The sequence below is a fragment of the Hyaena hyaena genome, unplaced genomic scaffold (genome assembly GCF_003009895.1).
Source record: "Hyaena hyaena isolate Hyena2069 unplaced genomic scaffold, ASM300989v1 scaffold_178, whole genome shotgun sequence".
In the NCBI taxonomy this organism is placed as follows: domain Eukaryota; kingdom Metazoa; phylum Chordata; class Mammalia; order Carnivora; family Hyaenidae; genus Hyaena; species Hyaena hyaena.
In genome coordinates, this window is record NW_024080807.1 from 644397 (window position 1) to 778103 (window position 133707).

Consider the following 133707-nt stretch of genomic DNA (forward strand, 5'->3'; position numbering starts at 1 on the left):
GGGGATAAAAAAAAAAAAAAAAAAAAAAAAGAAATAGATGCCCAGAAACACATCAACACTCTATTATTTCAAAAGAACATTAAGAAAATAAGAGTAGACATAAATTATATAAAGGAAACAACTAATGACATAAAATAGCAATATATAAATCAGAGTTAGTAAAACTTAGAATTATGTCGATAAAACTCAGGAAGGAATTAGAAATAAATGTATCAAACAAGAAGGAACATAAGAGGGGTGTCTGAATGGCTCAGTCGGTTATGCATCTGACTCTTGGTTTCAGCTCAAGTCATGAGCTCATCGTCCATGGGTTCAAGCCCCATGTTGGGCTGTGCTGACAATGCAGAGCCTGCATGAGAGTCTCTAGTATCCCCTCTCTCTCTCTGCCTCTTCCCTGCTCATGCTCTCTCTCTCTCAAAAATAAAAAACACTAAAAAAACAGAGTAGATGATGAGGAGGGAAATTTTTTAAATTAAAAAAATGAAAGTGTTTCAAGAAAAATTGGTAAGTATTTTAGAGAGGCAAAGAAGATCCAACATATGGATAGTAGGAGAAGAAAAAGAAACCAAAAAGTATAAATCATGAAAGCTTTATGGAAATAAAAAGTGACTTGAAAGCACATATTGAAAGAGTATGCCATGGGGGCGCCAGGATGGTTCAGTCGGTTAAGCGTCCAGCTTTGTCTCAGGTCATGATCTCAAGGTTTGTGAGTTGGTCAGGCTCTGTGCTGATAGCCCAGAGTCTAGAGACTGCTTCGATTCTGTGTCTCCCTCTCTCTGCTCCTCCCCTGCTTGTGTGCTCATTCTCCCTCTTTCTCTCTCTCAAAAATAAATAAACATTGAAAAAAATATAAAAAGAAAGAGCATGCCATGTACCTGATAAAACCAACCAACACCAAGACATATTCTAGCAAAATTGCTGAAATATAAAGAAAAGTAAAAACCATGAGAACATCTAGGCAAACATGAACCTTATAAGTAAAAGAAAATTAACTCAGTATCAGACTTTTTGATAAAGCAACATTTTATCCCCCAAATTGGAATAACATTTAGGATACTCAAAGAAAGACAATGCAAATTAAGGAATTTTTATCCTACAGAACTAACATTCAAGAATAAAAGACACAGACAAACTGCCAAAAATATGCAAGAATTTACAGCGTATCATTCCTATGGGCCCTTTCTGAAAAACCTACTAGAGATAAAGCTCAGAAAACAAAAATATCTGAGAGGTTTTAATATAAGAACTGACATATGAACTTTAAATATAGTTTATATTTAGAACTAAGATAAATCAAGTTTACAGAGGAAAGTGTACAGTGTATCGTGGCTATCCAGCATGCTCTGATAGTGTAGAGTGCAACTATTTTTAAAAGGTCGGGAAGAGAATGGACATAGAATATGTCTCTCCCCAAATATTTAACTGCTTTTAGTGGTGGTGGTGGTACTGTTATTCTGAGACTATTGGGTGTATAATGTGAAATAAAGCAAGTGAGTCATTATGAATATTCTATCACTAGTGTTGGCGATTACTGGGATTCTTAGTGAGGAAGTCTCAGAATACAGATGTAATATAAGTGGCTAAGCTAAATTCTGTAGTTCTGAATTTGAACTAGAAATATCAGCATAAACTTACGATCTATTTTACCTTTTAACACACACATACAATTTTTCCTATATCTGCTCACTGAAAGGGCTTTGATACAATGAAAACTCAGGAGGAATAACCATCCATAGGTCAATATTGTGCTCTTGAAATATTATTTTCCACTAAAAGAAAACTAAGGCTTATTCCAGGTCTAGCACAAGAAATGTGTAAGATAAACATTTATTCAGGGACTATGTTTTAATATTAGATGAAAAGGAAGTTAACCAAGACTGTTAAAATCATATCAAAAAGGTTCAGGAGGCAAATTTAAGACTCCTATTAAAGATGGGGCAATCTGAACTCCTATAAGGATAAGAACTGCAGAGTATTAAGCCTATCAATGTCCTTAAATTTGTAGTTCATTCTGATCGTTGAAGAAAAGCACCTAATTGGCCACCTGAGAATGACTGAGGATCTAGTCATTATACACAAAATCTCTGATGATTTCAGTATCAGATTTTTGTTACTCTGCACATTTCAGAGCCTCAGAACCAATCAACCTCATCTGTACAAACCCCAGACATAATTCTGAGATGAATTTTAAAGGAAATAAATTTCTTAATTTATGGTATTCATCTCAAGATGGTTAAAGTAATTTTATATTCTTTTACAATTATCTTCTGTAATTTTCCAAATTCTCAGAAATGAACATGCATTATTTTATAATTAGAAAGATTTTTTAAATAAATCTTTCATCTCCCCAGTAAAAGTTTTCATGATTTTGAATTTATTATGAACTGTTCATAACATATAAATAAATAAATGGGTTAGCTATTCAAGCCACTATTCCTTAATTAGCCATGTGCCTCGAGCATGTGTAAGACACATGTACCCCCTTGGGAATTCATATATATATATATATATATATATATATATATATACATATTTTTTTCAGTGTATTTCACTGAATATTTCACATATATATTCATATATATTCAGTGTATTTTCTTACCTCATTCTCCCATGCCATAAGTGAAGCCATGAAAACTTTTCCTTCGTAAGTTTTTTAATAGCTATTCTTTATCTCATGAATCATACTGCTTATATATAGACTGTTGCTAAGACTAAGAATAAACAATGTAAAGTATATCCTTCAAATACTAAGTCAAATTCCATATCCAAACGTAGGATCCAAAGTAACAGACATGAAGATCTATATCCTATATCAGATGTTTAAAGATAATGAAAAAAGAGTTAGTAAGAAATATTAATTATAATTTACATCTCAAGAACATAAAACATACGAAGACTTGCATTAGTTCAACAAATTCTAACACAGATTTCGTCAACGCAGTTAACATATGTGATTTAGACACATATAGTAACTGGAAAGCTGTATGTCAGTACCTGTTAAAGCTAAATACAGAACTACCTATGACACAGTAAACTTTTCCTCTTTCATATAGATCCAAGAGAAATTTTAAAAATACATCAACAAAATTCTTGAAGCAGTTCTATCCATCCCCAAACCGAAAACAACTTAAATGTATATCAGCAAGAGAATGGAGAGACTGTAGTATATTCATACAGTGGAATAATGTACATCAATAAAAAAAGAGCCACTGACATTATGAAGAATGAAAGAAGTCAGATACAAAAATATATATACTGTAAGATTCCATCTATATGACATTGAAGAATAGGCAAAACTGATTAACAGTGATAGAATTCAGAATAATAGTTACATTGGAGGGGAGCATGAGAAAATTTGTTATACATTTATTAATGTATATTATATTTCAATCAAAAGGTTTAATAAGTAAGTAAATAAATTCAAACACTTCTTTTTAATTTTAAAAGTGTATTGCCCAAACATTAATAAGGATTATCTGGGGGTTCTTTTTTCCACCTGTATAGTAGTCTAGATTTTCAAAATTGTTTACAAAGAATAATTATCAGGGTGCCTGGGTGGCTCAGTCAGTTAAGCATCTGACTCTTGATTTCAACTCAGGTCATAATCTCATGGTTCGTGGATTCGAGCTCCGAGTAGGTTTCTGTGGTGATAAGAAGGAGCCTACTTGGGATTCTCTGTCTCCCTCTCTCTGCCCCTCTCCCATTCTCCCCCTGTCTCTCTTTCTCTCCCTCAAAAATAAATAAACTTAAAAAAATATTTTTTATAAACAGAAAATAGTTAACTTATTTTTGATGTTTCAGATGATGAACTTCTGAAAAATAACAATTAGTGAATATAACAAATTTCATCACACAATGAAGCTAATATAGCATCATATGTATGGAAAACGAGATTGAGAATTAAATGGGGATAGAAACTCAAAGCTAGACATATCTATAAGAAGAAAGTCCTCCAAATGCACAAATATTTTAGGGAAGCATTGTATTTCTCTTTTAATGTCAGATGGACTCACACTCATTTTGATTTAAATCTCAGAGGACAGGTTGACCTCTTCCAACTTTTATTTTTATTAGCTTATCAGCAGGCTCACTCATTAAAACATAATTCCAAAATAAAGCTAATGAATAGAAACCATGAAACTATATGTTTGATGTATAGTTAATGGGACTCAGTAAACATCATTTGATTATAGAGCACAACAAGATTTTAAAGTATCTGGAACCCCACGTGAAAAGTAACATCTCACCATGTAAGTTTCTCTTTGGCAATAAGAGTTGTCAATACATTATGAGTATGTGCATTTCAGCAGATACAGGCGGTAAATGGATATAAAATTTTTATGACAAACAAAAACTGCTCCTATCCATACTGCCCTTACCAAATTAAAGCAAGCAAGCAAGCAAACAAACAAACAAAAAACACTGGTGACACCAGTTCATGAAACACCATGGGGCAGAGCAGGAGAAGCCAAGAGAAGGGAGGAGGAAATAATACTTTCAGAAAGTTTTACTCCTATATGAATAAATAAAATTTTCAAGACAAGTACAGCTGTCTGAATTTTTAAAAATCATTATTCTGCACAGACTCAGTTTCATACAAGAAACCTGACTTTATGAATGTCATTTAGGGCATCTGGGTCCTTTCCCTGAAAAAGTTTGGGTCATAAAATAAATACGATAGTAATTACATTTTTAGTCTAAGTTGTAATAAAGACAAAGGAAATAATAATAAGGCCCATGAATGTAATTGGTTGAGAAGTATCCTGTAGTCATTATCTTGCATTTTTCAAGTAACCTCCAGTCCGTCATCATCATCATCATCATCATGAAAATAATATACAAAGCACCTGAAGTATCCAGATCTAAGTGCTGATGTGATGGGTGCTACATAAAAAAGGATAGAATTTAGGAAACAGACACATTTAACACAAAGCCATATATAATCCAGAATTCAGCAGAGTAATTTAAATTGGAAAATTTGGATCAAAATTTTGAATGTAATTACCCATATGAAAAAAAAGCCCTTGAATTTGTACATCTTCATTTATTGTTAATAATATTGACTATTCTGTTTTCCAATACAATTATACTGGCTTATTCCATTTGAGATTGAAGTCCTTTAAAATGAAAACCCTTGGCATTAAAAACAATAAAAGATAAAATATTATTCTTTTCATCTTTTTCTTCTTTTATATCATTCCAGAGGGATTCTTTTTAAGTTTACTTATTTTTGAGAGAGAAAGAGACAAAGCATGAGCAGTGGAGGGCCAGAGAGCAGAGACAGAGAGAGAGAGACAAAGAATCCAAAGCAGGCTCCAGTGTCTGAGCCTTCAGCACAGAGTCCGACACGGAACTCAAACCCACGCACCGTGAGATCATGACCTGAGCCCAAGTTGGACATTCAACCAACTGAGCCACCCAGGTGCCCCAGGATGGTTTTTTTTTTTAATGAGAATAAACACAATTCCCTTTTTTTTCTCTCCCCAGTCTGAATTTCTCTGTAGCTCATTTTTTTCTGGTCTGTGGTCAGTATTTCTTACATTTTCTCTAGTGAGGTATTAGTAGGTACTGTAAATGACATTAAATCCAAGGGTTTGGGAACATTTTTCTACAACATGGCTGCTTTTTTTTTTTTTGCACTTCATTTATTTGTTGATTTTTAAACTTCACCCATAATTTGGGCTGATGAATCCCAGTGTGAGGATTATTTCATGTCATTCATAATTTTTAACTCAGGATTATTAAGCAAGCTTGTATATTTACATTAAGAAGCTCTCAAAGGTCTGGGACAATTTCCAGGACTGTGTTTGCATAGATGTCTCAATATAGAGGTGTGGTGGGAGAAAGGATGCATTTGAGGCATGAGCCAGACAATGTAGTTCCAGGAACTTTGGGAGGGAGTCATGAGCTTAATAGTGTGACCTTTTGGAGACCAGCCTTCTAGGGAAAACAGGGACTCTGCTGGGACTCTGGGAAAGTCAATTCATATGTTCTGCCTCAGTAATGAGAAAAAAAAAAAATGGGAAAGGCAACAGAAACAGGGTCCTGAGTGATATTATATACACTTTTGGTTTACTCATACAATATTGGTGGCTTTCATTGTTTTGGGTGTGAGTCTTTGTCGATATTGTACAATCTGTTGTGGTAGCCTTTGTGTCTCACTATTCCAAACACGGCATAGTTGTCTCTTGTTACATCCTACACACACCGATCATTCCATGAACTGGAGTACAGAGGGGACCCCACAATGAGAAAACACTAGTCTTTCAAGCCAGAAGCCCAACATCTCCATCTGTGGGATTTTTCTACCAGAGGTAGGCGAGTAGCCAGTGGAGACACAATGAACTTGTAAAGAACAATGAGGCTTGGGGCGCCTGGGTGGCTCAGTCAGTTAAGGGTCAGACTTCTGCTCAGGTCATGATCTCACGGTTTGTGGGTTCAAGCCCCACGTCGGGCTCTGGTCTGACAGCTAGCTCAGAGCCTGGAGCCTGTTTCGGATTCTGTGTCTCCCTCTCTCTCTGACCCTCCCCTGTTCACACTCGCTCTCTCAGAAATAAATAAAACATTTAAAAATTTAAAACAAAAAACAAAAAACAGTGAGGCACTATAACTACTCCTATCGGCTGTGTAGGGAGCCTATTTAGAGGTGGCCTTGAGGAGTGCTGCTGCAAGTCTAATGCTGCCATTAGCTACTAAGGGAAACCAGGAGCTTTTTTGAGGTCTTTGGGATTCAAATCCTTTAAAATTTAACTTTTTTAGATTTTAATGGGATTCCAAGGAAGTAGAAGTCAGGAGCTGCTGGCAATCACTGAGAGCAGTGCTCACCAGCAGAAAGATCTGCTGGGAGGTGTTGCTGCTGGTTACGATCTGTGACAATATGGGCAGCCCTGGGAAGCTGTTACTATGGTAACTCATGCTAACCACTGTTGGAAGTAGCGGCCAGTGGAAACTGTCATTGCCAAGAACAACAGCCATGAGACTTTACTGGGAGCTGTTGACTGGAAGCACCATTGGGTCCCTATTATAGAGCTATGGCTGGGATCATCTACCTGAGTGGTGGGGAGGAGGTTGTTTGTTTTGTTTAAACATGCTTGGCTGAATCATTCTTGATGTTAGGGGAAAAAAAGAAGTACTATAGGTCTTATTGTGCTCCATACTAAAGGCATCATAATTTCCCTCAAAATCAACTTCTCCATGTGATCCTGCATTTCTATTAATAGCACTATTAATCTATTTATTACCCAGGTGGAAACACTCCGTGATCATGGAATCCTCCACTTCCTTTTTACCCATGTTCAAATATTTTAACTTCTATTTATAAATTCATCTGGAGGGAAAGTGGTCCCAGATCCAATCACAAAGGGCTCCATGCTTTTGTGAGTTTTACCTCCAGGAGGTCTATGAATATTGAAGGAAAATCCCCTCTTGCTTCACTCAGAGGAAAGAGAAAATTAACCATTTTTGTGTATGTTCATTTATTTATTTTGAGAAAGACAGTGTGAGGGAGAGGAGCAGAGAGAGAAAGAGAGAAAATCCCCAGCATAGAGTCCAACATGGGGCCCAACCTACGACCTGAGACCATGACCTAACTGAAACCGAGAATCTGATGCTCAACCGACTAAGCCACCCAGGTGACCCTAACCATTTTTAAATACACCAAAGCACTCTGTTCTTCTTAGCAAGGCCAGTCGTCGGGATAAATTATTTTACCAGGGCCTAATCTATTAGGGTTTTGTCAGAACCTAACCTACCTGGAGAAAAGGAAATACCTAACCCCAGCTTCCTCTCGCTATGTAGCCACACCTAAGGAGAGAAACACTGGGAAGTACTAATGAAGTTCCTAGGGCTGCAGGTTCACCAAAGCACTGAGGCCTAATCATAAAACTGTAGAATGCTTCCCCTCCCCCCACACTTTACTACTGCATTATTGAAGGCCTCTTTATTGTAGTTCTTTTCACTCAGTATATCCTGTGTATCTTTCAACAAAAAATTACAAAGCATACTAAAAGGTACAAAACAGTTTGAAGAGACTGAATGAGCATCAGAACCAGAGCCAGAGATGGCAGAAATGTTGAAATAATCAGACTAGGAATTTAAATATATACATAATAAGTATGTTAGGGAGTTTAATGGAAAAAGTAGACAACATGAAAGAAAGGATAGATAATGTAAGCAGAAAGATGAAAATTCTGATAAACGATCAAAACAAAATGCTAAATATAAAAAAAACACTGTAAAAAATTAAGAATGCATTTGATGGGCTCATTATTAAACTGGATACAGCTAAACTTGATATGACACTAGATACTTCCAAAACTGAAAAGCAAAGAGGAAAAAAGGTTGATCAAAAAACAACAACAACAACAAAGCAAAAAACCAGAATATCCAAAGACTCTGGAACAATGACAAAAAGCATTGCATACACAATTATGGGAATAACAGAAGGAGAAGAAAGAGAAAATAACAGAAGCAATATTTGAAGCAATAATGACTGATATTTTCCCCTAAATTAACATCAGACATCAAAACACAGATCCAGGAAACTCAAAGAAGATCAAGCTACAAAAAGCTACACCTAGATATGTCATATTCAACTTGAGAAAACCAAAGATAAAAAAAAAAATTCTTCAAAGAAGCCAGAGCAGGGGAGAAAATGCCTTACCTATAGAGCAGCAGAAACAAGAATTCTACCGACTTCTTCTTATAAACTGTGCAAGAAAGAATGGACTGGAATGAAATAATGAATGAGAGAAAAAAAATCTCTACCTTGTGAACCTATCTACATAAAGAAAGTATCAGAGATGGAATGAGTAAAGGGAAAATAAAAACTTCATTTTTAGATCATCTAAAAAACCAATTTGTTCAAAATAATAATAGCAAAACTGTATTCAGTTATGTATGTGTATATATAAGTGAAATGAACGACAACAATGATACAAAAGATTAGAGGAAGGAATTAGGATTATTTTGTTATTATGAAATACTTGCACTACCTGAAAAGTGATACGGTGTTATTTGAAAGTGGACTTGGATTAGTTGTAAATGCATCATGCAAACTCTAGGCAACGACTAAAAAATTTTAAAAGAGGTGTATAACTGATATGCTAAGAAAGGAGAGAAAATGGAATCATAGAAGATTATCAATTCAACTATATTAATAATCACTTTAAATGTCAATGTTGAAAACATACCAATTAAAAGACAGGGATTGCCAGGGGCGCCTGGGTGGCTTAGTCGGTTAAGCGTCCGACTTTCACTTAGGTCATGATCTCGTGGATCGTGGGTTCGAGCCCCGCATCGGGCTCTGTGCTGACTGCCAGCTCGGAGCCTGGAGCCTGTTTCAGTCTGTGACTCCCTCTCTCTCTGACCCTCCCCTGCTCACGCTGTCTCTCTCTCTCTCCTAGAAATAAATAAAAAATTTTAAAAATATATTTAAAAAAAATAAAAGACAGGGATTGCCAGAATTGCCAGAATGGATCCAAAAAAAAAAAAAAAAAAACAAGACCTAACTACCCAGTGTCTATAATAAACCCACTTAAAAGGGATGAAATACACTTGAAACTAATGTCACATAGCACACCAATTATACTTCGATTATATAAAGTAAAGGAGTGAGGAAAGATATACCATGCTAACAGCAATCAAAAGAAAGCAGGAGTAGCTACATTAATTTCAGACAGAGCTGACTTTAGACAAAGGAATGTTAGGGATACAGAAGGCATTGCATAATGGTAAAGGAGTCCGTACTCCAAAAAGACATAACAACCCTGAATGTGTATACACCTAACAACTCATGAGGATCAAAATATATGATGTGAAAACTGACAGAATTACAAGGAGAAATAAATGAATCTACCGTTACACTTGGAGACTTTGACACCTCCCTGTCAGAAATGAACAGATCCAGCAAGCAGGCAATCGGTAAGGACAGGGTTGAATTGAGTAGCACCATCAAATAACTGGATATAATTGACATTTATAGATTATTTCATCCAACAACGGCAGATTATACATTCTTCTGAGGCTCACATAGAACAGTCACCAAAAGGGGCGCCTGGGTGGCTTAGTCGGTTAAGCATCCGACTTTCGCTTAGGTCATGATCTCGTAGTTCGTGGGTTCGAGCCCCGCGTCGGGCTCTGTGCTGACTGCCAGCTCAGAGCCTGGAGCCTGTTTCAGTCTGTGACTCCCTCTCTCTCTGACCCTCCCCTGCTCATGCTGTCTAGACCTCTCTCTCTCCTAGAAATAAATAAAAATTTAAAAAAACATAAAAAAAAAAGAACAGTCACCAAAATAGACTATATTCTGGGCCATAAAATATACCTTAACAAGTTTAAGATAATAGAGACCATACAATGTCTGCCCTCAGACTACAATGGAAATAAACGAGAAATCAGTAATACAAAGCTAGCTAGGAAAGCCCCAAATACCCGTAGATTAAACAACACACTTCTCCATAACACATGGACCAGAGGAACAATCTCAAAAGAAATTTTGAAATATTTTTGAGTAAATGACTGTCTAAGTAGAGCTTCCTGAAAATTCCAAGTCGTCACCAGTAGCTCTATCACTTTTTCCCTTCTCTAACTTCTCAGATGCTTCAGTTAACAGCGGAAACTGCTGAGGTCTTTCTTTCCTCTCTCTGAAGGCTTCATAAACTGATACTGGGTTGGCCTCTCCTCCAGCATATTCCCAGGTTTCACCATATTGGTGAAAGCTACTTCTGCAAGCTATCCTGTCTTCACAAATCCCTAGACAAAAAAGTAGGTACCAATCCCTTTTCACATGCCTCTGAACTGAAAAAATTCAAACCATCTCCAACTTTCCATTTCCATCATTATTTCCATTCTTATTACAGATCTTATGATTTTTGCCAGCGATATTTGGATGGGGCTGCTAATTAGTTTTCCTGTTCCTCCACAAGTCTCCTTAATTACTGCCACCAGATTAGTATCTCCGGTCCCATAAGTTTGATGCTTCAAAATAGGAAGCAAAACCTATTGTCAAGGTAAACACTACCCTTCAGACAGCATGGCATTCGAGATCTGCAAATTGGTATCATACGGCCGACTCAGAATAATCTCCAATTTCTCCTGTACACTTCTTGTGCCAAAACCAAAGCTGGACTTACTCATATTTCCCAAATAGTTTTGCCTTGACTCACTCTAGTCCCTCTGTCTGCAACATTCTTTCCCTGCTCCTTCCATAACGTGTGTGTGCATACAATTATGCACACATTTTTTATTCAAGCTTTTCATTTAAATTCCAGTTAGTTACCACACAGTGTGATATTAGTTTCAAGTGCAGGATTTAGGGATTCATCACTTACATACAACACCTGGTGCTCATCACCTAATATGCCCTTCTTAATACCCATCACCCATTTAACCCATCCCCCTGCATATATTTATATATAAATCAATCCTACCCCCTTTTAAGCTCTTCCCAAAAGTCACTTCCATGAATCCTTTCACGGGCAACTGCCCTTTTTTCCTTTAAGTGCTCTACCAAACACTGTTTATAAATGTATTGTGTCACTTATACCCATATCCTAGTTCTTTTCTGTCCAGATGGTAGCCATAGACAAATGTGACTATTAAATTTGAGTAATTAAAATTAAATAAAATGTGAAATTCACATTTTTTTGTCACACTAGCAGTGTATCAAATGCTCAGGAACAACACGTGGCCAGTGGCTTCCATGTGGGATGACATGAATGTAGAACACTTTCATTATCACAGACAGCTAGACTTGAAAGCACTGTTCCAGTTGTTTATAAGTTTGTTTTACTTCTCTCCCTATCAGCTCCAGCGTTCTTGAGCTCAGAAACTCATCATTATTGAGAGTATATGAAATACTCTCAATAAACATGTGCTAAATTAGATGGATTATTTAATTTTACCATTAGATGAATACATAATATGTAACATATCTTTAAAAATAAATTACTCTGTAAGGTCTAATGTTTATTAGCAGATAATTTAAAGAAGTTAAATATCTATTTAAAGACTTGATATTTTGCATTTAAATTCCAAAGCCAAAAATGCAAGACAAAAAAACCAGGCGGGGCCCCTGGGTGGCTCAGTCAGTTAAGCGTCAGACTTTGGCTCAGGTCATGATTTCACGGCCTGTGGGTTTGAGCCCTGCATTGGGCTCTGTGCTGACAGCCATCTCAGAGCCTGGAGCCTGTTTCAGATTCTGTGTCTCCTTCTCTCTCTGACCCTCCCCTGCTCATGCTGTCTCTCTCTGTCTCTCTGTCTCTCTCTCTCTCTCTCAGAAATAAATAAAACATTAAGAAAAAAAGACAAAACAACGAGGCATAGAATATATAAATAGCTCATGGAATGGACTGAGTTCTGTGGAGTACACTTAGAAAATGTTTTCATTTGCCACCCACCCCCAACGCCAACTTAAATATGCTTTGATAGATATGATGATCCAATTTCTTTGCAACATTTGGGTAGATCCCAGAGCTTTGGGGTTATTGGAGTTATTATACTGTTTTTATCATTTAAGTACTTTTAAAAGATCAACACTTGGGGCGCCTGCGTGGCTAAGTCGGTTAAATATCCAACTTTGGCTCAGGTCATGATCTCATGGTTCATGGGTTCCTGCCCCTCATCAGGCTCTGTGCTGAATGTTTGCTCAGAGCCTGGAGCCTGCTTCTGATTCTGTGTCTCCTCTCTCTGCCTCTCCTCCCCTCATACTCCGTCTTACTCTGTCTCTCAAAAATACAATAAATGTAAAAAATAAATAAATAATAAAAGTTCAACACTTGAATCTGGCATCTAATTTAAATTTTCTCTGCTTCCATTTCAGAGACATAAGAGGAAAAGGTTGCAGAGGTGGTGGGGAAGGAACAGGACCACTAATCTTTTTCATTCAACCTTCTCCGTCCCATTTTGCCTCCTCTTTAATTGGTAGCCGCAAATTAAGCTGACGCCAAGGCACACTCACTGATTTGTCATCTTTTTAGTCCTTACTACGGGAGTGCTGTGCATTGTATTAGGTACTAGGGGAAATGCCAAGGTAAGATGTGGCTTCTGCTCTCACAGACCTTAAGACACGTACAGAAGATAATTGCCTTCTAATAACCATGGAATAAAGTATAACATTTTGTATATTCTAAGAATTGCATAGGGAAAAAATCCTGTGGGAAGATAAAGGAATGAAAATTTACTTTCAGCTGAGACTTTATGGCAAAGAAAAGAATTTGAGTTAGATTTTATAGGAAAGATAGAATATCCAAAGGCATACATTTTTTAATTTCATCTCAAACAAATCACACACATTACAATCCAGCATTATATCCATTTATATACATCAGGTTTCTTTTAGTTGCAACTGACAAAAAGTCAATCTAATGTGGCTTAAGCAAAAAGGAATTTATTAAGAAAAAGGAATTAAACAAGAAAGTCCTAGGTACACTGGCTTCAAGCAGGGCTTGATAAAGGAACTCAGACATGTGACTAGAATTTAGGCTTTTCTCTCTCTGTGTCTCTCTCTGTCTCTCTCTGTCTCTCTCTCTCTCTCTAGACCTCTTCTTTTCTGTCTTGTGTTAATGTAGGCCCCCCAAAAGCTGTACCAAATAGCTGCCAGCACTCCTAGGGCTTCATCCTCTAGACTCACAAGCAGCACAAAAAGCTAAAGTCTTTGTCCCTGAATTCCAGGCAAAATTCTGAGCTCTCATGGATTAGACAAGCTGCAGTCAACACTCGCCCCCGAAGGGATCACTCCTGCCAGTAAGAGGGAATGTGGAGTTTGGTTTAGCCCAGATGAACCTTGGCGTCTGTGAGTACAGTCAGCTATACCCAAAACAGGTGGGCTGAAAGCTGGGGGATGATGGTCCCACCAGTGCAGGGATCAGCAATCTTTTTCTGTAAAAGGACCAATAATAAATATCTTGCCCTTTGTGGGCCATACAGGTTCTGTCTCTTCCACTCTGCCATTATAGCTTAAAAGGAGACACAGATATTGCAGCAACAAATAGGGATAGTTATGTACCAATAAAGCTTTATTTATAAAAATAAATAGGCCAGATTTTGCCTGCAGGACATAGTTTTCCAACTCCTGCACTAGAGAGAAACTGAGTACAATGATCAGGATGGAAGTCAGGCAACAAAAACAAATATGAACAGATGTCTACCACACGTATAATGTAGTATAGATATGCCTGCTTTTCTGGGTCTTTGAATCATCTCCTCCTTTATCGTGAGAATCTTAACAGATGCCTTTTAGGAGGCTGCTTTGCTTCCAAGTTTACCTGGCTTCAAATTAAAATGGTCTACTGGGTGTCCAGGTGGCTCTTGCAAATCTTAGAACCCAGGAGGAAAAGTGACAGCCATCATGGTAACAAGCCTGTAGGCGGTAGCAGCTCCAGCAACACATAATTTTCCTCTAGATATGACACTTTCATAGGCTAAGACATGTAATAGCTCCCCCTTGGCCTACCCGAAATAATATGCTTCTTTCCTAATCTTTCCCATAGCAGGTAACGGTACTGCCTTTTACCCAATCATCCACGTCAAAAACTGCAGTGTCATTCTTGACATTTTTCTATTCACACTGCAGATCCAGCCAGTCAGCATTGAATCTGACCACGTCTTCCTACCTTCACTGCTACAACTCCAGTCTACGTCATCACTGACCCTCTTGTCGGTTTCTCCAAGGGCCTTCCCATGGGTCTCCTTCCTGCTTGCTCCTCTACTATCCTTTCTCTATTCAGCAGTCAGAGTGATCTTTCTCAAACATAAATCCTCCCATGGCTTTCCATTAGAATACAACCCAAACTCCTTAGCATAGTTCACAAGGCCCTCATGATCTAGACTTTCTCAATCTTTCAGGCAAAACTGTCTTCTTCCATTCCAGCAACACTGTCTTCTGGCGATTCCTTAAATGCTCTGAGCTCAGCCCTGTCTCATGGCTGTTGAGTTTTCTATTCCCTCCACCCAGGCAGATCTTTTCTTACAAATTTCTAAATCTAGCAGAGTGAGGTGTCCTTTATTTTATTCTCCACCATATCTAAGGTACAGAACAGTATTTGACGTAGCCACTAAATATTTTCTGAATGAATGATTAAGCAAATAGGGTAAAACAAAGGAGAGCAGATATATAGACAATGGGATAATGCAAAACTGTTCAGATGAGTGGGATAATTCCAAGGTTCCAAAACAAAGACAGACAACCTCTCTGTTTAAAGTTTCACTGCTTGGTCAGAGGGCTATACTAAGAAAACTTAAAAGTAGCATTCACTCAATAACTAAAAATAATCCAGAAACAGCAACAAAATACTAGTAGTTGCTACTTTACTCCTACCAATGAAAGTTTATGTTCCTCTTCTTCAAGATACTTCATTTATCTAGAGTTCAGAGAAGAACAGCTTGGCACCATAGAGAAATAAGTACTGTGCTAAATTAAGCCATTGGGAAATGAGTTGATTTAATTAATGCTAATTTTCTAAGAAGTGCAGAAAGAATTCCTAACACTAACAAAATTGGCAACAAACAGTATTTCACACTTGTAATTGAAAAGTGTAAAATGCCTACGTCAGCAAATCCCAAAAGATGTCATTAGGGACAGCTAAGTAACTTTATTGGCCACTGAAACAGCTCCATGACTTCACTCCCAGCATCCTGACATGGACCCTTGTGGCTTTGTGATATGGGTGGAGCAGGGATTAACTTTAATGTTATCTTTCTAATTCTGTAAAGGTTCTAGTTGCTGTAAAGTATGCCCAACATAATTATGGAGAGTGGGACATGCTGGTTTTCTTTATTGCTGATTAATGAAAAAATCTTTTTTTTTTTTTTTTTCAAATTAGATCACTAAAAGGACAATGAGAATAGTCCTCTCTCTTGGGGGATCTTTCTTTCTGAACATCCATATTAATCAGCTTTCCTGCAGTGACAAACGAGTCCCAAACCTCAGTGGCTTATAACAATAAAAGTTTATTTCTTGCACAATTCCATGTTAGCAGCTGTACCTCGGCAGCTGTGGCTTTCTCCTATGTGCCTTCTCATGCCAGGAGCCAGACTAAAAGAGCAGGCCCTATTTGGCACACAACAGCATTATTAAGCCGAGAGTAAAGGACAAGAGACAGAGCCAAATCACACAAGTGCCCTTAAAGCTGTTGCTTGGATGCAGCATTTGTACTTCTATTGGCTGAGGCCAAGTCATGTGGCCAACCTGCTATGGTGCAGGAAATGTATTCTACCCATAAGGTGGCTCTGCAACATACATGGCAATGGGTGGAAATGGATAATTACCCTTCCGGGAAGGGAATGAGTCAGCGGACATAATAACGCCACCTACCCCCACGGCCAGTAGCACACTCATCCTGAGTATATCCTTCCCCCTAATGGACTATGCTGAATTTTATAAGGCATGAGGTTCTGAGGCCTCCTATAGTTTTAACTCCTTAATCAAATCCTTGATCTTGAATTCCATTCTTGAATTCTGAATTCTGTTCAATTCTGTTCTCCCATAGGGTGCAAGGATTTAGCCCATCTCTTTTTTGTAGACTCTGCTACCAACCTACTAGGCACTGTTACCAACCTAGTACTAGGTACTAGACCCACTTGTCATCTTACACTAGCCTCTGCATTTCACGTAAGTGGAAGTCTGAGAGGCTAATGAAATGGCCAAATTTCACACTGTTAGAAATTGGTGTGTCCATATGGATGTGGGGGGGAGGGGGGGATGGGCATGGAGGAGGGCACTTTGGGGATGAGCACTGAGTGTTATGTGGAAACTAATTTGACAATAAACTATTTGTAAAAAAAAAAAAAAGAAATTGGTGTGTCCAGGACATAAATTTCACTGACTTTCCTGACACATTGTACTGTTATGATGTGAAACTGCCTCATCCAGGAAAGGGATAAGCTGAGTATAGGCTGGGTGGAGAGTGATTTCCAGGGTCATTTAAAAAACTTGGTAGGCTCTGAATTCTTTTACTATAGAGTCTCCACTATAGTGCATCATCTAAAACGTATCAAAATAAACCCTCATCTCACACTAAATTTAATTTTCAGCTGTAAGGTTTTTTTGAAAGGATGTTTTTACTTTTAAAATTATTTGGCTACAGGTAGCATTTGATTTATGACCGGCTATGATATGTTAGCTATTACTATTTATACTTTGGAAGTATTTCAATGTAATGTATTTCAACTTCCAAAATCAAATTCAAATGCAATGAAATTTATATAAATACTAAAATTGACAAGACAGTTGACTGCTGTTATAGTTATAGATTTTAATTAACCGTTTATTACTCTCAGTTTTCTAGTTTCTTTACCTTATTTGAAGCCCATATGTATTTTGTTTTCAGGACTCAAACATTTTTTCTGGTCTCTGTAAAGCTCCTAGTCTCCTGGATTTGTGCCTATGCCACCCGATGGATTAAATAGCCCTGAAGATGATTTATCCCAGAACTGTTCTGGGTGACGAAAAATGCATCCTCAAAACATGGAGCCCAAGACAGAGCCTTGAGGAGAAACTACAATAAGTCAAATATTGTCCCAAGACCAAAGAGTAGAATCTATGTGTGAGACAGTAGGATAAAAATGATACATTTGAAATTAAACCTGAAGAATATGAGAAATGGGAGGAAGGGGGAAAGGGGAATTTAAGCAGTGAGGCCACTGCAGGTATTGTGCTTCCGTGGCCTCTATGAAGGTGGGGGTTTCTAAGAAGCAGCATATTTTTGCCATTGACCTGTGGCAAAAAAAAATGTACCTTCACATTCTTGCCCCAAATGACTGCTCCCCTGGAGTCTAAAACTCCTACACTGACATCGTTCTTACTCTCCCCAGTTTTCTGAGAGCTGTAGCTCCCCTTCCAGGCTCCTCACAGGAAGGACTCTCTTCCCTGAGATTCCTGCCTTGGACCTTCGGCTGTGCTGCACTTTGAATGAAAGTCTGTTGGCTCTGATGTCGGAAAAGCCTGTGTCTTTTCTGATGTGTTTCTTCCTTCTTGATTGGACTTGTCTAGTGGAAATTCTATTCAATTGTTGAGGCAGATTCCTTCTGTGGGTACAGCTGACTTCTGCTCCCAAGATTCAAAGTGATTTCCATCCACATCCATTTCTCACTCCCTTATATTTAACATTACCATTCGTTACTCATAGAGCCATGTGGCCTCAATGATTAAAGGGTTTCCCTTACTGTGATGGAACAGCTCAGCCCTCTGACTTTCCCTATTTCCCACTGACTTAGTGTGTTCAGTCTGAAGAAGACCACTAGGTTTTCATTTGATTTTGAAACAGAGATGATTGATATACCATCAGTAAAGCTGTTTCCATTGGTTCTCTCTACTGGTAAAGTCAAATATCTGTTTACCTAATTCTTGCAAAGGCACTCCTGGAATATAATTGGTTTTTATTTTTAATTGTTTTTCACCTTTAGTAATGATACCCTGGTTGATGGGGACTCCCAGCCCTAACTTCATCCCTTCTTCATCATGGAGGGTGAGGGCAAGATATTTTCTCAAGCTCTCTCTGACCACAGAGCCATTATGGAGGTGTCTGTCCATGGCAAAGAGCTCTTCTGGAGAAAAATATCATCAGAGACAACATGGGTGCCTGCCCCAGTCCTGGGCAGATTTGGAGGGAGGTTGAGGAGATGGAGCAGAGCCTGAAGGAGGCTGATGAAGGGAGAATCTGGAATTGAGGGTGCTCAGGATGCTTCACCCCATTACGCCAAGCTTCAGGCAAGGAAGCTTCTGATCCAATATTATCACTAAAGGTCACTAGCCGTGCACTACAGTGTGAGTGGTGTCCCTTGAAATTACCCAGTGCACCATCACACACACCTGACAGAAGGAACTCGGCCTAGCAACAGAGAAATGGTGTTGGAAGCAGTACGCGCCAGCAGAGGGCAGAGCCTCGGCCATGCAGGGTTTCAGAATGAGTAAAGCCATCCTGTGAGGTCTGGAAGTGATCTTGCAGCTGGAGACTTGGAAATTACTACTGCGACGTCCAGAATGGTGGTTGTTGAGCACTTGAAATGTGTCTAGTATGACTGAGGAACTAATTGTTACGCTTATTTAATTTTAATTAACTTAATTTAAAATTGCTACTCAGTACAGTGTGTGTGATGAGAACAACTTGGGTTATGAATCTATTTTATAGCTATAAATTTATGTAATCTAAACACATTAAATATTTCTCCCCAAAATTTAGTGTCCAACTGAGATGGGCTATTAAGTGCAAATATGCACAAGATTTCACAGACTAAGTAGGAAAGAAATGTAAAATATAGTAATCATTTAGTATTAATATCATGTTAAAATAATAATATATTGGGTCAAATAAAATATATAATTAATTATTAAAGTGGAAATGAATTAAAAATTAATTTATTGTTAAAATATATTATTTATACATTGACTTAATATATTTAAATATGAATATGTTAAACATAAACATTAAACATTCATAAAATATGTAATTATACACATAAAATTAATCTATTTTAGAATAAATTAATATATAATCACAATTAATTTTTCTTATTTCTTTTTACTTTATAAATGTAACTTCTAGAAAGTTAAAAATTACATATGTGACTCATATTTCTGTTGAACAATGCTCCTCTATTACATATTCATATATGTCCTCTAGATTGTTTAAAATTTTAATGGTAAAATACTATATGAACTATTTAATAACCTCTTCACTTCTTAACATGTCAAGATCATTTTGTCCTATGAATAGCTATCATCTGAAACTTCATCTGGACTAAAATGAATGAGAGATCCTTGTTTACTGGCATGAGCTTATTGCTGAGAAGACTATGTGAGTTGAATCTCCATTCTTTAGACTTTTTCCTAAAATATTGAAGGTGAAGATATAACAGGTGGCCGAGCCGTGGACCATTCAATGAGCTGTGTTTCCAGGAACCAGATGTCTAAAAGGAACGTTTATGAGCTAAACCTTTACATTTGCCCTCGCTGAGGTAAAAATAACAGAATACTGTCTGTCTGTAGTAGCTATGCACTATTCTTTCACACAGGCTTATGAGCAAGCAATAACACTATTTTTAGGAGGTGACTCTGTATACTTGACAAATCATGCAATAATCATAGACTGCCTCTAAGCAACCAATACAAAACAGGTTGATGAGACTTGGGACGTTAAAGTCATATAAGAGAACAGGGAGTAATAAAGTCTCAAAATAGATTTTCTTGTAAGAAATGTTCCCTTTAAATGTCAACTTCTGAAGTTTAATTCAAATATACCAAAGCTGGACTTCTCATTCACAAGGAATAATTATTTTATACATATACCTACATATACTGACATGGAAAGGCTTAATTACTTCACAAATTTCCATGTCCCAAAGCAATAGTTAATGGCACAAATATTCCTTACACAGTAAAAATTGTTCAGAAGCAATAGTCACTATTAATTCTACCTCTCAGAGAGGTAGCAAGGTAGTGTGGGAAAATCATGAGTTTCTAGTGTCTCAAAGGCTGGCATTTAAATTCTGGATGTACATTACTGGTTATATTACCTTAGAATATAATTTAAGATTCTTAAACCTCAGTTTCCCCATCTGTAAAATGAAGCAATAATAAATGCCTTGTACTTCAAGATGAACATCAAATTTAGTATTGCATTCAGTTGATTCTCTTGAGCATTTATTATGTGCTAGGCATATAGTAGCTGATATAAAATAAGCAATCAGTAAATAGTCTTTTTTTTCCCACCTCAGGTTACTTAAACGTTTAATCTAGTTAGAGAATACACATGGAAAAGAGCAGAGATAAGAACAAAATTGAAATCGGGGCACCTGGGTGGCTCAGTCAGTTAAGCATCCAGCTTAAGCGCAGGTCAGGATCTCAGGGTTCATGGGTTTCAGATGCGAATCAGGCTCTCTGCTGTCAATACAGAGCCTGCTTCAGATCCTCTGTCTCCTTCTCTCTCTGCCCCTCCCCCACTCACGTTTTTCTCTCTCTCTCTCTGAAAAATAAATAAAAACATTAAAGAAGAAGAAGAAGAAGAAGAAGAAGAAGAAGAAGAAGAAGAAGAAGAAGAAAATTGAAATAAAGCACAACACTTTGCCAGTATAGAACAATAGGACTATATATAGTCTGGGTTTTTTTTTTCTCATTTTACTTACAATAATTTAGTTTTAAAAGATACTTTATGGAAGCCCACTGAAATATAGTCCTTTGCTCTTTTCTTTAATTATACTGGTGTTTGTTGTCATTTAAACACATTCTAGAAATTGACAATTATCATTCCCATGTATTAAATCTTAATCTGCCGAGTTGCCATATGAGGAACTGAGCCTCTATACTCAAGAATTAAATAACAAAACAAGATGAAAGTATACACATATTTTGGAGGCTTTCTTTTTTTTTTTTTTTGAGGCTTTCTTATACGTATCAAACATATTACAATGCATACACATTCCTGATTAAACACATTATATTGATAATTATAAGAACTGAAATTAGCTAATGGACATATTGTTTTGTGTTACAGACAGTTAATGAACTATTTATTAAATATTATTTACAGCATGGTATTTTCTTTTTCTGACTTGGAGATAAAACTCGCTCTTCTTCTTCTTCTTTTTTTAATGTTCATTTGTTTTTGAGAGAGACAGAGACAGGGTGAGAGGGGGTGGGGCAGAGAGAGAGGGAGACACAGAATCAAAGCAGGCTCCAGGCTCTGAGCTGTCAGCACAAAGCCCAAAGCGGGGCTAGAACTCACAGACCTTGAGATCATGACCTGAGCCAAAGTTTGACGCTTAACCAGCTGAGCCACCCACGAGTCCCAAAGCTTGTTTTTCAAATTATAAACATTGTGTAGGCCTACAAAACCTTTTGCCCCGGGCAAGTGTTGTTTATGGAATACCTAACAGATAAAAGCTTGTAAGGTGTTTTATTATTATTATTTTTAATGCTTATTTACTTTTGAGAGAGAGTATGTGATCAGAGGAAGGGCAGAGAGAGAGAGAGAGAGAGAGAGAAAATAGAGAATTGAATCAGGCTCAAAGAGCCTGATGCAGGGCTCAAACTCATGAACATCGAGACCATGACCTGAGCTGAAAGCTTAACCCACTGAGCCACCCAGGCAGCCCAGCAGGGAAGGCGTTCTAATCAAGGCTTCTCCTACGTTAGTGATTATCAGAATCCCTGCAGGCCTTGTTAAAACAAAGACAGCTGGTCACCACCTTCAGAGGTTTTGACTCAGGAGGTCTAGAGTGGGATCTGAGAACTGCATTTCTTTTTTTTTCCTTTTTTTTTTATAATTTTTTTTAAATGTATTATTTATTTCTAGGAGAGAGAGAGAGAGAGACAGCGTGAGCAGGGGAGGGTCAGAGAGAGAGGGAGTCACAGACTGAAACAGGCTCCGGGCTGGCAGTCAGCACAGAGCCCGACACGGGGCTCGAACCCACGAACCACGAGATCATGACCTAAGCGAAAGTCGGACGCTTAGCCGACTAAGCCACCCAGGCGCCCCTGAGAACTGCATTTCTAACCTGCTCCCTGATGATGCTAAATTCTCCTGGTATAGGGATCACACGTTGACTACCTACTAGAACCCAGACACCGTCCGGCAGCCCCTTAGTGAGGGGAACTACATTTATAAGCAAGGATGTGTGTACATTTACAGAGGATATTTGGTTTTCACCTGTGTGGCAAGAGTTAGTGCCTGAAAGACACGGGACAGGACCGGGAGAGTTCCAGTTTTTCTGTTTATTTGTAGAATTCTCTTAGGAAAGCCACTTGCCCTCTCTGGACTTCTGGGCCACCTGCACAGAGTGCGTTTTGAGTGTCAGCGGATTCCGAAATGGTAAGGCACTACATCCCTGAAGCTTATTATTTATATTAGTATTGAAAATGAAAAGAGCGGAAGGCTTAATATTCTTGGAAGAATGAACGCAGTCTTAACACTACTGCAAAGCAGAAGGGAGGGCGAATCTGGGTGAGAAGGAGCCGGGTTGGCACAGCGCTTGGCTGAGGCTCAAAGGCCCTGTTCTGTCACAGCTTCAGAAAACAGTTGCTGACAATCGGGCAGTGAACTAAAAAAGCTGTAACCTCGCTGTCCAAGTGAGGGTACCAGCAGGGAAGAAACTGTAGCGGTCAACGGCTGGCTCCAGGGCGAGCAGGACCCATGTTCAGCAGTGACACCATGTGACCGTGACTGACAATAGCTATGCTGAGGGACAGAACAGTTTGCTCTGTGCCGGGCTTGGAAGAGGACTGCCTCCCTTTGTACTAAATAATCCCCGGGAGTTCTTGAACGATTTGCTGGAGAGAATGAGGCCTCAAAAGAGAGCCACTGGACTCTTTTAATAAAGGCATTTGGATTGAAGTGATTATGCAGATAAAGAAAGAAAAGTGGCTATATTTGTACACTAAAAACTCGTGACTTGGTTCATGCCTGAAGTATGTTGTTTGTTTCTGCCATGGGTGAAAATCGGCAGGACTCCGTGTTCCATACCCCGACCTGGAGAGAGGCCAGTAATCAGTCAGGGAAGGAGCAGCTGTGACAGGTATCATCCCGCTGTCATGTGTGTCGATGGACGCTCAGGACTGCTTGAAGGATGCTAGGTATTAAGGATTTGCTGGGAAGATTTCTGATTTTGGACAGTAGAGGATAACGTGAATATTCTCCCACTAAAAAGCTAGAAATACTGGGTAAGGGGCGCTTGGGTGGCTTAGTCGGTTAAGTGTCCAACTTTCGCTTAGGTCATGATCTCGCGGTTCGTGGGTTCGAGCCCCGCGTCGGGCTTTGTGCTGACTGCCAGATCAGAGCCTGGAGCCTGTTTCAGAGTCTGTGTCTCCCTCTCTCTCTGACCCTCCCCTGCTCACGCTGTCTCTCTCTCTCTCTCCTAGAAATAATAAATTTTAAAAAATTTAAAAAAAAAGAAATGCTGGGTAAAATATAAGTGACGTTCTTTAAAATGCATGGTTGAGCTCTCTAGAATAAAAAGGGAATTTTATAGTGCCTTCAGGTAGTAAGAATTTAAAAACTAAAGCTGTGAGTGCAAAATAACGCAGAGGCTACCTTAGAAGGGGAGGTTTCCAGAAGTCTGGGATCTTATCTACCACAGCAGCACAGAAAATGAAGCCCCGATACCAGGAGATAGAGAGGAAAATAAGACCACCACCTTATGCTTTTCCCCCAAAAGCCAGAATGCTTAGAAGGATGACCTGGGGGAGGAAAAAAAAAAAAAACTTCGCGCGGGAGGAAAAAGTTTCTCTGCCTGAATAGGAAATAATCTCTCCTGGCATTTTTTTTTAAATTTTTTAATGTTTTTATTTATTTCTAGGAGAGAGAGAGAGAGACAGCGTGAGCAGGGGAGGGCCAGAGAGAGAGGGAGTCATAGACTGAAACAGGCTCCAGGCTCTGAGCTGGCAGTCAGCACAGAGCCCGACGCGGGGCTCAAACCCACGAACCGCGAGATCATGACCTAAGCGAAAGTCGGACGATTAACCGACTAAGCCACCCAGGCGCCCCTCTCCTGGCATTTGTAGCTGTGGGTCTTCCCATGAGTAGTTTGAGGTTTGAAAGAACACTACGCAGGGTGCCTGGGTGGCTCAGTCGGTAGAGCGTCCGACTTTGGCACAGGTCATGATCTCACGGTTCGTGGGTTTGAGCCCCACGTTGGGAGTTGTGCTGACAGCTCAGAGCCTGGAGCCTGCTTCAGATTCTGTGTCTCCCTCTCTCTCTGACCCTCCCCTGTTCATGCTGTCTCTCTCTCTCAGAAATAAATAGAACATTAAAAAAAAAAAAACAACAACAACACTACTTACGTAGTCTGGGAACCCCCAAGTCAAGAAATTAATATAAAGTTAATTCTAAAATGCTAATATGTGCCCAACTAAAACAAAATGGAAACCTTTTTGGAGATGCATATTCCCAAGCCAGCTGCGGAGAATTTCCATAGACACAGATAAATTTCCAATTCAAAATTATAAAACAGATATTAAAATAATCTCTCATGAGGGAATGTTAGGGCACAAAAATAGGACTTTTAGACCCCTAAGAATTAACAGAAAAGAGCAGAACATGATTTTGGGGTAGAGTGGAGGTGAGAAATAGGTCTCTCCTCTGCAAATGGTAATGGCAGCTCATGGCTCCCCTGAGCTCTGTGTAGAGAGGATTCTGAGGCCAAGACCAGGCTCAGTGGAAAAGCCTAATTGTCATGTATAGGGTTCTCTTCCAACCGGAAATTGATTTTGTCTCTCTGATGAGGGATGCCAAGAGTTTTCAAACAGGATGAAAACATCTGTGACTAAAAGAGAAAGGAGTAGCGGTGAAATGTTACGTGCTTCCTCAACTTACTCCTGCCTGTGTGTTCCCACTGCACTTTGTACACCTGTTTATTATAACATTTCAGGGACTATGGTTACAAGTTTATGAATCTGTCTCCAGGGCGAGGCAATGAGCCCCTGGAGAATAATGAACAATGTTTCATTCAAGTGTGTATCCCTTGGGCCTATCAAAGTGCTTAGCACATCAGGTTTAATAAAAGTGTGCAAAATTGAATTGAAGAAGAGGGGCGGGCAGAGTTATAAGTCAGAAGACAGAATCATTTGTAACATAAGCAATCCCTTCATTCTTTACATTGTCTTCCCAGACAAATGAGAACCATTCACTCTATCCAGAGCAACCAAAAAAAATCGTATTTATTTTTACATCCTTCCCCTCCCCCAGGACCTGTCATTTTTCTTGGCACAAAGCAGGTGTTCAACAAAGTTTTGGTCAATGATTGATAGGTCAGCTTTCCCGAAACAAAGCCTTCTTTAACTCTTTGCTCAAAGACCTGTCTTTCTGGAATCCTAGAATCGAGGACCTGAGGGGTGACACCAGCGGGTTAGAAGCATCAAAAGCAGCAATCAGCCCTCAGAGAACAGTCCCTGTGGCGCACAGGAAGTCAGCTAATGAAAGGGTTAGCAGCAGAACTGCCTCAGATGCCATGTAAAAGCCACTATTTTTACTCCTCAAGATATTTTCCACTTCAGAATTGTTGATTCCCCCCACCCCCCCGCCCTTGATCTATCTCTTGTTTCCTAATTAAGTTCCAGGCTTGCTTTCTTCCCATTTCAAACCCAAATTCCCTCCCTAGAGATATCTCTCCAAACATGGTTTTATGAGGGCTAACAGACCTGGACTGCGGGGTGTTAAGGGCACCTTTGATATGGATCAGAGCACAAACAGCCCTCGCGCCTCCAGGGAAGGCTGCCATCCAGGCAGCCTCTTTAAATAGACAGAACCCGGCCGGCCCGCCTTGCCCTCCCCCCGTTCAGCGTGGCCCACATCCGAAATCTCTATCCATCATTCGCACTCCTGTTTGGTCTGGACAAGGGAGGGACTTTGGCAAGTCTCTTAGAATATTCCTCATGACCTCCGGCATTCCTCCTTGCGGTCTAGCCAACCACAGCGGATTAGTTCAGTTTCCCATTTTAACAAAATTTTAGGAGTTAGTGGACCGATTTCAAGACTCTTGCTGTTGAGAGATCAGATTACTTAGAGTGGTGGAAGCGAAAGGATAAGGAGAGAAAAGCTCCGTGGAAAAAAGTGGCATTTGGGCGGGAGCCTGAAGGAAATGGGGAAGGACATGCCACGGAGAGGGGGAAAGCATACTCAAAGATGGAGAAGACCAGAGGTGGCTATGGGCATTCCAAGGGCCTGAGGAAAATGTAACGAATAAAACAGGATGAATAAAGGTAATGAATAAAATATAATGTTAGTAAGTTGGTTGGGGCCAGAGGTGAATGTAAAAGAAGTACAAAGTTATTTTGTGGCGATAACCAAAACCACAACCACCTGAGTATCTACTACGTGCCAAGTTCTACCATAGCCACTGAGGTTACCACAGGGTCTCAGACACAGTCCTCAAAGTCCCCTCTAGGGGCTCACCGTCTACTGTATAGTCACTAGAGTCTTGAGAAACACACATTATTACAAAAAGGCCATTTTAACCCATAAAGAACAAAGTGCCTCCGGAAGTGAGGCTCAGTGTCACTGCAAGAGGAGGTAAATTTTGTTTTCACTTTTACATTTTGGCCACCGTCACTCATTTTCCCCACCCCCACCAATGTGTTCAGTTCTTTTAGATTTCACATCTAAGTGAGATCATACAGTATTTCTCTTTCTCTGTATGATTTACTTTACTCAGCGTAATACTCTCAATGTCCATCCATGTTGTTGCAAATGGCAGGTTTTCTTTCCTTTTTATGGTTGAATAATATTCCATTGCATATACAGTAAAACCGTGGATTGCAGGTAACTTGTTCTGTGAGTGTTCCGCAAGACGAGCAAACATTTCTAATACATTTTAACTCAATAAATGAGTGATGTCTCACGTTACAAGTAGTATACGATGCCAAATGTCACATACTCACAACTGAGCCAATAATTCTTGAAATTCACTTTGATATATAAGTGCTTTGGGTTACAAGCATGTTTCCAGAATGAATTATGCTCAAAAACCAAGATTGTACTGTGTGTGTGTGTGTGTGTGTGTGTGTGTGTGTGTGTGTGTGTGTGTATTTTTTCTTCATCCATTTATCCATCAATGGACACTTAGGTTATTTCCATGTCTTGGCTATTGTAAATAATGCTGCAGTAAACATGGGGATGAAGATATCTCTTTGAGATAGTGATTTCATTTCCTTTGGCTATATATACGGAAGTGGGATTGCTGGATCATATGATAATCTATTTTTAATTTTTTGAGGAAACTCCGTACTATTTTCCATAATGGCTGATCCAGTCTACACTTCCTTTTTCTCTACATTTCCTTTTTCTCTACATTTTTCCAACACTTGTTATCTTGTCATTTTGATGAGAGCCATTCTTTTTTTTTTTTTTTAATGTTTTATTTATTTCTAGGAGAGAGATAGAGACAGCATGAGCAGGGGAGGGTCAGAGAGAGAGGGAGTCACAGACTGAAACAGGCTCCAGGCTCTGAGCTGGCAGTCAGCACAGAGCCCGATGCGGGGCTTGAACCCACGAACCGCGAGATCATGACCCAAGCGAAAGTCGGACGCTTAACCGACTAAGCCACCCAGGCGCCCCTGATGAGAGCCATTCTAACAGGTAGACGGTTTTGTGTTGTTGGGGTTTTTGTGGTTTTGCTTTGCATTTCCCTGATGGCTAGTGATGTTGAACACCTTTTCATGTACCTGTTGAATGTCTTCTTTGGAAAAATGTCTACTCAGATCCTTTGCCCTTTTAAAATTGTATTCTTATTATTATTATCACTGTTAAGTTTTGTGAGTTCCTTATATATCTTAGCTTCTAATCCCTTATCATATATATGGTTTGCAAATAGTTTTTCCTATTCCATAGGTTGTCATTTTATTTTATCAATTGTTTCTTTTGCTGTGCAGAAGCTTTTTAGTTTGATATAGTCCACTTGCTTATTTTTCCTTTTATTGCTTTGTGCTTTAGGTGTCTTATCCAAAAAATCATTGCCAAGACCTGTCAAGAAGCTTTTTCCCTGTATTTTCTTCCTGGAGTTTAATGGTCAGGTCTTACATGTAAGTTTTTAATTCCTTTTCAGTTTATTTTTGTGAGTGGTATAAAATAGGGGTCCGGTTTCACTTTTTTATATGTTAATATCCAATTTTCCCAGCACTATTTATTGAAGAGACTGTCTTTTCTCCATTGAATATTCTTGAAAAATATTGGATGGCCACAAGTATTAGGTGAATTTGAACTGGGTTTTGGAGAGTGAGATAATCAGAGGTTTGGGAATTTATAGGAGATGTGAGCAGAAGAAGAGATATTGTTAAGGGACAAAGTAACTATGTTTGCGTCAGTGGAATACTGGTGAATATTTAACAACCAGCTGGAGGAGGTGGAAGATCCTGGTTTGCAGCAATAGAAAATTTCTACTGTAAATGCTTCCATGATAGCCAATTTCAAAGTCCACCAGCTTGCAAAATCTCTGACAAATTATCAGTTGGCTCTATTGAGCCCCTAGAGGCTAGATCCAGTACACCACTGCTTAGGTGGAACAAGTTGAATTTGAGATGACGTCAGACACCTAAGTGAAGGTGACGAGTAAGAATTACAAGTCTTTTGTTCCTATGGGAAGCTGAGCCAAAGCAAGGTTGTCAAAGTCTCAAAGGTCTGCTATATTTGGGGAAAGTACCGCTAAGAAGTTAAGCTCTAGGCTTCATACCCCTATTCAAAGAAAGTAGCTCTGTTGTAAATCTGTTTTATGCTTAAACAGTAGATCCTCCCTCACCAATTCGGAGGGTCCAAATAAAACAGTATTTCAGGTTATATTCAAATTAAACACTAACTTCAGATTAGCATCATGTCCAGTATGCTCTTGGAATTACCTTTCCAAATAGCCCTGGTTTCTATGTCCTTTACGCTGATACCTTTTACAGTGTTTTCCATAATCACTTACTGCCACCTGCTGGTGAAGAAGTACAGCATTCAAGGTCAAATTATCTCTAGTATCTACATAGCTACAACCTCTGGGCTATTTGTATCTGCTCTGGTGTCATTGTTATTGTTAAAGTAAAAGCCAGTTGAAGGATAGTTCATGCAGTTCAGAGAAACAAAACCAGTGGCATCTTGAGCCATTGCTGGCCATTCTCAGAGCTTCTACATGCCTGGTGAAGATCTCTGCTGATTTGGCCAGACTTCAGTGACCTTTGAGATACAAGGGAAGGCACTTCTCACATATGATTTTCCTGTAAATAGTTCCTCTTTGTGTTCAGTGCTCTTGATGAATACTCAGACAGTCCATGTCTCCCAAGGAGTTTCTATGGCATTTGTATATTTAGTTCACATATCCCTAGTGTTTCCTAAACTGAAGTTACCTACGGTTGTATCACTGAGATCTAATAGTGTTTTTAAAAGTTCATGTTACCCACTTTATCTTATCAATAAGATGAGAGTCCTTTCTGGCAAAAAACAAAAATACAAAAAAATTATCAATTCTACATAAACATAATGGCAAGGCCAACTAAAGCCAATAAGTTGCTGACTTACTTTATTTTCTATAATTCACAAAGATGAGAACTTCATTATGAAAAGAAAAAAAACTGCCAAAAGAAGACACAAAGATATTTCAAATTAATTGGTTATCTAACTATTAATGTGATCACTGCTTTTCATATAAGTCCTGCAAGGTGAAATTTAAAATTATTTATGAATATATCCTTATGGTTACTATAAAATTTGACTAAGAGTGCAAGTTTTTTGTGTTACTTATTATTTTTTCTAACTTTTTATTTTAAAACTTCCTGTTTTCATACAAAACAGTCAATACTCATCATAAACGTAGCAACTGATGTTCAGATTTAATTTGATTGAGAAAAACTAAGTAAAATGGCATTTCTGGCACCTTAGAATCATAGACTAAACAGTTATATGTTTCTATCAAGAGAAAATACCAGCATTTGCAAACAAAACAAAAAGAACAAACAAACAAAAAAATCTATAGCTAACATTACTGTTAAGGGTAAAAGACAATGTTTCCTTGTTAAGATTGAGGACAAGGTACACATTCCACTCACCACTGCTATTTAGCATGATGCTGTAAGTTCCAGCCAATGAAATAAAACAAGCAGAAAAGAAATTAAAAGGATGATAGATCGGAAGGGAAGAAATAAAACATCCTCATTCACAGATGGTATGATTACCTTCATAAAGAAATCCCAAAGAGGGTACCAAAAATGTCAGACAGAAATTACGATGTGTTTCTGTAAAGTTACACTGACTATTCCTCCCTCTCTGCTCCCCTCCCCCCTCCTCCTTCTCTTCTGCCTCTTGAGAAAGCAAGACCACCTCCCTCCTTTATGATGATCCACTTCCACTTAACAGTAGTACATAATCATCATACCATAGGATTGATCAACTTATCTGCCATGTGTGTGTCTTCATGTGAAAATACCTATGGCAAGAACTGTATGAGACATTTTTGTGTCATTAACCTCATCACCTAAGTATTCATTGTATAGAACATTGTGTACAAGACTCATATGGAAGTGGAAAGCCTTTCCTTACATAAGCATACACTAACTTTTAACATAAAATTAGTAATATGTTAGTGTTGTTACTGTTTATAACTTCGCTTTTAGAGAATTACATTACCATACTGTATGCCTCTCTCATAACTGGGGGAACAGGGCATCAGCCTATCATCACACATAAGACACATAAATGGGTTTTTTCAAAGACTGTAACAATGTTTCCAATGCTGTATTATAAATACGACTGTAATATTGTATGCTATAAAATTTTATAGTGACCATTAATAGATAAGCTAAGCTACTGTGAAGCAATCATGTTGATTACTATAAAGTAATCATATTGCTGCTTCTTAATTATCAATGCATGAATCATTATACCTATAAATATGAATTTTCAATTTTTATGTCTAGTGTTAGTAATATGTGTAACATCTACAGTGTTTTGTATCATAAAAAACAGTATTTATGTTTTATTGACATACTGACAAGGATTTATCTCATAAACAGATGACATAACCGTATAGTATGGATAAAGCTATGCTATAAAACTACAGTTTTATAGTATAAAACTATACTGTAAGTGTATTTTCCCTTCCTTATGATTTTATTATTAACATTCTCTTTTCTCTAGCTTACTTTATTGGAAGAATACAGTGTATAATATGTGTAACATACAAGATATGTATTAACTGTTTATACTATTGGTAAGGCTTCTGGGCAATAGTAGGCTATTTCTAGGTAAGTTTTGGGGGAGTCAAAAGTTATACGAGGATTTTTTACAGCACTGCAGTTGGTGTCCCTAACCCCTACATTGTTCAAGGGTCAATTATAATTATCTCAAAATAAAAATCTGCTTTAAAAAATCCAACTAGAAAAAAATGCTTACTGACAATTAATATATCTGTGTACTTGTACATGACCAGATTACCACTTATTAATGAATTCCAAGGGCAGAAATCCAAGTTCCTAATTATACTTCTGCTGAATTGCTTTACTGCCTTATTTATGCCCCAATTATTATACTCTAGCACATGAGCAACTATCAACTCATAACTCTATACAGCATTTGATTTAATGGTTTACATGTGTATAATATTCTATTAAATGTCAAACCCAGGTCCACGTCAATGTCACCTTTTGAAACCTCAGTGGTTAGTAGAGTTCCTGGCACCATATAAGAATCAATGAATGAGCTATATCCAAATAAACTGAATGTTAATTTTACTAAATGGAAGAACAAATGAGTGAATAATTGTGGATAATGGCTACGAGAGTTTACAGGAAATATTTTGGTGAATGAAAGTGTCTACATATTTTTCAATTTATTTATTTATATTCAAGTTAATTAACATACAGCATAGTATTGGTTTCAGGAGTAGAGCCCAGTGATTCATCACTTACATCTGACACCTAGTGCTCATCCTTAATGCCCATCACCCATTTAGCCCATCCCTCTACCTGCCTCCCCTCCAGCAACCCTCAGTTTCTTCTCTGAATTTAAGAGTTTCTTGGTGTGTCTCGGTGGCTCAGCTGGTTAGGCGTCCCAGTGCGGCTCAGGCCATGATCTCATAGTTCATGAGTTCGAGCCCCACATCAGTCTCTCGGCTCTCAGCGCAGAGCCTACTTTGGTCCTCTGTCTCCCTCTTTCTGCCCCTTCCCTGCTCTTACACACACTCACTCTTTAAGAAGAAAAAAAAAAGTTTCTTATGATTTGCTTCCCTCTCTGTTTTTAACTTATTTTTCCTTCCCTTCCCCTACGTTCATCTGTTGTCTACGTTTCAATGACAGCAAAATCTTAGAGGGCATGTTCTCACTTCAGCAGTCCCAGGTTTTCCTAAAACCGAATAATTCAAAGATATCCAGCAGGGGGAGAACTACTCCTCAGTTTAGAGTCGGAATCCCAACTACTTAAAGCTATCCCCTACTTTTCCACATTCACGGTACGCCTTTTTGCTTTTACAAAAAAACCAACGTTACTACCTATTTTCGCTAACCAAAAGAAATATGAAGAAGGTTTTTGTTTTTACAAAAAAAAGTCCTAAAGCAACTTTTAAGTAAAATTTCTTTAAAGAAACTTTAAAGTTTCTTCACTTTACACCATTTCTACGGAGGCTAAGGTTCACAGGAATGCTCTACTTTCAGAGAGTGGGGGAAACCTGTGTTTGTGGCTATGGTAGTTTCCTATGTTTGATTTTATCCAATGCCTGCATCTATAGGGCTAGCAATGTTTGTTTCTTTCTTTTTTTTTTTTAATGTTTTATTTATTTCTAGGAGAGAGAGAGAGAGAGACAGCGTGAGCAGGGGAGGGTCAGAGAGAGAGGGAGTCACAGACTGAAACAGGCTCCAGGCTCTGAGCTGGCAGTCAGCACAGAGCCCGACGCGGGGCCCGAACCCACGAACCGCGAGATCATGACCTAAGCGAAAGTCGGACGCTTAACCGACTAAGCCACCCAGGCGCCCCAGAGCTAGCAATGTTTCTGAAGTGGCAATTGTTTTTGTTGTTTTTACTACTGTTATATTTATTAGTGCTGTGAAGCATGTTCACAAACCTGCAAATTACCCATGTGCAATCAAGACTTACTATCTACTCTGTCACCATCTCCTTCTCCCTCCTCCATTTTTCTTTACATTGTGGTAAAACCGGCAAATAAAAAATATGTAGCATACAACTTGCCATCTTAACCATTGTTAAGTGTACAGTTCCATAGTGGCAAATACATTCATTCTGTTGTAGAACAAATCTGCAGACATTTTCCATCTTGCAAGATTGAAGCTCTGTACCTATGAAACTGCTCACATATCCTTCTCCTCTCCATCCTCTGGTAACTACCTCTACTTTCTGCTTTTACGAGTTTGACTCCTTTAGATAGCTCGTCATATACATGGAGCTGTACATTATTGGCTTTTTGTCTGGCTTATTGCACTTAGCCTGATGCCCTCCAGATTCTACTGTATTGTCGCACGTGATAGATTTTCCTTCCTTTTCAAGGCTGAGTAATGTCTAATTGTATGTAGAGATCATATTTTGTGTATCCATTCAACTGTCCATTTAAGCTACTTCCACCTCTTGGCTATTGTGAATAGTTCCCTACAAACATTGTGCGCATCAACATGGCCTTTTAAATATGAATCAATACACACACACACAAATGACTTGGATCTCAATTTTTAACTCAGCCTTCTTGCCTTCATAAACAACTGGAGATAGTTTTTGAAGAATCCCAACATGATACAGCATATAATAAAGGCAGTCCTCCTTTCCTCTGCCTTCAACAGTATGTCTCTCTACCATTTTCCAGCCTCTGCCCACACTCTGGTGTCAAAGTCAATACCATATGGTTCAAGTAGCACTTAGTAATACCCACTCTCAGGTTTCAATTATATTTTGTTGCATAAAAACATCCCAAGACATAGTAGCTTAAAAGAAGGACTTAATATTTCTCATGATTCTGGTTGTGCTCAGCTGAAGTGGCTCTTCTGGGGACCTCCCGGGGGCCATTCACACTGCTCAGTGCAGCCTTCTGGCAGCTCCATTCCGCCTGGAGGGCATAAGATGGCCTTACCCTGTCTTACGGGGGGCCTTGGTGACGGCTGTAGGCTGAACCTCTCTTCCACATAGTCTCTCATCACTCAGTGGGTTAGCCCCAGGCTTCCTTACCTGCGGGTAGGAGACTTTTCAGAGCCCAAAGAAAGCATAAGGTGCAAGGACCCTTCAGGACAACTTCATAAGCGAAAAGATGTCACTATGGCCATACTCTAATGGTCAAAGCAAATCACAAGGCTTTTGTATGTTGGAGCAACAAAGTCACACTGCAGAGAAGCATGCAGGACAAAGCAACCTACCACAGTGGTGACCTGGCAGATGTAAAGGAAACTGCTCTGGGGGAAAAACAAGTAAAACAGGGAAAGCGAAAAAGGGCGGACAGAGATGTGAAATCTCCTGGGCGTGCACTAAACTGAGGAAATGAAGCAAAGTCCAAGAGTGTCCAACACTGGAACTGTTTACACCCCAGATAACATGAGCATTTGTACGGACACAATCTCAGAAGAGGGAAGGAGCCCAAATATCAGAGAAAGTCTAAGACAATCTCAAACCGTCTTTTCTCCCATAGCTACTTTACCCCTTGGGCTTCAAAAAAGTGGATAGGAAGCAAAATTTTCCCCCTGAAACTGTGATTTAAAAGAAAAACACAAGCGACTCTCAGATACAATTAGAAGGTGGTTATCTACTTGGTCTCCAAGTAAAAGAGAATGACAGGCAGGAGTAAGATAAAAAGAAATGGCATTAAACTCAGCAAATATACTATGGGCTAGAAAAGGAGTAAGGGCTGTGGGGAGGAGGAAGAGAAGAAGAAAGGACGAAGAGCGAGAGGGAAGGAAAGAAGGCTTTTTCCATGAATTCCACCTAGAAGAAAACATAGGTGAAACCAGAAGAAGAAAATAGACGCATGAATCCAGTAAACAATCTCAAGGAAGATATGATAAAACCATAAAAGGAGACTTTCAAAGAGGGGATGGCAGGCCTAAAGGAATAATAATACAGAAATAATAACTTACAAATAGCAGAGAAGAGAGCAAACATGCTGAAAACTGCAATCAGGGACGTGCGGGGATGTTTGAGACAATCATAGTGATTGAAAATGTATTTAAGAAAGATTAATGCCTGGGGCGCCTGGGTGGCTTAGTCGGTTAAGCGTCCGACTTTCGCTTAGGTCATGATCTCGCGGTTCGTGGATTCGAGCCCCGCGTCGGGCTCTGTGCTGACTGCCAGCTCAGAGCCTGGAGCCTGTTTTGGAGTCTGTGACTCCCTCTCTCTCTGACCCTCCCCTGCTCACGCTGTCTCTCTCTCTCTCCTAGAAATAAATAAAACATTTAAAAAAAATTAAAAATAAAATTAAAAAAAAAAAGATGAATGCCATAATCAAGAAGCTAATAAAGGAGCCGGGATGTTAACACTGGGAGGCTGTGTGGGATGATGGTTATTTCTCTCCTTATAGTTTCCAGCATATTTTTTTCATTTTCAAAATAAAAATGAAATCTGTCAATGAGGAAATCATTGTTCTTTTTAAAGAGGAGAGGTTATGGAGGTGGGGGGGCGGTGAGGGGAGGCGGCCATAAACCGACTCATCGGAGTTTCAAAAAAGGGGAGAATTTATCAAGGAAATAAAGTGAGGAGATGTAAACCAGGCCCCTATTGGTCAAGCCTCACTGTGAGAGCTCGAGGGCCAGACACAACAAGGCAGATGCTGTTGGAAGACGGAAGGACAAGTACCTACTCAAAGCAGAGGGAAGGCAGGAGCGCACAGGTGGGAATCACAGACGTGTGGGTGTGAAAGAAGGGTTAGTAATGAAGAAAACAGGGTCCTGGAGGAAATGAGAACTCAGGTCTGAAAAACAACAAAAGAATCACACTTTGTCTGTGAGGGACTGGAAGGAAGGTGGGCAGCTGTGCCCACCGGAAGCTTGGAAGGGAAAGGAAGATGACAAAAGACAAAGGTTTTGTGTAGTATGGTGGAATTTTTTAAGTCCCAATGGGCCTTTGGACTGTGTTCACATCAGCAAGGCGAATCGCAATGTAATGAGGGAGTATGACATACACTATTAATCTGCACCTAAGTGATATCCTTACGTACCAGACATTTTCTGCTGTTTGGATGCTCATCACCACATGTATAGATAAGGGTAAAGACACTTCAAATACTTTATGATTGAAGAGTATTCTTTTGTCTGAACAAATTTTACTAGTGTTTTTTTTTCCAGCTTATAAAAGTAATGACTTATATGGGAACAAGAAAGTGAGGGCCACCCCAAACGCCAGCACTCAGATATAATCAATGGAACATTTTACCGCATTAACTTCCAGAGAGAATGAGAGGGGAGAAACTGACCAGGAAAGATATAGAAGAAAAGGGAAAAAAGAGGAAGGAAAGGGATTTCATTGTTCCTTTCACCAATATGGATAAATTATCCTGTCATTTTCCATCCCTCTATTGTGAAGTGTTCCACTTTAGTAAATTTATTGTTTTTTAAGTATATTCATTCATTTTGAGAGAGAGAGAGAACAAGGGAGGGGCACAAAGAGAGAGGGAGAGAGAGAGAGAATCCCAAGCAAGCTCCACACTGTCAGTGCAAAGCCCGACATGGGGCCCAAACTCACCAACCATGAGATCATGACCTGAGTTGAAACCAAGAGTCAGATGCGTAACTGAATGAGCCAACAGGCGCCTTTCTACTTTAGATAAAGATCACACTTTAAGAGAGTATTCTATTGTATGAATATACTCTACTATTACTCTTTCTCTAATAAGAGTCAGTCATTTTAATTGACTGTCCTTTTAAGTCTTTATACAATTGTACAATGGCTTCTTCACATATAAATTTGAGGAGCTGAAATGAGTCATAGTTTATGAACAGGTTTTAGACTTTTGGAACACAATGATCAAATTGCCTTTATATGCCACAACAATTTGTGTGCCTCCCTCAAGGTGTGTGTACTGCCAATTCACGTTGCAACCTGGGCATCTGCACCTTTTAAAACTTTTCCCATGTGGTAAACGCAAAAACGTCATTTGCACACCTTTAATAATTTATGAGCTCACACATGCTTATAAATTTGTTTTCTACAGTTCTTTCCTATGAATGTTTTATTCCAGAGTTTTGCCAGTTTTTCATTGGAGAGTTAACATTTTTTTGATGCTTATTTATTTTGAGAGTGAGAGAGAGTGAGATAGAGCAGGGGAGGGGCGGAGAGAGAGAGAGAAAGAGAGAGAGAGAGAGAGAGAGAGAATCCCAAGCAGGGTCCACACTGTCAGCACGGAGTTCGATGTAGAGCTTGATCCCACAAACCATGACAGCATTACCTGAGCTGAAATCAAGAGTTGGACGCTTAACCAACTGAGCCACCCAAGCACCCCTTTATTTTGTTTATAAGTGTTTTTTTAAAAATGGTGGTATTTCAAGCTATCAACACACTATCAATGAATTTAATTCAAGAACTGGCTTGAGATTCAACTGCTGATGGAGTAGAACTTGATGAATTGAACATTTTCAACGTGCTTTTCAGGGAGGCAATGTGACATGCTGTTTAAAAAATGAGCTTTAGCAAGACCTGGGCTCAAATCCCTGTCAGGGATAACCTAGTAGCCAGGGTTTGGATTAGTATTTTCATATTACAGAATTGTTGAGAAACTAATTGAGAAAATATATATCAATCACTTAGCACTATGTCTGGAACTAAATACACACCCAGTAGAGGGTAGCCATTGTTTTTAATCTTTTATATGTTTATTTATTTTTGAGAGAGAGACAGAGCATGAGCAGGGAGGGGCAAAGAGAAGGAGACACAGATTCCAAAGCAGGCTCCAGGCTCTGAGCTGTCAGCACAGAGCCTGATGCAGGGCTGAACCCACAGACAGTGAGATCACGACCTGAGTCGAAGTCAGTTGCTCAACCTACTGAGACACTCAGGTGCCCCCAGGGTAGCTATTATTTTAATTATCATCATATTTGATCTAGTTTCACAGATGTCTTTGTTATCATAATAATGTGACTGATTCATTGGGTATATGAATATTTGTTTACTGTCAACCTTCCATGATGGAAAGAGATGACTTAACATCACTAACACCTCTTAGTTCATTACTATCTCAGCCAATGCTAAATTCTGTTGCCCTGAATTTCAAAGATAGTAAGAAGGGGTATATTTCTCCTTTTCAGTAGAGTGAAGTTGCCTGAAATGTTTGTTCTAGCATGGTTCTACCACTGACTTATTCTCTCCCAGACTGATACACTTTTCCTCTCAGCAGATGTGTTACCTGAAGTTGATGGATATAAAAACTGACAGATGTTCCAGTGATTTCTCTACCTTTTCCAGTGAATGTTTACGACAGCGGTTGGTTGCTGGAGATACACTATATGCTTAGGAGAGAGGTTTTCATCTGAAATGTCAAAACTCTGAAAAGTTCATCAGGCATCATACTTCCCACAGGATGTAGTCAATGAAAACTGTGAATGGCCCTCAAAGGGCATTCTCGATTTTATATGTATTTTTATTTTTATATTTGTATTATGTTTGTTATATTTTTAAAATTCTGCCTTGTACGAGGAAGATACTGATAGATGCACTGTTTTTTAAAAGTACCCCCATTGATGGGGCGCCTGGGTGGCTTAGTCGGTTAAGCGTCCGACTTTCGCTTAGGTCATGATCTCGCGGTTCGTGGATTCGAGCCCCACGTCGGGCTCTGTGCTGACTGCCAGCTCAGAGCCTGGAGCCTGTTTCAGTCTGTGACTCCCTCTCTCTCTCTGACCCTCCCCTGCTCACGCTCTCTCTCTAACTCTCTCTCCTAGAAATAAATATAAAAAAAAAAAGTACCCCCAATGAAAAGACCACATAGCACTTAAAAAGGTGGGGAGGCAAAGACTAATTAGTGTCAGTGTGACTGTCCTCTAGCTACATTTCTGTAACCTGTGATTCCTGAGCTGTCTTAGATGTATGTTTTTGGTAGATCATCTTATTGGGTTTATTCATCTGGATGGTTTTGTTTTTTTTTAATTGACCAACTACTATGTGCCAGGGACTGTACTAGAAACAGTGGCTATAAAGATTTTTTCTGTTCTCAGTGACAGATGACTTTGGAGACAAGACAAAGAAATACATGAAAATAAATCTATCAATTCAAAAAATATATGCTCAATGTTAGATGCGAGTTACAACCACTGGAGGAAAAAAAAATCGCACAGGATTGAGTTGTATTCCTTGTGAAACAGCAGACTCTTGACGTAAATCACATCAAAGTTATAGTTTTAGGGAAGAAATTCAAAGTGTACAGTCTTAGCAAATTTAACAGAAGACCACAGGCTAGGCAGTGCTCAGATAGTGCAGCTTCTTGGGACTTTTCAAAATTTTCTTAGGAGGTTTGTGGAATGTGTTCTCTTCGGGATAAGATCCTGCTAGGTCCCTGGAAGCCAACAATCCTCATATACCAATAATCACACCACCCTGAAATTATTTCCTTTTATGGTTGCAGACTACCAGTAGCAAGCAATGCCTTTGGATCTAGAATCAAGGGCTGAGTACAACTTATTAGTAGGGTGCAATGCCAGCTAACGACATTGTATACAGACTATAGGGCCGTAAGATGCATCACACACCAGTTGGTTGCAACAACACAACAATGACTCAACTGAGGGCCTGTGCTCTGTCACCTGCAATGTCTTGGGAGGGTCTGACCACTGATCACATGACCATGCCACAGAGGGTACAGAGAAGATTGGTGTCAAAAGGATATAGGCCTTGGGCTAGATCTTGAAATCAAGGTGAACTATTGCTGAGTAAGCCCCAAGGGGAGGTATCCCATCTGTCCTGTTCCCTGGATTTAGCCCTAATGTCTATTTCCTTGACATAGAGTAAACACAGCTTCGAAATCTGTTGTCAGTCTTGATTTAGTTGAATCTAATCTAGTTGAATGTGTTAAAGTGTCCTATTGAGTTAAACAGACATGGGATCTTAGAAACACACAAGTACACAAACCAAGGCCTCACAGATGAACCACTGTTTGGACCTTCATAAAAGTGAGCAACTCTTCAGGGTGCCTGGGTGGCTTAGTCGGTTAAGCGTCCGACTTTCGCTTAGGTCATGATCTCGTGGTTCGTGGGTTCGAGCCCCGCGTCGGGCTCTGTGCTGACTGCCGGCTCAGAGCCTGGAGCCTGCTTCAGTCTGTGACTCCCTCTCTCTCTGACTCTCCCCTGTTCACGCTGTCTCTCTCTCTCTCCTAGAAATAAATAAAACATTAAAAAAAATTTTTTTTTTAAAAAGTGAGCAACTCTTGAAAACAGTGAAATTGTGTCAAGGTCTAGAATAGGTTATGATGGAAGATTCAAAATTATAGGTTTTATCTGAGATCTTTCAAGTGGTAAAAATTCGAGCAATGAGATATATTCATCGAACTGAGAAAATTTTGGTCTTTTTAAAAATCCTCTCCAGTCTCTATTAACTTATGAACTTTCAGTCCTGAGATCTTTGTTTCACTGTCTTTATATTATACTCAGCACAATGTTATCTAGGTGTAGCCATGAAACATGTTGATAGTAAGAGATTACCTGGATGTCCTAGGGCAAAATAATCGAGAGATATAAAAATCTCATTTCCTGGATATTTATTGTATTCCTTTGTATCTCTGTTCTGTGAAAGATGAAGTCTATCCTAATTCTGAGATCTGAATTTGACAAGCAATGAAATCCTACAAGCTTAAAGACTTACTACCTGGGGCACCTGGGTGGCTTAGTCGGTTAAGCGTCCGACTTTCACTTAGGTCATGATCTCGCGGTTCGTGGGTTCGAGCCCTGCCGTCGGGCTCTGTGCAGACTGCTAGCTCAGAGCCTGGAGCCTGTTTCAGTCTGTGACTCCCTCTCTCTCTGACCCTCCCCTGCTCATGCTGTCTCTCTCTCTCTCTCTCCTACAAAAAAAAAAAACAAACATAAAAAAAAGACTTACTACCTTTATTTTTAATGTCTTTTATCTTTGAAAGAGAGAATAAGCAGGGGAGGGGCAGAGAGAGCGGGAGACACAGAACATAAGGCAGGCTCCTGAGCTCGGAGCACAGACCCTGACACGAAGCCCAGACTCACGAAGCACAAGATCATGACCTGAGCCAAAGTCAGACACTGGGCTGAGACACCCAGGTGTCCCAAAATCCTACAAGAGTTTTTAAGAGCGAATGTGTTATTGTTAAAATCCTGCCCCTGAGTTGAAGATTTATGGGCAAGTATGAGGTGAAATTTATAATGATGTTGTGGGGGCACCTGGGTGCCTGTGTCTGTTAAGTGTCCGGACTCTTGATTTCAGCTCATCATGATCTCCTGGTTCACGGACTGGAGCCCCATGTAAGGGTCAGCGCTGACAACATGGAACCTGCTTGGGTTTCTCTCTCTCTCTCTGCCCCTCACTCAGACTCTCAAAAATAAAAATAAACATTAAAAAAATGACACTGGGGTGGAATGAAAGGTGCATCTTTTCTGTTGCTTCCTTTTGACTTCTTACGAAGATAAATCCTGTTCATTTCTAGCAGACACACTTCATGTATCTCTAGTTTCTGCCATGGCTATATTTTCCATTAAAATCTTTATTTTTCCTGCAATTGCTGTTTATGTACAATGGAAAGGAGAAGTTCAGAAATTCCAGGTTGAAAAAAAATCTGTTGAAATTACAATTTGAATGCTTTCCCTCTGGTTTCAGACAATTCTAAATACTGGAAATTGAGAAGTGCTTGCCTTTTGGTTTTCCCTGGAAGTATGATTGCAAGTAATTAAAATACAAAAACAAGAATATAGGTCAGAAGCTGGTGTTTACTGTGAATTTGAAATGAACTTTGGAGCTTTTTTTCTCCTTCCAATAATACAGTTGTGGCTAATTGTCTGCAACCCCTGCACTCGGTATCATCCCTGGGAAAACACCACCTCCCATTCCCTGTCCCCACCCTCCAAGCACGTGCACACACCCAGACCCACATCCACACAGACTTAAGCAGCCAAGCTTCTGTATATACAACTTTTATTGGTAAATCCACATTTCTTAGAGACTTATACTCTGTTGAATCTCCCCTTACAATACTGAGACTGCCAAAATACAAGGAAAGTCCTTGGACTGTAACCATGTTAAAATTTTACTTAATGGTTACGAAAGCACCCATATACCAAATTCCTGTGATAGGTTTCAGCATTAAGTGTAATCACCACATTTGGTTTCAAAGTTCAAATGTCTGTTCGTATTACAGATAAGCACGTACCCACAGGGCAAGGCAGGACAGCTACTGTAGCTAATGACAGAAAAAGTAAGGGGGGGGGTGAAGCCTCTCCTGGGTAAGTCAGTGGTTTTAGCTCCAATCTCATCTAAGACAGAACTGGACAGAGTCTAACAGTCCTCCACATTGATCTGCCTTCTTGGGACCTGAACATTTGCCTTCTTCTCCCTAAGGTTTGCCGTCTTTTCTCTGAAACCTGGAAACATTTTTAAGTCCCACCTGGTGGTTGGCTCTACCATGAATGAGCCAACTTAGCTTTGAAAACTTATATGGAAGGTCCCTACCTCGTTTAAGAAGTACTGATCAGAGGCCTGGCAGTAAAATTAGGGATGAATAAAGGTTTTGCTTCGCATGTGAAAAGCAAAGAATAGCCTTCATTGTACATAGTAGGGTAAAGACATTTTCAAAGATAGTCATGTGAATTTACCATTCAAATTGGGGGAGTAGGCTAGTCACATGTTTTCAATTAAATAGTAAGAAGAAAGAAAAAGAAGACTGTTAAGAGCAACTGAAAAAAAAAGCTAAGTAGGAACAGATGTGGATGCCCTTTATTTAAAGAGTCAGCACAGCTTTCATTTATGGTTTGACATTTAAGGAGATTAAAATAACACTGTAGGAAAAGGTTGTGTATCATAAGTTGGTCATAGCGATGCATGTAGAAAATATTAAATGTAGCAGTAAGTGGGAAAATGCTGAAAACAGATCTATCCAAGGGACGTCAAAATGCCCTTTCTTTGCCAGGTTACCTGAAGAGCTCCAATTCATCCTTCAAGTTCTAGTCCAAATGCCACCACCGCTAGGAAGTTACTGCTGAGACCAGTCAAGCCCCACCCAGTGTCTCCTTTGTCCTCCCTAGTACCCGGCCCCATTAAAACATCTACCCCCTCTTAGGAATCATATGCTCTCCTCTCCTTCCTCCAAACTGTAAGGATTTCTCTGTAGTCCTGCCAACTGGCAAAGGCAAGAGACACCTACCCATTTAATTAGTATCTGCTAAAAGGCTTTACATAGAGGCGATTATGTGTCTGCATGTTTTTGAAGAAATAAAAACCAACGAGACATTTTTATAAAGAAGTATATATCCTTCTGCTAAGTGCAGATAAAAAGCTTGGATATTATATATGCAACAAAAATAGGAAGGTTCTGAAAGGTGGAGAGAAGGCAGGTACCCTAGGGACCTTGGAACCCAAGGAACAAAACTGTGCCAAGTTCCTGAGTTTGCTTTTGTAGGTCAAAGGTCCCAGACTTGGAACTGAAGAAGTCACAACCTGTAAATGCCACCAGGGCACATAAAAAGAAGTCCTAAGACAGGCCTGCTCTCTACAAGTAGCCAAGCAAGAGAGAGAACAATTGTTCCACTCTAGCAAACCGCACCCCACAGGAAATGCCATAGCCTCACCCACGCCAGCGAAGGCCGTGTGGGGAGCCTAGTGGGGAGCCTAGACTTCCACTCTTAACAGTGTTAAGTGCCCTCACTCTCCTGACAAGGTGATGTCTGAGAGTCTGAGAAGGCTGAGTAGGACACTGGTCATTTCACCCTGGTATGGTCATAATAAACCCTTTCCAGCTTTCCGGCCAACAGTATCAGCGGACACCACATGAGAGCAGTGACAAGGTACCTACCCATCCTGACCAGGGAGGCATCAATGGTGGTCCAGTGGGGAACTGAATTCCCCACCTGCCAGCAGCGACAAGGGTTCCGTCTCACCCCAAGTGTCAATGAAAGCTGAATGGAAAACCTGGACTCCTAGACACACCTGAAAATAACTAGACAGTGCCCTCCTTACCCCCACGGGCCCCTATTTCCTCACGAGGCTGATGTCAGAGAAAATCTGCTAAAACAGAAGGTTTAAATAAGATCCATAGCCACATAACACCTAAAATATTCAGGTTTCCATCGAAAAGCATTCATCATACCAAGAACAAGGACAATCTTTATCAATGAAAAAAGACAAATGATGCCAAGATCTGAGATGATACAGATGCTGGGATTATTTGAAAGAATTTTACAGCAGCCATCACAGAAATGCTTCTGTGAATACTTACAAAATATGCATGTAATGTAATAAGTGAGAAATTAGAAATAATGAGCCAAAATAAAAATAATTCTCAGAAAAGAAATAAAAAGAACCAAATGGAAAGTTAAAAAAAAAAATGAAAACAATAACTGAAATACAAAAATCAATGGATGGGCTCAACAACAAAATGGATTAAAAAGAGAAAATTATCAGTGAACTTAAAGACAGAACAATAGAAATGACTCAAACTGAACAGAGAAGACAGACTGGGAAAATAAACAATACAATGTATAAACCCTCAAGGCCAATGGGACTAAAACACCAATGAAATTTTCTAAATTATTAAATATTTTTTGGATACAAATTGTATTATCTAAAGGATTTTGTGGCCCATAGTCTGTTGAAAAATGATCATCATATGAAAGGCAAATAAAAACTTTCATTTTTGGGTATAGTAATAAAAACCCAGGTAAATCAAACCCAGGTAGCCAAATGAAAGTAGCCATTGAAGGTCCACAGGCTGGAACTGACAAGTATAGTCTATAGAGTGGATCAAGTTTATTTATCATGACCACCAAGAAGTTGTAAAGCAATGGCTACACATGCTCTTCAAATCTATGGAACCTCAAAATGAACAAATCAGCATTAATTCTGTTGCTGGTGGGGTCATTTTTATGCATAGAGGAATGTTCTTACCATCGTGATGAAAAATGAAAAATGCCACTTTGCACAGGTTGACAAGTTTCATCAAGACATTTTTTTAACAGTCAAAAAAACCCGCATTTAGAGATATTTTCGACCTATGTTAATTACCAGTGAGCAAGATGGGAATATCTTTCTTTTCTTTATACAAATGTAGGGTAAAATTTTATACCAGGTAGATACACTCACTACTCAATTCACAGATGTTGCCTCAGAATTTAACTTGTTAAAGACATTAAATCTGAAATTAGCAAATCACAATTTAAAAAATAAACCCACAGGATTACATACTTTGGCTTTTGAAAGGGTACACAAAAAAGACAGAAAGAGGGCCTTGCAGATATTTTTGCTTCCACTAATTTTTTTGGTTAAAACTAAAATCCAAGTTAAAAATAATCCAGAATCACTTTTAAATTCTTGTAAAAATACTGATCTGATGATGTAACACAGATTATTCCAATCCTATCCATTAGTGCCGTGTTTGCCAGTTCCAAAAAGTTTATTAATGAAAATAAGGTTCAAATATCTGGTGTCCAGACAACTTTCACAGCTACTTCTGCCCTTAAGAGAATAGAAGAGCAGTTTTAGGTACAGCCTGTCTTTCGTCTTTCTTCCCCAAATTGGAACAATTCTTACACATTCAAACATGTGCGAGACTCGAGAAGAGCATTTTCCTACTGCCAGGCTGAGGCCACAGGGTTCCCTGAGATGGTCGTATCGCAGAGGATTCTCAGCTCTAACTCTGGTCGACAGTTTCAAAATAATGCGACAGCGCGGAGAGAGGACTGTATAAAACAGCAGGTTCTTTGAAAACCATTTATGATGTGTTCTTGGAGTAAAAAATATCAGTCTTCTTGGTTAAAAGTTGGCAACTGTGTTTTCAACTTCAAAATTTCTGAAATTGGCTCTTTTCTTTCTTGATAGAAGCTGAGTCCAGTGAGGAGTTCGACATCTACGATCCGAGCTCTGTGTAGCTTCAACAACTCTTCAACCCATGAGGAGTCCTGCTTCTCATGCTGTGAAGGTGGGAAATTAAAATAAAAGGTCATTGGAGAATAGTCCCTTCACTTTCCCTTTAAGCACTTTGTCTTCCCCTTCCCATTTCAATCAGCAATGACACTTTGGGTCCCAAATGGCAGATGTCACAAGATATGTTAGACATAATCCCTGCTCTGGAGTAGCTTAGCATCTAATATATAGAATGCATGTTTGTTTAATTATATGTCTCAAATTTGGGGAAAGGAAAGTACACCTGGAATAGATGCTCATCTATTGCATTTCTGCATGAAACATGAACAGTGTGAGGTTAAAAAAAATGTTGGAAAACAGAAGCAACGTGGCATGGCAGAAAGAATACGGGAATTAGCAGAAAGAAACTTGGATTCAAGTCCTGGTTCTATCATTTTCATACCACGTAAACTAAGGCAAGTTGGTTCACATCTGAATCCTGATTCTCTTACCTGCACCCTCATAGTTTTGCTTTGAGGATCAAATGTCATGATGTGTGCAAACACAGTATAAAACTACCAGCTCTTATCAGAATCCGTTATCTACGTAGTTGCAAGGAAGAGAGCACTGGGGGAAGTGGTAAAACGCAATTTCATTTCTGGTGTGACAGTGAAGTGTCAGCCAACATGAGATCAGACAAGAAATAAAGGTATGTCCCCTGGCACATGGAAACAGAAGGGGTAGCTGAGGCAGGTAACAGACAGAAATCATACATTCATGTGTAATTATCATTTTCCTGCATCTGGCTACTGGAGAGGGTCAGGTGAAGAAAGCATCCACTGGTTGGTGGGCTATAATTGTACTTTTTGTTTTTTATCTTTGAGAGAGAGAGAGAGAGAGAGAGAGAGAGAGAGAGAGAGCGAGAGCGAGCGAGCGAGAGAGAAGAGGAGACAGAGGATCCCAAGCACTCCACACTGTCAGCATAGAGTCTGATGTGGGGCTGAAACTCACCAACCATGACATCATGATCTGAGCAGAAATCAAGAGTCAGACACTTAGCTGACTGAGCCTCTATGATTGTACTTTAAAGACAACCTTGGGGCGCCTGGGTGGCTCAGTTGGTTAAGCGTCACTTTGGCTCAGGTCATGATCTCACAGTTTGTGGGATTGAAGCCCTGCGACGGGCCCTGTGCTGACAGCTCAGAGCCTGGAGCCTGTTTCAGATTCTATGTCTCCCTCTCTCTCTGCCCCTCCCTGACTCATGCTGTCTCTGTCTCAAAAATAAACTATAAAAACCAATCATCACTATACCTATACTAATTACGGCCCCACTGACTTTCTCTGCAGCAATCTTGAGTCTGGCCCTCAGAGGAATAGTCTTGACTCAGTGGATTCCTTGGCCAGTAGATATTTTCCATCTGTCCCAACATACAGAGGAATAGATAAAAAGTACATGCAAGACATGTGTTTTCTCAGGCAATATCCTGTTGATCCTTAGTGAAACCGAAGGAATCAGTAAGTATGCATGATACACCTTCAAATAATCCTCTCTCTAGTTCAAGTCCAATAGTGTTTTCAAGGCACATTGCTATTATAGAATTTGGTAAAATGTTTGTATAATAGCTTTTGGAATGATAGAGATTGAAAAAGAACTCGGTGCCTAACTCATGACACCTAATATTTTGTTCATGAGATGTAAGCATAAGTCGGTTACTGCCTTCTTTTGGCGGGGAGGGCCCAGAATTCAGACATGATAGAGACCATTTTTAGCCCACATATGCCACATGCTAAGAATGTCAGCAAAGGAAAGGTCTGGGTCCCCACTGGTGCTGCTGACCAAGACTGTCTACCTGAATGATACATAGACTGCTGTAACAAGGAAGGCAACACATCCCTATACCCCACTCCTGGGCCCACAGCAGAAAGCACCATCTGTTTTGTTCACTGCCGTGTTCTCTGTCCTAAGAGTACCTGGCAACACCTATTTATTAAAGGAATGAATGTCTGAATCCAAGAAGGGAAAAATGAATAAATAAAGGGAGGAATGAATGACCAATCACAGGACTCTCTCCTGCTGAGCTCAGAATCCTCCTTTTGACCACATGACTCCAGGTATCCACCACCCATTCAAATGAGGATGGTAAGAAAGACGTATCTTTATTAACTTAGAAGTATGTAACTTCGACGGACCCCCCCCAAAAAAAAAAAAAAGGTGGAAAATAATCTACTTGGAAATCTGGTAAGTATTCTGAAAGAAAAAAAATTGTCTCACCATAAGGAAAAGCTTTAAAATTCCTAAAATTTTACTGGAGTCTTGATGTTCAAAGATTAATGTAGGTTTTGAAAATTCTGAGCAAATCAGGTAACATAAAACAATTATTTTTAGACACTGAATGACCACAGAATAAGAAAAGATAATTAAGGACAAACATGGCTTTTATAATAAAGTGATATATAGAAAATTGATCTGAAATACTACCTAACTATATCTTCAGGACTAATTTATAACTTGACACTCTGGGAATTATAAATCCAGTTTGGAAACGAGTAAATTCAAAGTTCAAATAAACCTAGAATCAGGAACGCTTCATATGCCATATGAAGGCACTAAGTTTTGATCTCTTGTGTGTGTGTGTGTGTGTGTGTGTGTGTTTTGAGAGAGCAGAAGCACACATGTACACAAGAGTGTGGGATGGGCAAAGAAAGAGAGGGACAGGAGATCTCAAGCAGGCTCTGTGAGGACAACAGAGAGCCCAACATGGGGCTCGGATCTCACAAACTGGGAGATCATGACCTGAGCCGAAGTCAGACACTCAACTGATGGAGCCACCCAGGTGTCCCTGGTTTGTGTTTATAACAGAAAAGGGTCTGTTTTCCCTCACAGAGTCAGATTTAAAACCATTCTACAAAATTCATATCAAGTGCATCCGTTCAAAGTATATGCATATTCAAGTTCTGTTTTTGCCCAGAGTAATGTTGGACATGACACACCAATATACTTATATCCATATTTTCAGCGTGTCAGGTACCCAACCAAAGGCTACTTACCACACAGCTCTCACTGTTGTCAGTCCTGTGAGGCAAAATGAAAGCTAAGGTGTCTAAATCTTCACAGTGTGAGGGAGTCTGGAATGTGTTTTTACAACTTGTTAGCACAATGAAGAAGTGAGTTGGGATCAGAATTTCTTGATTACGGATGCGTCTGTGGTTTCTGTAAAATAGGGCAATGTTCAGTTTAAGAAAGAAATAACTATTTTTAATGAATATTGCAGGAAAGTATATTTTTATATAATGCATGTAAAAATATAATTCAAATAATTAAATGTTAGTATGAAGTTAGTAATAGTGATACCTCAATACATCCTGCCAGATTGAGCGAATTAGAAGACACTCAGAAAAACATACACTAAATGATTTTTAGTTTACATAACAATTGATTGAACTTCAGATTATCTTTAGTTACACCTAACATTAGTATGGAGAAGCTAAAGAAAAAAACAATATCATTCTCAAATACCTACAACCAAAATTCTAAAGCATTATTGATAGTCTTTTCAACACTATGCAACTGTGCACAAATAGTAGACAGAAAGGAAACTAGACTTTTTCTGCTCCAGCCCATCCAGAAGTCATTTGTCTGTGAACTCTTCTTTGTTTTAAAGGCATTTTCTTTCCAATCCCACTCACTTCTTTAAAATTGTAGCACAGCAACACCTTAACCTCATCTTAATTCTATTTCCTTGGGGTTCAAAGCTAGGTTTGTGTTTCAACATCTTTAAAAAGTTAACGTAGTGGGCACATTGTTTTCAACTATAATCTTATGTGGAACCATATATTCAGAAGACTGATTAAAACAGAGACCTCTGGTAGAATGCACAAAGTGTAGAGTTCTCTTCTTTACCCATTCTACTGCTGTGACCTCTGAGGCAGGGACGTTGGGACCCTTATTCCTCAAGGGATTTGGTAAAAGAAAATGAAACAAAATACAAAAACAACTGTCATTTTACAAACTACATTGTTACAGATATATGTGTGTGAAGAGTAATCTCTAGGCTTGCCTGAAGAACAGTTCTCGGGGAGTGAACCTCAGCACACGTCTCAAATTTCTTTATCCTGGAGGATTAACAGCAAAATTGCTTCCAAAAATCATGTTTTTAAGAAACATCAAGTGCCATCTAAAATGTTCTCTCTCTCCTTTATAAAAAGGGCAACCACTGTTGGTTTTTCTCAAGATGGTCACTCCATCTCCCTCTAAACAAAGTTGGGTAAAAGCTATGACATTCACAAGGCCTGTGCTTGGCCACTACAGCGTTATAACCTTGCGGGTTCTTTGACTCAGGATGCCTCTAGCCACAGCACATGCTTATTCCCTAACCAGCACTATGTTAATTAAAACAGTATCTTAACAATTAGCCACACATAGAGACTTTAAACATGGATATTACCTTCTTGCTCAAGAAATACTTAACTGCATGGGAGAGAAACGCTCCTTCTTTCCTCTAAAAAACATTTTATTGCACACTGAGCAAAACATCAAACTTAATCACATATCTCAAGGGGCTTTCAGTGTAATCAGAAATGTCATGTACATCAATATAAATACTATCAGACAGAAAAGGTCCCGCTGACTCAACTGGACGGTAATCCTACTTGACGGCTGTTTTTAAGAGGAAATGAAATATGTTCTTACTGCTTCAGGATCTCTGAGGAATCATAACGTCCATCATAATCAGAGTCAAACACAGGGCCACTGACAACGTTGACACCGTTTCTTTCTTCTGCATACCTTGGCAGTAGGGTGCCGTGAAAGTAGTGCCATATCACTGAAACAAGAAGGAAGACGGGAGTTTCAGATGCCAGGCTGTCGTGATTAAAAAAAAAAACTCAACAAACTCATTCAGAATCAGCATCTGTAATAATTAGAGACAAAGTCAAATTTGGCTTCAGTGTTGGTGTGGGGCCAAAACTCCACTGTTCAACTTCGGCCTTTGGCAGAACTAATGGACAAATGCTGAATTCAAGACTATTTTGGACATCACAGACCATGTGCATCACCATGAACCTGTGCTCACAGATCACCATAAAGCAGAAAAAAACATGAACATAAATAAACAAGGCAGGTCATTCAGATCTATTGTTAATATCTGAATATCCCCTTTGAAATACTCACAAGTATTCTAATGTAAATTAGAGTAAAAATCTCTTATATGTTGTTTTGAAATCCTACATGTGACATGAAATATGGATTTATAGGGGCGCCTGAGTGGCTTAGTCGGTTAAGCGTCCGACTTTCGCTTAGGTCATGATCTCGCGGTTCATGGGTTCGAGCCCCGCGTCGGGCTCTGTGCTGACTGCCAGCTCAGAGCCTGGAGCCTATTTCAGAGTCTGTGTCTCCCTCTCTCTCTGACCCTCCCCTGCTCACGCTGTCTCTCTCTCTCTCTCTCCTAGAAATAAATAAAAATATTAAAAGAAAAAAAAGAAATATAGATTTATATTTATCCTTTTAAGAGCCAAATGCTGCAATAATTAATAATGACATAAAATCTATACATTTTAAGATCAAAAACAATTATCAACAAGTTCCAAAAGTTAAATAGGGAAACATACTGAAGGATCATGTAAGTTTAATAGATTATATTAGCTGGATAACTTAGAAGATTACATACTTTTTCCACCAAAAAATGTCATTTATAGAGATTTAAATACAAAGTGGAATAAACGATATTGGAATATATCATGATTCTAATAGTTGTGAATTTTTGTGTACTGGTGTTGTCAAAGTTAAACCGATAAAAACTTCTCAGATAGTCATTTAGAGGGTCAGCCTTATTAATGTAAAGTATACCTATAATATACAGAAATTCTTTGAAATTATGAGATATACGGTTAAAACTTTTTTACCTTGAAAACTCGGGTACATTGGCACCATGTTAGTATTAAGCAATGCTTCAGAATGTAGTTGGCTTGAACCTTTTTTTAGTTCTACAAAGAAAATAAAAAGACAACTATTTCATTCATCATGAATAGCATTAGAAATCATACTTTTTCATGGGGGTGACATTTGAAAAATTAGCTATCACCTTGAACCCACAAAACTTTCCCAAGTACTGGGTCAAGGGAAAGTGCAATGTGGTCAAATCCCGTTAAAAAAGTAAAATAGTTGTGTATTTTCTTCCTCAAGATGAATTCAGCAAAGAAAAAAAAAAGCTTAATAAGAGCCCCAAATTCAACATATTCAAATTTTACCTTATTTGCCTTAATTCAACTATAACGTATTATGTGGACAGCCCTCTTTCCTTAAACTCTTTTACAGTGAAAGGGAAAAAGAAAATATCTGGCCTCAGAACACTTACTATCCTGATTTCTGCCTCTTGTGATGAAATGCTGCACAGCACTCCTTTGTATGGACTTTCAGCTTGGAACTGGTCTATTTTTATAAAGCAATAGCCAAGTTCTGACTTCAGACACTGACGCAGGGGACTTGACTGGATACTGAAAGTATTTAAGCACCTGGAGACTTCTGATTGTTGCCTTTTAAGGCCAGCCTCAAAATGTCTTTTAACACACAAATCTACCACATCAAAAATAGACCATGTAACCCCCACACCCCCCCCCCAAAAAAAGACAAAAGACAAAAATTCCCCCAGAGGCCCTGTCTCCATGAAAGGGCAAGCACACATAGGCTCTGCCTATTCCTAATTCTTTGACAACTTGTTTTTCTTTTTAAGGAACAAAAAGATATCTCCCTCTGAAGACCCCTGATGTTTCCTTCTAACTCAAGTTTCCTCAGAATCTGTGTGCTTTGAGAAATGTGTAAAATAAATGTAGAAAAAAACGAAGAATGTCTTGTCTACAGTGCCAGCACTAAATCAACTATCCTCCAAACAAAAGCCCAAGGTTTTGGGAAATTCAACTTTTAGATGCTTTAAAACCTTTCCCCTAATAGTTAGTTATACTTCTCATTCGCAACAGTCAACAAAAAGATGGGTGTCCACTGCCCCAAAAGAGAGAAAAGAAGAAAGAAGACAAGGGAAAGGGCAGGTCAGGGGGACAGACACTTACGAGGTGGGCAGAGGAACCCGTAACTTAGTTCAGCGTTATCTTTATAAAATGAACACTTATGGATAGGACTGAAGGGAATTCGGAGATCCTCATGGAGACAGTTGGAAAAGCCTTCTGTAGAGAAACTGTCCTAAAAACCAAAATGAAAAGAGCCATCAGGTATCAGGCACATGAAAGAAAAGAAGACTGCTTTATGAAGAGTTGAGGGTGAACCGCACCCTACGGTTGTGGGGCCCTAGTTATCCCTTTAGGTCCCACTCCATTTTCTCCTTTTTCTAGCAGTGTAGTCAACTTTTTCCTAACTGAAAGGCATAAACTCTGTAATATTAAGGATATTAATCATTTGCCATATGTGCTAATATTGTCCTATTATGCTGGGCTCATTTTGCTTACAGGTTTCCAACTTTCACATGGCAGAAAGGCCGATTTTAGGAGGACCTGGGCCTATCTTCCAAATGCAACTACACAGACTTGAAAGCTAGGGCTTTAGGGAGCCACTGAATTAACAATGCAGCATGAAAACCTTAGGTGCAGTGATGACTGAATTTATCCTGCTCTGATTATACTATGAAACAGAACATTCAAACCAAATCAAAGAATGCCATAATTAAGGCATTAAACAATAAATCTGACCAGGACCTACAAAGTACTAGGTAGACTCCTATACATTACAAAGTCAAGTAGAAAATGTGTTTGTAATGTTTGAAGACAGTCTTCAAAATTAGAACAAACTTAAGGCTGAAATTTTACATAAATTATGTGAAAAACGATGTTTTTTTTAACAGAGAAATTACATATATACACACATATATCCCTATCTTTTTTGTTTAGCTTTCTCGGTGAGTATTAACCATAGTCGTATTTTTTCAAAGCAACTGCTACACTCAGCTAAGCTCTCTCAAATCCCCTTTCCATCCCTTAAGGGCATCCTGTAGCTTGCCAGGCATTCAGTTTTGGAAAATCTGGTCAGTCTGGTTCAAAACTTTAATTTGATCAAAATCTAAATCTCATCCCCTTTCCCATTCTCTCTTTCAAGACCTCTCTTCTGCTTCTCTTTCTACCACAGTAGCCAGAGGGCAGAGGTGAGGGGGAATGTTGGTCTAATCCTGAGATATTCTACATAAGCTCTCCCCCTCACTCTTTTCAAGGGTTTCCTGTGGTCTGGGAGGTGGACAGGCTCCCCATAGTTTGATTTGGGGATCTTCTTGTAGGTGTTACACACAGAGAAGTGACCGAGCTTTAGCAGTGAGGACCCCCTAAGGTGAGCAGGGCCAAGGAAAATCCTTGTACTCACATAACTAGGCCTTTAGAGATGAATAATTGTGACTGATTGCAAAATTGATCACATAAAGTGAGAAATCAGAATCAAATATGAAAACAAAACACAAAGCAAGGGGGGCATGGTCATGCACATTCCTCATTTCACAGAAGAAATTTGCACTCAAAAAAAAAGTAATTTGTCTCAAAGTCACAGAGCTAGTCAGTGGCAGAGCTATAACCAGCACTTAATTCCTCAGATTCCCAACTCAGTGACCTCCTCGTTTAGGGACTCATTATAAGGCTAAGATTAGTTGGCCCAAATTAACCATGCTTCCAATGTTTTCCTTAGTTATTTTGAAATAATCACATGTAGCTAATGAGGCGACCAAATACTTGCATTTCTGTCAACAGTGTAGGATGTCCAACGGGGCATCAGGATGTCACGGCTGTAAGCACTCACAAACTGGTGCTGGTAAAGAAGGCAAATGGTGCTGTCCCTCTGGAGAACTCTGGGTCTGCCATAGGGTAAAGTGCTGCGCGTCATAACCTTCTCTTGGATGGCAGGGGAAAAATGAAACCACCGTTCAAACATACTTACTCTGAACTTATGATAATATATAATGATACATTCATCTAATTTCTTTCCCCTCTTAGGCCCTATTGAAAAATTGCTTTTATCTTTTTTTTTTTTTTACAAACTAATGACAAAGAGTAGAACCATAAATGATTTAGAAAACAAAAGGGTTGAGGCACCTGGCTGGCTCAGTTGGAGCGCCTGACTTGACACAGGTCATGATCTCATGGTTCGTGGGTTTGAGCGCCCACGTCGGGCTCTGTGCTGACAGCTAGCACAGAGCCTGGAGCCTGTTTTAGATTCTGTATCTCCCCCTCTCTCTGATCTTCCCCTACTCACGCTGTCTCTCTCTCTCAGAAATAAAGCATTTTTTTAAAAAAGGGGGGAAAAAAGGGGATTCACTGCAGTTTGCCTGTGAAGATTCTGACAGGTCAATGTAATAAAGATATCACAAGGGGACACTATGAAATTGGTAGAAATGTTGGCAATTAGGTCTTCATTAACATTACCAAAATTCTTTCTTTTAATGATTTATTCTTTAGGGAATAATCTCCAGGAAAAAAAAGTTGTGGGATGCTGTATGTGCCTGGAAAGCAAAGATTCTGAACTGAAATTATGAGACGAAGCTGAATGAAACAGTAATTGTAAATACCACTTACTGCACTTTATCCAAATGCCAAGTGCTTTGTAGAGTCCTTGATAGATATCATCTAATTTAATCCTTAAATAGCTCTATGAATTAAGGTTATATGCGCATTGGACAGATAAGAAAACAGCAGTTTACAGGGAGTACATACTTTTGCCATGGACATACAATTCCTAAGCTCATACTCAAACATGGATCGACTCAACTCCAAAAGTGTCATTCTTCACCACAATGCTTTGTCACCATGGACCATCAAAGATTTCTCTAAACACATACAGAGATTGTTACATAGGCAAATTCTAACATAGGGTTCACCTTTTATTCCAAGGAAAAAACTGAGCCAAGTAACTGAAGGATCAGAGACTATATCAAAGTCACACTGAACATCCCAAGTCTCAGCTGACAAATGATCTCAATTGTCTGTGTAGGAAACCTGCTTAATTTTCATTCAGAAGTTATGAAGCGGAGCACCTGGTTGGCTCAGTCAGTTAAGTGTCTGACTGATTTTGGTGCAGGTCATGATCTTAGGGTCATGTGATCTAACACTGTGGCCATGCCAGCATGAAGATTCTCTGATTCTCTGTCTCTCTCCCTCTGCCCCACCTGGCTTGCACTCTCTCAAAAAACAAAAGTTATGATGAAATAACTTTAGATAAATGAATCAACTCATACTCTCCTGTAATTAAATAAGAACCAGGTATTTTCAATAGAGGGTCTCCTCTAAACTTCTAAAAATCTTCGAAATCTCAAACCACCTCAACTCTGATCATAATTACTCAGCTTCCAGTAAACACATGATGTGCTGTAATTATCCCTTCTTTCCTTATGACTCGCAGGCTAGACTGTGGAGCAGGACCTCCCATGGGTCACAAGGTGCTCCTCCACTACTACCTTTACGTTACTGGTTATTCTCAGCTATGTTCCCAGACCCGTTCCCAGTGGTAGACACTGTTGAGAAAAAGCCTGTTTCCACATTTCAAGCTCAAGAGTAAGGATGCCTTACCTTCGGCCATGGTCAAATTCAACTGTATCTCAAAGTCCACAACTGGCAAAACCTAAAGAGTTAATAATACTATTTTAAGCAATGAGAGATTGTTTTTCTGTCTTGAGACGTGTTTTAATTTTGTTAACAATTTCTACAGCCTAATTGTTTCATCGTGGGACAATGATAAAACATCTTGTACAAGGGAAAAGTTATTTTTTTGAGGATAAAAGGTCAAATGATGGCTGCAAAAAGACAAAATTCTTACATAAGCACAACAATATCCGTGAAAAATAGAATTGCTGCTTTATACTTTTTATCACTACTCTGACAGTCGTTCTAGGAGCCTAAAACAAAATGGAAGGCATAAAATCAACTGCTCCCCAAACCACCATCTTCATGGACACTACCAATTTTGTTCACTTGTCACACTTTTTTCTTAAAACTGTATGTTAAGATAGGAGTAAAAAGGTAACAGTGCTGGAGGGCCGGGTTGGTTCAGTCCGTTAAGTGTCTTAGACTCTTGGATTCTGCTCCGGTCATAATCTCATGGTTCATGGGAACAAGCCCTGCATCAGGCTCTGCCTTGACAGCTTTGCGCCTGCTTGGGATCCTCTCTCTCTCTCTCTCTGCTCCCGCCCTGTCTGTGCTGTTTCTGGCTCTATCAAAATAAATAAACTTAAAAAAAAATGCCATTTATCCATTTCATACCAGAGAAATGTTATTTTGCCTCTAAATTTAAAATCTCTCTCTTTTTGAAAACAAATAAATAAGCATAAAAAAATACTTTAAAATAAACTGAGATATATTTTAGGAAAAGAATACTGTGGTTGGTTTATAATTAAGACCTCACTGCTAGGTTAACAGCACAGATTCCACGATTCAGGATGCTGCAGAACTTAGCTGCACTTCTCCCGACCTGCACCCAAGTCAAGTCACAGCTCTTAGGGATAAAAACATAAGTTGAGGGCCACCTGGGTGAACTTCTTAGGTTACCATCTCCTTGTCCATGGGTTCGAGCCCTGTGACAGCCTCTGCATTGACTGTGTAGAGCCTGCTTCACACTGTCTGCTTTGTGCTTTGCTTTCTACCCATTCCCAACTTGCACTTTATATCTCTCAAAACTAAATACATTTAAAAAAAAAAAAAACCAAACAAACAAAAAACCCGGGGGCACCTGGGTACCTCAGACTAAGTGACCAACTTCTGCTCAGGTCATGATCTCACAACTTGTGGGTTCAAGCCCCTGTGCTGACAGGTCAGAGCCTGGAGCCTGCTTCAGATTCTGTCTCCTTCACTGCTCCTGCCCTGCTCTGTCTGTCTCAAACATAAATAAACATTTAAAAATTTTTTTTAAAAATCATTTGATTCTGTATCTCCCTCTCTGACCCTCCCCTGTTCACGCTGTCTCTGTCTCTCTCTCAGAATAAAACATTAAAATTTTTTTTTAATTGTGAAAATGAAAAAACCCGGAAGAGGAAAAATAAATAATAAAAGGGCTGCATGTGTTACATTAGAATTAAACATAAATATATATTATGCTCACTGATACATTTGAAATTTGATGAAGTGTTTCTATACTACATGCTATGCAGAGGGTGCTGTAAAAATCACACAAAGTAGGCTAGGCTTTTGTTGATACTTACTGAGGGATCACATGAGCAGTCAAGGTTATATCTGGACGTTCTTGTGAAGGGGCACTGTACCAAGGACTGGGCTTCTTTGGGATTCTTTGGAGTGTAGACAGGATTCTTTAGAAAGTGGTTAACACTTCCATGAGTTCCATTATTAGGGGCAGGTATCAAATTCAATAAATCTGCATAAATGCCAAAAATGGTAAATGGTTACTTAGAGGTTTCAAAACCAAATAAATGGTAGACTTATACTATTTTATTTTTTAAAAGCTAAATGCATATAAGAGTTCTTTACTCTCTACCCAAAATAAAACTATAAAACTCTCTTGAATTTGAGAGAGTTTATGACTACACTCTTCTAATGGAATTACTAATATATATGCTGTACTTCTCTATGGAAACTTCTGAAGTCTAAAGTGTATAATAACTATAGTTACCCCAATTACATACTTATGTCAATCACTGTGCTAATATATTTTTCTTAATTAATCCTCAGAATAATTTAGCAAGTTTTTGTCAATATTTGGTAGATGAATAATCACAGTACTTTGCTCAAGGGCTCAAAGCTACAAATGTGGAAGACCTAGGATTCAAAACCAGCTTTGTCTGAGTCTAAACCTCATGCTCTTGATAATAACAATAGCAAACACTTATATAGTAAAGCACTTAGGATATGCCTGGCACTATCTTAAGAGCTTTAAGATATATTAATTCATCTAAGTATATAGACTCTCACTGAAAGTAAAACTTAGGACATATTTCAGGTTTTGCAAATGCCTAGTGTCATTAAAGAAGTAATATTTAAAATATAATATCCAACCATAAAGGTATTAACTAAGAAAGTACAAAGTAAATCAATAATGTATCTAATGGGTCTTCCTCCATCTCTACAACTGTGACATCATCATCCACTATGATTGATGCCAGAGCATCTGCTTGTTTCGTGTTCCCTTCACAGACTCCAAACTCTTTCTCAGGCTCCACCCCAAAACTGAGCCAATTGTCAAATAATTAAGCCGAAGGCCTGGCAAAGTACTAGACACTGGGTATATACAGTCCCCATAACTCTCGGTGTTGCAGTTTACCTGTGTGCATACCAGTGCAAGAAACATCGGTGATCAAATGGCATAAGCTACCTATTTTTTTTTCCCAAGGACTCTGGGTCAGGAAGGTGAAAATTTTAAATGTGAAGATCTGTCTCACCTCATCACCATCTCTACAAAGGTCCCCACCGCGTGACTTCCTTTTCAGAATCCTATTCCAGTTCCGTTTTCAGAAGAAATGAAAGCCTGTTCACACTTACCACACATTAAGTTATAGACTTCAATATTTTCAAAAGAGTCAACTTCAAAGCTGTGCTTGAATCCAGGTCCATAGCCGATAAAGAGGGCCTAGATGGGCCAGAAAAGTAACCGTTTATTAGTTCATATCAGCTAAATATGTAGCTGGTGAAAATAATTATCAACAGTGAACATACATAAAATGGCTATTATTAAGATATCAGAAAAATATGGCGCCCACAGACTTCATAGGATACTGTGTTAACCTCTGTTGCACACATAATCTAAGGACATGGAGAATATTTCTCTCTGCTTTACTGTAATTCCTGCCTTGACACTCAGAAGAGATAGATGATGAAATTGTTCCTCATCTGTGAAATGGGAAATAAATGTCACTCTGCCCATCCTGCACAGTGCAGTAGGGATCAAATTAAATAATTGTTGCGAGTGTATTTTGAACTTTTAAATTGCTAGAAGAAAGTAAGGCATTATCTTCATTTAGAAGAAATAGGATTATCTTTTCTCCTATTAAATCACCAGCTTTCATTTACTGGGGAGCAATATTCTTAACGGAACACAAACATAAGCAAGCTAATTATCAGAAATTTAGTATGAGGTATAAGTCTTATAAGTAAGTCATATGTGCCTGAAACATGAATATAAGATTTTAACAAATTCAATTAATATAATGACCAAAATAAAAGAGGGATATAAAACCATATGCTTAATTCTCATCCAAGACAGAATCACAATCTGTATCTCTAAATCTAAACTTTGTATATCAGTTTTTCTTCAGATACAAACTTATTTTTTAAGTATAACAGATTTACTTACTTGCATATTTGAAATTATATTGTCAGAACCATGGAATCCAATTCCACAATGTTTCCCTTCTGAAGGACTCCTAATTTTGACATAATATGAATTAATGATGTAGAGTCTATTCATAGTGCAAAATTTAAAATCACGACAGTATTTCTGTTAATAAGGAGTTAACTATTTTGTTTAAAAAAACCAAAACCAGGGGCGCCTGGGTGGCTTAGTCGGTTAAGCGTCCGACTTTCACTTAGGTCATGATCTCGCGGTTCGTGGGTTCGAGCCCCGCGTCGGGCTCTGTGCTGACTGCCAGCTCAGAGCCTGGAGCCTGTTTCAATCTGTGACTCCCTCTCTCTCTCTGACCCTCCCCTGCTCACGCTGTCGCTGTCTCTCTCTCTCTCTCTCCTAGAAATAAATAAAAAACATTTAAGGGGCGCCTGGGTGGCTTAGTCGGTTAAGCGTCCGACTTTCGCTTGGGTCATGATCTCACGGTTCGTGGGTTCGAGCCCCGCGTCGGGCTCTGTGCTGACTGCCGGCTCGGAGCCTGGAGCCTGTTTCAGTCTGTGACTCCCTCTCTCTCTGACCCTCCCCTGCTCACGCTGTCTCTCTCTCTCTGTCTCTCCTAGAAGTGAATAAAACATTAAAAAAAAAAAAAAAAAACATTTAAAAAAGAAAAAAACCAAAACTGGTAAATAAAACCACCTGGCTTTGAAAAGCATTGAGGGGCCACCCTTATCTTTTTCAGACAAATCAACTAGAAACTGCAATATAGCATAGAAGAAGAGAAAACCACTTAGCACTAACACAAAACTAGTTTTGAACCCTGACTATGCTATTTACAAGCTGTAAAACTGGCAATGTAGTTATCTTTGTTTCAGTTTTGTCCTATTGGGTTGTTTGGGTGGCTCAGTCAGTTAAGTGTCTGACTTAGGCTCAGGATATGATCTCAGGGTTCGTGAGTTCCAGCCCTGCATCAGGCTCTGTGAGGACAGCTAGCTCACAGCCTGGAGCCTGCCTCAGATTCTCTGTCTCCCTCTCTTCTGACCCTCCCCTGCTCACGCTGTCTCTCTCAGAAATAAAACACATTTTTAAAAAATTTAAAAAAACAACAACAAATTAAATGGCTTAGCCTAAAGAAACCTTTAGAATATAGTAGATATTTGTTATTGTTTCTTCCATGAGGGCCAGGACCATCCCTTCCAAACACAGCTATTAAAAGCAGGGACAGTGAAACTCTTAAGTGAATCCCGGGTCTTTGCTTAGGTTTCGCTTGACAGGGGTTATTTATTATCCCTGGCTTCTCAGCAACCATCCAAGAGTTAATCATCAAGTTTTGAGATATTAACAATATTAACCATCCGAATAATTTTCCAACACATCAATAAACTGAGATGAAATACCAACTCTGTAAAATAAAGAAAGCCATTGCTCATCATAAAGGGGCTTTGCCAATTATTTACTGGATCTGAAGGTATTATTAGGATAACTGTAATGTGCAGAAGATATATGATGGCAAGTGGTAACACTAATGTAAACAAAAATAATCAATATAAACGTGAGCAGAGGAGTGGTTCCCAGCTGGGGGTGGATGGCTTTCCCCAGGGAATCTCTGGCAATGTCTGCAGATGGTTGGCCCAAGTTTAGAAAGGGTGCTTTTTTGTCGAGAGGGTAGAAGCCAGGGGTGCTTTCCCACAATGCACAGGACAGCCCTCCACAACAAAGAATGCAAAGAATGGTTTGATCCCAAAAGGTCAATCCCAGATTGAGGACCCGGGACACAGAGTGAAGAGAATCATATTCGCACAGTTTTCATGTAACAACATTGTTGAAAAGAGCCCAAAAGTTACACAGAATAACTAACATATCAGGCTAGGTTTGCCTGGAAACTATCAGAACTTACAATGCAAGTTGCCACTGAGGATCCAAATAGAATGTCAAGGGCTCAATCCTATCGTTTTTGGCAAAGTGCAAACGCTTCGGTAAGAAATGCTTCAGGTAAGGTTTGAAGTGCTGGTTTGGTTCCCGGCACTGGAATTACAAAAGGTAAAGAAAAACTCATTTCCATAAACTTCTCTTGAAACGGTTTACTTTCTGTAAGATTTTTTTTTCTGATGAAAATTATACCAGCCTGCTCTGTAAGTCACAGATACAAAAATAACTGACTTCCTACTATTTGTATAATGTACACTATTATACATTATGTATACATTATACATATACATTACATTATTAGGACTATTCCCAACTATTCAATAGTTATTTTTTGACAGGAAATAATTGCTACATAAAAAAACCCAAAACTCTTAAGACTTTGTCACTCAGTTATATTTGAGTTATTACTATTTTCAAACATTCTTATCACTGCAATGGTAAGAATTGTCTTTAATATTTAAAAATATAGGGGCACCTGGGTGGTATAGTCAGTTAAGGGTCTAACTCTTGATTTTCGGCTCAGGTCATGATCTCACAGTTTATGAGTTGGACTCCACGTCAGGCTCTGTGCAGACACTGTGCAGAGCCTGCTTGGGATTCCGTCTCCCCTTCTCTGCCCCTCCATTGCTGTGCTCTCTCAAAATAAATGAACTTTAATGAGTAGATGAATAAACAAATAAAACAGAAGTTAAAAAACGTACTATAGATGAATCATCAAGACAAAAATTTATTATTTTTCTTAATGTTTTATTTATTTCTGAGAGAGAAACAGCATGAGCAGGGGAGGGTCAGAGAGAGAGGGAGGCACAGAATCTGAAGCATTCTCCAGGCTCAGAGCTGTCAGCACAGAGCCCGACGTGGGGCTCAAACCCACGAACTGGGAGATCATAACCTGAGCTGAGCCGAAGTCAGGGCCATTCAGGTGCTCCTTTTTTTAATGTTTATTTTGAGACAGAGAGAGACAGACCATGAGCGGGAGAGAGGCAGGGAGATAGAGAGGGAGACCCAGAATCCGAAGCAGGCTCCAGGCTCTAAGCTTTCAGCACAGAGCCCCATGCGAGGTTCAAACCCACAAACCATGAGATCATGATCGGAGCGGAAGTTGGACACTTAACCGACTGAGCAACCCAGGCGCCCCAAAAATTTAATTTTTAAGTGGGCATAAAAACTGGTAGGAAATACATAATAATGCTAACAGTACAACAATGAATTCTTAAAAATTTTCAATGCTTGTTTATTGGGATATATCCTTAAAAATCTTTTAAAACTATAGGGCTCTTAATGTTGGCCCACATACTCAAAAAATCTAATGGAAAAAAATCATAAGAACAGATACTGTTCTTTTTTATATAAATATATATTAAACAAAACTAACAATAACTAAATAAGGGAAAAATGAATACACTCACAGAAAGATTTCTGGCAAGGTCTTCATAGTCAACTGAAGGGGGACAAAGATAAGAATTAATCATTGATCGTGTGCTACAACTGAAAACAAAAATTCAATGAAAATGTTGAATGTCAGACTTAAGCTCTATATCTAAGTATCAAAGCAGGTTCCAAACAGCTTATTTGAATTAGTCATTGGCAATAATGAGATCATTAGGAACCACCCCATGCCTCTGAAATCATGTCATAGTGTTAAATGAAAAGTTAGAGAATATCTATCCATCCATCTGTTCATCCATATGTTGTGTCCACTCATCTGGCCATCCATCTATATATCCATGCATCTAGGTCTCGTATGATTTCCTAGTGTAAAATTTGTTTTAAAAAAGGTAGCAGATACTTGGGAAGACATTCCAAGCCTAACAGCATTTAATCTCTAGACAAAGGATATGAGGTGGGAATTAGGGCGCTTTAGGGAAATTGTTACTTTACATATTTTGATATTTGATAATTCCAGAATTTCCAAATAAAAAGGATGCTGGGGAACTTACAAGACAGGGCAAGTAGAGGAGTTTTGTAACTGAATTGGCATAGCAAATTTGCATATATGAATTTGCATAGCACCTGTGGTTGAGAGATTGCTTAGTTGTCTTCTGTGCTACAAATCAATGTATGTCTAGCTTTGGAAACATTCTTCTAGCCATACTTCACAAAAGTTGCAAAAAATTTTCAGAAAAAAAGAAAATGTTTTGCATATATATTTTACGTATGTATATTTATAAGTAAATATACATATAATTTTTCCTTTAATTTTAGTAACAGAGGCCTAATAAGAGAAGGGTGCGGTCAACGTTTAGCCATTCCAAAAGTCTCTGGGCACTGCCTCAGTCTGTATGGTTTTATAACAGGTTTTATAACAGTTGTATACTACTTTTATAGTTTAAAAACCCACTAATTAAAACTTGCCATGCATATATATAAAGTCTATGTTTATGTCACTATGTTAATACAAAGATTAATATCTGCATAACCATTCTCCTGGAGTGAATCTATTTCTCCTCATGTATATTCAATAGTATCGACTGGAATATTCTACACTGCAGTTTCCAAACCTAACCACTTCTGATAAATATCAGAAAAGCTTTTCTTCCCTTTCTGTTTCAAGGTTAACTATAACATAAAGATAAACAAGACTCGCTCTAGGTATGAGAATTGCCAAGGACAGCAATCAAAAAGCAGTATGTAACAGAGGTGCAGTTAGGAAATGGACTTGACTTGGAAAAGAACTAATAGTTTAAAAGATTTCTTGGCAGTTTGGATTGCACATTTAGTCAAGACAGAACTGAAATTTCCTCTCTGTTTACGAAACACTTTCTGATTCTGTTCTGGAATGGTAAAGGAAAGTCATTTCTGAAGACAGAAACAAGCTGTTTATAGAATTGGAAGAATTATGGAATTTCCTGAATTCCTCCTTGTAACAGAATATTATTTTATGAGAGCTCTAAGCTATTATAATGTAATATCACTAATTAAACTTGAATAAACGCAGCTGAACTTTTTCTCCTAAGTTTTGTTTTTGTTTTGTTTTGTTTCTTGTACAAGTTATCTCAAACCCAATACCAGTAAAACACATACTACAACATAAAAATGTACTGAGCGCACACAAAATATGCTTAGCGATAAGTGGTTAGACCTGGGTCCTGTATAAAATCCCTTTGGGTGCAGAAGATATGCATTTGACATTTAGTCATGAAAAGGAAATTCACTAGATGCACTTTAATATGGAGACACAATAATTTAGAGGAATGTATTCTGAATGTAGTCATATCCAAAGTTAGTGTCCATGTATACTTACATGAAAAGTACTTATCTGGGACATCAGTGGGTCTCAAGCGGGCTGCAGGCCCATATACAATTTTAATATTTTTAACATCTCCCAAATATTTATTCAGATACACAAATTTCTTGCAATTGCCTTGTTCCATGCCTAGAGGAAAAAGTCCCCAAACATGTTACAACACATAGAAGAGAATTTCTTTCACTTCCAGAATTTAATTCAATAAATATGTTGTTGGTGCTCATGTGAGTTAAACATCTAGTTGGTAAGACACAGAATTTCAGTTGTATCTACCACATCAAAATATTCAAAAAATATTTCCCCCTTCATCCACAATTAGTTTCATGTTTCTTCGTATTTAGGTATTACAGTATCTTTATGTGAGTGAGGAGGGATCAAACAGCTTCGGACTAAATAGCAAAGCCTAGTTGTTTTCCCAAGATCACCTCGAATGTTAACTGGTAGGATAAAATTCTCGGTCTCATTCCAGAATTGCACTTTCTTTGGTACAGAACTTTTCACAGCTATTTCTAGAAATAGCTTTTAGTAATTATTTCTGACACAAACAATAACAAGAAAAAACAAAAAGGACTTTTCTTTTTTCTTGTACACTCACTGCTTCTGTACTGTTACACAAACATGTTCTAAAGGTCAAAATAAGTAAAAATGAAATTAACAAAGTGCTAAAATTAACTATTCAAAATTCCTCGTATAAACCTTGCTGAAACCAGGAGATGGCTGCATTTTCGTTGATAGATGTGAATTCTGTGCTTTATTTGTACTTTATATTCTATATTTTTTTTCCTAAACACTTTCCACAACAAACTACATTTTAAGAAAAGGAAGTAACTATAACAATCAGAAGAAATGATGAAATAATAACCAATCAAGGAAGCCTTTTTTGGGGGGCACCATTTAACCTGAAGGGTAAATGATGAAAATTCAGGTTACCATGATCTGAAACAAGGATGAGGTTCAGGCATTGATGCAAGTTCAGCGTCTTTAGACCATCCATCAGCATACCAACCATGTTGTCAACCCTCTGCAATGCTCTGATGACCTAAGAAAGGGCACCAATTTCATGGGATGAATTCCTTCCTAATGGCTATTTCTATGTAAAACTATTTCTATTATAGGAAAAGTTCAGTGGGTGCAACTCCTATGATGAATTGATTTACATTAGGCTGGGACACGTCAGTTAAGATAATGACAATTAATAAAAAGAGGGTTCCAAATTCCGTACATACTCAATCCTACGTACTGGATATGTCACTGGCTGATTTGATTGTCTAAATTGCCAAAATGTTAAAAATTATTCATCAAATGCTTCTTATAATTATGTTTGATTTTTAAAATTAGAACTCCTAGGGGGAGACTGGGTGGCCCAGTTAGTTGGTTAAGCCTCTTACTTTGGCTCAGGTCACGATCTCAAGGTTCATAGATTCCAGCCCCGCATTTGGCTCTGAGCCTGGAGCCTGCTTCAAATTCTGGGTCTCCCTCTTTCTCTGCCCCTCCCTCCCTCATGCTTAGTGTGTCTCTCTCTCAAAAATAAACAAACACTGAAAAAAAATTTAATTACAACTCCTAGGAATACAACCTATTATTCCTTAAAAAGGTGTGCATGTATTTTGCACACGTGTATCACAAGGATACATAGAATAGCAAATGGTTTTACCAACTTGCTTTTGACATTTCTCTCTTTGGCTCTCTTTGCAAAACCACCTGAGGAAAATTCTTTGCAGCTTTACATGTGCTTTCTATAATGTATCAATCAATCTTTATCTCTAGAGTTAATTTATTCCACTGTATTAATGAAACAACCTCCTTCAATATGGTCTTCACTCAAAGCTACCCACGTAATGAAAGTTGGAGTTTTTAAGTATTAAAATAAAGTGGGTTTTGATTGCCAGGAATATGTGAATTTTACAGAGCTTGCAAGCTGGTTACTATGATATGAAAAGTAATGGGCTCAATCTTGAATGAAGATGAATCACAAAACTAGTCCTTCAGAAAATCTTCAGTGAAACTAGTAAAAAGCAGCACTGGGGCGCCTGGGTGGCTTAGTCGGTTAAGCGTCCGACTTTCGCTTAGGTCATGATCTCGCGGTTCGTGGGTTCGAGCCCCGCGTCGGGCTCTGTGCTGACTGCCAGCTCAGAGCCTGGAGCCTGTTTCAGTCTGTGACTCCCTCTCTGTGACCCTCCCCTGTTCACGCTGTCTCTCTCTCTCTCCTAGAAATAAATAAAACATAAAAAAAAAAAAAAAAATTTAAAAAAGCAGCACTGACTTTTTCCATGATCTTTTTATATGAACTGATTATCAATTATAAAATGATCCTTAGACTTACTAAGAGGACAATTGACCTAGACCCAAGTCGTGTCAGTGAATTTAGTGAAATAAAAATTATACAACAATCTGGTTATCAAACCAAGATAACACTGACACAAAACTTCCATGTCACCAATTGCTGGCCATGCGTCTTCCTTAGCCCACCTCTAAGGAACATTTTTGCTTAGTTGAAGGACAAAAGCAGAGCAAGGGCATGTGGAATTACTAACTACATTAGAGCTCCTGAGGATGGATTTTGATGGAAAGAACATAGAGAGTAAATAGAGACCTAAATGGATGGTTGCCTTCCCTTTCTCTCTTCTCTCTTATATCTGAGAAAGATGGCACCCGAGAGGCACCCATTCTTTAAAAAGGGCAAAACTGGAGCAAACCCAGGGTAAGGGAAACCAGGAAAAGATGGTTAGGCAGGTGTTTTAAATTCAAGTAAGAAAATGGGCATATGTTCTCCCTTCCTTCTGCTGTTGCTGATGTAAGCATTGAGAGCAAGTAACACTGAAAACCAGAGCACACAGCAGACATTTGGAATAGTCTCTGGTCTTGACTCTGCGCTAAAGAGACCCAGACTCACCAACTATGAAGACTGAGGTGAAATCCTAGCTATTCTTTTATCTTAGGGTCACATGGGGGATTCTGAGGTTAGGGACCCAGGCTAACCTCTTCTTCCTTTCATCATGACCACAAATATTCATAGATCCTTACTTCTTGTTTCTTGATCTTGGATCACAGATAAAAGATACATCATAAAAGAAGTTAGCTCAAAAGTACAAAGAAAGAAACTAAAATCATTTTTTGTTCCAATGCTTCCTCTACTCTAAGATACAAAAATTCTACGGCCACACAAAACTGAAAGCAGTATTTGATCTTTCAAAGCACTATACTGATTACAAACCTAAACCAGGGTGGGTTAAGTTCCTAAAAGGGTGTCAGGTCAAATAAGATCTTATGTTGACAGCCTTAGTCCATGAGCTGTTCCTCCATTTCTAGCTTCCTAGTTCAATAAAACCATGGGGGCGCCTGGTTAAGCGTCTGACTTGAGCTCAGGTCAGGATCTCACGGTTCATGGGTTCGAGCCCCGTATCAGGCTCTGTGCTGTCAGCTAGCTCAGTCAGCTAAGCATCTGACTTTGGCTCAGGGCATGATCTCACAGCTCATGAAATCAAGTCCTGCATCAAGCTCTGTGGTGACAGCTTAGAGCCTGGATCCTGCTTAAGATTTTGTGTGTCTCTCTATGCACCTCCCCTGCTCGCTTTTTGTCTCTCTCTCTGTCACAAAAAATAAACATTAAAAATCTTAAAAAAAAAAAAAAAAAAAAGAAGAAAACAAAAAGAAACCAATTTACGTACAGGCTGGAATCCTGGCTATCTGAACCTTTGCTATCCACACTCTTGTTTAACACAGAATGAAATAAATTAAGATTTAAAAAAGAAAATTGGAGTCTTACACATTTATAAAACTTCCAAAGACCCTTTTGGGCCAATGTAGGGAAAAATTGAATAGATAAAGGCTTTGGAAATGAGAATACAGAATTTATGATTGGTTCAATTTAGCGCTGTGGAAAAGTATACACAAAACAGATATTTTTAATAGAGTACATCCTTTGTTTTAGTAAAACTGTGCTTAGTATTCTTCCCAGAATCATGGAATCTTGCTAGAATGGTCTAGAAACCTGCTTCAAAGCAAAGTTACGTCCGATTACACCAGGTTTGATGAAATAATCACTGATAAAAAGGTACTTACCTCACTGCTGACTGGTCCATATGAATGACCTGAAGAATCTGGTTCTTCTAAATACAGAGTGTAAAAGTGTGGTCTAAATCAAACAGCATCAAAATGTAATATTTTATAAACACATTGTAAAATAGAATGGAAAAGTATAATTTAACAATCGATAGTGATTAAAAAGTCTACAACACTGGGGTTAACATTTGAGAAATAATTTGCAGGATTGGAGTTATTCAAAATGGCGGCTATAAGAGCTCCCTAAAGAGTTCATTTGGATATAAAATGCCAGAGCCAACTGCAAAGTTTTCTTGCTACTTATTTTTAAATATTTTTAAATAGTGTGATTTCTATAAAACAAAGGAGTAAGTTAACATACAAATTAATAATCTACATACCTTTCACCTTTAGGAAGCTGCAACCACTTAAGAACAGCCAAAATCCTTTCTTCAAATGGTATTGAACTAAAATTAAACATAAACAAAATGAAACAGTCTGTGACAATTGTCTTGAGTTTAAAATGTCTTTCTTATTGAAAAGCACACTGAAAGACTAAAGCAATCACATGTGTTAATTGTGTTTGAAACAATGTAAAAGTTTTATTTGAAAACACAAACTTGTTTTCCCAATAAAGGGACAAAAGTTAAGCTTTATACTGGGGAAGCTTTAATCTGGGGAAAAGAATGAAGACACATGTCTAATTTGCTGACATTTTTGTTATATAAGTGGCATTTATTAAGCATTTGTTGGCAATTACAGTTCTAAATAGTATCCCCCATAAGCATTCCAATGAAAGCAGCAGCTAGGTTTAAAAATGTGCTTCTTACACCTACCTGATAACATTATTCCTGTATCTGAGAACAGCAATTGCTACCACACGAATAACGCGTGTGTCTGTACATTCCAGAAACAGTACCTCATGGAGAACTCACTTATTTATGACTCTTTTTAAAAAGTTGGGAGTCAGTCACCACAGCCTCATTTTTTTATTCCTGCCCAAAGACCTAAATGCAAACTCTAACATGTAACCAGCACTTTCTAGAAAACCTCCATCCATCCATTCAAAACTCATTTATCTTCCACCTAAAAGGTACCGGAGATAGAGTTCTGATTCTGACCACCCTCATTTTTCAGCCTATCATGCAAACGTTAGAACTTAGCACTTGATAAAAAGGAGAAGTTGAGATTAAAAGGCTGTGCATCTATACATACCTATTATACATTTTATAGATGTCTGGGCGAATTCCATTAATTTCCACATCTGATCCTGGCCAAAAAAATGAGGCGCTTTTCAGGCCTTGAGATTTAGCAGTGATCCAAATCTGAGAAAGAAAATGAAGGCAAGTCAGAAAAGTACACAACTATTCATCTCTTAGGACAGTATGTGTTCATGTAACATCAGTGTGTTTCTCAAGTGCTAGAATGTTTGGAAGTTAACAAGCTCTAGCAGTGAGACTATAAAATAATCACTTAATATGACTCTGAACAGCAGCAAAATAAAATGCAATAATTAGAGCTTAAGTTAACCTAAAAGATATAGACAGTCCATTTTTGGAAATCTCTGCTGCAAGTTTCAGAGCCACAACCCTACTTAATGCGGTTCCCCTTGAAAGAAGAAAAACTTTCCCAAATATACATGTGTTTAATTTTCTGACATTTTTGTTATGTAACTAATATTTATTAAGCACTTATTGCCAATTATAGTTCTAAATACGGGCAAAACAGTAAGTTGCCCAAAGTCACATAGCTTTAAGTATCAGCACTAAATTTTGAATTTATACCCTATAAATTACACATCATGTTTTTTCTTCTAAGAGAAATATCAAGAGATCCCAGGAGCTTTTTTTGAAAATTCTGAAAAATACAGAACATATCTATCATGGCCAGAAAGAATATTTGTGTTAGCAAATAGAAATAAAGTCAAAGTTTATTTCTTTCAGAAATAATTGGTTTTATATGAATCAAAATATTGCCCCCTGACTACTACTAGACGGTGGAATCAAACAGAAATGAAAAATGGTTCAGAATTACCAAACCCAGTTATGACATAAACTACTCATTACACAATGATACAAGAGTTTAAGATTATCAGCATCTATCTCCATTTACAAAAGGATGGCCACAGACACAATAAATGAAGTAGGTTAAGAGCTCCAGAGAATTTGGTATTTTACTCTGAATGAAACAGAGAACAATTGAAAACAAGACTATCTTAGTAGCTAAAACAAACAACTCACTGGTTCTCCTTTGTACCACTTAGGATTATAGACCTCTTTACTTTTAAGTGCAAAGAAAGCGTTTATCTTGGGATCATAGATTTTGTTGTCAATTATGCCATGGGATTCTGGATAAAGCCCCTAAAAAATATAAAAACAGGTTTTCTTTATGCAAGTTTAAGTTTTTCCAATGTTAAAGTCACAAACCAAAATCAAAGACAAACATTTAACTGAAGCTATAAGGAACTTAACAGAGTTTAAGGGGAAGAGAGGACAAAGCTATGATATTATTAAAATACAACCAACCACTCAAGAGTTTGTAAAGTATTTGTGCTTTAAATTATGTAGCAGGAGAAAGTAAGTAGGAATGCTATGCATAAGGGCCTATGTTAATAGGCAGCCTTCTCAATTTCTAAAAAAGTGCTCCATTTTCCCTTTGCATCGCTGAGTAAAGCATTTCTGTACAACAAACTGTTTTGGTTGAGTCTGAGAAGAGCTTGCATTAATGCAAGCTAACAAATTGGTTTTCTGGCTTGAACCCTAATGCCTAATGAACCCTTGAACCCTAACGCCTGACTCCAATTAAATTGGCAAACTTGAAACAAAAACAGGGCTGTAAGCCTAGAGTCAGGCAAAGTGGCTTGCTTAAACTCGTCCATCAAGATGACTGGCCCAAGTTGAGAACCTGTGAGTGTAGGACAGATCTGTACCAACAAAGCAAGTTACAAAACCGTAAAAAGAAATAAGACATCAAAAAATCGGAGAATCCTAAAGCTGAAAGAAAATCTAGAACTCATTTCTTGGAGTCTTTAGTCATCTCTTTTCAAATGGAAAACCTGAGACCAGAAGGAAAGAGACCTTCCCCCAACTATAATTAGTTGGTGGCAGAGGCAAAGACCAAAACGTAGGTTTCCCTGCTTAACTACATATTTTTCCAATCTGATGTCTAATTATTCCCTCACAAAATGTAACATTTACATCTCACTTCTGTGAACATAAAGAAGTTGAAACTTGGAGCTTACGGTGACAATGCTGTAGTGATTGGGAAACGTTTTTGTTGGATATACTGGTCTCATGTTTCTGGCATACGTTCCACAGTTTTCTACAAAGGAAAAAAATTAAAGATTGTTACTAAATGCAATTGATAATCTGTTTACTTCATCTAGCTTTGGTACCAAGTAAGTATAAATTAACCCAGAAAGGATTTATGACCGTATGACAATTTAGGGTTAATTATAAAGCAACATTGTATATTCAAATTCAATGTTAATTTTCCTCAGACAAATATCAAACAAAATAAATAATTAAGCCTGTGAAATAATTATCTCATACTTATCAATAACATTAAATTCCAGATGGACAATTTGTGATAATGATGCTTACCAGATCTTTGTATTACGTTACTTGGTGATCACATACTTATTATGGAGGGAATTTAAAAACAAACTGCATCATACGATTTCACTCATATGTGGAATTTGAGAAACTTAACAGATGAGCATAGGGGAAGAAAGGGAAAAATAAGATCAAATCACAGAAGGGGAGACAAACTATAAGAGACTCAGATACAGAGAAGAAACTGAGGGTTGCTGGAGGGGTGTTGGGTGGGGAGGATGGGCTAAGTGGGTGAGGAGCATTAAGGAGGGCATTTGATAGCATGAGCACTAGGCATTGTACGTAAGTTATGAATCTCTGGGTTCTATTCCAGAAGCCAAGACTATGCTGAATGTTAACTAACTTGAATTTAAATTTTAAAAAATAATAATAAAGGAAAAAAACAAATCACAGGAGTAGCAAAATCTGCAAAGTTAAAACAAGGGTGAGGCAGTAGCTGGGGTGGCAAAGTCCCAGTCTGAAAATCCAGAAGCAGCTCACTCCGGACACTCAACAGTGCTCGTGAGACGAAAAGGCATCTTCTGGCTTCAAGTCAGAGATAGAACAGAAGTCAGACTGTTCCAGATTTAGCCCTGGTGTCATGCTCATTTTCTCCTGCCTCTACTACTAAAAACAAAAAAACACATAAACCTAATGATTCTAGCATTTCAATACATCGTTGCCAAAAATGTTCCTCAGATTGTCACATGTCTCTCTATCTCAATGCCATCCAAACAGTGCAGAATTAGAGTATATTCTCCAATTATCCAAAGCTGGGGCTCAGGCAAATGGTATACTGATTTATTTTACACTTCACATATATGTAGCTACAACCCCTTAATTCTGAACTCAGGATATATTTGGTGCCACTGAAACAAACTTTCCTCTTAATGGTAACTAAGGGCCAGATTCGAGCTTCAAAGCACATGGGCCTGATCAGAATAGAGCCTTCCTTGCCCTTGCATGCTTTCGGTTAAATACTTTTTTTTTCCATGTCAAATGATTATTTATAAAAACTATTTTCTTCTAGATAGAAATTAAAAGCTGAAATTTTGGGAACTTGGGTGACTTAGTTGGTGAAGCATCCGACTTCGGCATGATCTCACAGTTCGTGGGTTCAAGCCCCGCATTGGGCTCTGTGCTGACAGCTCAAAGCCTGGAACCTGCTTCGGATTGTGTGTCTTCCTCTTACTCGGCCCCTTCCCTGCTCACTCTATTTCTCTCTCTCAAAATAAACAAATATTTTTTAAAAATCTGAAATTTTAAAAAGATTTCCCAATTATTTTGGTTTCTCATAAAAGAAGTATATAGTAAATGTAGACATGTATTTACCGAGAGCGATTTTAAGGTTTAAACTAATCTCATATACTCAAGACTAAGAAATAGTATTTTAGAATTCAGAACTCTAAAATAGTTGTATTTATACTTCCATTTCAGTTTAGCGTTCCACTGGAATTACTGAACTATTAAAAAGACTATTCTACTATTGCATCAATAACTTACAGAATAACCACTCAGTTAAGCACTTGTGTGAATCAATTTCTTTGAAGAATGCTACATGGTACTATAAGATAGCTAGCAAATATTCCATGTCAGCACTACTAAATTCATATCAGAAATATCTTCAGTTTTTAAAATTCTATTTGAAGATATAAAATGATTTTCCACAAAAGTAATCCAAAATTCTAAGAAAAAACACATACAAGTTAATGTGTGTATGTATATATTTATATGTAACTGTGCATCTACATATTATGCATGTGTGTATATGTATGTGTGTATATACATATACCTGTAATATCTTAAAAGTATCTAAAAGGCAACTTCAAAGAAATTACAATATTGGAAACCAGTTTCTTATCAGCTTCAACTACTTCACCAAAGAGGTTTGGTAAAACACATTCTGCCAGTATTTTTCCAAAAAAAGACTGTCTCCCTAGTCTGTTTCACTGAAAGTGACAGTGAACTCTAAAGTTACTCACTTAGTCGGCTAATAACAGGAAGAAGGCCGCCCCAAGTGTGTAAATATTCTGCCCTGAAGCCGTCCAAAGAAAATAAGAGGGTAGGAGGCATTTCAAACCTGGGTAATGAGAAAGAAAGGGGGGAAAAAAAAAACCAATGTTTAACGAAGCAGAAGGAAGATACACATCCATTGAAGAACATGAAAATTTTTCACTGAGGTCAGTATATAATCTAAATTAAGCTAACAAGCTCAACAAGCATCCTCATAAAGGAGACTTTACATTTATATTCATATATATATTTGACATTTCACTATATATCATATATACATATATCTACCTATATCATCTAATAGTATTTATCAAGTATTTGTAGCATTTTGAACCACCATATGGAGAACCATTCATGGTTCCTGCTATTCCAAAAGCTGGACCAAATGCTACTAAAAATGTAATAATATTTTCCCGATTTGCAGGAGAATAAATGGTAAAACAGCATTTTCTAAGTTATGTTTCTATTACCATTGAGCTTTTTCCTGAACAACCACTTTTGGATACCGTCTCTACATGTATCTAATAGATGGTACCTCATATCACAAACATTATATATAATATTTGATTTTGAAATTTACTATATTTGAAATATATTACTATTTAGTAGAAGAGTCTGACATGTATTCACTACATTTAAACAAAACAAAGTGATCCAAAGCTAAAAATGAACAATGAGGGCACATGTGTGTACGAACACACGCGCACACACGCGCGCGCGCGCACACACACAGTGTGGTGTGCAAATCCAAAGGAGGCAAAAACAAACAAACAAAAAAACAAAGAAAAGCCCACAGAACACTGAGGTGCTCAAAGTGAATAACTATGGTAAAGAGTTACATGGCCAAACCAGAATGGGCATGGTTCAGAAATTTTGAACTTCTAATTGTATCTGGTAGACAGTAGGGAGTTGAACACTTTAGGATAACTGTGAAAAAACTTTCCACTTAAAGTTTTACTCAGTAATTTAAAATTTGAGAGCAAATGCTTAACTCTCCTTGCCGTTTTCAATTCTACCTCCTCCTAGCTTACCCTCGCACGCAAACACAAAAGGAAGAAAATAAAAATTCGCATGTGACTTCCACTAACTAGTACTTGTACCATAGCTCAGTTGGAAGATTCCAGAATCAACTGCCTAGGGTCTCAGTGGTCCATCATGGTGTAGTATTTGTTTTCAATCAATATACAACATAAAGTTTATTGCACCATTAGCAAAATAAACTGGATAACAATTTCCAGTATAACATGTTCGAAATTATGATCTTATTCTAAAGAATAGTTACATTTCCACTAAAAGGATCAACATTACAACTGAAATATAATAATCAATATGTAGAAGGAAAAGATAGATTCAAAAATCACTAAGTCTGAATTTTCCAAGATACTTTGAACTTAAGACAGCTCAAGGTACAGGAGACTTCCCTTTGAAGAAGTCTCTTCTGTTAGAATTTTTTGCTTTTTTGAGTTTAGTTTTTGCTGCTGCTATTACTGTTGTTTTAAACAAAAAATGTACTCTCTCATCTTGAAAAATACACATAAAGCAAAAATAAATTATATATACAAACAAAATAAGCTAAAGTACAGCTTTAAAATTTTTAATAGTTTGGGAAAAAATCATTACTATAAGAAGGTAAAAATATGTTTCTGAAGATGAGTAAGTCAAATTATAAAGCAGTAGATCTCAAGTGGAACAAAGATAAATGTGTTACATCTTCACAAAATTTCCCCCTTTCAATTCCACACAAGATTTTTTGATGGCCTAGTATACACAATGTACTGTGTAAAATACTTTAAAGACAAAAAAACCCAAATATTATAAAAATGATGCAACATTCTCTCACAAACATGTTGCTTATCCCCCTAATTTGTAAGTAGATGAAAATATAAAAAATAAAAAGGAAGCTGTAAAGTAACTTGTTACAGGTTTAACTTTCAATACTACAAATGAAAGTACAGGGCCTTTCTTCCTAAGGAGAAAGATAAAACACTTCCACTAACTCTCTTGAGTACTAAAGACTGAATAGTTGTGACCTCTCTTTTTTCCATTAACTTCCAGAGTGGGGATCATTCCATAATTGACTCTATACCACAAATGTCCACCACAAGGCCTGACTAAAAAAAATATCGATTTTTTTTTTTTATCTTTTCAACTTGGAAAGATAAAAAAAAAAAAATAGTACCTTAAAAGAAATAGTATCTCAGAATATAATCTTACCCTGCTGGACACTTTGGCTCATTAATGTCCTCACAGGTTTCTTCCACCCAACTTTTCTCTCCTAAAATATTTTCAAGAAATAAAACAAGGTGAACATATTGAACAGTGGCAGTAACCGTGATGCTGTGAGACATCTTAGGACAGATTCCAAAACAAAATATGTTAACACACATATAGGTAATATGGGTCATGACTCATATTAGGGAACTATAAATACATTAAGTTATTATGTTTCAAAATAATAGCTGATACCGGGAAGAAATAAATGAATGAAGAAAAAAATGAAAGTAAGACTACATGCAAGACTCAAACATATTACTGTATTTGTGAGAACTTAAAAGGCATCTTTTCCATTTTCAAGTTGTTCCTATTTTCAACCAACATTTACAACCCTCCATTTATCCACCTAGCAACTTCTAGTATAAAATTCTTGATGTCTTAGTTCCTCTCTTATCAGTTTCAAAGAACCCTGGGACGGTTGGATGCAATCTCACAATAGCACCAGTTTACATAATACCCTAGAACCTTGGGCAGTAATTTCACATCCAGTCTTTCAACACATGGCAGCCATTGCCCTCATTTACTACGAGGGACCTGGAACATAAAGATGGCCAGGACTGCAAAAGTGATCTTTCCACAAGGCGGCATTAAATATGTAGCTAATATCAACATAACATGAAGGGATGGTAGCAGGCGAGTGAGCGACTATAGATAGAACAAGATTTGCCCTGCGTAGATAGTGATTTTTAAATGGATTGATGGGTACAAGATTCATCACATAACTTTCTTTCTTTGAATTGAACTCTAATAAAGTATTTTTTCAAAATATTTTTTCAGTTAACATAGTTGGTCAACAGATGTGAATCCTAATGATAAAAAAAAATGTTAAAAGCACAAAACCCAGTTAACACCTAGGAGGATGTTGGGCTGCTGCAGAGCCTGATAGGAGTGCAAGGGACCTGACCTCGGCACACAGAGCCGTAGTTGACACAGCAGTCACCCTTTTCTCTGCAGTCATCTGAACAGGAGCAAAGGCTTCTGGGCAATCTTTTCTCACCACACCTGAACTTGCTGCAAGTCCATATATGTTCTAGAAACAAATAACAAAGACGTGTTACGGTCCCAATGTAACACCTCTGAAGTAGACACAGAACTGTTCTCTTCTGAGACAATGAACTATTTCATAAGTCATAGTTACTCACAGAATCTGTCACCACAGCGGTCAACCTGAACTAACAGACAGAAAGCATGCAAGCAACAACTGTTATTATTTCACTTAAAAAAAAAAAAAAAAAAACAGAATTCTATCACTTGAAAACATGGACAAACATGATTGTTATACAATTCATATATAGATCTTGGTTTTCTCTACCAGCCATTTTCAGGGTTCTCAAATTTTAATCTGAATCTTGCTTACTCCCATTTAAATAGTAAATATCCATGTCCTATGTAGAGAAATCCAAATCAAATGGAACATTTACATATTCTGATGGGTTTATTTTAAAGTCTAAGTAGATCACTAGTGCACCTGAAACTAATTTAACATTCCATGTCAACCATACTTCAATAAAAAGAAATGTATGTCTAAGAATTCTTGTTTTAATGAGCCCACCCACACTGAAAATTTCAAGAAGCCTTTTTGAAGTTTAAGTGCAAATTATATTATACAGGCTCTCGGCATACATTAAAAATGGCCACAATTTTGCTCTCCATAAAGTGTTAACAGAGGCAAAATATGTGTAATTTTTTCTCTAAGGAAATGTAAAGGCCAATTTTTTAAAAATCTCAAGTGAATGAGATAAATCACATTTCTAAAAGATGCAGAACTTTTTTTCTCTTTTACTAATGCCTATATCATCTCTTCCCCTGAGTATTTTCATTTACCTGGTTCTATACATGTCTCCTGGTAATCCAGACAGCAGTTTCCAAGGTCAACGCAAGCAACATCACAGCGGCAGTTTCCAAATGTTCTCTCAAAACAGCGACCTTTGCAACTTTTAACTGAAAATATTGACTGATGAGTTAGATGTTTCTAATCACAGAATCATGTAGCAAACATCAACTATTACATCTAAGTTAGATTTAAATCCTAGTTGGAAAATACAGATGGGGCAATGAAGTTATCCAAGAATCTTCATAAATACACCTATAAAGTGGCAAATAGAAGATTCTATCTCTAACCATAGGAAAAAAAGAACTTTTCAAATTTATGACAAACCCTACTGGGTCTACTAAGTCTTCAATACTTATAGCATGGTAAAGAAAAGTCAAAATAAGGACTTTTTCTTTTTTTAAGTATATTTACCTTGGGGAAAAAAAAAATATTTATCTTGAGAGAGAGAGAGAGCAGGGAGGGGCAGAGAGAGAATCCCAAGCAGGCTCCACACCGGCAGCACAGAGTCCGATGCCAGCCTCAAACTCATGAACTGTGAGATCTTGACCTGAGTAGAAATCAAGTCAGGTGCTTAACCAACTAAGCCAGCCAGGCATTGCTCCGAATGAGGACTTCTTCTGAACATCTTATGCTTACGTAACGTTCTGTACAATTTCGAACTGTGAGAAAAGATTAAAAGTAATTATCTGAATATTTCCGAAGGAGAAAGAATATCCGACTCACCAGTCTCACTCTTGGTGTATAAAAGAAGAATGGGGGCACCTGGGTGGTTCAGTCGGTTAAGCATCTGACTTTGCTCAGTTCATGATCTCACAGTTTGAGTTCGAGCCCTGTATGGGGCTCCATGCTGACAGCTCAGAGCCTGGAGCCTTCTTCAGATTCTGTATCTCCCTCTCTCTCAGTCCCTCCCCTGCTTGCTCTCTTGCTCTCTCTCAAAAACATTTTTATTTTTTTAAAAGAAGCAGGACCATTCTGCAGGACTGTCCCTCTCACCATGACCTAAAATACCCCTTTCACCTTCAGATGCAACCTGGTTCCTACATTCTCCAGTCAAGGTCCGATTTCCTTTTTTTCCTTCCCCTCAGTCACTTAATTCCATTTGAACTAGAGTATTTGGTTAATATCCCAGTCTCACACATAACTAACAACTTCCATTCATTTAGAGAGAGTGAGTGCAAATAGGGAGGGGGAGAGAAAGAGAGAGAGAGAAGAGAGAGAGAGAGAGAGTGAGAGAGAGTGAGAGAGAAAGAATCCCAACTCAGGACTCAATTTCACAATGAGATTATTATTCGAGCTGAAATCAAGAGTTAGAGGCTTAACCAACTGAGCCAATGAGGTACCTGTAGACCACCCACTTCTTGAGAACAACCACACATGCATTTTGCCCAGCATACTGTATACCTGGCAGCCAGCAAGATGCTTGACTATAGTTGCTGCCAGGAAGTTTTTATAAAATGGATAAATGGTAGACATGGGAGGAAAATTTTAATTAAATACGATAATTTTATGTGTTTACTGCACACCTGGAAAAGGCTAGGTTTTCATTAGATTACTAAAACATCAGGATGGTGACGGTGAAAACCCCACTTGTAAAATAATGAATAATCCTAGCTCCTTACTTTAGTGGTCTCCTGACCCAAGAAGACACTGCCATGGAACTTAACTCTCATGAGACTGGGAAATTTGGCAATTTTAAAGATATGAAGTGACACAGTAATTTCTAAGGTCAGAAAAACTAACATCCCTGACCTGGGCAGAGGAACTACTTGAAGTTCATTAAAAGTACCTAGTAATTTTTAAAAATACTAGGTATACTATGTTAAGTTTAGATTAAAATTGGTTTTTTTAATCCTTCAGTTTTATTTTTATGTGTTAAACTAACTCAAAGTGAACTACTTCATGCGTATGCCTAGATGAACATTAAAGGCTGTAGCTACTTAATTTTTGTTAGACAGTTTTGCTCTGTAGAGACTGCTGACCCAAAACATGAAATTACTACATTTAATTAATTTAAGCAATAAGTGAAAAATTAAAAGTCAGCAAAAATTTTTAAATGACCAATATTATAATTACAGAAGAGTTGAACAGGAAAATAATTTTTATTTTTCAAAACTGAATTCCCTAGGAAGACCATCAGTGATTTCACAAGGCGGGGGTGAAACCTACCTGAAATCCAAAATAATTCAGTTTTATTATTTATAGTAACCTCATCAATGCTGGATAAATTTCTGCACTCAATATAAAGAAAAAACATGTAGAAGCTTTCACTATGGCTTTGAAACACCAAGACCCAGAATTTTAAAAGCCATAGGAGCACGTAACGATAGATTTCCAGTTGCCCAGCGATGCTAACAGGTTACCAAGTAAACTTTCCAGGCTGCTTCAGCAACTCCTTGGGGGGGGGGGTGGGGGGGAGTGTCCTGGGGGACCCTGGAGAAAGTCAGGGAGAGGCTCCAGGGTACAACGCCGGAACATAGTCATCCTGGCTTGTTCCACTGCTCTTCATTTACTTTTTGTTGGTTTAGGGTTTGCTCTTTGTTTGATTTTCTGGTCATAGCCCCTCTTCATTGTTTTAGGATGAAGTTTTACAACTAAATAAATATATGCCTAAAATAATCAAAGAGCTTTCAGAAGACTCAAACCAGTATCAAATTTGCAGTAACTCAGGAGTACCCACAGATTAGAACATGGCGCTTTTCTCAATCACATTGTGAAGAAGGCTAAATGGCAACACACACCCATGTGTGTACACAGGCACACTAAGTAGTGTAGTAATTACCTTCTTTGGCACAGCTTGGTTTCAACCCAAATATACAGCCAAGGATGGTTGTTAACACACAGACTGACAATACCTGTGGGGAGAAAAAAAGAAGATTATATAGCTTCAAAACTCTTCTATTTCTTCAAATGTTTCTAAGCATGCTGGTGCCGCTCTGTCTTCTGATGTGGGTGCAGGTCACGTGGCTGTGTGCGCTTTATGAAAAAAGCACATGCCCACGCTTCGTGTGCTTTTCTGGATGTATATCCTACTTCAAGAAAAAGTTTGCTTACATGTCAGCAAAGAAATCTGTGCCATCCAAGATGAATGTTTACAGAAATTTCCCAGTGAATGCAAATGAATCCAGTCAGAGAACTTGAAATAATTAAGGGACCGAGAGAGGAAAATCAATTTAGGGATTCAATTTCCTACTTGTTAATCCATAAAAGGCAACATGAGAATATTAGCTGCTTCTCTGAGCAGGTTAACTACACACACCTAAACAATATCCTCGCGTGCCCCATGGCAGCCCATGGGAACCGGCACTGGACAGGGTTGGGCAACTGCACTGTGGCCCAAATGTCACCACAAACTGGTTGTGTGATTTGAAAAAGGTCATGTAAGTGTTCTGGGCATCAGATTATTCACCTATAAAATTAAAGGGCGAGCCTATGTGGATCTCTAAAAAGCTTTCCAGCTCTTACATTTTCCCACTTTCTCACTCCCCACTCTTGTGACCTTCGATAGTTTAAAATTTGTTTGAGAATTAGGGGGGAAAAAAGAGCAAAATAATCTGTAGATCTGTAGAACAACCCTCAATTTTGTTAGTGGGATGGAGTTTCCTTGACAGCTCTCTGGAATCTCACTTTGCAGGAAAATCCAAGAAACTACACATTCAGTGCCAACTATGTGTAATGACTATGTTATGCACAGGAAAGAGATACCTCAGGGAGCTGCTATTTGTGTGGGAAAAAGTAAAAATAACAGCATAAATGGCTCATATTTGGCAGGCTCCAGGAGGCGCCTGCAGGTACACGGTTGTTTAAAGAAGGAGAAAGGCTAAGGTGGCTGGGGAGAAGGAGAGGAGAGAAGGCTTCACGGGGAAAGCCGTAGGGCACAGCTGTGCAAGGGAGAAATGATGGTAGGATATTGCCAGCTAGAGAAAACTTGCAGGGGGAAGGCCAGCACAGGAAAGGCCCGAAGGAAGAAAGAGAAGGCAGGTGATGAATTATGAGCAGCCTACTTTGGCTAGAACAAAGAATATGCAAAGGGAATGGATGCAGTAGGAAAATATGTTCCCCAAAGGCCAAGATAAAGAGGTAACAGAGACCAGAGAAATGGTGAATGGGACAGGGTGGATGTTGGGTGCAGGCTTTTAGGAACTGACTCCCTCAAATAAAACATATCAAGTACTGGCCATATATACCAGTTGCCAGGTTTAGGTACTGGATACTCAGTACCAAAACAGACATGACCTTTGTCCTCGAGGTGCCTAATGTCAAGTGACTGTAAAAACTGAAGAGAAAGTAAATAGTAAGTAATCTGAATCAGCAGGTCTAACTCATTTCAGAAGAAAATGGGGCAAGGGAAGGAAAAGCAAGAGTATAGTGGGTCTCAAACACAACTGGTCTAGGTGAAGCCATTTTTTAAGGACATAAAAAAGCCTTAAGTGTATGTATGTCCATTCAAATAGGAAGTCATCAGAAGAAGAGCTCCAACAAATATGTAAATAATGTAACAAATATGTAAATAATGGCAAACGGAACAAAGTACCAGAACACTAAGGGATGCTCCTAAACCTACTGAGGTATAAACTAACACAAACATATGAAAGGTTATGAAAGGTAATTTTTTAAAAAATTAATGCTTATTTATAGAGAGCAAGAGAACAAGTAGGGGGAGGTGGGCAGAGAGAGAGAGAGAGAGAGAGAGAGAGAGAGAGAGAATCCCAAGCAGGCCCGCACTGTCAGTACAGAGGCAGACATGGGGCTCAAACTCAGGAACTGTGTGTGAGATCATCACCTGAGCCAAGATCAAGAGTCAGTTCCTTAACCAACTGAGCTACCCAGGCACCCCATAAGAGGTAATTTTTAAGTTTCTACCAAAAACATTAAAAACTCTTACGGTCAATTATAAACATACAAGGAAACAAAAAAATTCTAAATCTGTATTTACTATACTGTACTTTAAAACATGGAGGATTAAAGTTTTCTTAGTAATAAACTTAGCAAGAATAGTCTGAACAGTGCTTTATCTTCTTCTCCTCCTATAACTTACAATCCCTAGGGAGAAACTTTTCTGTGCCTTAACAAACTGCCACATCACATTCCTTCCTAAGCATAGATCAGTTCCCCATGTGGGAACCTTCACACTTTTAGTATCTCCTTTGCATCACATCTGCACTCCTCGCTCGGTGGATAAACTCGCCATCACTGAGCTGGGGCTGCAGAGCTAGTCTGCTGAACAGAGGCGGTGCTAACATTCCCACACTTTGCTTTGCCTTCCATAACCCCATTTACATTTGAACTGGATTTCACTTCTGCCATTATCGCTTCACTCAACTTTCACCTTTATCAGCCAATTCTCTTTCCATTATCAATTTTTATAAAATGGTGTGTACTGAGCAACAGAGCAAGCAATCACTGACAGACTTTAAAATTTTTTTTAATTTTTTTCTTTTTTCTAGGAGAGAGAGACAGTGTGAGCAGGGGAGGGTCAGAGAGAGAGGGAGTCACAGACTGAAACAGGCTCCAGGCTCTGAGCTGGCAGTCAGCACAGAGCCCGATGCGGGGCTCGAACCCATGAACCGTGAGATCATGACCTAAGCGAAAGTCGGACGCTTAACCGACTAAGCCACCTAGGCGCCCCTGACAGACTTTAAGACAAGCGACACTGGTTGCTGACCACCATATGCATCTGTTATATACACAGTGATGTGTGGACTGAAAAAGCTAGCAGCAAAGATTGTACTCTATGCTACTCCTCCCAGTGAATAAATCTTGGAGTTGAAATTTGCACCGTGCTGTTGGGGTACTGGTGTCATTTAAACTGTGGTGAGTGAAATTGAGCATGCCAGACAGTCGTGCAAAATGAGCACTGCCTGTACTCTTACAAGTGAGCGATACAGTTGTCCAAGGATGGTTATTTCAAAGCTGCTCATATCCACAATGAACAAACACAAAAACAAAAAAGAATAACCCAAGTTCATTTTAAGAAACTGGCTTTAAAAAGTCAGTTTAATCAACACAATCTCAGGAGGTTAGCCTCAAGAGGTAGGCATGTCAGAAGTCAGAGAGGAAGATAAAGACCTCACCTCAAAGACAACAACAAAACTGAGATAGAGCCAGAAGAAGCTAGAAGCAGGCTGATGAGGGACCCCCTCAATCTTCTTGGGCAAGTAAGAAGATCTCCAGGGGGGTGCCTGGTGGCTCAGTCAGTTAAGCGTCCGACTTTGGCTCAGGTCATGATCTCATCTGGGTTCATGGGTTCGAGCCCGCGTAGGGATCCGTGCGGGACAGCTAGCTCAGAGCCTAGAGCCTGTTTCACATTCTCCATCTCCCTCTCTCTCTGCCCCTCTCCTGCTCATGCTGTCTCTCTATCTCTCAGAAATAAATAAAACATTAAAAAAAGAAAGAATATCTCCAGAGATTGAAGAAGTCTAGCTGGGGCTCTGTAATAAGGAGGGGGCACAGAACATTCTAAGTGAGGCTGGCTGCAAATCAGTGGTTAACAATGGAGACAGAGTCAAGAGAAGAGCAGAAAGACCTGCAAGCTCTGGGAGCCCAGCTGAACCCCAATCCATGGATTATAATGGGCCCCCAAGTGGCCTGGAATTCCAAGGCTGGGAGTAGGGGAATGGGACAAAAAGATAACCTGGCATGGGGGATGGGAAAGCAGGGGAAACAACAGAAAAGCTGATAAAAGTCAGAATGGGGCTACAATGGCTGAACAGGGTTGAGACCATGTGGACACAGAACCGGGAGAAGACGGGATCATCATTTTAAAAATGTTACCATGTTAATAGCACAGGAGAGAAAAAAAGGAAAGAATGGGGACTAAAAGAACTTCACAAAGACAGATTTGGAGACAAAGGGATTTCCCCTTCAGTCAATAAACAAATGTTTCAGTGTCTGAAATATGCACTGTATTTAGATTCTGAGGAGGGAGGAGTACAAAAATAAGATAAAGGCACTGTTCTCAGAGATTTACATCAAATTGTTTAATCTTCACATTATATATGACACAGGTTACTGATATTAACTCAGTTTAGGGAAACCGGGCTGGAGACTGCTGACCAGCAGCAGAGGCAAGATGTGAATTTAGGCAGTCAGGCTGTAACCCAGTGGGGTGGCTGGGGGCCAAGGGAGGGCTTGAGGGTCTGAAAGCGGGCTGTGGCCTGCGGAAGCAGTCAGCAGGAAGCTGCTGGGGCATTTAAATATGAAACTGACATGACTGAATTTACGGAATTCTTTAAGAGCAAGGGGGGGAGGGGCAAACAGAGGAGAGGAGAGAGAGAGAGAACCCCGGATCTGCACTGTCAGATCAGAGCCCAATGCAAGGCTCACATTTACCAACTGTGAGATCATGACCTGAGCAGAAACCAAGAACCAGACACAACCGCCTGAGCCACCCAGGCGCCCCTGGATTTACAAATTCTAAAGAGTCTTTGGCAACATTGTGGAAAGCTCTGGTGTGAGTCCAAGAATGAAATGAGAGCTTGGACTTACCTGCGTCTCCTTTTGCAGGAGAGGCTTTGTCCTCCTCGGTCTTTCCTCATCCCAATCACTACAGCCCTCCCCATGCTCTAGGAGATCCAGGAGGGGTAATCTGCTTATTTCTCTATTTTCCATATCTAGCATGGTGCTTAGTAGGTAGTAGACGTTCAACAAATAATGGCTGAGCTGAACATCAACAAGTTGTGACTTCATTAAACATAATCTTGGGGAATACCATAAGCCTCCTTCTTTTCTTCATATGACTTCACAAAGTCAGCCAGTGCAAGTACCTTTGTCTCTGCTTTATATAAATGATGTCTCCAGGACATAGCCATGAAAAACATTTTTTTAGGAAATGTTAGATTGCGGGATTTCGTATTCAAATGTGACAGATGTAACGTAAACGCCTATCCGATGAAGATGAATTAGCGGACCAAAGTCGGCCTTTGGCCAAAGCCGCATGCTTTCTGAAAACAACTCTGTAAAAACTCAGATCTACACAGTGCTGAGTCTTCAGGGATTCACCTCCCCTCACCCCCCCCCCACCCCCCGGGAAGATGAGGCATAGAAGATTGGTTCAGAAGGAGATTCAAAGGAAATATCATACTTGTGAAGAACGTTTAAGTATTACAAAGTTTAAAGAACGTGTGAGAACAACTGCTTGACTGGATTAAAGAATCTTTTAAGGGAAGGGTTCTCACTTTTGCCTGGCCTCTTATACCCTCAGTATCATTTTAGTTATGTTTGACTTAACTGAAGGTTTTCCCACATGATGGTGAAATTTTATGTAAACTAATTTATATAAATGAACAAATGAGGAAAAGAGACATCAAACACTGAACAAGCCCATCACTTTGGGGCAAACCAAATTCAATCTGAGTAAAATATTAAACTTTGAGGAAGCCGACTTCTTCCTGGGAGAGTTTCAGGTTCAAAATGGCTAGGGTTCAAATCCCACCTCTTTCATTTTTCGTCAGCATTCAACAAATATTTGAGAGCCTAGTACATGTCAAGACTGATCTAATGCTGGGAATACACCAGTGAACAAAGTGATTTCAGGGCTTATATGAAGCTTACATTCCAGTGACTTCTAGAAATTACAGTGAGATATGGGAATGCTTCATATCCTAATGAAACCTCATTTTTAAAACATTTCTAATGTGGTGATAATACCTACCTCACAAAGTTGGCACGAGCTTTGGGCATAATGTACAGAAGATGCCTGGATTGTTGACAAGGGCACAGAAGTGCTCAATAAATGACCATTCCTTCTAGGAACAGCCACCTCACTAAGAGGACTGAGGCCACTAACAATTCTTTAACAGCTACAATATAACCAACGGTTAAGCAAACTACAGGGTATTCTTTTTTACATGCTGTCAAAAGAAATGCCATAAACTAGTATATTAATACTTTCTTCTTCTTTTTAAATTCTGCAGTAATCTGTTTTCAACAGTTGTTGAAGACCATGCAGTGGTTAAAAAGAGATTTATCCAAAAGATGCAACCGAGAGAAGGCAAAGTGTTATTTTGTAGGGGATGATGGTAGTGGTAATTTTAGTTATATGTCTACAACAGTTCTGCAATCCATGCTAATGAAAAAGGGATGTATATAAACACCAGTCTTCCAAGTATTTTCATGGAACATTACTTACAAGAAAAAATTAAGACACATACGCAATCTCCAACCATTGAAAATGGCTAAAGAAAATACTAAATACACAGAAGAAATTTAACAGCATGAGGAAAGACGCATTATTGACTACAAATTGCACATTATAAAATAAAATGGGTCGTAGAGTCCTAATTTTCTGCTACATGTGATATATCTTTTATAAATAGTCTTAGCTCTGCCTGATGGGCTCACAAGTGACTTTTTCCTTCTTGCTACTTACCTTTATTTTCTAAAGTTTTCACAATAAACCCATATGCAGGAGAACTAAGGGGGCTAGCAGATGGGTATTATGAACCAGAGAAAAGTTTTCCCGTTTTGGAATTTTAGGGATCTTCAACATTATAGGAAGCTCCTCCCTGCCTACTTACTCTAACCAAACTGCAATCAACAAGTTCTGCTTCCATTCAACTTTTTTTTTTTTTTTTTTTGAGAGAGAGAGAGTGAGAGAGCTACCAGGGGAGCGGCAGAGAGGGGGAAAGAATCCCAAGATCCCAAGTAGGCTCAGCACCACCAGCACAAGGCCTGATGTGGTGCTCCAACCCATGAGCTAAAATCAAGAGGTCAGATCCTTAACCAACTGAGTCACCAAGGCGTCGCAGCACTCAACCTCATTCTTAAATATCCCGCATTCTTAAATATCAGTCAATAGCCATGATTCACCACTCATCTGAGATAAGCCTACACTATGAGATAAACAAAAAGTTTAAGATCAACACAAAAAAAGGGAGAGGAAGAGAGAAAAATATTAAAAACAAACATCTAATTAGTATTCTCAGTGGGATTCAAGAAGATTTACGCAAATACTCAAATCCAAAGGGCCTAATATCAAATATCTGGAATGATACATCAAAGAAGGTTCATACTTACATCCAAATTCCAGAACACCAGTGACAAAAACACCTTAAAGTAAAAACTATGTCAATTTCATTTAAAAAACAAAACAATAAAGATGAGTAAGACTGGAGTTAGTTTTTCTTTAGAGGTTTAGTAGAACTAACGGATAAAGCTCTCTGGGCTCAGAGCTTGAAGTCGGCTTTGGATTCTGTGTCTCCCTCTCGCTCTGCCCCTCCCTCACTCACACTGTCTCTCAAAAATGAACAGACATTTAAAAAAGGTTTCTACAAATTTCTACAAATAAAAAAATAAACTTAATTCAATGATAAGTTTCACAGTTTTACAGTGGGAAACAGAATTAGTAAACTGGAAGACAGATTAGAAGACATTACCCCACTATGTATCACAAAAATAAAGATCACAAGAAACTACCCTTCTTCTAATTCACTATTATTTCTTTAGTCAAGACTTTTATAATCTGTGTCTGATAATATTTCCATCTGCAGTATTGGCTTGTCCGCCTCTGCTGTGTGATATTTCTACTCAAGGTGCCATTTCCCTCTGTGTGTCTGGTTGTTTTTAACTGCATTCCGTTTATTGATGGTAAAAATTTTCAAGAGTTTTTAAGCCTGGGGTGAAAGTGTTTTCCTCCAGAAAGGATTTATATTTGCTCCTGCCAAAAACATTAAAGAAACTTCAAGTTTGAGACCACCTTCACAACGTGAGGTAGTTAGATCAATTTGCAGACGTCCTTATTTAGGGAAACACACCATAAATTACACAGTAGCTAGGCCTTTCACAGACTGTTCTAACTACATACAACATAATACATATGCACTATATTTATAACATAATTCAGAGCATGAAATGTAAGCATGCCCAATTTCTTTATAGAAGGACTTCAAAACTTTATTTCTGATTTATGATATGGTCCAGAAAAATATTGTCTTTATTACCTATGGTGAAGCTCAAATTCAGTTTAAGAAATATTAATGCGGGGGGCCTGGGTGGCTCAGTTGGTTAAGCGTCCGACTTCGGCTCAGGTCACGATCTCGAGGTTTGTGGGTTTGAGCCCGACAACGGGCTCTGTGCTGACAGCAGCTCAGAGCCTGGAGCCTGTTTCAGATTCTGTATCTCCCTCTCTCTCTGACCCTCCCCTGTCCACACTCTCTCAGAAATAAATAAAAAACATTAAAAATTAAAAAAAAATATATTAATGCCTCCCTGTGCTGTATCAGGGGACAACTAATAAGTTAACTGTCTTAAGTAGAATGTCCTTTATCCACATAATTATGTCAGTTTTAGCAATTACAGAAATAGTGATATTTTTTATTATCTCATTAATAAGCCTCAATTAAGACTCACAGAAATCATCATAGTAATATGTATCATCTTATGGCTAATATAGGTGGAAGACTATAAGGACAGGTGCTAGAACAAAAGATATAATAGTCATTTTACAAGTCTTAAGGAGTAACTAGCAACTTATTAAACCACACACATCCATACACACACATACACACATGGACAACAGAACCCTAAAAGTCCCTAGGGTCTTGGACAAAACCATGTTATCAAACCACTGCTTCTAAGAGTAACTGAAAGGACCAATCAGAAGACTGATGACAACAGAGGGTTCTTTTGGATCTACAAAGATCCGTGCATATGAGGTACACCTCAGTACTACCTCCTCGAACTCAGCTGCTAAAGTACTTTTAGGAACACTCTATCACAACAAGCTAAGATCACAAGCCACAGCACTGTCTCTCAGAGCATTCCTAGTACTGTGGACTTAAAAAAAAAATCTGCTCCAAGGATACCAGTACAGCACTTTCCACAAACATAAAGGGGGAAATATTGGTTTTAAAGTGAGAGATGTTGGGGTACCTAGGTGGCTCGGTCAGTTAAGCATCTGCAGCTCAGGTCATGATCTTGCAGTGAGTCCCACATCGGGCTCTGTGCTGACAGCTCAGAGCCTGGAGCCTGCTTCAGATTCTGTGTCTCCCTCTCTCTCTGCCCCTCCCCTGCTCATGCTCTCTCTGTCTCAAAAATAAACATTAAGTGAGAGAAACAATCTTCAAAGACATATCACAGAAATTTTAGTTGGCCTTCTAAATCTCCATCATCAGCGCATGTTTTTTACAATACTGATTAACAGAATTGCTGAGTGTATGCCACCATTTCAAACAGAAATCATGCTATGAATCTGTTGCATTTTTTTTTAATGGCAAATACGTCTCATACTTAGTAAGTAGGGGAAATAAGGAGCAGGCTTAGTTTAACAGACTTTATCAAAGTAGCTTCTAGTTGTTAAATAAGGGGAAGTATGTTCACAGTGAAAAACCACATACTCTTCTTTGGAATATGTGGGTTCTTTTTTTAGTATCTTAAAAAAAGAGAAATAAAGTCAGAAGGAGGTAGAGCAGTTTAGTAGAACACAAAATAGAAATCCTTAAATAATTATTATTTTAAATACTGGCTCCCTTAAATGCTACCATGTGTCACTCCGGGGCTTTTCCTAAATGAGAAAGAAAGAAAATAGCAGGGGCACCTGAGTGGCTTAGTCAGTTAAGCGTCCGACTTTCGCTTAGGTCATGATCTCGCGGTTCGTGGGTTCGAGCCCCACGTCGGGCTCTGTGCTGACTGCCAGCTCAGGGCCTGAAGCCTGTTTCAGTCTGTGACTCCTTCTCTCTCTGACCCTCCCCTGCTCACGCTCTCTCTCTCTCTCTCTCTCCTAGAAATAAATAAAACATTAAAAATTTAAAAAAAAAAAAAAGAAAGAAAATAGCAAACAGATATTTTAGAACATTGAAGTCTGACACTATGTATATAAAAAACAGAAGACAATGCTCAACATCTGACATAAATCTGTTGGGAACTGCTGATAAAATATGCAGTTCAAAATATGTTGAATAAGCAAATTTCACAATTGCTTGAACTAGTCTTTTGGGCTGATAAAACTATGAGATTCTTCCCTTAACTAGAATTAGTAGTCTAGAAAAGAGCTTTTTGGCATCTTTGATACTTAAGCAAATATTCATCAATTCTCTGATTTTCAAAGACCTTATTCTCATTAAGCAAGCATTTGAAGAAAAGTCTCAAAGAAAGCTCATATTAATAGCGAATAGGGACTTGTGACAATAATTGAAAAATAATCTTTTTAGAGCAGGTTAAAATAAAATACCAAATTAAAAGTCTTGCTTAAGAAAACAATGTTAGTACTTTGCCATAAACCATAAGGAAATTAAAATCATAACTATTTTCAATTAAAGATGTAAGTATGGCAAAATTGTGGCCCTGATCACAAAAAGACCAATAACTCTCATGCTTTTATATTCAAATGACGATGTATATTAACATTCGGAGCTCTGTGGTACCAAAGAAGCCACCTCATCTATAGTCCCCACATTGGGATGGAATATTTTCTATGGTGCCTGATAAACCTAAAATATCTATGAATCTACTTCTCTCTGACAATTGATCCTACCTTTACTTGGATCACTCCTGACCCCATCTCCTATACCTCTTCTCTTAAGGAATATTACCACAAATATGTAAATGTATTAAGATTCTTGGGGCACCTGGGTGGCTCAGTCAGCTGAGCTTACAACTTTGGTGCAGGTATTGATCTTGCAGTTTGTGGGTTCAAGCCCCATATCAGGTTCTGTGCTTTCAGCTTGGAACCTGGAGCCAGCTTTAGATTCAGTGTCTCTCTCTCCCTCTCTCTCTCTCTCTTTCTCTCGGCCCCTCCCCTACTCATGAGGTCTCTGTCTCTCTCACAAAATGAATAAACATTTTTAAAAAAGATTCTTGGCTGACTCTGGAAAACAATATGGAGGTTCCTCAAAGTTAAAAATAGAACTACCCTAAGATCCAGCAACTGCACTGTGAGGCATTTACCCAAGGATAGGAAAACACGGATTCAAAAGGACACAGGAGTCCCAATGTTTATAGCAGCATTTTCAACAATAACCAAATTATGGAAAAAGCCCAGATGTCCATAAACTGATGAATAAAGAATTTGTAGTATATGTACACAATAGAATATTACTCAACCATAAAAAAGGATGAAATCTTGCCATTTGCAACAACTTGGATGGAACTATAGAGTACTGTGCTAAGCAAAATAAGTCAGTCAGAGAAAGGGAAATATCATATTTGCCCATATGTGGAACTTAAAAAACCTAACAGATGAATATAGAAGAAAAAGAGGCAATCCATAAAACACGCTCTTCACTGTAGACTACAAACTATGGTTTGCTGGAAAGGAGGAACGCAGGAGTTAAATGGGTGATGGAGATTAAGGAGGGCACTTGTGATGAGCATTGGGTGTTATGCTTAAGTGATGAATCACTAAATTCTACACCTGAAATTAATATTAAACTTTTTATTAACTAATTTAAATAAAAACTTGAAAAAAAGTCTTGGCTGAACACAGGCCAGTGGAATAATATTAGGCCTGTTGTCATAAAAAGAACTGGAAAACACCATCCCCAGAGCCTTACTTCTGCAGGCAAAGCAGAAGGGGGCTCAGAAACTCACCTGAGCAATATCCTTCAGAGTCAAAATTTTTCCTGGGACGCTATAAGGCCTCCAGAGAGCTGAATTATCAGTTCTTCTCTCTTTCCTATTATGTTCATTTAAATTTTTTCCAGTTTCATTGAGAAATAATTGACATACATACATCACTATAGAAGTTGAAGACACACAGCATGATGGTTTGGCTAACATCCATCCATCATCTCACATATATAAAAGAAAAATCTGTTCATTTATTTTTGTTTCAAAAAGTGCCAGACACTACAAAGGGAAGAATATCCAGCAAATCACTTCTCTAAGATCTCACCAATTGCTCTCACAGACCATTTCTCTCTGAAGTTAAAGGTCAAGGGTAAAACAGTCATTTGATGCCTTTGGTGGCTGTTTCAGTATTATAAAGTGATGGTTCCAAGAGAGATCTAGCTCAGATGGCAGCCTTCACTCCATGACCTGTAGGCCCTCACTGAATCTTGAACGTAAGCACCTAATGAACAAGGAACAGAAAGGAACAGAAAACACCTAAACACAAAGCAGGGGTCACTCTCCAAAAGTCTGGAGGGTAACTCCTCACATACAGCCTCCTGCCACCAGGGCTTCTGTTTACACCCATGCAAGTGTCATGCCCACCAGCGATGATACAATTATTAGATATCACTCTGTTCTTGGTCTGATGGCTTATTTAACTGTTGCTTATGTTTGGTTAGCAAACTACATTTTTGTGGCTTTTCTTTATGTAATCTGACTTACTTTGGTCTCGAAAGAAAAGCAATTGAGAAAAGATCTTTAGAAATATGTTTAATAAACTGGATTTTGATCTCTTGCCTTGTAACAAAACAAAATGACTGATGGAGCCAATATTTAAAAGTTTATCATGAAACCACTAGAAGAAAACTACTGGCAAATATTTTTATAATTTTAGGGTGGTGAACACCATCACAAGGATGGCACAAACCCCAAAAATTTGAATGGAGAAGTTAATATACTTGATCCATAAAAATAGGAAATGTCTGTAATGTCAGCCACAAGAAAAACTGGAGGGGGAGGGGAGTGCCTGGGTGGCTCAGTTCAGCTCAGGTCATGATCTCATGGGTTCGTGGGTTCGAGTCCCATGTTGCGCTCTGTGCTGACAGTTAGCTCAGCGTCTGAAGCCTGTTTCAGATTGTGTATCTCCCTCTCTCTCTGACCCTCCCCTGCTCACACTGTCTCTCTCTCTCTCTCTCTCTCTCTCTCTCTCTCTCCCTCTCAGAAATAAATAACTCTCTCAGAAATAAATAAAACATTAAAAAATTGGGGTGCCTGGGTGGCTTAGTTGGTTAAGCGTCCGACTTTCGCTTAGGTCGTCATCTCGCGGTTCGTGGGTTTGAGCCCCGTGTCGGGCTCTGTGCTCACTGCCAGTTCAGAGCCTGGAGCCTGTTTCAGAGTCTGTGACTCCCTCTCTCTCTGACCCTCCCCTGCTCGCTCGCTCACTCTCGCTCGCTCTCTCCTAGAAATAAATTTTTAAAAAAAATTAAAAAATTTTTTAAAAAAACTAGAATGGGGAAACTAGGATAAAACACTGTCAACATACGACAGAAGGTAAATGTCCAGGACAGATAATGAGTGAATAAAAACCAAGTAGGAAAACATAATCCACCGTTTTCAAATACCAAAAATAATAAACTACGCAAAAAAGAAAAACAGCTAATAAAAATACATTTACCCTCATTAAAAATCAAAGAATTGAAAACAGAGTCCCTTTTTTAGCCAACAAAATTGAGGATCATTAAAAAGATTAATAATTACAGATGTTGGCAAGGATATGAGACAACTACTTTACCACTGTCTTTATAGAAATATATGTTCCTTCCCAAAAGGTCACTTAATCTACCTAAACTCAAAATGCAGATTCACCGCCCCTGCCATTCCAAATTTAATAATTCATCTGCTAGAAATCTTCACATAAGCATATACGGACATGCATATAGATAGTTCTTTATTGCAGCAATATTTAAAATAGCAAAAAATATGCAAAGAACGTAAAATTTCTGTTAAGAAACTGAATAAAAATACTGCATTATGGTAGACCTGAATAATAGAAACATTGACCAATTATTTTGAAATTACAGAAATCCATTACCAGAATGCTTCCTCTTAAAGCCTTCAGCCTCCATGTACACAGTCTACTCGGAGGCTATCACACTCCAAGTCCAATCTATGCTGTGCATGCATACAGACCACAGGCAAAGGCCCCACCCGGGAGCATGATGCCTAGCCAGCTTCTAGATGCCCCCCTCCATGCTGCTGCAACTCAGCCACTATCTGACTGCAACCACATGACAGACCCTGAGCCACATCTGCCCGGCCAGGCTTTTTCCAAATTCCTGATTCATCAAATACCATGACAGGGCTTTGAATCTACACAGCTGATGACCAGATGCTGAAACAGATGAATTTATCAAGTTGGTAGTACCAACCAGTATGCCACTCTGACCACAGGAGAGAATACGCTTCCTTTTTCTAAGATTTTGTGCCTAAATCATTCCCAAGGTAAAATGATAAATGAAGGAGTGGAATGGTTGACTCTGCTGAAATATACAATGGCCAGCCTCATTCAGTCATGATCTGGTTCTCAGCACTTCCCTTGAGGAAGAAAATGCCTAAAAAAAAAATCACTCCATGCAGTGATGTAGGGATGTGAGCGATGTGATGTGCATTTTGCTCCCTTTGCTAGAGGCACAGAGTTTAGGCACAAATATTTATGTAAGTTCACTTCTAATTTTCAAGTGGAAAAGTAGACAGGTTTATACTCACTAGTTTATAGTGTTAAGACTATTAGTAAATGTTCAGGAGGGAAAATAGGATAAAATGAGCCTGAATGTCTGGATCCTCTTGTAGTACCAGAAAGTAAAGGAAGTGTTAACACACACACACACACACACACAGTAATAGGGCCCCAACTCCCAACAGCCAGAGCGGGGAACAATTTGGGCTAAAGTACAAATAACATATTTTTGGATTACAGTCCAAAGTATAAATATCAAGGAGTTCAAACTGATATAAACAAATGACTGTAGAAATAAGAATAGACAAATCTCCGGTACAGAAGATTTCCAAATAATTGATGTAGATGAACCACCTCCAGAGTAGAACATACTCTACTCTGTAAGTATGGGTGGGGCTTCCAAAGAGTACAGGATGGAAAAGTACAAAAAAGAGCATCTGTACAGTGAAGAAAGCTGAAAAACACCACCTCAGTGGTCTGCCTCCCCGAAGTGAATGTTCCCACTCTACCCGTGAGAAAACCGTCGGACAAACCGCAATTGCAGGACATTCCACAAAATACATGACTAGTACTCCTCAAAACTGTCAAGGTCATCCAAAACAAGGAAAGTCTGAGAAGCACAGGCAGGAGGAAACTACGGAGATGAGACAACAAAACGTAATGGTGTTCCTGGACGGGATAAGGGAACAGCAAACAGAAAAGGAAAACTAAGGAAATGTGACTAGAGCGAGGACGCTAGTCAATAAGGCTGTATGTATCAGTACTGGTTCCTTAGCTGTGCCGCACCAGACCAATGCAAGCTGGTCATCATCCAGGCTCCGGCTGCTCCACCTTCTGCCTTTGCCCCTCCTGCCCTCCAGGGGCTGACAGCTCCTTTCTGCTCCCATTCATGGGGCTGCCTCATTGCCACACTATCCCCCTCTGGCTTTCAGTCTTAAGTCCGCCCAATGCCTGCACAACTTGTTTCTCATTAAAGTCTCTTGGTTAAATTACCAAGTATGGCCTTTTTCTGATTGGACCCTGGTGAACAGTGCAAGTGATCTCTGTCTCTCTGTCTCTGTCTCTCTCTCTGTCTCTCTCTCTCACACACACACACACACACACACACCAAGGCCTAATCTAAAGGCCTAATCTAGGGGCCCTGGTGAACAGTGCAAGTGATCTCTGTCTCTCTGTCTCTGTCTCTCTCTGTCTCTCTCTCTCTCACACACACACACATACACACACCCCAAGGCCTAATCTAAAGGCCTAATCTAGGGGCACCTGGGTGGGCTCAGTCGGTTAAGCATCCAACTTTCGCTTAGGTCATGATCTCGCGGTTCGTGGGTTCGAGCCCTGCGTCAGGCTCTGTGCTGACTGCCAGCTCAGAGCCTGGAGCCTGTTTCAGAGTCTGTGACTCCCTCTCTCTCTGACCCTCCCCTGCTCACACTGTCCCTTTCTCAAAAATAAATAAAACCATTTAAAAAAAAAAAAAAAGATGCTTAAAGGCCTAATCTAAAGTGAATATAGGCAAAGAACCTTACATTTTGAGGATTCATGTTTTTCATTCTCAGTCTCCTAGAAACATACATACATACGTACGTGTGTGTGTTAGATCTTGCTTCAGTTGGATTACAAGAAAAAAAAAACACACTGCCAAAATAATCCTGAAAACAGGGTTTCTTTTGAAGTTTCGATCAAGAAAGACAGGAGTCATTAAATAAAAGTACTAGTAAATGATTTTAGAGCAAAAAAATTTTAAGTCTGTTAAGCCCATGAGATAGAAAAGGGAGGAAAAGCAGTTCATTCATGGTACAAGTCAGCTCTTCCTACCCTCAGGCTGCGGGACAAAACAAATGGACTGAAAGGTAAGGAACTATGGGTTTTTATCCAAGGTATGCTGTTTTTCTTGCCTGGGCAGGTATCTTGCCTTCACAGATGGCAGATCAGAGATAAAACACAAAAGGTGGAGAAAGGACATTGTGCTCAGTTAAGTTCATGTGATTTGTCCCTGGTTTTTTTCCCCAAAATAATTTTTCGAACATGATGATCAGAAGCGTACCTTCCACTTATTCTTGAAAGATGGGCTCAGAGGGAAATCAACAACAAAAAAGACGACCCAGAGGATTCCTGGTAATTCTTCCCAAGGACAGAAAATGGGATAACCAGGAGATAGCAAACAATCACTTTCAGAAGAGACAGGGTGGTTACTGGTCACAATTACGGTGGAAACTTAAAGACAGAACTCAAAAATTATAAGGGAATATAAGGATTTATAATTTAGGAGGGAACATAATTTTAGAAATGTGTCACCTTTTAATGTGTATATTTAGGCTTAAGTCACCATCATTACACTCATTCATTTGGATTAAAAAACATCTTAAAATTACATTTGTATGAAATCACAAAATTAACCCTTTTGAGCAATTTCTTTGGTTCTAACAAATGTTTCTTGAACAAAGAACATTTGTTCCATGTACATTTTCATTATTACTTGCTGGAAGAACTATAAAAGTAAAACAAAACCCTATAATATTACAACCTTCAAGTCCTAGCAACAGCAGCTTTTAAGACGCTAATGCAGCATTTGCCTGCATTGTCCCATTTGGTAGCCTCACTGCTGAGCCCTTAAAGTGGCTGCTGTGACACTTCTGAGGAACTGAGTTCCTTTTTATTTCATAGAACTTTAGCTGATGTAAATTTTAATTCAAACAGCTACATACGGAACTTATGATCAAGCAGGAAAGAGAAAGCAGTTATGAAACACCCAAGTAAAAAAGTAAAAGCATGTCTTCATCACCTGCCATGCTCTTTAATTTGTTCCTACCATTAAAACTAAAATGGTCTGGGGTACCTGGGTAGCTCGGGTCGGTTAAGCATCCGATTTCAGCTAAGGTCATGATCTCACAGTTCATGGGTTGAAGCCCCGCGTTGGACTCTGTGCTGAAAGCCAGCTCAGAGCCTGGAGCCTGTTTCAGATTCTGTGCCTCCCTCTCTCTGACCCTCCCCTGCTCACACGCTCTGTCTGTCTGTCTGTCTGTCTCTCTCTCTCTCTCTCTCTCTCTCAGAAATAAAAACATTTAGGGGCACCTGAGTGGCTTAGTCAGTTAAGCGTCCGACTTTCGCTTAGGTCATGATCTCGCGGTTCGTGGGTTCAAGCCCCGCATCGGGCTCTGTGCTGACTGCCAGCTCAGAGCCTGGAGCCTATTTCGGAGTCTGTATATCCCTCTCTCTCTCTGACCCTCCCTTGCTCACGCTGTCTCTCTCTCTCCTAGAAATAAATAAAAACATGTAAAAAATTTATAAAAAAAGAAATAAAAGCATTTAAAAAACCCAAAAAACTAAAATGGTCTTTCCAAACAAAATGTAAACCAGATTTTGTCACTAAGAATGAAAACAGAAACAAGAAGAACAAACAGAAAAACACTTCAGTGATTTCCAATTGCTCTTAAAAATCTTGTGGAAAAAGCAAAATCTGCAGAATAGTCTGCAAGGCCCTGCCTGGACCTGGTTCCCAGGCCCCCTTTCTAGCCTCATCGCCCATCACACACCTCTGCACTCCAGCCTCCCTGGTCTCCTCCCAATTCAGGGATGGACCCTACTCCCTGCTATCCTGGGGCCTGTGTACCTGGGGCTGCCCACCTCAGAATCCTCTTCTGCCCACCAGTCACTTCCCCCAGAACAGCTTCAACCTCTGTGACTAAGTCACCTTCTCCTTAGCACTCCCCCTCAAGACCCTCGCATAGCTTCTAGGCAACACTTATCACCTCTGCAACTTGAGGCAATCTTGTAGGACGCTTTGAGAACTCTCTGGTCCTGTGGGGGTGAAATATGAGAAAGGAAGTCTTTCCCTTCCCCTAGCCTCCATTTAGCCTCCAGCTTCTTACACAGGATTGCTCGCACAGTAGGAACTCTAAATATTTGTATAGTAAGTTACCAGCTCCAGCAATAACAATAAACCCTAATCTAGCATCTACACTCTCTCAGGTACTTTTCTAATTCGTTTAGATATATTAATTCCTTTAAGCTTTAAAACAAATCTCTGAGGTAGCTGGCTACTGTTATTATCCCCATTTCACAGATGAGGAAACTAGGGCACAGAGAAGTTAAAGGACTTGCAAGTTAATGGATCTGCACACAAAGGCTATTGGCAAAGACAGGTAATTCCAGCAGTCTGCCCTTAACCGCTAAGCTCTATGACCTCTGTATGACTGAGTAGCAACTGAGACCTTCAGGGACAGGGGAGATGGAGCCAAAGAGTAGCTAAGGGAGGTCTCCTGTGAGAGGAGAAACGGAGTTGGGTCCCAGGGAGGGTCTGGTGTCAGGTAAGAAACAGGGAGTTAAAAAAAAAAAAAAAAACAACTCCCGGGGTAGAAAACAGAAATAATTAATACAAAGGGTATTTGGAAACAGTACAAGTCTGAGCTGACGATACTGGAAGGTATATTTCAGCAGAGCTGAGACCCGGGGGGGGGGGGGGGGGCAGGCATCTGCAGACCCTGTCTGACTCTCTGCGGGCATGGTACCATAAGGTCAGAAGTTGAAAATGATCTGAGTCTTAGAACATCTAAATCCAAATTAGGCAGATAACGTACGCATGTCCCATCTTACAGAAGGGACACAGAGTCCCCCTAACATGTGGGTCCCAGATCGGACTTACCAGCCATCAGGTGTGCTACCTCTTACATCATACAACTGGGCCAGTCAAAGGAGAAAAAGTGCTTCACGTCAACTCCATAAAGGCATGTATAAATTCACCAAACACCCCCAGAGCTCAGACCACGCACAAGGGTCTACTTTAAGTGCCTGATAAATATGGCCTCATCCATGGCCACACATGTCACAGACTTGCAGCACTGCTATGACGGGATGGAGCTGACAAGTCCAGTCCCCAAGTGGTAACACCGGTATTCAAGCAATGAGAAATAGGCAAAAAGAAGGTTGAGTTTAGGGGTACACATTTCCCCTCATGTATTATGTTTAGGAGAAACAACCGAACCATAAGAAAGAAGCCTGAGCAGTGGAGGTAAAGCTGAGGCATGAAGAAAACAAAAAAATGTGTTCTAAAAAAAATTCTTTTTAATTATTGGGGACGAAGCCTGAGGTATGAGTAGAGGCTTTCAAAGCTTCCCCCATGAACTAGTAAAATAAAAGTCTAGAAATCCTATCTTGAAAGGATAAAAAGCTGTCTAGCACTGACTAAACCTCCTCATAGAACATAAAAAAGAAATGGAGCAGTATCTATAGCGTGATCTCAGTTTTGTTAAAAAAGGAAGTGATATATACACATGGAAATGTCCTGAGGTTAAAAAATATTAATAGCAGATGAGAAGGCTGCAATCTCTATTTTCTTATTCTTTTTCACATTTTCTGAACTTTACATATCTGTAATATGTGGTGTTTTTAAACACGGGGAAAATTAGAAGCTCTCTATGCAAAGATTTTAGACCTAGAATAAAGCCACCTAGTGCTCGCTTCGGCAGCTCATATACTAGAATAAAGCCAGCTACTCCAAATCCCTTGTATTTAGGGTCAAAGAAACTGAAAGTCAGAGAAGAGCAAATGTTCAAAGGTCACACAATAACTACTTCCTAGAACTTCAAGTTTCAGACTTTTTACATGACCCCTGTCTCTTAAAACTTGCTTGAATCATCCCAGAAAAATCAATGTTCTCTTTTCCTTTAAAAGTTTCCAGACATGGGGCGCCTGAGTGGCTCAGTCTGTTAAGCGTCCTGCTCTGGATTTCAGCTCAGGTCATGATCTCATGGGTTTGTGAGTTCAGAGCCCCACATCCAGCTCTGTGCTGACAGTGTGAAGCCTGCTTGCGATTCTGTCACCCTCTTTCCCTGCCCCTCCCCCACTCCTTCACTCTCTCAAAATAAATATTTTCACAAAAAAACTTTCCAAGAGATGACGAATATATAAATACTTTTATATGCCAACATTCTCCATATTTGCTTCTTTTGAGCTGACTGGTAAGGTATTTTAGTGTACAAGTAGAGTTGTTTTGTACTTATGTCTTTGGTTAATTCAAAGAGACAAAAATAACATAATCTATTCATAATGCTCCTAACCTACACCCTTCCCACCTCAATATACTCCATTCACCTGTTTCCTAGTTTCCAGGAAATTCTTATTTAAATCCTGCTGGATGGCACTCTACAGGAGGCCTACGTGTTTGTTGGATGACAAGTATTATGGAATAAACTCCATGCCCAGGACCCTTAACCTGATTCAATGCCACCTGAAAATGCACTGGCCTAAGATTTGTTTTGGTTTTGTGTCAAGTATGTTGTTGATTGTGGAGAAGGTACTGGCAGTGGAAAGTCTGAACTGAAGAGTTCTATTGATGATCTGATGTAAAAAGTGAAACCTGCTTGATATTCATATGGATGTTTGAATTGGAAGGAAGTCCAAATTTTATCAGATCACAGCAAAGGCAGAAGACTAGCATGGCTGAGAGCAATAAAGAGCAATTAAAGGACAAGCCAGGGCAGAGTAAGGAAAAGGCAGTTAAAAGTACAAGAAACAAAATGAGAGCACAGGTCGGCTCCTGAGAGATGGAAACTGCACACGTGATGGAGGAAAGAGACAGTATATGTCAGGTCCGAGACAGTATATGTCAGGTCCTGTACTGGCAACAAGAACAATGAATGGGCTACTTTAATCAAGGTACCTCTGAGGTCCAAGGAAAGAATGGGCCAAATGCAACCGGCAGTAGCGCCATTTCAACCCAAAGCCAACACACAGTTGAGGTCATGAAGGAATATTCAGTAATTTTTTTTTAAATCACAGCACCATGTATGAAGTCTGTGTAAGAACAAGTTAATTAGCACCCCGAACTAAAGAAATTCAGGCTGGTATGCCTTCTCCACCATGTCATGGTACTTTGGAGTGCTGCTTCTCAAACTGAACATGTAGACCAATCCCCTGGTGATCTGCAAAAATGCAGATTCTGGTTGGGAAGGTCTGAGGGCAGGGCCCAAGATTCTGCATTTTGTACAGGTGCCAAGGAGGTGAGGCTGAGGTCTGCAGAGTAGCAAGGATGTGAATGTCTTCTGAGTAAAGAAAAATAAAAAAATTCAGTCACACTAAAGTTTATCAATAATCACAGGAAAAATGACACATTCAGGGCACATTTTGTGTCATGCTTTGTATGTTATCTAACTTAATTCTCTTAATAACATCCATGATGATTTGATCATGTCTACCTTATGGATGGTGATATTCAGGAAACTTAAGTTATTTTCCTACATTCAAGCAGCTAATAACAGATCAAGATTTAAATCCAAATCTGTCTGACTTCAAAACTGTGTATCAATAAGCTACAGGGATAAGATTAGGAGAATTAACAGAAACTCTTAGAAACTCCTCCAAATATCTGAGCGTTGATTTCTCATCTCTAAACGGAGGTAATGGCAGAGATGTGGGTTTAGACCAAAAGAGGTAGTAGATGAAGTATTTTGGAATCTAGAAAGATAGTCATATTTATCATACTGTAAAGATACAATAGTCATAACTGGCCCATTCTTTTTATGTCTTAATATCCTTTCCTAAAATAGTATTGAGTGTACACCTTTCCTTAAAGCAGATATTCTTACGGGTTAAGTGTTCGACTTCGGCTCAGGTCATGATCCCATGGTTCGTGGGTTTGAGCCCTGCGTTGGGCTCTGTGCTGATAGCCAGCTCAGAGCCTAGAGCCTCTTCAGATTCTGTGTCTCAGTCTCTCTCTGACCCTCCTCTGCTCACAGTCTGTCTGTCTCTGTCTCTCTGTTTCTCTCTCTGTCTCTGTCTTTCTCTCTCTCTTTCTCTCTCAGAAATAAATAAAACATTAGGGGCGCCTGGGTGGCTCAGTCGTTAAGCATCTGACTTTGGCTCAGGGGGTGATCTCAGTTCATGGGTTCGAGCCCCGTGTAGGGCTCTGTGCTGACAGTTAGCTCAGAGCCTGTTTCGGATTCTGTGTCTCCCTCGCTCGGACCTTACCCTGTTCACGCTCTCTCTCTCACACACAGAAACAAATAAAACATTAAAAAAAAATTTTTTTTAAAAGAAAAACATTAAAAAATATTTTTAAAAAGCAGATCTTAAAACTTTTGCTCTCAGAATCCCCTTATACTCTTAAAACTTACAGAAGACCCTAAGAAGCCTTTTTAGATAACTGAGGACATTCTTTAAAACCACACCAAATTTTTGTTTTTACAATTTTATTCATTTTTTGCGAGACAAAGAGAGACAGAATATGAGTGGGGGAGGGACAAAGAGAGACACAGAAAATGAAGCAAACTCCAGGCTCTGAGCTTTCAGCACAGAGCGCAACCCCATGAACCCTGAAATGATGACCTTAGCCAAAGTGAAACACTTAACCAACTGAGCCACCCAGCTGCCCCACCCAAATCCAAGTGGTAATTTCTTAAAGGCAAAGTGCAACATGAAACTTGAAACAACATTAATAAACTTTTCATACTGTTACATGAAAATCCCTTAGTCTATCTTGCCCTTTGAATGAAACTAACACCCATTCACAGTTTTGTAACTCATCCAATGATTCCTTGGAAAATATTGCTTCACTGAGTTACATAGTTCTTTCCAATGTTGACACATCATTATACCTTATAAAAAAAAAAGTCAAACTCTTTACTATCTCCATCAATTTCTTCAGAAAAGTCTTAAAAAGTTTGGGAAGCTATCAATCATACAACAGGTACAACTGTTCCAAAATTCTGATTTTTACTGAAAAGACTGGATTTTACCACAGGCAACAGGTACCTTAATTTGTTTTCCTTGAAGTGAGAAGCGAACATTACTCATCTTGATAAAATATGGGCCATCTAAATAACCAGTGCATGTCAGTTGTTCTTTCAAAGAAAAATGAAAAAGAAAAGAAAAAGAAAAAATGCAAACTGGTGTTTCATGAAAAAAAGGAGCCAGTCCGGGTCACTACTCAATCACAGAGTTAGTTTTCCCTCCAGAAAACAACAGCACTTTAGGACACAGCCACGCAAACTTCCAATTTCCCACCTATTAAAGAGGTAGGTAATTTAAGGTAGAGATGTAATAAAATCTGCTTCATCAAGGACATTTTTACTGCCTCATCCAGTACATTTCTTCTCAGTGAAACTGACTTCGTTGTGTGCATGGGCATGACTACTGATACTGCCGGTGCCACTCACTGCCTTGGCTCCTGCTAAGGTGACAGCAGTGGTCCCTGCTATTGTTTTCAGGCCATCAGCGTCAAGGTCACCATGGTGAAATGGGCAGATGACATCTTAGTTTTGTTGCTAAAATTATTTGGAAGCCATGGGACCCATTCACCACAGGTGGAGGGCTGCGGTCTGAAATATGTGGGGCTTTTGAAACTTGGTTCTACTGGTGTTGTCTTTTGCTTATAAACCTATTTATTCAAAATAAAGTTACTCTGGAGCAACTGGAGACTATTTGGAAAAATTTCATAATGACAGTTGTATTTTATTTTCCAGCACAACAGCATCATAAAAAACTACTCGAGTTCCTTTCCATTTCTCTCTCCATGACAGACCCTACGTAGGCCCCAGATGTCAAAAACCTTTTCAAAGGAAAGAAATCAGCTCTAGAAACAAATTACTTGCTCTGAAATAATTCCTGAAAACCAAGATAGAATACTCTTTAAGAATCTCAAACCATGCCTTTGATAGAATGTCTGCCACCTAAATCTATGTAAAATCCTAAGATTCGGTGAGAAAACGATCAATCCACAAATGAGACACGCTTGTGAAAATTCACTCCCTTCAAAATGACTTTCTATCAGGACTCTTTTCCTATTCTAGTATATTTAAAAATGTATTAAAAAGGAAACTCAAGGGTGCCTGGGTGGCTCCAGTTAGTTAAGTGTCTCTTGGATTTTGACTCAGGTCATGATCTCATGGTGCAGGAGTTCCGGCCCCATATAGCACTCTACTGACAGTGTAGAGCCTCCTTGGGATTCTTCTCGCTCGCTCGCTCGCTCTCTCTCTCTCTCTCTGTCTCTTTCTGCCCTCCCATGCGGTCTTTCTCTCCCAAAACAAAAAAATAAATAGAAATTAAAAAAGAAGGAAACTCAAATTAAAAAGATGACATCACTTTCCTCAAAATTTGTATACATTGGAAGCTCAGAATAACACGTGATTATTGACATCACACTGATAAAAAAGGAAAATAAATGGGATGGCCATTAATCCAAAATAAAAATCTGTAGTGAAAAGGCCTAGCATGGTTTTCTACTTACAGATGGCATATGACTTTCGCCTATAAATTTAACCCACTCTTTCTAGAAATAGACTAAATGAACCAACTACACCTTAACAACTTAAGGTAATTGTTAAAATTATGCAGATTCCTTGGGTCCATTCCTATCTTAGTGCCACTCAAAATGCTGTCACAAAATGTCATAGACTGGGTCATCTAACAAATTTCTCGTGGTCCAAGTCTGCCAAGTCCAAGATCAGGGTGCTGGCCAAATTGCTTCCTGGTGAAGACTCTCTTCTTTCTGGCTTCGTCTTTCACTATGTCTTCACAGGACCTTTCCTCAGTGTCAGATGGTCATGGGGGAAGGAAGGGAAGGAGATGGCTCAGATCTCCTCTCTTCCCCTTCCTGTAAGGCTCCTTACTATAGTCCCACCATGACAGCCTGCCTTCACAACCTCATCTGAGTCTTATCACCTCCCAAAGACCCCACTTCCAAATATCATTGTATTAGGGGCTGATGACTTCACCATATGAATGTAGGAAGGACATGGACATTTACCTAACAATTTCAATCCTTCTGAACCACAACCTCTGGGATTGGAGCCCAGTAATCTGTTGTCCTTAACAGTTTTCCTAAGCACTCTGCTGTTTGAGAAACCTGACTGCATGCCTGTGAGCCTCAGTTTCCTAATCTGTAAAATAGGATTAATTGACACCATACTTCACTGTTTCAGAGTTGCTGAGTATCTGGGAAACTGCTTTCTAAAATCACAAAGTGCTGGGACACCTGGGTGGCTTGGTCAGTTAAAATCTCCCACTTAGGCTCAGGTCATGATCTCGAGGTTCGTGGGTTTGAGCCCCACGTTGGGCTCTGTGCTGACAGCTAGCTCAGAGCCTGGAGCCTATTTCAGATTCTTTATCTCCCTCTCTCTCTGACCCTCCACTGCTCTCACTCGCTCCCTCTCAGAAATAAATAAAACATAAAAAAATTTTTTTAAATAAATAAACTCACAAAGTGCTTTGTGAATTGTAAACTTTTACTGCCCACATTTCCACCAAATCTTATTCTAAAATCTAAAAGCTAGAGGGATTAAAATAAAGATTATAGATGTTGCCTTAATTCTTGTAATTAAACCTCAGATAACTAAAATACTCAGGGAAGAGTGTTCTAGTTAAAATTTAGCTGAACATTCTGGTCAACTTTAAAAAAGCCCTTTCAAATAAATTATATTTTCTTTCCATGGTAAATACATAACTATAAACTATAAAATAAATTTTATTTGGTGTCAAAGGATTTTTATTTTAAGTCTGTTTTCTGAAAATCAGTTCCTGTTAGGCTTAAAAGTAATCTATGTTCTGCCTTGAACTCATTTGCTAAACGACTTTTTTATTTCTTGTTTGGGGATATTTCATGGTAGATAAAGGCATGTTTATTTTAACCAAAGGTAGAACATTAATTATAAGTTATTCCAAAAGCTTATTTGTTCCTAAGTTGTTTCAAACATGAAATGCCTCTCCCCTCACTCCCCCAATTATAAATCACAATTAAGTTTTCTAGCTTGTCCAAAAAGCCCATAAACACAGATGAAATACATCTGCTAGGAGTTAAAAGTCACACAGATATTTTACAATGGAATTTATTAAACTCAAACTGAATATAAAACTATTTTCATTTACCTTTAATATTAGTATCTGAGAAAAACGCTAGCTGGAGGAACTCATGGACAGAGTGGTAAAAATTTCTGTAAATATCGTAAATGAGGCAATGATCCTCAGTTCTTTATTAGATAGAATTTATAAGGTCTCTCAACATGGCCACTAGGGGCCGTGATTAGGAATCCTGGTCAGATCAGCTCAGAATCATTAGGAAATAATGAAGGTGGGAGACAGCACCACTGAGTGTCCAGAGTTACCTGAACAAGTGGAATGAATACATGGGGAAAAAGAAAATGTTGAAAGGATGGCTGTGTATCAATGGAGCGAAAATAGGTGAGGTATGGATGGTAAGACAGAGACAAAGAGACCAGAATATGACTCCAAGCAGAAGAAAGGAAGTAATAGAAAGCAATGCTGGAGAAAACAGTACCCCACAAAAGCCACAAAGACTGAACTTGGGGCATAACAAAGTCACCAAAAACAGAAGAGGCCTCGATACAAGTGAAGGAGACTTTCCTTTGAATCTGCAGGATGACCTGACTTACACATGCCAGATGGCCACGCTTGGGTCATGTGTACCTGAGAGAATGCCCAATAGTGAGATTTCTCTGAATGCAAATGATCACAGAGGCTTTGTATGGCCTGTCCCAAGGCAGGTTGGCCTTGGCTGGAAACTTGGTTATGGCTCATTCACTGCCTCTTTCATCTCCCAATGCCCTAATGGAATGATTTCCCAGTTTTATTCTTATCCCTGAATTTACACCCAAGCTCCGTATGTACCAGTGCGTCTATATATAGATTCCTGAAATTCCTGACCTTCAACTGGTCATGTGGGTCTGGATATATATACAATCTTCCCATCCTGCCCTTTTCCAAGGCAAAGTGTCATTTGGTCTAAGTAAAAATGTAGTGCATTCACTCATTCAACCAAAAGCCGATGTTGGGTGTTAAGGCACCATCTTAGGTCCGGTAGCAAACACAACCATCTTACTTGGCTCCTAGAAATCACTGATGCATTTTATCACAACATGTGAAACAAAAACCATAAGAGGCAAATGGGGGACTTTTCTGACCTTTAAGATGCTCTCGTCATTTTGAAATATGCTAAACTGTGGCTGGCTGGATGTTAAATTTTACAAACCAAAGAACAATGCCAATTCCAAGTCTGATTAAGAGCAGAGAGAGAACTGAATGTTCTCCATGTTGTATTTCAGAGATAAGACACGGTGTTGTAAAAAGGGGAGAAAAGCTAACCGAATTAGTAATTTTCATACCCAAACTTCTGATAAACAAGCCACAGCCACTTACAAAGACCTTTCACTGAAAGGTGAAAGTAGTTTTCAATCACTACCACCCATACATAAAGCCCTGTGCACATACACAGGTGGATGTATTCATACGCACAGCAGGTCACAAACACAAAAGCAATGCTGTAGAAGATCGCACTGGAGATTGGGGAAAACGTACTGCACTGTGGTTGAAAAGTTTTCTGCTCTTGGGGTGCCTGGGTGGCTCAGGCAGTTAAGCATAGACTCTTGATCCACTCAGGTCATAACCTCATGTATTGTTTGGGAGACTGAGCCCCGTGTCAGGCTCTGTTTGGACAGTATGGAGCCTGCTTGGGATTCCCCTCTCCCTCACAATAAACTTTTTTTTTTTTTAAAGAAAGTTTACCTTTAAAATGATACCAGGAACAAGTTGTTTTTTTTTCCAAATCTTCAAGTCCAACCTCGGTTTAAGTCAAAATTTCAGTTCAAAATTTATTTTGGAACCAAGGAAAGGCATTCAGTATTTAACACATCTACTGAAGCATATAGAGACTACTACTTGTATTTGCCCTGTTAAAGTTTTCCGCAGTCTGGCTCAGTGCCTCTAAGCAGGAGCATTTCCAGGGCCCAGGGCCAAAAGCCACCAGAGCCTGCAATTCTTTCCCTGGAATCAAACACCATACTTCAAGAGAAGGGAGGATAGAGCAGGATATTCCCTTCTTTACTACAGCATTTAATGTACTTAGCTGAAGTATTTTCAGAAAGATTCAAGAGTTGCCTCTGGAAGGCAGCTCTTGTGATTATCTGCCTGGATAAAAACTGTGTCTGACACCCATAACAGTGACTGGCCTCTAGTAATCTCAACACCAGATGCAATTAGTCCATTTCTCCAACTTTTTGATCTTTAACTTGAAAAACGGAATGCCTAAGTGCCATTCCTTTCTAGAAGACCTGTTCCAGAACTCTTTGATGTCATTGTCAAAATCCTTTTGGAGACTTTTCCCTATGGAAGTGTATCATTTGGGGAAAGTCAAGGAGGAGGGGTTGGGGGGGAAGAAGGGTCCTGAAGTAGGGAAGAAAAAGAATGGGTACAAGGTTTCACATACACTTGAGTTACTAATTAAGATCTCAAAAATACAGCATTGAGTTTAGGTGTATTTAATTTCCCACAGTATTTCATCAAAAGTCTTGAGGTAAGAATTCTCTGCCAATTCAATTATGTTACAGCAAAACACGCTGCCTAATGGGATAAGAAATATTCACGATCGTACTACTTATGGAAGTAAGACCTAAGACTTCCATATCCAATAGCAAGAGTTGCATCATGAGAGCATAATGGAATGCTATTTAGCTGACTGCATGTGTCAAAGACTGAAATGCAGGTTTCAAAGATAGGACTTTGCTAGTACCTATTATGGATATAAGTAAACGAGTAGGAAAGACTTAAAACCTGAACACAGCAATTGGCAATTTAACAACCTTTCAAGACTGTAGGCATTTAGAAATGATTTAACATTAGTTACGCACAGATTCAATGTACAATTATTTGATACCCTGTAGTGTGCTAAACATGTAAAAATACTGATACTAAATCTTTCAGTGATCATGTTCTAAAAGCAAAAGTCTCCCATTAACAGAAAGAAAAAAAAAGGTGACTCAATCGATCAAAACTAAGTTCTCATCAATATCATGTGTTCTAGACTCAGTGATATATGATGCAAAAATATATGCTGATACAAAAATTATGTAGTTTGCGAGTATTTGAATCTTAAGACTTAATTTGTGAGTACTAAGCATATGATACCACCTCTTTAAGAATGTTGGTTCCTCAAAGTATAACCTCTCCACCATACCTGAAACATAGTGAAAATGGAAATGCTTATGAAAGGAAAGTAGTTTTCATATATGAGAAAGATTTTCTACACAGCACTGCTCAATCATAGTCAGTGATAATGCTACTTTATAATAAGTACTATACATACAATAAAAATTATGGCTGCTTGCAATTTTCAACTTACTGCCACACAGAAATTGCTCCCATTGGGTCCTCACAATAATCCTATGCAATGGGCAATGGAGACGATGTCCTCATTGTAACAAATGAGAAATTGAGGTTTGGGAGAGTTATCCACGATCTTGGCAATTACTAACTAAATCAAGAATCCTGGCTCTGACTCTCCATACAGCACTTCCCACTATGGATCTAGAATGAATCTCTCCCCTACCCCCAACATTTCAAATAAGGGACTGTGGACCTTGCAACTGTCCTAACAAAGTAGCGGAAAAACGATGGCTACTTTTGTTGGCAACAAAAACCGTGTAACCTATGGTTAAAAGAGTGGACCAAGAATCTTAAACGTTTCTTCACATCGCATAAGAAAATTGATGGAATTTCTGAGCAGCTGCAAGGAAATTCCTCAGTAGAGCCAAAAGAAAAGGCATTTGGTTAAGTTCCTGATAAAACTTAAAGAGCTCTGTTAAATCTTTTCAAGCGAAATCAGTTAATGCAAAGAAGGGCATGAATTCTGCAGAGTAGCCAAAAAACAAACATGCAAATGGAATGTATGTTCGTAATTCCAACAACTTTCCGGTTGGCCCTTTTTCCCTTCTAAAAACTTCGTACCCTCTCGGGGGGCGAGGGGGCACTTCCAAAGATGACCGTTTGAACATTGGGATTTCCTAAGCAGGCCCTTAGAAGCATCAGTGGCGAACGTGAACGTGAACTACTCCCCGGGGGCAAAGCGAAGAACAGTGCGGAGCGCGTGCAGGCGAGGGGCCGCCGCAGTAACGCCGTTTCTCTCCGGCCCCGGGGTGATGACCGCGCACGGGGCGCAGGAGCCGGGCGCCGCCCTCCCCGCCCTCCCGGGCGCCGACCTACCAGCGAGAGCACCTTGTAGGTGTTAGGGTCCTTGGCCGTGCGGGCGTGCGCCGCCTTCTCCAGCGGCTCCTCCCCCATGTCCATGGGGGCCAGCAAGGACGCGGCCGCCTGCCGGTCCCCGGGCGCCTGGGCTGCGCGGCCGTGGCTCGGGTCGTGGCCGTTCCCCGCCGGGCCCTCCCGGGAGCCTCGGCCGCCCTCGCCGCCGCCGCTCCCGTCCCCCGCGCAGACGTCGCGCTCCATCGTGGCCCCTGGTGCTGCGGGCCCGCCGCCCCGCTGCGCCTTTAATAGGCTCCGCGCCGGCCCCGCCCCGCCCGCCGCCGGGCCCGCCCCTCGCCGCCAGACCCTTGGCCCCGCGCCCGCCGCCCGGCGCTGGAGTGAGGGGAAAGCAACTCAACGCCCCGGATTATTTGGCTTCCTGTCTGATTTCGGGCACTCTGCGCGTCGGTTATTTTGGGTCCTTTATGTGGGCGCGTCTTTAACTTCCCCTCCCCGCGCCCCGGGCATCTTCCGAACACTTGCAGGAATCGCCCTGGACTGGAATTGCAGAGTGTGGTCTGCAGAGGGCATGAGATCATGGGGCCCCAAAATAGAGCGGAAGGAGGAGAAGGATGCAGCCCAGGCTGGTGCAGCTTCTTCACGCCGGGAGAGTGGAATCTGGCCGACCCGTGTTTCTAGATGGACGTGCAAATAGTCTGGAGGGTCAAGGGTGGGACAAGGCGACCTTTCTCTTCGGCGTGGGAACTAGCGAGGGTTCCCTCAAAGCCCTGCTACCCACTACTACTCTACTCTGAGAAAGGAATAATCAGCCTTAAAATGTCTAGTTAACAAAAGTCCGCATATATAATGGATACTTAGTTTCCCACGGTTTTATATGGTTTCTGAGTTTTTAGAGCTGATCTTGCTTTAATGTATTTACTTATTAGTTCCTTCAGGCTTTCTGTGTTGAAGGTTTCAATGTCCATGTTGCTTTATCCTGAAATTGATGCTGACGCTTGGTTAGCACTATTGAACATTTACAATCTGAAATACTTTGATACCTTATTTTTGAAGTAGGACACGAACGGTGGGCTTTAATTCTTGATGGGTTTTGATTCGCCTTTGATTCGCAACTTTTACATTCCCTTGCTCATCAGTTAGAAAAACCACAAGTGTGTAGTGAAGTGATTTTTTTTTCTGTCAAGGTGAAACCAGTGACTTTCAACTGCCTTGCAATACCAGGGACAGACTTCAGTGACCAAAGAAACTTCTACAAACACAATTCATTTTCAGTTCACTTTGATTACACAAATGTATGCAAGTTTTTAAAAACTAAGGATGGATATCTAATAGATATAAAGCATGTGTTGTTCCCTTTAAAGTAGTCAATTTAGAGGGCGCCTGGGTGGCTCAGTGGGTTGAGTCAGACTTCAGCTCAGGTCATGATCTCTCGGTTCCTGAGTTGGACCTGGTGGGCCCTGGGCGCCACTGAGCTCTTTGCTGACACCTCAGAACCTGGAGCCTGCTTCAGAATCTGTGTCTCCCTCTCTCTCTCTGCCCCTCCCCTGCTCACATTATCTCTCTCTCTCTCTCTCTCTCTCTTTCAAAAATAAATAAGCATTAAAATAGTCAGTTTAGGGTGCTTTCCATTCATATCGACTCATTAATTCATTCATTCAATAATGAATTGTTCAACTCAATCTTTTGGCCTCCAACTATATATACCATATTGAAGATGAATAAAAGTGCATATTTCTCAAGTAGCTCTCAGTCTGGTCGAAGTGGATAAAGAAAATAAACCAAAAAATATAAAAACCCAAGTTTTATGTGCATAACAGTCACAAATAGAATATTTTGGAAGTTTAGTGGGAAGGTAACTGACATCTGGAAGAAGTAAAAGCCATCCCTCAAAACATTCTGGAGCCTTTTTTTTAATTACCTTTGAGTCAGCTTACAACCACCCAAGAGAAACAGGTTTTCACTATTTCATAGCCACACATATTTTTTACCCCAAACTTGGCTCCAAATTTTCCTTTAACTGCTTCCAAAGATTGGATTCAAGGACAAATATCTGTGCCACAGAGACTGGTCAAATGAGTGTCAAATCTTCTATGAGAAACTCAACAGAGACTTCCAAAGTGGCTTTGAACCTGACAAAACAAATGGAATCAGTATATTCACTGTAGCATCTCAACGCAAAGAATCACTTTGAAACCTTCACCCATGGGAAAGGTCAGCTTACAGTCTGCAGTCACAAACTCAAATGCCCTTAAATAAGGGAGGCAGCCCCCCTGTGGGTGAACTGCGTGCCCTGTTATAGGGATGAGGCATTTACTCAGCAGGACTGTGTGCCCAGTGTGGCCAGATAGATTGCTCAAGAGAAACAGGAAATTTAGATGTTTGTGTGAATTCTCCAGATTGCAAAACTTTGTCTACAAAAATCAGAGAAACAATTTCTTTAAACACTAGAAAGGCCAAACAAAATGTAACACATCTGCAGGGTGGGCCTGACAAACAGGCCACCAGGATGTGGCCTCTGACATTGCTCAGGCTTCTCCTGTGCCGGTCAGAACATCTATGGGTAACTATAAAAGTCTAATTGAAAGGTTAAAATCGGAGAATTAAGAATGGCTCAAGTATGCCACTCAGATTATTTAGCTACGGACATCGCAATCCCTGTAGTAAAAACTTGTTTATATTCCAAAGAGTCTGAGAGACAGCTTTATACTCCAAAGTACCACTAAACATAAATCTGCAACTCAACTTTTCTGGTTAGTGCAAGGTTAATAATGAATGTTTTGGGGCCTCTGAGTGGCTCAGTCAATTAAGTGTCTCAAGTCATGAGCTCGTGGTTCTTGAGTTGCTGGGAGCTGCACTGGCCTCTCTGGATGACAGTCACAGCGAGGAAATGGTAACAGTTGCGCAGCTCCTGCCAAAAGAAAACTGGTATCTCCTTCTGCTACTACAGGCTCATGTTGGAAATGAGCCTGCGGGTATTGACCAGGCCTCAAAATATTCCAGATCAGACAGATATTCCCCACACAGATTGCTCATAAGAAATATGAAAGCATATTCCTGCCTTTTCAAAAGAGATTTCAGATGAAAGCATCGTGGATGATTGTTAAAAGGCTCTTCCTATGGGCCTTGACTTACATAATAAAGATCCAAGACTTACATAATAAAGGGGGCTAAGAACATGACTTACAATTGAGTCTGGCCCTGAGACAAAAGAGCCTAATTTAGAGTTAAGGGCAGATATCCACTCCCACCAAATTGTTTCTGCTTGAAGCACCGCCCTCCCTCAAGGCATTTGTGATCTGTATTTGGAGTGACTTATTCTGGCCTTGAATATGCTGATTGCTCCCTATAAAGGAACAACCTATTGAGGAACTTCTTTTGTGATTATGGGAGCAGAGGTGTTTCCTGAAAGACCTGTTTGACCCCTGCTCACAAAGAAGTAACTTCACCCTTTTTATGCTAAAAACTTTGTCTTGTATGCTAAACAAACCTTCCTTACCATAGGATAAGCATCTAAATTCCCTACCCCAATCACTATTGATAAAGGTTATGCAGGAAATTCTTACATATCAAAGACGTTTGTCATCAGAAATCATTGTCTAAGGCAAACGTCAGTTCTGTGCCGTCCCCCAAACACTTAATTATAAAATAAAGTTGAGCCCCAGTCAGAGCGGAGATGCCTGGTGATCAGAAAGATTCTTGGGCTTTCTCATCTCTCCCTCGCCAACACCGTCCAACCTTCAGGGACCCCTGGCCCCCGGCTGGAGCCGGCCTTCGACATTGAGTTCAAGCCCCGCATTGGGCTTTCTGGGCCCACTTTGGATCTTCTGCCCCCCCCCCCCGCCCCTCTCCTTGCTGCTCCTTCTCTCTAAATAAATAAATATATATATATAAATATTTAATATATATTAATATATTTATAAATCTATATATAAACTTTAAAAATACTAATAAATGCCTCGTCCTTGGTCCTAAACCACTGCGCTTTAATGATTGAAGACTTATCTAATATAGCAGTAAAGATGAGAGTTTAAGATTTTATTCGATTCCTCAGGTTTTACTCTTCAGAAATATTTAAACGTTTCTCCCTTGCTGCCTGGAACTTGAGACACAGATAAGACCAAAACACCAGATAAAACCAACTTCTCTATGTTTGAACTGTGACTTCTCAACATTGAGGAACAGTTCTTCTTGGCTTTTAAAAGGGAAATATGCTGCAGAGTGATTCTTTTACCAGAGGCCCCTCAGCTTCTTCAGCTTTCTCCAGTTCTCCAGCAAAACACCAAAGACCTCTCGTCCAGTCTAAAAAGAAAAAAAACTTCATGGCTCTTTATTCTTTGTAAGACTTGGAAAAAATTTTTTGCCATAGTGTTAACTTATTATTAGGATTTTGCATGATATCCTTTCTCTTTATTTTTTGTAAGCAGAAAAATACGCTCCCTGGGAGAAGCTTGGATAACTATGTGACCTTGTCTAGAGAATTTCAGGAACTTTGAGACTTGGCTTCCTTGTTTATAAACTGGTACTACAAATAATACCATAAAATCACACCGCTATTTCCAAATGCCAACAAAGTGTTTAACATTTCCCCAACTTACATAAAAGTTTAAATGTATTCTTTCCATATTTAGGGGCACCTGGGTGGGTCAGTCAGTTAAGCTTCTGACTTTGGTTCTCGTCATGATCTCGCGGTTCATGAGTTTGAGCCCTGCATAGCGCTCTCTGCTATCAGCACAGAGCCAGCTTCTGATCCTCTTTACCCTGCCCCCCACTGCCCCCCCAACTCATGCTCTCTCAAAAAATAAAAAAAATGATGAAACAAATGTATCCATTCCACATATAAATATCTCAGCTCACACTCCTAAGAGAATAAAGCAATTTAATTTTCACATGAATAATGCATGACTTAGGGGCACCTGAGTGGGTCAGTTGGTTACGTGTCCAACTTCAGTCCAGGTCATGATCTCTTGGGTCTTGAGTTCGAGCCCTGCGTAGAGCTCTGTGCTGACCGCTCAGAGTCTGAAACCTGCTTCAGATACTGTGTTTCCCTCTCTCTCTCTGCCCCTCCCCCACTCACTCTCTGTCTCTGTCTCTCTCTCTCTCAAAAAATGAATAAACATTTAAAAACTATTTTTAAAAAATAATGCATGCATTATACGTAATTTCTGGAAAGGTTTGAGAGCTGCCACTGAAAATGCATCTATACAAGGAGACCCCGTGGGGTCTGAACGGGATGCCTGCCTCTCAGGGATGGAGGAGCGAAGATTTGTTATCAAGCAGATAGCAAAATGAGTGAAATGTAAACTGGAACGGAGAGTAATGGAAACTGTGGAAACGTGGAGAATGCATGTTGCAGGATTCTCGCTCAGAGAGTCGTGACACCGAGACTTTTCTTTCCAGGAAGCAACTTTATTTTGCCGGCACCGCTCAGTTGGGTTCATACCCAAAAGAACTGAACGGCCCACATCATATGGCATAGGAATTTTTATGCATTTTCTATTTCTTTGTCTCCCATATATGGTAATACACATAAACATGAAGTCTGATTAAGTTGTTTCAGTTTACAAGAACATGGGGGATGTAGGCAGCTGGACTCATATCTAGGTGACCTTGAAGTCTTCTCTCTTCTTCAATTTTTTCTTTCTCCTTAGGGAGGGGTTCCTACCACATTCCCCCCCTTTGGTGCTCGGACCCCTCTATTTTGGGTCAGAGAGCATCATCCTGGCTTAGAGGTTTATATTTCCATAACATCATTACATGAACAGCCGTTTTTCTCTCAACAATAGTCACAATGAGACTGGAGACTGATCGTATAATCAAGGGAGCCAAGCAGGGTACGAGCAAACATCCTCCCAGAATTAGGAGGACACTACCTATGAGAGTTTTGAACCCCCCGAAAGATGAAAAACATCCTCCAAATAACTCTCTGGGGTTCCAACAATTCCAGGTTTGGACTGGGACATGAGCAACCTTTCTCATTCAATCTGTGATTTCCTCTATGACTTTTCCTTCATCATCTATCTGTAGGCAGCAGTTGCTCAGGTTGAATTTTCCACAAACACCACCCTCAGAAGCAAGCAGGTAATCTAAGGCCAGGCGATTTTGGTAGAATGCATTGCGCATTTTGGTTTGCTGCTTAGAAAGTAAATTAAGAGCCCTAGCAGTTTCATTGGTTATAATTTCTACAACTGCTTGTAGTCTAATTATGCGGTTTAGCATATAAATGGGGGTGCGGTAGCCCCAAGACCCATCCCCGGCCCAAGTAGCAGGGCCATAATAATGAATTATTCGTTCGGGAGGCCATTCATTTTCCTTCCAGTTGCCAATTTGCAAGGCACGCTGCTTTCTTTGAACTTTCCTATCTCCATATATTTGAAATCCCAGATGTTCTCCTTCTGCAAGTGGGAGTAGGAAGAAGGGTGGGTGAATAGTTCCCAACACACATGACCTTGACCAGCCTGAAGGGAGTACTGTATAGGCTGTACATATCCAATATAGTTCCCCTGGGGCCCGCCATTCGATGGCAGTTGTCCCAGGCCTCCCGGAGATGAGAGAAGTTGAACAAGGGGTGAGGATTTGGCTCATGGTGACCTGGGGACCCCCATCATCGGGTTTCCCAGGTGGTTGAATTATAAAACCTTTGGCCCAGGCATGTTAAGTTTCCAACAGGAATGGTGAACTTTTCCCCCATCGGGCAAGATAGTTCTTCCCAATGATTGAGATTTTCAGGAACCAAACCCCGGCTGCAGAACTGGGGTAATTCGTTCCATCATAAGGCTCGAGGGGATCTAATTCTCTGGTTTCCCATGGCCATTGATCCCCCATGTTGGTCCCCCCACATACATAGCATGAAGAGATCTTCAGAGTCTGGGCTATAGTCTCTGCCAGGGCCAGAAACAAATTCTTTGCTGTGACTGAAATGGGAGGGGGACTACTTCTTATTTCCTCATAAAAGGAGTGAAAAACTTGGTGGGACGTGGCTGGATGGGTGGCAGTGATCCTCTTAAAATATAGTTCAGTCCCTGGGTCTTTGCCTCTTCCATAAATTCGAATACCAATTCGAATGCCCCATTGCCATTTGTAGTCTTCTAAATTAATGATAGTGAAATTTACAGGGTTACAGGCTTTTGACTGACAATCTGATCTAGCAGCCCCTTTTTGAAGGAGAGCTGTTGCATCCCTTTTTTTCTAAGTGGCCCATGAAACACAGCTCCAACTAGGACATAGAAACTCAGGGGTATAGGCACATAAACCATTTTACTCACACATGTATTTGTCATTAAGGCGATATTTTCGCTCCCAATCTAAGCCTCCACATGGTATATCAAGAGTTTTTTGGACCCTCCATGACAAGTGCCCGTTTTTTCCGTATAACGGATGCTTCTGGGCCTAGACCAATAACTGCACACACATCAAACAGTACTGACACCGGACATTTGAGGTTTGTAATTAGTATCAGGCTAATTAAGGCCCCATCTTCCTGGTAAGATCAGACTTCTAACCAATCTTCATTTGGGGAGTACTGTGGGTCAAAGCAAGTGTATTGACTTCCCCAATGGCAGACGGAATAGGTGGTCTTGTTATGTATGCATGTCCCTTGGACCTTTCCCTGACATGAGAAATGGGCATGATACAATAGGGTCCAGGTGATTCCTTGGCCTGACCTGGTTGTGTGAATGCATGGATCGCATGATGAGAGATTTAGGTTTACAAGCAGAGTCCATTGTAAAAACAACCAATACCAACAAAACATCCTACCCACAAGAGAAAAGTGAGTGCTAACAGAAACCTTTCGCCACATTTCCAGCTGGCTGGGGCAACCTCTGCCAATCCAATAGCAAGAAGTAAAGCAAAAATTGCAATAATCAGTGAGAGACAAGGGGTGACAGTGCATTACAGTAAGAGGCAGATGTAAGAAATAAAGACAGGCTATTTATTTCTTCGGACCGGCGATTCCTCAAGCTTCTGCCGTGCGTAGATTAGTCAGCTTCCGGAGTGACTAAAGCAGGGCTGTTGTCTCCCGTTGGAGTCTCCGCCGCGGCAGCTCGCTTTTTCCGTATGGTCAGCTTACACGGCGTGGACGGATCAGGAACGCACTCCCAGTTCCCGGATGCCGGCTTCACTCTGCTGTGGTGAATCCAGGGACCCACCTCGGCTACTTTTACTGCAGTAGGGGTGGACAAAATGACAGTAAACGGGCCCCTCCAAAGGGGTTTGAGTGGTTGGACATTCCACTCTTTTACCCATACAGCATCTCCTGGCTCAAAGGAGTGAGTATCTGTGGTCAGACTCACAGGTAATCGTTCTTTAACCCATCGGTGTAGAGTGACTAGAGTAGAACCCAGAGCCTGCATTGCTGCCTTAGGGTTAAATTGCCTATCTCATTTAAGTCTCCCCTTATCCCTTTAACAATTGGGGGAGGGCTCCATAAAGGATTTCATAAGGGGAAAGCCCCGTTTTCTTATTGGGGCTGCACCTGATTCTTAACAAGGCTATTGGCAACACCTGGTCCCAGAGCAGGTGGGTCTCCTGGCACAGTTTACTTAATTGCAGCTTCAAGGTTCTGTTCATTCATTCCATCTTTCCAGAGCTCTGGGGTCAGTGTGCCGTGTGTAACTTCCAGGTTATCTTTAGCCCCTTTGTCATCAGCTGCATCACCTCAGCCACAAATGCTGGCCCCTTATCTCAACCCGTAGTGATAAGGATCCCAAATTGTGGGATAATTTCCTTCAGAAGGAGTCGGGCCACTTCATGTGCCTTTTCTGTTCGGGTAGGGAAAGCTTCTACCCAGCCTGAGAAAGTACATATAAACACCAACAGGTATTTACATCCCCGAACCCGGGGGAGCTCCGTGAAGTCCACCATCACATTTTCAAAAGGGGCTCCCCCAACGCTCTGTACCCCAGGGGCGGCCTTGGGCCCCTGACGTGGGTTGTTTCGGGCACAGGTTTCACATTGCTCACATACCACTCGGGCTATGCTGGAGAGCCGAGTGATGTAAAAATACCGGCTTAACATTGTTTCAAGGGCTGTCCGGCCGATGTGAGTTTCCTGATGGAACTGCTTAACAGAGGCTGGAGCTAAGGCCTCAGGAATTGCTATTCGGCCATCTTCAAATTTCCACCATCCACCTGGGAGGTAGTTGCCACTCTTAGTCTTAAACCAAGTACTTTCATGGTGTGAGTAATTAGGGTCCCACTCTGTCAGTGGGTTAGGGAACAGTGCAGCAGTTAAAGCCGCTGATTTTATGCTCCTTTGGAAGCTGCTAGCTTTGCCTCTCGGTCAGCCTTTCGGTTTCCCAGTGCAGCCGTGGTATCCCCCCTTTGATGTCCCCGGCAATGCATGACTGCCACACTTTTAGGGGCCCACACGGCATCGAAGAGTTCAAGGATCTCCTTACCATATTTTATGTTCTTTCCTCCTGAGTTTATTAGACCCTTCTCCTTATATAAGGCCCCATGTACGTGGAGAGTGGTGAAGGCGTATTTAGAGTCTGTGTATATATTTACACGTATCCCTGCCGCCAGTTGGAGGGCTCGGGTTAAAGCAATTAGCTCTGCCTTCTGTGCTGAAGTCCCCTTCGGCAGGGCCTCTGCTTCAATGACAGAGTTTAGAGTCACCACGGAACATCCTGCAAGACGTTCCCCCCTTTCTATAAAACTGCTACCGTCAGTGAAATATTCAGCATCGGGGTCTTTGAGAGGCTTGTCCTGCAAGTCTGGTCTGCTGGAGAACACCTCATCCATGACTTCAGTGCAGTCATGGTCTTGCTGGCCTGGCCCGACAGGCAATAGGGTTGCAGGGTTCAGGGTCCGTACTACTTCTAGGCGAATGCGTGGATTCTCACATAGCATTCCCTGATACCTGACCATCCTGGCGTTGGTGAGCCAGTATTGTCCTTTGTATTCCATTAATGTTAATACCGAGCGTGGCACTCGAACTGTTCATTCCTGTCCCATAGTTAACTTGTCAGCCTCAGACACTAAAAGGGCTGTGGCTGCTAGTGCCCGTAGGCAGGGGGGTCAGCCTTGGGCCACAGAGCCAATTTGTTCGGAGAGATACGCCACCGGGGATGCCATGATCCCAACTTATGAGTCAGCACTCCCACTGCAATACCAGTGCGCTCATGGACATAGAGAAAGAAGGGCTCGGCATGTCTGGGAGCCCTAAACCAGGCGCATTAGTAAGTGCACGCTTTATTTCTCGAAAGCCTTTTGCTGTACTGACTCCCATATCAGGGGTTCCCTTTCTCCCCCCTTTGTAGCCTCATAGAGGGGTTTTGCCAGGACTGAGAAGTTAGGTATCTAGATCCTACAGAAACCTGCAGCCCCGAGAAACTCTCGAACCTGGTGACGGGTTGTGGGAGTCGGGATAGAGCAAACGGCCTGCTTTCTCTCTGGGCCGAGCTGACCTGACGCTGCCCCTGAGATAAGTGGAAGTCAAGATATTTAACCCTTTCTTGACAGATCTGGGCCTTTTTTCTTGAGACCTTGTAGCCAGCTTTCCATAGGAGGGTAAGGAGCTGCCGAGTCCCTTCCATGCAACCCTCCCGGGACTTCCCAGCTAATAGCAAGTCATCCACGTATTGAAGGAGGACACAGCATATTGATCTGCTGGGAAGGCTTCTAAGTCAGAGGCTAATGCAGTGCCAAAGAGGGTCGGGGAGTTTTTGAACCCTTGAGGTAATCTAGTCCAGGTTAATTGGCCCCTGTCACCATTTTTAGGGTCCTCCCATTGGAAGGCAAAAATCAGTTGGCTCTGAGGGGCTAGGCGGATGCAGAAAAAGGCATCCTTAAGGTCCAAACAGGCGAAGAAAGTGGCTTCAGCAGGAATGAGCCCCAAAAGTGTATAGGGGTTCGGGACCCCTGGGTGTATGGTGACAGTCACCTGGTTTACTCCTCTCAGGTCCTGAACTGGCCGGTAATCATCTGTGCCTGGTTTTTGAACAGGCAAGAGGGGTGTGTTCCAGGGCGACTGACACGGCCTGAGGATCCCATACTTTAATAAAAGTCTTTCCAGGTGCTTTTGGATCCCGACCTGTGCCTTGCGAGGGATGAAGTACTGTCTCTGGCGGGTGGGCTCTGCCCCAGGCTTTAGTGCAACAACCACAGGGGGTATGTTTCGCGCCAGTCCTGGTGGGTTATCTTCAGCCCACACCCCTGGGACCTTAAAAGGAAGCTCAGGCACCAATTGCGGTTTTTCCTTGAGGCTATAGAGACGCCATTCCCTGGGGAATGGTGAGAGTCCTAATTTTTGCCTCTGGTTTCGGAGGGTCAGAGCGTCCCGTCCCTGGGAGTTGAAAGTGATCTGGGCCTGTAGTTTTCCTAGTAGGTCACGGCCCATTAGAGCCACGGGGCAGTCAGGGAGGTACAGAAATTCATGGATGACTTCGTGGCCACCTAAAGTGCATCGTCGAGGTAACAGGAAGGGACGACGTATCTGATCGCCTGTGGCCCCCACAGTGGTGGCTTGTCTCCGTGAGAGTGGGCCCACGGGTTGGGTCACTGCTGAGTGTTGTGCTCCAGTATCTACCATAAAGTCAGTGGGTCGGCCCCCCACCTTCATTCTGACCATGGGCTCCCGGGGGCCTAGCAAAATAGAGCCCGGTCTGTCCGAGTCCTCCTCACAGTCCTCCGTGGTGGCTAGTCCCACAAAATCATTCTTGGGAGCCCCATGAGGCTGCGGGGCAAGTTGGTACCGGCCCTGGATCACATGGCCCCTTTTTTTTCTGCGTAGGACCTTGCTGAGAATCATCTGGTCGCTGGGGGCACTCACCTTTCCAGTGGCCCTCCTGACGGCACAAAGCACACTGATTTCCAGCCTAGTTTCGATCTAGAGCGAGACCCCCCTCCCTGCTGCTCTCCTTTCTGGATTCGGCCCTTTCCCTCCGGGGCTTTCTCCTGGGGGTGTCTTGATTGCTCCACCAAAGCGGCAGCTAATAAATCTGCCTGTTTTTGCATCTTTCGGCGTTCTTCCTTCCGTGCCGCCTGGTCACGGTTAACGAACACCTGGGTCGCTACTTCTAGCAACTGACTGATATTCATGCCAGTGAAACCTTCTAGTTTTTGCAGCTTGCGCCGAATATCTCCCTGGGCCTGGCCTACGAAAGACCCATTAATCATCCACTCATCCGCTGGTTGGCGGGGTTTTTTCAGGTTCTCCTGACTGTATGGGCTGTTTAACCTCTGGCCAGTATTTGGAGGAAGCCGTGAGGCGAGCCAGGATTACTTTACGGCTCTCTTCAGTACAGACTTTTAGCCAAGGAGGCCGGGACAGGACCAGGTCTTGCCAACAGTCAATATAAGGAAATTGGTCAGGGTGGCCTGGGTCCCCTGCAATGACTCTGAACACCCGGCCAACTAGTTCTTATCAAGTGAGCTCTCAGAGGGCCAGCCCACCCCAAAGGATGGCCAGTCAATTTCACAGAATGTCCGGAGCTTTTCAGGAGTTAATTTTACACCATAATTTCCTGAATATCCCTTTTTGAAATTCCTCAACATACACTCTAGGGGAGTCGGTTTCCTCTGCTTTCCACCCATTTCCTCCCCCTAACAGGCGACTTTCACGCACAAGAAAGGGGAAGACCAGGGAAGGAGGGGGACCAGTTTGGAAAGGACGCACACCCGCTTTGTCCGTTTCCGGCCGCTGTCCTCTCGGAGATATTTTAGGCTCCTCTTAGCATTTGGGTTCAGTTTCAATCCCTGACCCGGATCAGACTCACGAGGAAGTGTGACGCCGCCTTAAGCCGTATGAGGTCGCCACGGAACCGCGGATCGGGACTCAACACTCGCTTCGGCCCTTGGTCAGGTTGGAACCTTCCCGTTGTCCGTCTCAGTCACACACATTCACACAACGACTCCAGCCCATCGCCCTACATTAGACTTGCAGCTTCGTTCCTCTTCCCTTGTGGACTTACTAGTGCCACTCTGGGAGGTGATCAGGCTCTCCTTCTGCCTCTTAGGGGCAGGTCCACCAAAACGAACCCGGGTTCTTACCAGTCAGATGGGCGGCGCTCCTTAAGCTGGTTCCTGGGCCTCGGGTTCCGTTAGCACACACAGGGCCCTTGCCCCGGCTCTCCGGGATAGGCTAGTACCCTACGGATCAAGTGGTCCGCTGGCGCCAGGTGAGGTCGCTTCTCCCAGTGCTCCGAGGCTCGTACCCTGGTGGCAAGGGAGGTGGAATGCACCGACTCCGAGTCCCGGGCGAGGCCCCCAGGTAATGTTGCAGGATACTCGCTCAGAGAGTCGTGACACCGAGACTTTTCTTTCCAGGAAGCAACTTTACTTTGCCGGCACCGCTCAGTTGGGTTCGTACCCAAAAGAACTGAGCGGCCCACATCATTTGGCATAGGTGTTTTTATGCATTTTCTATTTCTTTGTCTCCCATATATGGTAATACACATTAACATGTAGTCTGATTAAGCTGTTTCAGTTTACAAGAACATGGGAGATGTAGGCAGCTGGACTCATATCTAGGTGACCTTGAAGTCTTCTCTTCTCTCTTCTTCAATTTTTTCTTTCTCCTTAGGGAGGGGTTCCTACCACATGCATGCCCTATCTAGAGGGAGCTGCTCTCCAGGCCACTCCTTCGCTTTCTGGTTGTCTGCAGTCTCTGCCACTTCCGTTGTCTCTTATATCTCGTTTCCAGCAAAACCTCAAGTTGCCAACAATCTGAATTCATGTCTGCCACTTTGCTATTTGCTTTCTGTGTGCCTCATGTCTTTTTTCCCCTCTGCTCTTTCCTTGCTTCTTTAAATTTGTGTTAATTTATTTAATTATACTATGCCAATTCCTCTGCTCAATTTTAACTTTTATATACATATATTTAAAAAATTTTTTTTAACGTTTATTCATTTTTGAGAGACAGAGTGTGATCAGAGTGTGATCAGAGAGACAGATTGAGAGGGAGACACAGAATCCGAAGCAGACTCCAGGCTGTGAGCTGTGAGCACAGAGCCCGATGCAGGGCTTGAACTCAGGAGCTGTGAGATCATGACCTGAACCGAAGTCTGATGCCACCCAGGTGCCCCAGAATTTTAGGGTTTTTTCAAAAGTGTTTTTCTTAGTAGTTACTCTAAAGATTATAATATGCATCTTTAACTTACCATCTACTTCAGATTAATACTGACTTAATTCTGGGAAAATATAGCTTTTTTTCTGTAATACGTCTTCATCTCCTCATCCTTTTCTTTTGCTCTTAATGTTATATATATCACTCTATATGTGTTATAAAGCCAATGACTCAGTGTTATCATCATTGTTTTAAATCTTATGCTTTTTAGAGAAATTAAGAGGATAAAGTATATGTACACACACACACACACACACACACACACACAGATTTTTTCCCTTTATTCAAGGGTATCACTTTTTCTTGTTTCTGTGCATGTATTATAATTTGGGGTTGAGAACTGGACTGTCAGGTAAGGTATTTTAGCAACTCTGGATTCCGATTATTTTTCTGACAGTTTTTAATACTCCCCTGGACTTATAGCTACAGATTTGTCCTGCTTTCTACTTTTGCCATTTTCATACCTCACCACCAACTCACCAAATTAAATCCACCCCTATGGTGGCTGAAAGGTACAAACTCTCACTGTACTTATCCAAAACTGCAGCAGTTTTTTAAGAATAAATACTTCTCAATTAGTCTGCCATCAGTCAATGTATAGAACCCTAAAACCATTGCTGTCGAGAGATCTGTCCATTTTTATACTTGCATTTTGTAGAGATGAATTTGCAAATCCTTTTATGCTGACATAGCTGGAAATCCATTTCAGATTTTTTAATTAATGATGGAACTTCTGGTATCTATTTAAAATTTTAAATATTGGCAACTGAGTCAATATTTTTAAAGATGCCATGGAAGCCAACAAAACGTACCTGAAAGATTCATTGACAGGTAGGCTCTCAATATGCAAACTCTATCCTAAGAGTATGCAAAGTAAGCCTGCAAAGCACTGAAATTCTTCCTCAGTTTTCATTTTAACTCCAGGCTACGAATTTCCTATCTGTGCCCAAGTCCCCTCCATAGAGACTTAATCACAGTGTCTCAATCCCTTTGTATTTCTTTGAGGTAGCTCAGTGATTGGGGTGGTATATAAAAAGTCAAATGTAGCGGTGCCTGAATGGCTCAGACGGTTGAGGATCAGACTTCGACTCTCACAGTTTGTAAGTTTGAGCTCCGCGTCGGGCTCAGTGCTGACAGCTCAGAGCCTGGAGCGTGTTTCAGATTCTGTGTCTCCCATTCTCTCTCTGCCCCTCCCCCACTTCTTCTCTCTCTGTCTCTCTCTCTCTCTCTTTTCTCTCTCAGGAATAAATAAACATAAAAAAGTGAAATGTATGTTGAGCTAAGATGTGAAGAAGAGACTGGTGCCCTAATATGTAATCTTGTTCCAGAAGAAAGAAAATTGGATGCTAGATAACAAAACAACAAATATCCTCTACAACCTCTTTAGTGCTATATTCTCTAAGCATTGTGAGTCTCCGTGCGCAGTTTCGTCCAAGGTAACAAATTGCTACATAAAATTGTGAGCATTAGGCCTGCTCTTTGAAAGCCTCTTGATATGTTAGGAAGGAAATATGTGTAGAAAAGACACAAAGTATAGAGTAGTATTCAGAAGCACAACGTATATTAAATGAATGATCTTGCCTTTGAAGCCTTCGTCTCACAGGGTAACTAGGGATTGAGGTGATCTTGCGGCAAGCTGGATCATAGTCTCTCAATCCATTTCAATATCTTTGGAGTAATCAGTGTGCGGGGGTAATTGTGCCTATTCTTTCTGTTGGCTCCCATACCTCTATTCCCAAGGATGTGGTTGGCAGGGTTGGACAGACAGAGTTATTATTAAGTAGTGTGGGGGAGACCTGCATTGGCTTGCTTCTTTGGAGGTTTTCCTTTAGATTCTTGCTGATGTATGTGGGCAGTGTCAGGTCTGATCTAGTCCCTGGGCACATTCACTGGTGTCTTCTGAAGTGCTGTTGGTAAATGTCTGACTTGTTTTCTTGGCTCCGACAAACCTAAGAAATTCTTTATATTTGATTAAACTCTACCTCAATCCATGGTAGAGCTACAGATGCCTCTTGGTACAGACACATCCTCCATCCATCCATGGCCTGAGCTCCTCATATTTGACTCTCTGAGTTAGGGTCACCTTATCTTTAACTGTAAAGTTCATGTCATAACTCCAGTAGCTCCGAACTCAGTTCTTTCCATTAACTCCAAAATGCATGCAAGAACTTGTGAATTGTTCCCTTTGTACAAGAAAGCCAAAGAAAGCTTCAGAGCGCTACTCAGATATTGCCTATATTAGTCAGGGAAGCATTCTGTTAATGCTTGATTCCAGGGGGCTCATCAGGAAGTAGAATAAAAGCATCTGTACTTTATGCTTTCTATATAACCTGCAAATACTGGCCCCCATCTAGGATTTCAGCTCATAAAAAGTAGAGTCATCATAAAAATATCTAACTGAGGGCTCTCCTTAATGCTCTCACTTCTCCTGTCCACACTATACAGAGTCAAAGTCAACTTTCTCTCGTTCTGGCATAAAAGGGACTTCTATATCGCCTCTGAGTTTTCTCATGATTCCTTCTCATGAGAAGGAATACAGCTGTCACGTATTTCCATGATTTACACTAAAATTAATATTCAACTCTTTCAAGCCTCACTCTTAAATGTTTGTGGAAGTTTAACAAATTTAGAAATCCTTTTCATTCTTAACAACACCTGGCTTTGGAGACTGTTGCCTTGCTAGGTATTCAAATTATACTTTTCGGATGAAAGATTATAATAACATTTATATTTTGTATCTTTGTGTCTTTTCACTCATCTTTGTATTTTCGAATATTTGGAACAATAAAGCTAAGGGTCCCTGCCTTTCCTCATCCAGCTCTGAGGCAGGTGGATAATTCTAGTTGATCAGAAATCAGGTCACTCACACAGGAAAAAGACAGACAGAAAGAAAGAGAGAAAGGAGAAGAAAGAGAAAGAAAGGAAAGAAGAAAAAAGAAAACTCATCATTCTTTTCAAAATTATTACCCATTTATATGCCTACAAGTATATAACCACATTTGATGTGAGCATATGAAAGATCTGACTTTTTAAAAAATTCACCAGTATGGGGCATCCCATTTTTTTCTACTGATGTGGTCATCAAAGTTGGTTATGCATGATCATGGGACCCACAAGACCCAAAAGCCTTTGGCAAGCACATGGCCTTTTTTCTCTCCCACATGAACATTTGTTACAAAGATGCCATCATTTTAGGATAGACCGAAGTCTTGGGAGAAGGAAAGAATATTGCAGCTGTGGGTCCCTAAGAATAAGAATGTATTCTTCCTCACTGTGCTGGTGACATTATCCAGGACATCAGAGGCTGGGGTCTGGCCTAGCGTATGGCAGAGTTTTTAATTCTTATAATTTGGAGCATAGTGGGGCAGAGGGAAGCTCTGTACTTCTCTATACCTTAAGCCACCTGAAAGCAAAACATTACAGAAACAGAATAAAAAAGGGATATATCACATTTTATTTCAAAATAAACTTACGAAAAATAAAATGTAAACATACACACACAAAGAAGCTCACAAATGCATATGAAGAAAATAAAGATGATGTTTGAAAAAATTATCTCATAGTTCTTGGCCTTTCAAATAAATGTTTTTTTAAAAGAATGAATGAATATGAGAGATCAAGTATTATCTTCCTTAATATGCAATGACATTTATAATCATTTAGAGTTAATGATATTTTAAAAGTTTTATACTGTAAAAAAATAATAAACGACTCACTTATTTATTTTTAAGATATCCATTTAGTGGAATAGAAAATCATATGGCCAAGAAAACATTAAACGCATTGTCCTTACTAATAATAGGAGAATTTTCAATCAAAGAAACACTGAATTGCCGATGCAATAAAATTAACAAAACATATTTAAAAATGCTTTTTTCATACCGAGTAACAGGCAGGTAAGAACTGCTATCCTTTATATAAGAAAAGCAGAGGGATCTTTATATTTGATCAGCTTATAACCTAAAGGCAACTTTGAGGCCACAGAGAAGGCAAATCCAAACGAACCCTATGGTGTCACTAAATTTATGAGTAAAATATTGATATTCAGAGAAGTCAAAACAGTCATAATCTATGGGGAAAATTATCAGATAGGAAAGAACTAAAAGGGACAGAGAAAGGGTAGGTGGAGAGAGGGCTACCCTGAGAAGCTATAGAGGTGCTTTTAAGACCTGGGGGATCATTTGTATTCTTACCGATCAAAGTAGAAAAGCCTTAGAAAACACAAGTGACTATAAATTCTTCAGAAGATTATTACCTTGGCAATAAAGTTAAAATAGACCCAGCCTAAGCTAGTCTGGATCCATCATATAAAAGCTTCAAAGTAGCCTTGATTTCAAGTAATCTAACTGTCTTAAAGCAAAGTTCAGCACAATTTAAAGGAATACAGTAAAATTTAGCAACAGACAACATAAAACACACCATGTCAAGCATCCAGGCAAAAATTACCAGATGTTTAAGGAAGCTGAAAAATATGACTTAGCTATGAGAAAAACTAATCAATAAAAAGAGACCCAGAAATGACAGAGATGATGGAGCTGCAGATAAGGGCTTATTAAAATGTAACAAACAGGGGCACCTGGGTGGCTTAGTCGGTTAAGCGTCCGGCTTTCGCTTAGGTCACGATCTTGCGGTTCGTGGGTTCGAGCCCCACGTCGGGCTCTGTGCTGACTGCCAGCTCAGAGCCTGGAGTCTATTTCAGAGTCTGTATCTCCCTCTCTCTCTGACCCTCCCCTGCTCACGCGCGCTCTCTCTCTCTCTCTCTCTCCTAGAAATAAATAAATAAAAAACATTTAAAGAAATGTAACAAACATAGTTCTTTTTTTTCAAGTAGCCACTTAAGAGAAATAACAAAGCATATTATAAACATAATACATTTATATGCATATTGTACATTTATATGCATATTATAAATGTTCTTCATATATTAAAGAAGTTTATAGAAAAAAATCAACATGATGATGGGAGAAATGAAAGATGTTGAAAAATGTAACTTCTTGAGATGAAACGTGCAATATTTGAAAAGAAAAATACACTGGATAGATTTAAGAGTGTATTAAAAATAGCATACAAAAAGAACAGTGAAATTGAAGACAGCAATATAAGTACACAAAGAAAAGTACTATCCAAAATAAGTACACAAAGAAAAAAATATGACTAAAAAATAATGAACAAACCGTCAGGGACCTGAAGGACATTTAATTAGCACAAATGTAATTAGAACCTCAGAAAAAGATTGCAGGGTGGTGGGGGGAGGGAAGTTTAGAAAAAAATATTTGAAGAAATAATGGAAAAAGTAATTTATTCAAAATGGATCAAAATTTTCCAATTTTAAAGGAATATGTCAACTCACAGATTTCAGAATTTGAAAAAATGCCAAGCAGAATAGACACACACACACAAAACTATTATCAAGGCACATCATAATTAGATTGCTGAAAACTAGCACTGAAACATTTTTTTAAGGGCACCAGGATTATTCAGCTGGTTAAGCATCTGACTCTTGATTCTGGCTCAGGTCATGATCTCACAGTTTGTGAGTTTCAGCCCCTTGTCAGGCTTTGCACAAAACTTGCAAACCCTGCTTGGGATTCTTTAGCTCCCACTCTCTGACCCTCTCCTACTCCCACTCTCTGTCTGTCAAAAATAAATAAATAAATATTTTTAAAAAGTTTTTTAAAGGAGCCAAAGGAAAAAAATGTACTATATGTAGAGGGGTTAGAGGAAAGATAAGAATTACAACCGACTTGTTAAAATCTTTTGCAGCCAGAAGATATGAAGAGACATCTTCAAAGTACAGAGAGAGAGAGAGAGAGAGAGAAAACACTTGTCAAACTATAGTTCTTTACTTAGTGAAAAATATCTTTGAAAAATAAAGGTAAAATAAAAACATATTCAGACAAACTAAGCTGGGAGAATATATCCCCAGCAGAATTGTACTACAAAAAACTATTAAAAGAAGTTCTTCAGCAAAAGGAAGATGATATCATAGCAAAATTTAGATCTATACAAAGGCACAAGGAGTACAGGAAATTGTAAATATCTAGATAAAGACAAAGATTTTCCTCTTAATTTCTTTAAAATAGAATTCTTTTGGGGTGCCCGGGTTGCTCAGTCGGTTGGGTGTCTGACTTCAGCTCAGGTCATGATCTTGCAGTCTGTGAGTTAGAGCCCCACATTGGGCTCTGTGCTGACAGCTTGGAGCCTAGAGCCTGCTTTGGATTCTGTGTCTCCATCTCTCTCTGCCCCTCGCCTGCTCACTCTGTCTCTCTCAAAACTAAATAAAATATAAAAATATAAAAATAAAAAAAATAAAAATAAAAAAATAAAATAGAATTCTTTCAAGCCAAATTAATGACAACATACATAGAAGTCAAGGACGTGACAATAATAACATGCAAAATGGAAGAATGAAATGGAAATTTACCACTATAAAGGTCATACCCTATGGGCAAAGTGTTATAAAAGTATTGGAGGATAAGTTTATGACATGTTCAAAGATGTATAGTGTAAACTTTAGGTCAACTACTTGTAAAATAAAACAAAACAAAGAGATAATATGCCGATAATGGAAATAAAATAGGATCATAGTTAATTATTCAAATTAATCCAAAAAATACAGAAATGCTGAGGCATAGGAGCACATGTACCCCAATGTTCATAGCAGCACTCTCCACAATAGCTAAAACATGGAAAGAGCCTAAGTGTCCATCAACAGATGAATGGATCAAGAAGATGTGGTTTATCTATACCATGGAATACTACATGGCAA

General features: G+C 39.8%; 1 protein-coding gene across 1 annotated transcript; it reads right to left on the minus strand.

Moving 5' to 3' along the window:
- Window positions 1-44932: 44932 nt before the first annotated feature.
- Window positions 44933-113114, minus strand: ENPP1 (ectonucleotide pyrophosphatase/phosphodiesterase 1). Its single transcript, XM_039240448.1, has 25 exons — window positions 112875-113114; window positions 82392-82464; window positions 79603-79719; window positions 78683-78808; window positions 77719-77779; window positions 75474-75571; window positions 73140-73219; window positions 72139-72258; window positions 71114-71223; window positions 70300-70365; window positions 69920-69992; window positions 66788-66896; window positions 65855-65986; window positions 64020-64051; window positions 62579-62706; window positions 60697-60766; window positions 59886-59973; window positions 58595-58764; window positions 56970-57021; window positions 55144-55298; window positions 53487-53616; window positions 52326-52406; window positions 51115-51247; window positions 49473-49635; window positions 44933-46492 (listed from the first exon to the last, which is right to left on the minus strand). Exons 1-25 carry the CDS (start codon window positions 113112-113114, stop codon window positions 46322-46324), a joined length of 2778 nt encoding a protein of 925 aa, XP_039096379.1. The 3' UTR covers window positions 44933-46321.
- Window positions 113115-133707: the final 20593 nt, after the last annotated feature.

What these genes read in the sequence shown, in the direction of transcription:
- ENPP1 (XM_039240448.1), bottom strand. Translation starts at nt 113,114, where the DNA reads ATGGAGCGCGACGTCTGCGCGGGGGACGGGAGCGGCGGCGGCGAGGGC. An exon ending in CCTACAAGGTGCTCTCGCTG is followed by an intron (nt 82,465 to 112,874) that starts GTAGGTCGGCGC and finishes TTCTCCCCACAG; the next exon opens with GTATTGTCAGTCTGTGTGTT. An exon ending in ATATAATTTCAAATATGCAA is followed by an intron (nt 59,974 to 60,696) that starts GTAAGTAAATCT and finishes TGGCCCATCTAG; the next exon opens with GCCCTCTTTATCGGCTATGG.